General features: G+C 48.2%; 1 protein-coding gene across 1 annotated transcript; it reads left to right on the top strand.

The window, feature by feature from the left end:
* The first annotated feature begins 15602 nt into the window (after positions 1-15602).
* On the top strand, positions 15603-113457 carry LOC134416994 (collagen alpha-1(VII) chain-like). The gene is made up of 81 exons (XM_063153644.1): positions 15603-15737; positions 17743-17917; positions 18836-18995; positions 19672-19765; positions 20757-20930; positions 22232-22392; positions 24355-24484; positions 26421-26537; positions 27051-27206; positions 28540-28656; positions 30199-30345; positions 30508-30627; positions 33429-33587; positions 35910-36038; positions 36662-36811; positions 38274-38411; positions 39287-39433; positions 40249-40368; positions 42436-42582; positions 42718-42906; positions 43515-43654; positions 44907-45030; positions 46220-46363; positions 48309-48499; positions 48944-49012; positions 49597-49677; positions 49773-49799; positions 50005-50049; positions 50753-50821; positions 50916-50993; positions 52388-52414; positions 52560-52613; positions 53787-53858; positions 54099-54158; positions 54395-54430; positions 54930-54965; positions 55830-55862; positions 57343-57405; positions 57701-57760; positions 58821-58856; positions 60450-60512; positions 61033-61077; positions 61374-61445; positions 63084-63137; positions 64554-64592; positions 64764-64799; positions 65359-65484; positions 67189-67305; positions 68367-68480; positions 73413-73601; positions 74413-74448; positions 75931-75975; positions 76354-76398; positions 76868-76903; positions 77699-77734; positions 79445-79504; positions 80677-80802; positions 81417-81488; positions 81642-81677; positions 81971-82030; positions 82758-82802; positions 83861-83896; positions 85471-85506; positions 87765-87821; positions 87953-88024; positions 89909-89980; positions 90422-90457; positions 94969-95049; positions 95821-95874; positions 96116-96169; positions 97471-97533; positions 98296-98358; positions 99495-99611; positions 102452-102529; positions 103769-103822; positions 105310-105358; positions 106177-106215; positions 106671-106835; positions 109949-110005; positions 111730-111900; positions 113150-113457. The coding sequence occupies exons 1-81, from the start codon at positions 15662-15664 to the stop codon at positions 113161-113163; spliced, it is 7071 nt and encodes a 2356-aa protein (XP_063009714.1). The 5' UTR covers positions 15603-15661; the 3' UTR covers positions 113164-113457.
* Positions 113458-124246: the final 10789 nt, after the last annotated feature.

Below are 124246 nucleotides of genomic sequence, written 5' to 3'. Positions count from 1 at the left end.
TAGTTTGGAAAATTTGGGAATTCAAGCTCTTCCCAAACTAATGGAATCAAAGTTTAGTTCAGTTCACTGCAGGACGTGGAGGGGTTTGGAAAATTTGGGAATTCAAACTTTTCCTGACCTGAGTGCCACATCCAGGCATTCCTTGGACCCTTTCCTTTTCCCTTGGAGCCAGCAGACCCTCACACCTTCATTCTAAAACACCTCTAATTAATCCAATTTTTCCATAAATTACTCAGTTTTTCCATAAATTACTCAAGATTTCCATAAATTACTGAAGTTTTAATAAATTACTCGATTTTTCCATAAATTACTCAATTTTTCCATAAATTACCTTCTCCCCTTTGGCCCCCACGGTTTCCCTGCAGCTCAGCCTCCAGGGAATCCCATTTTCCTGTGGATTTTCCAGGTTTTTCCAGCCCCACAGGCACTGACAGCATTCCCAAGCAGTTCTCCCAGATTTTACAAACCCAAATCACGGAACCATGGGATGATTTCGGTTGGAAAAGACCTCCAGGATCACCAAGTCCAACCCTGAATACCCTAAACCACGTTGCCAAGTGTCACATCCAATTTTTTATTTTGGGCACTTCCGGGGATGGAGACTCCACAATTTCACTGGAAAACCTGTCCCAATTCCATCAGTGAAGCACTCCATGAGTGAAGGAATTTTTCATGAAATCCAGCCTGAAGGAATTTTTCATGAAATCCAACCTGAACCTCCTCTGGCACAACTTGAGGCCTTTTCCAACCTCATCCCATCCCAAGATTCCTGGGAGAACAGACCCAACCCAAAACCTCCTTCCAGGAAATTTTGGGATTTTCCCCCGTGCAAGAATCGAGCGGCAACAATATAAACCAAGGATTGAGGTTGGAAACCCCAAGGAGAGGAGATAAAAAGTGGGATAAAAACCTGTGGGAATCATCACCAAATGACTTGGAGAAGACTAAAAAATAAAATTTAATTGTTAAAAAATGCAAATATTCCCAGAAGTTCCTACAGGGTGCTGAATGGAAACACATCCCAAGGTGCATCCAGGAAATCCCTGGATTATGGTAGGATGGAGCTTCTCCAGGTGCTTTTCCTGCTTTTCCACTCCTGTTATCCCTGGAGAAACAAATCCCAACCTCCTCCCATGACTTTTCCCAACATCTGCTGCTTTTACAGGAATATTTCCCTGGAGTGGCAACAATTTAAACCACAGATTGAGGCTGGAAACCTCAAGGAGAGGAGATAGAAAAGTGGGATAAAAACCTGTGGGTATGATCAGCACAGAACCTGGAGAAGGTTAAAAACTAAAATTTAATGGTTAAAACATTTAAATATTCCCAGAAGTTCCTGCAGGGTGGTGAATGGAAACACATTCCAAGAAATCCCTGGATTGTAGAAGGATGGAGCTTCTCCAGGTGCTTCTCCTGCTCCTCCACTCCCGTTATTTTCCCCTCATCCCTCGCTCCCAACATCTTCTGCTTTTGCAGGAAAATTTCCCTGGCACAGCTGCAGCTCCCTGGCAGCACCAGAGGCAGCAGGGTTCACTCCCAGCTCCTTAGTTTTCCCTGGAATCTGCAGGATTTTCGGTGCATCCCGGAGGGCTCAGCTCCTTTGCTATCTGAGGGTGAAACATCTTGAAAATGCTGAATTTTGGATGCTCCCCTTGTGTCTCCCCTGGAGCAGGTGAGTGAAAAATGGGGAAAATCTCTGGAAAAACAGGGGGGGAAACACTGGTGTAGTCCCTGCCCTCCAAAGTGAAGACAGGAGATGAGGTTGGGATTCTGGAATTGTGCAAAATTGGATTGTCCAAAAAAATACTGCAAAGGGGGAAAAATGAGATTTATTCTTTTCTTGTTACTGGGTTTTTACTTCTCGTGAATTTCCAGGCTGGTAAATCCGACTTGGAGCAAAAAATATCTGGAAAGGGACAAAAAATTAAAAAGATATCTGGGAGGTTCCTTAAATATTTCTTGGGACACTTGGACTCAGGAGGATTATGCAAATTTAGGGATAATTTAGGGATAATTTGCTTCCTTCCTTGCATTAAATCAAATCCTGCTTTTTAATATTTGCAGGGAGGATAAAATCTGAAGTGGAAGTTTAAATTCTCACCCACAGGAGTGGCTCTAGTTATTTTTAGGGATGACTGGCTGGTTTTGCCATTGGATAAATCAGAATTCCAGGCTGGCAGCAGCTGGGGTCCTGTGCCACGGCTGGGGTGGGTGGCTGTCACTGTGAGGGGACAGTTTTGTGTCCCCCACTTTTATCCTTCTCCACTTATTTTTATTCCAAAAAACAAGCTCAGCCTGATGTTGTTCCATGGCAAAAATTGGGATTTTATCCTTCTGTTTTCCACCTCATTCCTTGTGGAACAGCCACAAATTTCATCCCATGGAAAAGCAAAATCCAAACCCCAGGAAGGGCAGGTGACAGCAGCCACCCTTGCTTTGTTCAGGAAATGCAGACAAGAATGCCTAAAAAAATATTTATTTTATTTTATTCCCATTATGCTTTTCCCTTTCCAAGTCTTTTAGTCCTGGCATATTAATATTATTTAAAAATTATGAATATCCTAACATGAATTCCTGGCAATTCCAGAGCAGCTGGGGCTGCCCCTGATCCCTGCAATGGCCAAGGTTGGACACTGGGGCTGGAGCAGCCTGGGATGGTGGAAGGGTTGGAACTGGGTGGGCTTTGAGCTCCCTTCCAACTCATTCTGGGATTCTGGAATTCTACACCACCTTTGTTGGGTTTTCCATGGAGCAAAGTGCCAAGTCCAGCAAGGAGAACAACTGGGAACACAATTTAGGACTGGAGCAAAAGTCACTCCAGCGATTTGGGGGCCAAATTTATCAAACAAGAGCCCTTATCTCAAAGTGGGGCTGATAAGAACCATCCCATGAGCTGGAAATCCTCAAAGCTCCACAGGGCTGAGAGACCTCATGGAGCATCTTCACTCCAGCTGCTCTTGGTCCCATCTCCCATCCCAAAATGTCATTTTTGGGTCCTCCCTCAGGCCTCAGGAAGAACAGTGGGACAGAAACAGGGCTGGGGGCACTCCTGGTGTTTTTCCAGAGGTGCTTTGGGATCAGAAAACGCTGCTGGATCTTTCCAGGCTTTTATCTTATGGCTGAGGAGTGGCTGCAGGACTTTTTGCTCAACATGAAGCCAGAATTCCAGCAGATGGGAACCCTTCCCTCTCCAATCCCCTTGGCATTCTGGGAAGTGCTGAGTGCTCCTCTTTGTTTGCCTTGCCTTGCTCCCATTGATTGCTCCCAAATATTCCTGATGTCTCCAGGAGCTGAGGAGCCTGGCTTGGAAACCTCCCAGCACGGTTTATTTTTGTGCTTTCCATTTGGCCTGAGTTTGGTGTTCCCCCTTCTTGGGTTTTATTTTTTTGACAGTTAAAGAATTCATTTTGTTCTTCACCCCTGCCCTGGGCCTTTGGTGGAGCCTGTTTGGCCGCAGGTTTTGGGAATAAAATAATGGAATTGTTCAGCTCCAGGTGTCCCATCACACCTGTCCAGAGCCCAGCATGAAAATTCCACGTGGCCTGAGCCCACATCCATGGGGAAAAGTCACCAATCCCAACATTTATGGACAGGGACACCTCCCACCATCCCAGGCTGCTCCAGCCCCAGTGCCCAACCTTGGCCATTGCAGGGATCAGGGGCAGCCCCAGCTGCTCTGGGAATCCCTTCCCAAAATCCCACCCCAGGCTCCCTCTCCAGGGAATTCCCTCCATTCCCAGCTCTCCCAGCTGCCATTGGATCCATCCCCACCCCGACTCCTCTCTAGGAAGGGATTTTGGGATCTGGGGGCTTCACTGGGAACCTCAGCACTCCAGGAAGGGTCTCCCTTCCCTTCTCCATCCCCAACTTCCATAAAAATCCCTGGGGATGGATTCTGAGTGTCCCAAATCCCAGAATGGTTTGGGTGGGAAGGGCCCTTCAAGCCCATCCCATTCCAATGCCACCATCCCAAGCTGCTCCAGCCTGGCCTTGGGCACTGCAGGGATCAGGGGCAGCCCCAGCTGCTCTGGCAATGCCAGCCCAGGCAGGAATTCCTCATTGCCAAGATGCCACCCATGGCTGCCCTCTGGCAGTGGGAGCCATTCCCTGGGTGCTGTCCCTGCAGGCCTTGTCCCCAGTCCCTCTGCAGCTCTGCTGGAGCCCCTGCAGGCCCTGCCATGTGCTGGGAGCTCTCCCTGGAGCCTTCCCTGCTCCAGGGGAACATTCCCAGCTCTCCCAGCCTGGCTCCAGCCCTGGAGCAGCTCCATGGATTCCTCTGCATTTGCTCCAGGGTGTCCCCAAGTGCCACATCTCCACCTCTTCCCAACCCCTGCAGGGTTAAACCCCTCTGGGCCTGGGTTAAACCCACAACTCCTCATCCTGCAGCGTTTTTGGGAGCCCCAATCCTGTCAGGAATTGTGCTGGAGCTGCACAAAGAGCTCCTGATTGCCCCGCTCCGGGGTTTGGGAGTGGATCCAGCTGCTGAATGCGGCTCCGATTGCAATTAGGCCCATTCAGCTCCCTAATGAGGCATTCAGGGCTCCGGGAGCTCTGCGGGCTTTAATTAGGCTCAGTTGTTAGGCCTGAGTTTATGGAGTGCTCCTCTGAAGCCTGGGATCAGCACCAGTCCCTAAAACTGGGGTCATCCTGGAGGGCTTGGAGGCAAAAAATTATCTGAAAGGGAGGAAAAATTGTGGATATTTCTGGGCAGGAATCGGTTAATTCCTGGGATTTTCTGCTGGAGTGGGGGAACATCGGCTCAAGTGATTTCCCTGCAGGGAAGAGCAAAATTCCACCTCTCCCAACCTCCAAAGCCGCGGATGTTTGAACACCTGGCAGCTGATGGATGATTTAAATCCCTTTTAGCAGCTCTTTGAGGCTCTCGTTTATTAACGGGGCCCTGCAGATCCTGTGGCCTCACCTGGAGCCAGGTGGGGCTGGGATTCCCTGGAATTTTTTCTCCATTTTCTCAAGCCGATGTGTTCCTGCTCACCCTGGAGGCTCCAGGTTCTCCCTTTTCCTCTGTCCTTGACCTTTTTGGCCCGTTTAGCTCCTGGCCAGGGGATTTTGGGGATGGATGGGACCCACCAGGGTGAGATGTGCTCCTCATCAGCCCTGCAATCCCCAGCACCCCGGGCACGGAAATCCTCACTGCAGGTCCCTGCTCCAGACAGGAAAACTGATGGGGTTTTGGGATGTGGGGGCTCTAATTCTTCTGATTCTCTGTTTTATTTTCCCTGAGCTGAAATCTCCTCTGTTTGTGTGGTGGGAGCTCCAGGGGTGGCTGGGTTGGGGTTTTCCCAATGGCTGGAAGCTGCCTTGGGATGCAGCTCTGGATTTGGCTGCAGGAGGTGAGGAGAGAATTCAGATTTATTCTGGGATCGTGTTTGGAGCTGGGCTTCAGAATTCAGATTTATTCCTGGGATCGTGTTTGGAGCTGGGCTTCAGAATTCAGATTTATTCCTGGGATCGTGTTTGGAGCTGGGATTCAGAATTCAGATTTATTCCCTTGATCGTGTTTGGAGCTGGATGTGAAAACTCAGATTTATTTCTAGGATCCTGTTTGGTCCACAAAAGTGAGATTTCCAATTTATTCCTGGGATCCAGTCTGGAGCTGAGAGGAGAATTCAGATTTATTCCTGGGATCCTGTTTGGTCCCAGGAAAGTGAGAATTCCAATGAATTCCTGTGATCCTGTTTGGAGCTGAGGGGAGAATTTCAATTTATTCCCTTGATCCTGTTTGGAGTTGAGAACTCAGATTTGTTCCTGGGGTCCTGTTTGGTCCCAGGACTGTGAGAATTCAGATTTATTCCCTTGATCCTGTTTGGAGCTGGGGCTGAGAATTCAGATTTATTCCCTTGATCCTGTTTGGAGCTGTGGTTCAGAATTCAGATTTATTCATGGGATCCGGTTTGAAATTGGGGTTGAGAATTCAGATTTATTCCTGGGATCTTGTTTGGAGCTGAGGGAAAATTTCAGATTTATTCCCTTGATCCTGCTTGGAGCTGTGGTTCAGAATTCAGATTTCTTCCTGGGATCCTGTTTGGTCCCAGGAGAGTGAGAATTCCAATTTACACCTGGATCCTGTTTGGAGCTAAGTGAAAAATTCAGATTTATTTCCTTAATCCTGTTTGGAGCTGAGGGGAGAATTCCAATTAATTCCTGTGATCCTGTTTGGAGTTGTGGTTCAGAATTCAGATTAATTCCTGTGATCCTGTTTGGAGTTGTGGTTCAGAATTCCGATTAATTCCTGTGATCCTGTTTGGAGCTGCTCTCCCTCCCCAGGAATTCCCACGGATGTGTCCCACTCCTTCCCTGCCCACCTGACCCGGAGCTTTGGGGTCGCTGCCCTGTCCCCACCCGCAGAGCCACGTGTGCTGCTCGGGCCCTTTTTGGGGTCATTTCCCAACATTTGATCCTTCACTCCCCTCCCTGCCTCCAGTTCTCCACGCAGGACACAATTCTACGGAAATGTGGGGAGAGGAGATAAATCAGGATTTCATTTCTGCCGCCCCCTCTCCAGCCCCCAGCAGTGTCAGACTCCCACATTTTACCATAAATCACATTTTCCCCCCCAATCCTGCTGTGTTCCCCCCTCTCCAGGTGCTGATACCTGGAGTTTTCATCTCCCCTGGGAACAAATTCCCCCCTTTCCCTGCGCCGGCCCCTTCCCTCGCAAACATCCCAGTTATTTTATCATCGTTTTATGCCCACGAGGTAAAAATATTTTAATTTTTTTTTTTCCTTCCCCTTTCCCCTCCTTTTCTCCCCGCTTTTCCATTCCCGCATTCCTGCCGGGAGCGTGCGGGGTGGCATCCCCTGCCTGCCCCGTTCTCCCCGTCCGTCCATCCGTCTGTCTGTCCGTCCAGGGGAGGAAGGGCAGCTGGAAGGGGGGGCCCGCCTGGAGCAGCCCCTCCTCCCGCCTCAGAATTCCTGATTTTCTGCTTTTCCCCAGCCCCGGGAAGTTTTCTCCGCCTCGGATTTCCCGGTGCGGGGACCCCCGGGACGCTCCTGGGAACGGGGGCGAAGCCGGGTGAGCAGCGCGGTCCGTCTGTCTGTCTGTGTCTGTTTGTCCGTCCAGGGTTTTGGGTTCATTTTTTGGGGTTTTTTTTTTTTTTTTGTTTGTTTGTTTGGGGTTTTTTTGCCACTCTTTGGTCTCAGGTTGCAGTTAAAGAACCGCGGAAGGGAAAGGGGCTGGGGGAGGAGGAAGAGGAGGAAGAGGAAGCAGCAGCTCCCAAGGGGGAGGATGAGGAGGGAGAGGAGAATGAGGAGCAGCAGCTCCGGATGAGGAAACTGAGGAGGGAGAGGAGGATGAGGAGGGAGCAGCTCCCGATGGGAAGGAAGAGGAGGATGAGGAGGGAGAGGAGGATGAGGAGGGAGCAGCTCCCGATGGGAAGGAAGAGGAGGATGAGGAGGGAGCAGCTCCTGAGGAAGAAGAGGATGAGGAGGCAACGGCTTCTGATGGGGGAAGATGAAGAGGATGAGGAAGGGAGCAGCTTCCGATGAGGAGGAAGAGGAGGATGAGGAGGAAGCAGCTTCTGATGAGGAGGAAGAGGAGGATAGGGAGTCAACATCTTCTATGGGAAGAGGAGGATGAGGAAGCAAGCTTCTGATGGGAAGGATGAGGAGGCAGCAGCTCCTGAGGAAGAGGAGGATGAGGAGGAAAGCTTCTGATGGGGAATACGAAGAGGATGAGGAGGCTGCAGCTCCCAGGTGGGAGGATGAAGAAGATGAGGAGGATGAGGAGCAGCAGCTTCCAAAGGGATGAGAAAGATAAGAAGGCAGCAATTCCAGATGAGGAGAATGAGGAAGAGGATGATGAGGAGGCAGCAGCTCTGGATGAGGAAACTGAGGAGGGAGAGGAGGATGAGGAGGCAGCATCTCCCGATGGGGGAGGAAGAGGAGGATGAGGAGGGAGCAGCTTCCAATGGGGAGGAAGAGGAGGATGAGGAGTCAACATCTTCTATGGGAAGAGGAGGATCAGGAGGCAGCAGCTCCAGATGAGAAGGATAGGGAGGATGAGGAGGCAGCAGCTTCCAAAGGGATGAGGATGAAGAGGATGAGTAGGCAGCACCTCCTGATGGGGAGGAAGAGGAGGATGAGGAGTCAACAGCTTCTAATGGGAAGAGGAGGATGAGGAGGAAAGCTTCTGATGGGGAATATGAAGAGGATGAGGAGGCAGCAGCTCCCAGTAGGGAGGATGAAGAGGATGAGGAGAATGAGGAGGCAGCAGCTTCCAAAGGGATGAGGAAGATAAGGAGGCAGCAATTCCGGATGAGGAGGCAGCAGCTCCTGATGGGGAAGATGAAGATGAGGAGGCAGCAGCTCCAGATGAAGAAAATGAGGAAGAAGAGGAGGATGAGGAGCAGCATCTCCCAAAGGGGAGGATGAGGAAGATTAAGAAGCAGCAATTCTGGATGAGGAGGCAGCAGCTCCAGATGAGGAGGAAGAGGAGGATGAGAAGGAAGCAGCTGTGGGTGAGGAAGCACCACATGGGGAGATGGGGGAGGAAGAAGAGGCTGAGGAGCAGCAGCTCCCAATGGGGAGGATGAAGATGATGAGGAGGCAGCAGCCACTGGTGAGGAGGATGAGGAAGCAGAAGCAGCCCCAGCTTCCACTGTCAGCATTGCCAGAGTTCCCAGTTTTGGGGTTTATTTTGGGGTTTTTTGAGGTGTTTTTGGGAAGAATCCAATTCCTGCTGCTCCTTTGATGCATCCAGGGGGTCTGAGCGTGGAGTGGGCAGAATCTGATCCCAGAAAAGTTCCCGCCAGTGGGATGAGGAGATGGATTTTCCTTCTGCTCTCCCTTGTTCTGTGTGAAGCAAGTCCTGCATCAAAGCTGGGACAACAATGGAGCAAATCCCCTGGGAATGGGGCTATAAGGGTTATAATTCCAAAAAATTTGGTATTTGGGAGAAGCAGCAGGAAGGGCTGGCCTGGGGCCATTCCTGGCTGGGGAACTCCCGAATTCCAGGCTGGAATTCTCCTTTCCTGCTGCAGGTTTGATGGTGGCAGTGGATTCAGAATCCACACCCAGCCGTGGATTTGCTCCTTTCCCAATCCAGCTTTTCCTGCCCCAGGAGCACCAGTGGTGGTGGGGACTGAGATCCACTCACCATTCCCTGTGCATTCTGGAATGATGTTCCACAATTTTCATTTTGATTCACAAATTTTTAATTTTTTTAATTATTTTTTGGCTGCTCTCCATCGTGGCCCCAAAATAACGGGAATTCTGCTGCAATCAGGAATTGCAAGGAAATTGTTTTCATTCCAGGGAGAGGAGGGGATCAACCACCAGGAGAAGATTCCTGGAATGTCTCAGAAGGCTTTGAGGCTCTTTGTGGTTTGGGGTGGGAATTGCAGGAATTGTCTCCTGTGGTCACTGCACCAGGAATGGGACAGGGAGTGTTGGGGGTTCCCAATTTCCCTGCAGCTCCAAGGATCCTCGGGAAGGGCTGGAGGTTCTGTTTGGAGGGTTGGCACAGGGATATGGGGACACGTCCTGGCTCTTTTGGGTGGCATTTAGTCCTTTTTGGGTGTCACTGGAATTTTGGGATCACTGGGGTTTTGGTCCTTGTTAAGTGTCACTGGAATTTTGGGATCACTGGATCCCTGGATTTTTGATCATCGTTTGGTCCTTTTTAGGTGTCGTGTCACTGGATGTTTGGGATCCCTGGATTTTTGGGTGTCGCTTGGTCCTTTTTGGGTGTTACTGGAATTTTGGGATCACTGGAATTTTGGGTTTACTGGTATTTTGGGTGTCGCTTGGTCCTTTTTGGGTGTTACTGGAATTTTGGGATCACTGGAATTTTGGGTGTCATTCGGTCCTTTTTGGGATTACTGGAATTTTGGGTGTCATTTGGTCCTTTTTGGGTGTCACTGAATTTTTGGGATCACTGGAATTTTGGGTGTCATTCGGTCCTTTTTGGGTGTCACTGGATTTTTGGAATCACTGGAATTTTGGGTGTCATTTGGTCCTTTCTGGGTGCCATTTGGTCATTATTGGGATCGCTGGATTTTTGGGTGTCATTCAGTCCTTTTTGGGTGTCACTGGACTTTTGGGATCACTGGAATTTTAGGATCATTTGGGGTTTGGGTGTCATTTAGTCCCTTTTGATGTCACTTGGTCATTTTTGGGATCACTGGATTTTTGGGTGTCATTTGGTCATTTTTTGGTGTTACTGAGTTTTTGGGATCCCTGGGGTTTTGGGTGTCATTTGCTCCTTTTTGGGTGTCACTTGGTCATTTTGGGGATCACTGGACTTTGGGGTGTCATATTGTACTTTTTGGATGTCATTTGGTCGTTTTTGAGATCACTGAATTTTTGTGTGTCATTTGGTCATTCTGGGGATCACTGGAATTTTTGGGATCACTGGGTTTTTGGGCATATTTGGTCCTTTTTGGGATCACTGGAATTTTGGGTGTCATTCGGTCCTTTTTGGATGTCACTGGATTTTTGGGATCACTGGATTTTTAGGATCACTGGGGGTTTGGGCGTCATTTGGTCATTTTTTTGGGCGTCATTTTGTCCTTTTTAGGTGTCACCGTAATTTTGGGATCACGGGATTTTTGGGTGTCACTTGGTCCTTTTTGGGTGTCGTTTGGTCCTTTCTGGATGTCATTTGGTCATTCTGGGGGTCACTGGGGGTTTGAGTGTCATTCGGTCCTTTTTGGGTGTCACTGGATTTTTGGAATCACTGGAATTTTGGGTGTCATTTGGTCCTTTTTGGGTGTCACTGAATTTTTGGGATCACTGGAATTTTGGGTGTCATTTGGTCCTTTCTGGGTGCCATTTGGTCAGTATTGGGATCGCTGGATTTTTGGGTGTCATTCAGTCCTTTTTGGATGTTACTGGACTTTTGGGATCACTGGAATTTTAGGATCATTTGGGGTTTGGGTGTCATTTAGTCCCTTTTGATGTCACTTGGTCATTTTTGGGATCACTGGATTTTTGGGTGTCATTTGGTCATTTTTTGGTGTTACTGAGTTTTTGGGATCCCTGGGGTTTTGGGTGTCATTTGCTCCTTTTTGGGTGTCACTTGGTCATTTTGGGGATCACTGGACTTTGGGGTGTCATTTTGTACTTTTTGGATGTCATTTGGTCGTTTTTGAGATCACTGAATTTTTGTGTGTCATTTGGTCATTCTGGGGATCACTGGAATTTTTGGGATCACTGGGTTTTTGGGCATATTTGGTCCTTTTTGGGATCACTGGATTTTTGGGTGTCATTTGCTTCTTTTTGGGTGTTACTGGATTTTTGGGATCACTGGGGGTTTGGGCATCATTTGGTCATTTTTTTGGGCGTCATTTTGTCCTTTTTAGGTGTCACCGTAATTTTGGGATCACGGGATTTTTGGGTGTCACTTGGTCCTTTTTGGGTGTCGTTTGGTCCTTTCTGGATGTCATTTGTTCATTCTGGGGGTCACTGGGGGTTTGAGTGTCATTCGGTCCTTTTTGGGTGTCACTGGATTTTTGGGATCACTGGAATTTTGGGTGTCATTTGGTCCTTTCTGGGTGCCATTTGGTCATTATTGGGATCGCTGGATTTTTGGGTGTCATTCAGTCCTTCTTGGGTGTCACTGGATTTTTGGGATCACTGGACCTTTAGGATCACTGGGCGTTTGGGTGTCATTTGGTCCTTTTTGGGGATCACTGGAATTTTAGGGTCGCTAGGTTTTTGGGCATTATTTGGTCTTTTTTGGATGTCACTTGATTTTTTAGCATTGCTTGAAAATTTTTGGGATCACTGGATTTTTGGGTGTCATCTGGTCCTTTTGGGGATCACTGGAATTTTGGGATCACTGGGGGTTTGGGTGTCATTTGCTCCTTTCTGGGTGTCAATGGAATTTTGGAGTCACTGTATTTTTAGGTGTCATTTGGTCAATTTTGAGGTCACTGGATTTTTGGGTGTCATTTAATCCTTTTTGGGTGTTACTGGATTTTTGGGATCACTGGAATTTTAGGATCACTGCGGATTTGGTTGTCACTTGGTCCTTTTTGGGTGTCATTTGGTCCTGTTTGGGTGTCACCATAATTTTGGGATGACTGGATTTTTGGGTGTCACTTGGTCCTTTTTAGGTGTCACCGTAATTTTGGGATCACTGGATTTTTGGGTGTCACTTGGTCCTTTTTGGGATTTTTTGGTATCATTTTAGTCTTTCTGGGTGTCACTGGAATTACGGGGTTTTGGGCATCATTTACTCCTTTTTGGGTGTCATTTGGTCCTTTTTGGGATCACTGGATTTTTGGGTGTCATTTGCCTCTTTTTGGATGTTACTGGATTTTTGAAATCACTGGATTTTTAGGATCATTGAGGGTTTGGAGGTAATTTGATCCTTTTTGGGTGTCGTTTGGTCCTTTCTGGATGTCATTGGTCATTTTGGGGGTCACTGGGGGTTTGGGTGTTATTTGGTCATGTTGAGGATCACTGGAATTTTGGATGTAATTTAGTCTTTTTTGGATGTCATTTGGTCATTTTTTGGGATCACTGGATTTTTGGGTGCCATTCAGTCCTTTTTGCGTGTTACTGGATTTTTGGGATCGCTGGATTTTTGTCCTTTTTGGGATCACTGTAATTTTGGGTTTACTGGTATTTTGGGTGTCATTCGGTCCTTTTTGGGTGTCGTTTGGTCATTTTGGGGATCACTAGATTTTTGGGTGTCATTTGGTTCTTTTTGGGTGTCACTGGATTTTTGGGTGTCATTTGGTCCTTTTTGAGATCACTGGATTTTTAGGATCATTGAGGTTTTGGGTGTCATTTTATTCTTTTTGGGTGTCGCTGGATTTTTCGGTGTCACTTGATACTTTTTGGGTTCACTGGATTGTTGGGTGTCATTTGGTCCTTTTGGGGAACACTCAGTTTTCCCAAGCATGGCTTTTCTGGGAGTGGGAAAACCCAGGGGAGTAGGGGATGGATGGATGGATGGATGGATGGATGGATGGATGGATGGATGGATGGATGGATGGATGGATGGATGGATGGATGGATGGAGTGTGACTCTTTGGGATTTGGGACCTGCAGGTGGTGCCGAAGCTCTGGGATGTTCTCACCTCAGGCCTCGCCTTCCCGTGTAATGAAGAATGAAATTATTGGGAAAAGTCAGAGATTTGGGTTCAGATCCTTGGCTCCAGCTCAGGGCCTGGGGAATCTGTTCCTAACTGGGCAGGGGGTGCCTCTGGATCAGCCTCTCCCATTCCCTGCCCAGAAATCAGGGAATCACGCAGGGATTTGTGTTGGAAGGGACTCTAAAGCCCATCCAATGCCTACCTGGCCATGGGGCGTTGGGTCAGAAGATGGGAATTGGGAATTCCATCCCCAAACTCTCCTTGCTGCCTCCTTCCATGTCTTTATTCCAGCAAAATTGAATCTGGAGCCAGGGAAACAGCAGCACACTCCTGCTGGCAGGATTTCCCCTGCCCCAAACCCAGAAGGCTCCCAGGGTGTGGGAACCCAGGGAATTCCTCTGGCTGCCCTGGAGGGCTCAGAGACCTTGGCACAGAGCCCAAGACCCCTGTGACTTTGATTGAGCCCTTGGGAAAAAAAATTATCAACCTCATATGAAGAATTACAAGCCATGAAAGTTTAAGTAGAATGATAGTGAATTTATAACAGGACGAAAAATGGATTTTTTGGGGTTTTTAGAATGGGGGTTCAGGAGGCAAGATGGAGGGATCTGGGCATGTCCAGCCTTTCTCCTTCTTGTTTTTGGCCTCCATCTTCCGGGTGATGTTGGCACTTTTGGATTGGTTTAGAGTAGAAGCTCACTGTCTGACATAGGTGGTAGCCATTGGAAAATCGTTGTAAATATTGTACACGTAGTTTTTAGTATAAAAAGATAACACCACCCTGGGGCAGGCAGAGTGCCTGGAACTGTCCTGCTGAGCAAACCTTGGCAGGGCAGGAGAAAAAATTTTATAGATAAGGAACAATAAACAACCTTGAGAATGAGAACTGAAGAGCTCTGACTCCTTCTTTGAGTGCCAGACTGGGAAAGAGGCTTTGTGACACATCTGGGGTCACTGTGACCAGCAGAGACCCCGAGACCAGGGGATTTAGAACCTTTGGGATCTTTGTTTCCTTTGTCCCATCTCCTGTTCCCCCCAGGAGCACTTGGAAGTGTGAATTAACTGGAAAAGTTCCAGCTGGAGGAACCGGAGCGGCACAGCCCTGGCTGCCAGCCAGGCACTCAATCTCCTCATCCATCACTTTCCAACCCTTTTTCAACCCCCACCTCCTTCAAACCCAACGATTTTCCCACAAATCCCCACCTCTCCTTGGCCATGGATCCTGCTTTCCTGGAGATATTCCCTTTTTGAGAATGTGTAATCCCATTCCACCTTTTTTAAGGGAAAACAGATGAACAAATGTCACCCCCTGTATGTCCCACACGGCAGCAGGATGACAAAACTGCAGATATCCCATTCTTTATTCCATGAATCCACCTGATGAGTGGTGATTACCAACAAAATTCCCATGTGGAGTCACCCACCCCAAACCTTCCCTCCTCTCCTGGGATTTCTTGCAGGAATTGGAGCTCAGGGCACCAAACCCCTCCCTTGCTGTTTGCAGCAGCTGCACAGGCAAATCCAACATTTTTTTCCCTCAAATTCTTCTTGGAGAGGGAGGAAGGTTCTGCCTGGAGATGGTCTTCCCAAGAAACCCCAGCTGGAATTTTCTGCTTGGAAAAGCCTCTAAAATTGGCTTATAAAGGTGTTTTTAATGTGAAAATCTGATTTGTGGGGAGTCACTATGGAGCAGGATGGAGGAGAGGAGGGTGTGGATGCCATTCCCAGGCTCACTAGGTGTTTTCCTGCTTTTCCCCTGGATGCTTCCAAGCTGAAATTCTCCATCCCAAACTCCTGGGACATTCATTGTCACAGGAATCTTAGAGGGACTCCTTATTCTCATTAATCCCTGGTGTTAATTGAAAATTATTGAAATCCCTGGAAAAGAGTGAAGCTGGATGAAGCCATTGAGTTGGTTTTTTTTCTCCCTGAATCCATAATTTCCACCTTGGAAGTTGTCCACACTTCCCTGGGAACAGGTGAGGTTCACAGCAGGAGAAGAACTTTTGATTGCCCATTAAAAAAGAATAAAATTCCTTCAGGCAGCACCATTTCTGCTCCACAGGAGAATTCTCTGTTTTCCAGAGGGAGAATTCTGCAGCAGCTCTGGGGAGTCATTAAACCACCAGCAATCACCAAAATTCCAAACTCCTGTGGCATGGTGGGCTGCATCCTCAAGGAAGTCCATCCTGGATTTCGGAGCCCGGAGATCAGGGTTGGATGCAGCTGATTCCTGATTTTCCTGGCTTTTTCTCATGGATTAATTGAAATGTGAAGTTTTCCCTGCTTTTATCCCACCACCAATATTCCATTTGGGCTTTATTGCCTCCGGTGGATGTTGGGGAAGGAGGAGCAAAGCTGAACTCTCAGCATTAGCAAAGAAATGAAGGAATTCAAGGATTTATGGATTTCAATCCCAGTTTTCCAAGCCAGGAGGAGCCTTTTCAGCAGGAGAAAAGCTTTTCCTGGCGCTGAGGGTGGGTGGGAGTGTCACCCTCAGGTGGGCCCAGCTCCAACCTCTTTCCCTCTGCAGGTGAGGGGCTCTCCAGGCTCTGTGCTGGCTTCCAAGGATTCCCAGGAGCTGCTTCCCAAGGGAAATGTTGTGTGCCCAGATCCAGATCCTTGTCCTGGCCCTGGCCACGGGGCCATTCCGAGCTGGGGCTGCTCATGAAGGTGAGTGACAAGTGACACCTGGGTCACCACAGGGACATTTTGGGGAGGAAAATCCCTTTTCCAACAGCAGATTTTCCTGAAACCACGCATGGATCTGTCAGGGTGGAGCTGTCGGGCCTTTAATTCCTGCTCAGGACCCTCTTAGGTTGGGATGGTGTGGATAACAGAGCACCTCCAAAGGAATTCAGGACTTGCAGGGACGAATCCTCTCCTTGTGCTGGCAGGAATTTCCTCCTGGAGCTCCTGGCCCAAGCAGAGATGAGACACAAGGACAGGAGGGCCCTGCAGAGAAGATCCTCAGGGGAATTCAGGGCCTGAATTCCTGCTCTGGGATTGAATTCAGGCCTGAATTCCTGCTCTGGGATTGAATTCAGGCCTGGATCTGGGATTGAATTCAGGGTCTGAATTCCTGCTCTGGGATTGAATTCAGGCCTGGAACTGGGATTGAATTCCTACTCTGGGATTGAATTCAGGGTCTGAATTCCTGCTCTGGGATTGAATTCAGGCCTGGATCTGGGATTGAATTCAGGGCCTGAATTCCTGCTCTGGGATTGAATTCAGGCCTGGATCTGGGATTGAATTCCTGCTCTGGGATTGAATTCAGGCCTGGAACTGGGATTGAATTCCTGCTCTGGGATTGAATTCAGGGTCTGAATTCCTGCTCTGGGATTGAATTCAGGGTCTGAATTCCTGCTCTGGGATTGAATTCAGGGTCTGAATTCCTGCTCTGGGATTGAATTCAGGGTCTGAATTCCTGCTCTGGGGATTCATGGAGAAATCAGGGCTCTGCTCATTATCCTGCCTCTGCTCCAGAGGAAAGTGGGGAGAAAGGGAAAACAAATCCCCTCTGAATTCCAAGACCTGGTTCCAGCCACCACACAGGAAATGGGAGAGGAAAATCCTCAAGGAAGCCTTGAATCCTTCTCCTGCTTTTTAGGGAGTGGGGATGGCACAAGGATTCACCTCCCCAGCTCCATGCAGGCTCACAAAGAGCTTTGGGGGATGAGGGGCTGGATCCAAAAAGCAGGAGGAAAAGGAATTCCAGGGAAGAGCCTCATGGATGTATTTTTTGGTCTCAGGTGGGGAAGATCCTTGGGAGCATCCCCCAGAGCTCCCAGAATTGTCCCAGGCTGGGTGGGATCCTCCTTTTTCCAACAGCCCCCAGGTTTGGAGGTGCAGATCCATCTAAACCCGTTAAATTCAACAAGGAGTTAATGGAATCTTCAGCATCAGCTCGGAAATTAGCTTAATTAAGCTGCTGTCCATCAATTAACCAAGAAACTCAACTCTGGTGCTGTTTAATTCTGGGCTGGGAGTGGGGCAATAAATCAAAGTTTGGAAATGTCTCTGGCATCATCCATGATGGATGGAGCAGGATGTTCATGGAAAATTCCAACTCCCATCCTATCCCCCTGTGATTGATAGAGCTGTCCAGGGTGGGATTTCCTCCAGAAGGTACCAATCCAAATATCTTTAACATCCCACGTCTCCCATGATAGCTCCGGGTGTCTGATCCAAGCAGGAATTCCGAGGTTTTGGGAAATTTTTGCCCAAAAAAAAAAAAAAAAGAAAAGAAAAGCCCCCAGAATGAGCTGGGATTGTCACGTTTATAGGGGAAAGGGCAAAACCCCCATTTTTGGAAAATCTCACCCTTTGGAATCCCATATTTGTTGTTTTCCTCCTCATTATCCCCAGATGCAAATGAGGGTCGGGTGAGGAAGACTCTCAAAAATCAGGATGGATGGAGGAAGCTCTGCCTTGGACAGGGACCTTCCACTATCCCAGGTTCTTCCTGGCCTTGGAGACTTCCCAGGATGGGGCATCTCTGGATGAGAAGCTTCTCCTGGGTCAGAACATTCAAATGAAGAATTAAGAGGAAATTGAGGGGAACACAACGCTCTGGGAAACACCCAAACATGGTCTCTCCATCTCCTCCCCTTTGGTGTCCTGGGAATTCGGGTGGCTCTGGGATTGTCCCTCACTCCCTGTCCCTCTTGTCCCCCAGCCTGCAGGACAGCAGAGGTGGCTGAGATCCTGTTCCTGGTGGGGCACTCGGAGGGAAGCACAGGGAAGGAGAGCTCCCGGCTGCTCCAGGATTTCATCGGGAGCGTGGCCAGATCCTTCGAGACGGGAGCAGGAGGGGTCCAGCTGGGCCTGGCTCTGTATGGGGAGACACCAAGGTGGGTCTGAGCCTCCTCCTCCAGCCTCTCCTGGGGTCCAGCTCATGGATGGAGCTTCTGCAGCTCTGGGGAACCTCTGAGCAAGAGATGAACCCTCAGCAGAGTCACCCAGAGGTGCTTGGACACAGGGAATTCTTTCAGGGCAGGAAGGATGGGTTTCACACTCAAATTCCCAGTTCAGGGCAGGAAGGATGGGTTTAACACCCAAATTCCCAGTTCAGGGCAGGAAGGATGAGTTTAACACCCAAATTCCCAGTTCAGGTCAGGAAGGATGGGTTTAACACTGAAATTCCAAGTTCAGGGCAGCAAGGATAGGTTTAACACTCAAATTCCCAGTTCAGGGCAGGAAGGATGAGTTTAACACTGAAATTCTCAGTTCAGGGCAGGAAGGATGAGTTTAACACTGAAATTCTCAGTTCAGGATAGGAAGGGTGGGTTTAACACTCAAATTCCAAGTTCAGGGCAGGAAGGATGGCTTTAACACCCAAATTCCAAGTTCAGGGAAGGAAGGATGATTTTTAACACTCAAATTCCAAGTTCAGGGCAGGAGGGATGGGTTTAACACTCAAATTGCAAGTTTTAGATCCTGGATTGTGGTACCAGGGTCTGGGGCTTGTTCCCTGCACTCCCCTGACCACTGTGAGGAGAATTTTCTGAGATGAGTTGAATCCATGGAATGGTTTGGGTGGGAAGGGACCTTAAAGACCATTTCATCCCAGTTCTCATGGGCAGGGACACCTTCCCGTATCCCAGGGTGCTCCAAGCCCTGTCCAGCCTGGCCTTGGACACTTCCAGGGATCCAGGGGCAGCCTCAGCTTCTCTGGGCAACTGGAAAAAAACTAAATGTCAACTTTATTGCTGGTCATGGCCACTTTCAGTGCACCCGTTGCTCTTTATTCCCCCCTCTCCCATTCCCAGGATGAGTGTGGAGCTCACGGATTACGTGACCTTCAGGGAATGGCTAGATGCAGCTCAGGATCTCTCCTCCAAAGGCAGCAGCCTCCACACAGGCTCAGCCCTGGCTTTTGCAGCTCAGGCCTTGGCCCACCAGGACACCCTGAGACAGGTGGCAGCAAAGGTGGGTGAGCTCCTGGGGTGTTGTCCAAGGAGCAGATGGGTCATCCCAGAATCCTGGAATGGTTTGGGTCAGAAGGGAACTCAAAGTCCATCCAGTGTCACTCCTCTACCATGGGCAGGGACACGTTCCACCATCCCAGGCTGCTCCAAACCCCATCCAACCTGACCTTGGGCATTGCAGCGATGCAGAGGCAGCCACAGCTGCTTGGGCAATTCCAGCCCAGCCAGGAGTTCCTCATTCCCAAGATCCCACCCATTCCTGCCCTCTGGCAGTGGGAAGCCGTTTCCACTTTGTCCCATCACTCCATGACCTTGCAAGTTGTCCCTCTCCACAGGGAAGAATTCTTTCCTAGCATCCAATCCAAACCTAATCCTCCTTTGAGAGCTGATCATGAGGATTTGTAGGGGTGAATCCTCTCCCAGTGCTGGCAGGAATTTCCTCCTGGAGCTCCTGCCTCAAGCAGAGATGAGACACAAGGGCAGGAGGGCCCTGCAGAGAAGATCCTCAGGGGAGCAGCTCATGGCAATGATTCCATGGGAGCTTCCTCAAGGGGTGGGGTTTTTGAAGGATTTCATTCCAAGAGAGGGATTTCAGGGATGCAAAACCCTACAGCTCCCTTTGTGACCTCCTGATGTCGAGCCCATTTCTTCCCTGGCTGTTATCCCAACCCTTGCAGGTGGTGGTTCTGATCACAGATGGGAAATCCAGCGATTCCGTGGAAGAGGGAGCCCGGATCCTGCAGGATGGAGGGGTGACAGTGTTTGCTGTGGGTATGTGTGGCCACCAAATCCTCTGTGTGACCAACCCTCGTTCTTCTCCCGTGTGACCAACCCTGGTTCTTCTCCTTGGGGAATACTCCTGATTCTCAACACTCTTTTCCTAAAAACTGCTCCCATCCCTAAGCTCAGCCTTTCCTGCAAGTCCAGGAAAATTGTTGTGTTCTTGGATATTTTTGTTGTTGTCAAAAACTGGTTTATTCAGTGAGAATCTGAGGTTTTATATCTATCAAAGCCGCTTGGAAATTCAGAAGGGGTTTGGTAAATGGTTCCACAAAAGTCAAAATGTTTTGATGTGACATTTAGGGGAAAAAAAGCAATTGAAAATGTTTTTGCTTCTGAAGTTGTCTCTTAATGGGACTCAGAGATTGACTCAAAAATGTTCCTCAGAATAATTCCTTGAGCAACAAAAGGTTCCACTGCTCCCCCATACCCAAGAGTGAAATTCCACCAGCCAAATCCTTCTCTTCCCCAAATATTTCAGGGAATGACAGCAATGGGGGTGAGATTTGAATACAAAGAGCAACCAGGTCGATTTGAACCAACGTGAGGTGAAATTGGGGAAGGATTGGTTTGTTGGGTGGGTTGTTCCCCCTTTTTTTGGTTCTACCACAGGAACGCCCTGGAATTTTCAAACAGCCTCCCAAAATCCCGTTGTCTGCTCAGCACAGGAATGTCTCTGTACCCAATGGGAAGGACAAGGCCAGATCCTGCCCTGTTCCTTTTTTTCCCCACCTCTCAGCCCATTACCAGCACTGACACCATCTCTATGACACCTCTGGAGACATGCTGACCTCTTTGCCCTGGTGGAAGAGGCTTCCCCCGCTTCCCCCATCCAGCTTGAGGCTCCATTCCTCGTTCCCTCCTTTTCCTTGGCAGCACAACCCAAAATTGGCATCAAACTCAAAGCCCAGCACGTTGCGCCCCCTTCCCAAAGCCTGCCCTGCCCCACGGATGGTGTTTGATGTCCTCTTTCCCTCCCTAGGGATCAAGGACGCTGACAAGAACGAGTTGGGCAGGATTGCTTCAGATCCCACTGCGGAGCACCTGCTTTACGTGGAGGATTTCCAGCTGCTCCCAGATGTGGCTCCCAAACTCTCTCGGAGGCTCTGCTTCACCGCCTCGGAGCCACCACGGCCTGTCAGGCACAGGGTGCAAGGTGTGGCCGGGTTCTCCCCGATCCTGCTTCCCATCTGCTCAAACCAGCCCCTGGCTGTGCTTCCGTGGGGATGAACTTCCCACGTCCCTCTGAGGGAGCTGGAGGGGTTGGGTGATCCCGGAGGAGCAACCAGCTCCTGCTTGGGGACTGTGGTCCTGGGTGGTTTTCTTTTTGGCTGCATCTCCATGGTTTGTTTGGGGATACCAGATCCTGGTATCCCTATTTTTTGATTTTTTTTTTTTTTAGAGATACCAGATCCTGGTATACCTATATTTTGATTTCTTTTTTAGGGATACCATATCCTGGTATATTTTGATTTCTTTTGTAGGGATATCAGGTCCTGGTATCCCTATATTTTTTTTGGCATATCAGATCCTGGTATCCCTATTTTTTCATTTTTTTAGGGATACCATATCCTGGTATCCCTATATTTTGATTTCTTTTTTAGGGATATCAGGTCCTGGTATCCCTATTTTTTTTTTTTTTTAGGCATATCAGATCCTGGTATCCATATTTTTTGATTTTTTTTTTTGTTTGTTTGTTTGGGTTTTTTTGATGTTCATTCAAACAAAAGGAGCAGCAATGGGATGGAGCAGCATTTCTGCTCCGTGGGGTATTTTGCTGTGGGATCATCACAGGGAATTCTGGCATCACAGCTCAGGTCTGAGGAAGAGCTCCATTCCCTGCTGAAGATCCAGAAGGAGATTTCCAGAAGGAGATTTCCAGAAGATCTCCAAATATATTTCCAAAGAGATCCTGACCCTGCAGTGAATCCAGATGTGATGGCACTGAATTCCTGCCCCTTCTTGTCTCGCAAGCTCAGGAGAAGCTGAGTTCAAAGCTTGGGGTAGAAATGGGGAGAACTTCACCTGAGACTTTAATGGGTCTCTGGTTTTTTGGGCTTCTTTTGTGGTTCTGCAGCACTTCAGGGTTCCCTGTGACATTCCATGGAAAATCCAGGCTTCCTGAGGCATTCCACGGAGAGTCCAAGCTTCCTGGCAGATTTCTCCAATGTTGGGAAGGTGCAGGGCAGGGAGGAGCTGCTGCCCCGTGCACTAACCAGGTGTTCACTGGGGAAGTGTAACCAAAAAACTTTTGGTTTCCTGCTTTGTGCTGTCAAAAAACTGGCCATAAAAACTCCTGCTGGATCGTCTCCTGTCTGGAAACAGATCCCAGGTGTCCCTGTGCTCCCAACCTGAGTGGCACCCATGGCTTTCTCTGTGTGGGATGTGTTGACTCCATCCATGAACTTCCACATGTGGTGGAATCCAATCCAAGCTCTTTCCTTTGTGTTCTTGCAGCTGAGCAGATCCTGGGCCCTCGGGAGCTGCGTGTCAGCGAGCACAGCCACAGCTCCCTGAGGCTCTCGTGGGTGGCAGCCACGGGCAGGGTGACAGGGTACCATGTCCATGTCCACCCCTCGCTGCCACCGGGGCAGCTGGAGCCAGAGCACCAGAGACAGGTAGGGTCATGTTCCCACGTCACAGGGCACCAGCTGGGGTTCAGCTCCCAATGTTGGGGTTCAGTTCCCAGTGTTGTGAGTTCATCCCGTGTTGAGGGCACAACCTAGTTAGGAGGTGGCACCATGTCCTTCGGCCATCCTGGACACAGCAGAATTGGTGGGAATTCCTGAGGGTTGAAGTGAAGGTGTAGATACACCATGGGACCTGCCAGTTTCAGTTCTCAGTGTTGAGTTCAGTTCCCAATGTTGGATTTCCTTTCCCAATGTTGTGGGGTCGTCCCATGTTGATCTCACAGCCCAGTTAGGAGGTGGCACCATGTCCCTAACTATTCTGGTCACAACGGAATTGGTGGGAATTCCTGAGGGTTGAAGTGAAGCTGTAGATCCACCATGGGATCCACCAGTTTCAGTTCCCAAAGTTGGGGGTTCGTTCTGTGTGGAGGGCACAGCCCAGTTAGGAGGTCACATCACGTCCCTCAGCCATCCTGGGCACAGCGGGATTGGCAGGAATTCCTGAGGGCTGAAGTGGAGGTGTGGATCCACCAGTTTCAGTTCTCAGTGTTGGGTTTCCTTTCCCAATGTTGTGGGGTCATCCCCTGTTGAGGGCACAGCCCAGTTAGGAGGTGGCACCATGTCCCTCAGCCATCCTGAGCACAGTGGGATTGGCAGGAATTCCTGAGGATTGACATGAAGCTATAGATCCATTCTGGGTGTAGATCCACCAGTTTCAGTTCCCAAAGTTGGGTGTTCATCCCATGTTGAGGGCACAGCACAGTTAGGAGGTCACTCCATGTCCCACAGCCGTCCTGGTGACAGCGGGATTGGTAGGAATTCTTGAAGGTTGAAGTGGAGGTGTGGATCCACTATTGGATCAACCAGTTTCAGTTCCCAGTGTTGTGGGGTCATGCCATGTTGAGGGCACAGCCTGGTTAGGAGGTGACACCACATCCCTCAGCCATCCTGGGACAGCAGGATTGGCAGGAATTCCTGAGGGTTGGAGATGTGCATCCACCATGGGATCCACCAGTTTCAATCCCCAATGTTGGGTTTTAGTTCCCAATGTTGGGTTTCCTTTCCCAATGTTGTGGGGTCATCCCATGCTGGGGGCACAGCCCAGTTAGGAGGTCACACCTCAGCCATCCTGGGCACAGTGGGATTGGTAGGAATTCCTGAGGATTGACGTGAAGCTGTAGATCCACCATGGGTATGGATCCACCATTCCCAGTGCTGGTTCCAGCTCCCAATGTTGGGGGGGTCATGCTGGGTTTAGAGGTGGCACCCAACCTTCCCAATATCCAATCCTTCCTCTCCTTATCTTTATGATGCCACCACTCCATCCCATCCAGCCTCTCTGACAGCATCTCCTGCTGCCAAGGCTGTTCATTTTGGTGAGATCTCCGTGGATTTTGGGATTTTCCATGTCCTTGTGTGAGGGATGCTGCCGTGTGCTCCAGCTCATCCCACACAGCACAAAGTTTGGGAGTAAAACTGAAGGGCACAAGATACTTGCCCCAAAAGCTTTGATTCCTAATAATAGAACAAAGCTATGAAAGCTTAAATTATTAAAGTGGAGATTATTAATTGTATTAATTATTAAAATTGTATTTAACTGGAATGATCATCCTTGGCAGCTTCTGTGTTTTCCCTGTTATTATGAGATCCCGAACTTCTGTTTCCATCTCCTGCCCTCAGGTTACATCAAAAATTCCTTCTCTGAACTTAAAAAGGAACTTTCTTGGTTGTTTTCCCTTCATTTTCTTCAAAGGAATTTGAGATCACCTTTGCCCTTATGCACTCCCCATGTTTTCTTTCCTGGGCTATTCCACAATTTGAGGATCACAACCTCTGGGTGAGGGTTTAAGAGGCTCCTGCTCATGGAAGTCACCTGGAGGAGGTGTGGCAGGTGGCCTGGTGTTCTGCTATGGGTGTGACACCCATGTCCCTTGTCCCCCTGTGTGGCAGATGGAGGTGGATGGGGACACCACCACGGTGCTGGTGACAGGTCTGAAGCCCAGCACCAAGTACGTGCTGACGGTGAGGGCCAGCTATGGAGGAACCCTCGGGGAGCCTGCGGCCACCAAAGGGAAAACAGGTGAGGGTCCCCTGGGATGGGGGCGAGGGATGGATGGAGGGACGATGGATGGATGAGGGATGGAGGCTTGGAAGAAAGGAAGGAAGGATGGAGAGATGGTGGGAGGGTGGGTGGGTGGATGGATGGATTGTGGGATGGAGGGATGAGGGAAGGAAGAATGGATGGTGGGATGGATAGCAGAATGGATGGATGGATGGATGGATGCGGAATAGAGGGATGGATGGATGGATGGATGGATGGATGGATGGATGGATGGATGGATGGATGGATGGATGGATGGATGGATTGATGGGTTTGGAGCTTCAAATTTTACTAGAGAAACTTCCATTGAGTCCTGAGGTGCAGGAAGCTCCTTGGCTTTCCAAACTCCTCCAAGAGGAGGCTGGATCCAATCCCAACCCCAGGCTGTCAATGCATTAAATCTAAGGAGTTATAGAGGTGTGGTTGAACCTTTGTCCAAGGATAAAGATGGCAAACATGGTTTATTTATATTATATAAAATTTATATTAAAATTCATGATTCCTTATGATAAATAAGTAGATTACAAGATCTTAATAAGAATTATTTACTGCACGGTAGAGAAGCTAAAACTACCAGGACAGGACAGAATCATGTACTTTATCAAAGTAATTATACCATAGTAATTACATTGAAGTAATTATATTACAGTAATTGTAATATAATTAGCAAAAAAAACCCAATGCAATTCTTGAAGTAGAGGTTGATGTCATTCACCCAGACCAATGTCCAGGGGCAGATCTCTTCTTCTGACCCTCAAGGGGTGACTTTGAGGGGTGTCCCCACCCCAAGCAGGAATCTCCATTCCCAAGAAAGGACACGGGGACATGTCAGGAGAACGTTTGAAAGTGGGACTGGACTTTCACCACCTCTGCTTTCAGGGATTTTCACAGTTTAGGGGGTTCACTAATCCCACTCTGCTCCCTGGATGAAGCCCCAATCCTGCTTAGCCCGAGGGGTTTTGTGAAGAATTATTCCTTCCTTCCTTCTCTGCCTTTTGCTCACCCTCTGTGATGTCCGGAATTGTTTGTCTTCTTGAGGGAAGGTCTCTGACAGGATGAATAAATAAAGGGGTGACTTTGAGGGGTGTCCCCACCAAAAGCAGGAATCTCCATTCCCAGGAAGGGACATGGGGATATGTCAGGAGAACGTTTGAAAGTGGGACAGGACTTCCATCACCTCTGCTTTTAGGGATTTTCAGAGTTCCCTAATCCCACTCTGCTCCTGGGATGAAGCTCCAATCCTGCTTAGCCTGAGGGGTTTTGTGAAGAATTATTCCTTCCCTCCCTTCCCTTTCTTCCCTGACTTTTGTTCCCTCCCCTCACCCCCTGCAACGTCGGGAATTGTTTGTCTTCTTGAGGGAAAGTCTCTGACAGGATGAATAAATAAAGCTCCTCAATGAGGTTTGGCTCATCTGTACTTGCCAACAAGATGGAATGTCTTTATGGGTGGAAATAAAGCCATTTGATCTCTCCTCTTATTATCCCCAACACGAGGCCAGAGGCAGGAGCCATAAATCCGCCTGCTGTGGCTGGCTGGATCCAAACGGGCTCCTCTCCCTTGGAATTGTGGCTGTGGGAGCAAAGCAGGCTTTGATTCATGGCTCTGATTCCTGCTCAGTCTGCAAGAAATGCAGAGTTTCCCCTGCCATGGGGAGATTTCCTCTGCTTTTGAGAGGATATTTCAGATCCCAGCACCATTCCCAGAGAAAACTCCCAAAACTTTCAGCCCTGGGTTGTTTCATCCCTATTGGAACAAAGGGTTGGTAGGAGGGGGATTGTTGATTTTAAGGAACCAGAGTTGGTGCTTCTCCTCTTTGCGTCTCTCTGCCCCTGAGAACAAAAGATTTTCCAAGGATTTTTCCCATTATTCCAGCACTTTCAGCTCCATTTCTGCCCTATTTTTGTGTCCCCAAAGCTCCCGTGCCTCCAGTCACCAATTTCCGTGTGATAGAAGAAGGACTTTTCAGCCTGAGGGTGGCTTGGACACCTCCCCTGGGCAAGCTGGAGGGCTACAAGATCTACATCCCCAGGGGTGAGTTTTATTAAGGTTTAATTAATTTTATTGATTTCAATCAATTTTAGTTGGTTTTTCCTATTTTTTCTTGGTGTTTGCTTTATAAGGAGGAGTGATCCAAAGGCAGGGAAGGTGCTGTGAACTCCTGGCATGATTCTGGAAAGAGTTCCAGGATAGACTTTTCCAAATATTGTGGTTCTTCCAGGATGGAGGAGACTCCTTGGAAGGACTTTTCCTTGGAAGAACAAGCTGAGCATGATGCTGTGAATTCCTTGTTTTCCCTGGCACATCCAGATGTTTTTCCCTCTCGAGCACCTGCTCTGGTTGGATTTGGGATGAGTTTAGGATGCCTCCCACTCCTCTCTGTGGGATCTGAGGGCTGGCACAGCACAGCCAGAGTTCCAAGCAACACCACATGGATTGGGAGACTCCAACCACGCCCCTGAGCCACCTCCATGGTGTGAAGACCTCCCTGGCGGGATTTATCCTCATGGGAATCCTTCACCATCCCTTTTCCCCTCGATTTTGCAGCCAACAAGCCTGGGGTGACCCTCGAGCAGATCCTGCGGGGCGATGTCTCTTCCCACCTGCTGGAAAACCTGCAGGAGGACAGGGAATACAGCATCAGCATCTACGCCGTGTATCCCGAGGGCCCGAGCCAGCCCGTGGCTGCTCTGGGCAGGACACGTAAGAGATGGGTGGGCCCTTTTGTCCCCCTCCCCATGGTTGGTACCTTTTGTCCCCAGCTGTCCTGTCCCCACCTCAGAGTTGATGCCCTCGCCCACCAGGATCTTCCCAATTCCATCCTAACTCTTCCCTTCTCTCATGGACGTCCTCAGTGCCATCCTAAAGTTTTGGGGGAATCGTTTTCCCTCCTGTTTCGCACCCACACTTCACAAAGGTGGTGCTCGGGGATGTTTGGTCCTGAATAGTCACAGGTTGGAATGTTCTCCCTCTGGTTCATGAGATGATTTCAGTCCCCTGGGCAGGAGCTCCTGGAAATCCCTCTCTTGGCATCGTTAAGGCTGGAAAAAACCCTCTGAGATCCCTGAATCCAACCGTCCCCACCTCGGAGCTGGTGCCCTCACGCACCAGGATCTTCCCAATTCCATCCTAACTCTTCCCTCATGGACATTCCCTCAATGCCAACATAAAGTTTGGGGGAATGTGGGAGATCGTTTCCCTCCTGTTTTGCACCCACACTTCACAAGGTTGATTGGTCCCAAACAGGGGACAAGGACAGATTGGGTTGTTCTCCCTCTGGTTTATGAGATGCCCTCAGCTCCTGAGCAGGAGCTCCTGGAAATCCCCTTTTTGGCATCATTAAGGCTGGAAAATCCCTCTAAGATCCCCAAATCCAACCATCCCCACCTCAGAGTTGGTGCCCTCACGCACCAGGATCTTCCCAATTCCATCCCAACTCTTCCCTCGTGGACATGGGCATCCTCAGTGCCATCCTAAAATTTGGGGAATGTGGGAGATTGTGAAGTGTGGGTGCAAAACAGGAGGGAAAATGAGGTTGGTTGGTCCCAAACAGGGGACAGGGACAGGTTGGGCTATTCTCCCTCTGGTTATGAGATGGTTTCAGCCCCTGGGCAGGAGCTCCTGGAAATCTCTCTCAGGGAATCATTAAGGCTGGAAAAACCCTGTAAGATCTCTGAATCCAACCGTCACCAGTCACGTCCCCAAGTGCCACATCCATGTGGCTTTGAAATCTCTCCAGGGATGTGATTCCACCACTGCCCTGGGCAGCTCCTCCAATGCCTGATCACCCTTTCCATCCAGAGGTTTTTCCCAAAATCCAACCTGAACCTCCCCTGTCACAGCTTGAGGCCATTCCCTCTTGTCCTGCCCCTCATTCCATGGGAGCAGAGCCCAGTCCCACCCGGCCACCTCCCTTCAGGTGTTCCCTTCACCCAGGTGAGCTGGAGGAACATTCATGGAGAAATAATAAGTTTCCCCAAAAGTCCTCCATTCCCAACTGAGGGCTCCTAGATTTTATTTCTTTTCCTCCTTGCAGTGAAGCTCCTGCCTGTGGAGAACCTCGTGCTGCAGAACGAGACCACGGACACTCTCCAGGCCCGGTGGAGCCCTGTCCGGGGAGCAACGGGATACAGGCTCACCTGGACATCAGCAGGTATGGGCAGGGTGGGATTCAGGCTCACCTGGACATCAGCAGGTATGGATGGGGTGGGATTCAGGCTCACCTGGACATCAGCAGGTATGGATGGGGTGGGATTCAGGCTCACCTGGACATCAGCAGGTATGGGCAGGGTGGGATTCAGGCTCACCTGGACATCAGCAGGTATGGATGGGGTGGGATTCAGGCTCACCTGGACATCAGCAGGTATGGGCAGGGTGGGATTCAGGCTCACCTGGACATCAGCAGGTATGGATGGGTGGGATTCAGGCTCACCTGGACATCAGCAGGTACAGGGTGGGATTCAGGCTCACCTGGACATCAGCAGGTATGGGCAGGGTGGGATTCAGGCTCACCTGGACATCAGCAGGTACAGACAGGACTGGGGATGTGTAGGGCACGCAGGGCATGGAAAGGTGGGAGCTGTGAGATTCCCAAAGTGTTGGATACACTTTGGATTGGATTGGATTCCATCTTTGTCCAGAGGGAATTGAGATTGTCTGGGGTTTGTAACTGGTGGAGCTTTCTCTGCCATGGAGATGAGATCCGGTCCCAAGCAAGGGAGGGTTTTGGTTTTCCTCGCTTGGCTTTTAAAAGTGGGATTAGATGAGCACAAACTCTGGGTCCACTTCCCAAACCCCACCTCATCCCGGGATTAGGGATGTGCTGACGGGATCCCAACCCTGCTGCACGGGAGGGGTTTGGTTTTGCTCGTCTGGCTTTTAAAACCGGGATTAGGTGAGCACAAACCGGAGATGGGGGATGTGGAGAGCAGGTGGGAAAAGGGGGATGGGGCTCCTGGTGCTGCTGGAACGGAAAATGGGGACGTGGCACCATCCAGTGACCAAAGTGGAAAAGGCATTTTCCCTCTTTTTGAGGTTTTCCTCCACGTCCTGCTGCCTGCCGCTGGAATCGGGGTGGATCCGCAGGAATCCGGGTTTAACTCTTCTCCTGCTGGGCACGTTTAGCTGAGCTGGGTTTAGCCCACAACAAGGACATTAAAACTGGGCTTTGGGGAATCGCTGGCTTCAGTTCCTGCAGGGAAGGCAGGGTGATTCCAACATGGGCTGGGCAGACTGTGAACCCCTTATGGGATCACTCCCAGACCCCAAAACGCCCGGCTTGGGGTTTCCCTGCTTTATTCCCTTTGCTTTGCAAATCCCTGAGCTGCCTCGGTGATCCCTGAGCTCTTCCCAAGTGGATGTGGATTATTTGCACCTGCACCTACCCAGGGTGGTCCAGGTGTGCCACAGGGTGGGGTGGGCTGGCCCAGGGGACATTGTCTGGGACAGAGGACAGGGGCTGAGCCAGGGGACACAGGCTGGGACAGGGGACACGGGCGGGGACATGGACTGGACAGAGAACACGGGCTGGGACAGGGGCTGAGCCAGGGGACATGGGTGGGGACAGGAGACATGGGATGGGACAGGGGACAGTGTCTGAGTCAGGGGCCAGGGGCTGAGTTGGGGGACAAGGGCTGGGCCAGGGGACAGAGTCAGGGGACAGTGTCTGAGCCAGGGGACACCATTCCCTTCACAGAGGGCAGCATCCAGGACGTGACCCTCGGCAGCTCCTACAGCTACTACATGATCCAGGGGCTGGAGGCGGGCATGGAGCACACGGTGACCATCAACCCCATCTTTGGGGACATCGAGGGACCGGTGGTGACCGGCAAAGCCACCACGGGTGAGTGTCCTGCAGCAGGGGTGGCGCTCAGCCCATGCAGACACGGGAGGTTCTGGCACAGAGCTGGTGTCACTTCTGTCACTTCTCTGTGCCGTTGGGTTTGGGGAGCTCTTTGGAGCTGTTGGGACCTCGATGGAACTGGGGGACTCTTCTCTTCTGCAGTGGCTTCCAGCACTGTCCAGATGCTGAAAGTGAGTGAGATTTCCATCAACAGCCTCCTGGTGTCCTGGGATTCAGTCATGGGAGCCACCGGGTACCGGCTGGCCTGGGGTCCGACACCAGGTGAGATCCCTCTCTGCTCTCCTGGAATGGGGAGAGCCTCAGGAGTGCTGGGAGTGGGGCAGGTGCAGCTCATGAACTGCTCCAAGCAGCCTCTCCCACAATTCCAGAGCGTGAACTGAAGCCAGGGATTATTCCTGGCCCTGAGGTGATGTCATTACAGAACATGACACAGCACAAAGCACCACGATCCCATCGCAGGAGTGTGATGGTGTTCACAGGGGATTTCAGACTGGGGAAGAGATGAGGATCTGACTCCATGTTTCACAAGGCTGATTTATTATTTTATGATATATATTACATTAAAACTATACTAAAAGAATAGAAGAAAGGATTTCATCAGAAGGCTAGCTAAGAATAGAACAGGAAAGAATGATAACAAAAGCCTGTGGCTCGGCTCTCTGTCCGAGCCAGCTGGGCTTTGATTGGCCATTAATTACAAACATCCAGCATGGGCCAATCAAAGATCTACCTGTTGCATTCCACAGCAGCAGATAATCATTGTTTACATTTTGTTCCTGAGGCCTCTCAGCTTCTCAGGAGGAAAAATCCTAAGGAAAGGATTTTTCATAAAATATGTCTGCGACACAAGAGAGCTTTATTATAGCAACACATTGCTTTTATACTTTTTCAAGATATTTGCATTCACTGAACAGACACATTGACTGCCTGTTGGTTATAGGAAAGAAACAAAGTTCTCAGTGGGTGATCAAGGAGCCACATCACTCTGTGAGCCAGCTGGAGTCTGTATCTCTTAACTTTCTCTCCTCCATCACATCTCCATGGTGACAACCTTGGTGTCTTCCTCAGGAGAGATAAGGGGCTTTCCTTATCATCAGGAGGCCTTTGCTGGCTCACAAGAACAGCACAGAATGTCTTTCCTACAAGGTACCAACCTGGCCCCAGCCCCACACAGTGAGTCCCCAGGAAGGAGACAGGGAACATTCCCAAGTTCCTGTGGTCCCTGGATGTGAGATGGTTTGGACTCAGTTCCTCTCAACTGGTTTGGATCACTTAGATGTTAAAATTCCAAAATAAATAACCACAGGAAAACTCTCCCTTGCCCTGGTGGACACATGGAATCCAAGCATCCCTGAGGCTGGAAAACACCTCCAGGTCCAACCTGTGCCCAATCCCCAAACCTTGTGATGAAAGTGCCACCTTCAGGTGTTCCTTGGACACCTCCAGGGATGGGCACTCCAAACCACCCTGGGCAGCCCCTTTCAATGCCTGAGCATGCTTTCCATGAGGAAATTCCTGCTGAATTGTCCTGGAGCAGGTGTCCCCCATGAGGAAATAATTGTCCTAGAGCAGGTGTCCTCCATGAGGAAATTCCTCCTGAATTGTTCTGGAGCAGGTGTCTTCCATGAGGAAATTCCTGCTGAATTGTCCTGGAGCAGGTGTCCTCCATGAGGAAATTCCTGCTGAATTGTCCTGGAGCAGGTGTCCTCCATGAGGAAATAATTGTCCTGGAGCAGGTGTCTTCCATGACAAAATTCCTCCTGAATTGTCCTGGAGCAGATAACTTCCATGAGGAAATTCCTGCTGAATTATCCTGGAGCAGGTGTCCTCATGATAGTGGAACCATGGAAAAAGTTAAAGATAGAATCTAAAAATGTTAGGCTTTGTGCTTTCCCAGATCAACTGCACCTGCGTAAGCAGTATGATAAATTATATAATTGTTAGATGTGATGATTGTTTAGTAATTAAATGCAATTATTATATAACCATAAGAAGAATAGTGAGAAACTATGTTGGAAATTCAGAGAGGGGCTAAATTTATGTATACAATAGAACAATATAAGTTTAATAATTAACATGAAAGTTATGTAACGATAGAGTATAAAGCATGATCATTTGGGATGTATGGTCGGAGTCAGATTTGTGTTGAATATGCCCCGATAACCAGAGCTCTTAATAAAAAGCACTGCATATAATCATTCCATGATTATGTGTTTTTGAACGCTAACACTCCATGAGGAAATTCCTCCTGAATTGTCCTGGAGCAGGTGTCCTCCATGAGGAAATAATTGTTCTGGTGCCGGTGTCCTCCATGAGGAAATTCCTGAATTGTTCTGGAGCAGGTGTCCTCCATGAGGAAATAATTGTCCTGGAGCAAGTGTCCTCCATGAGGAAATTCCTGCTGAATTGTCCTGGAGCCTGAGTCCTCCATGAGGAAATAATTGTTCTGGTGCCGGTGTCCTCCATGAGGAAATTCCTCCTGAATTGTTCTGGAGCAGGTGTCCTCCATGAGGAAATAATTGTTCTGGTGCCGGTGTCCTCCATGAGGAAATAATTGTTCTGGTGCCGGTGTCCTCCATGAGGAAATTCCTGAATTGTTCTGGAGCAGGTGTCCTCTATGAGGAAATAATTGTCCTGGAGCAGGTGTCCTCCATGAGGAAATTCCTGCTGAATTGTCCTGGAGCCTGAGTCCTCCATGAGGAAATAATTGTCCTGGAACTTGTATCCTCCATGAGGAAATTCCTCCTGAATTGTTCTGGAGCCTGAGTCCTCCATGAGGAAATAATTGTCCTGGAACTTGTATCCTCCATGAGGAAATTCCTCCTGAATTGTTCTGGAGCAGGTGTCCTCCATGAGGAAATTCCTCCTGAATTGTCCTGGAGCAGATGTCCTCCATGAGGAAATTCCTGCTGAATTATCCTGGAGCGTGTGTCCTCCATGAGGAAATTCCTGCTGAATTGTCCTTCAGCAAGTGTCCCCCCAGCAGTGGGAACGCGGTGGATTTCCCAGGATGCCACAGAGCTGCTCTCCAGCCTCGTTCTCCTCTCTTTTCTCTTCCCAAGAGTTCTTTGGCAAGGACCGTCCCCGGCACCTGTCCCTGGGCCGGTCAGTGACGTCCCAGCAGCTCCGTGGCCTGGCCCCCGACACCGAGTACGTCATCTCCCTGTCCGTGCTCTTCGGCCCCGGGGAGGGCCCCGGCGTCACCACCTCGGCCAGGACAGGTGAGTGCAGGGGCAGGATGGAGGAGCTACCACAGGACGTAACCTCTGAGTATCTGGTTCGAGCTCATGTGTCCCTGACTGGGGCTATTCCTGTGCTCCAGGCCTGGGAAGAGATTCAGGTTTGTAAGGTCCCAGATTGGTTGGGGTTGGAAGGGTTGAAAGGTTTGGAATTACTGGATGGGTTGGAAGGGTTGGAAAGTTTGGAACAGCTGGAAAAGTTGGAAGGGTTGCAAATGTTGGACGAGTTGGAAGAGTTGGAAAGTTTAGAAGGGTTGGAGGAGTGGGAAGGGTTGGAAAAGTTGGAAGAGTTGGAAGGTTTGGAAAAGTTGGAAAGGTTGGAAGATTTGGAAAGTTTGTAAAGGTTGGAAGGTTTGGAAAAGTTGGAAAGGTTGGAAGATTTGGAAAGTTTGTAAAGGTTGGAAAATTTGGAAGAGTTGGAAGTGTTTGGAAGGGTTGGAAGGTTTGGAAGGATAAAAAGATTTGGAATGTTTGGAAGGGTTGGAAAGTTTAAAAGGATTGGAAGAGTGGGAAGGTTTGGAAGGGTTGGAAAGTTTGGAATGGCTGAAAGGGCTGGAAAAGTTGGAAGGTTTGCAAGGGTTGGAAGGGTTGGAAAGGTTTGGAAGGGTTGGAAGAGTTGGAAGGGCTGGAAGCTTTGGAAAAGTTGGAAAGTTTGGAAGGGTTGGAAGCCCATCTTGTTCCAACACTTTCCACTATCCCAGCTCACTCCAAGCCCCATCCAACCTGGCCTTGGACACTTCCAGGGATGGAGAAGCCATAGCTTCTCTGGGACACCTGTGCCAGGGCCTCCCCACCCTCACAGGCAGGAATTCCTTCCCAAAATCCCACCTCCCCCGGCTCTTGTTCAGTTCAAAGCCACTTTCCAGTGGTGAAGTGCCCAATCTGCACTCACTGAGCTTCCAAAGATCCCAAAATTCACACCAATATTGAGTCCTCAAAATTATTAAAATCCATCTGCAAAAAATCTGTAAAACAGGAAATCTGGGTAAAATCTGCTGCAGGAAACCACAGGAAGATGAAGAGGGTGGAACATCCTAGAGCAGTCATTTTTGCTTGGTGATAAGGGCTGTCTCCCTCCTTAAAGAATTCTGTAATTCCAAAAGAATCCTTCTGGGAGATCAGATTCCCTGGACAAGAGGCAGCAGGTGCAAATCCTTTGTTGGTGGACAAACGTTGTCCCTGTCTCTCAAAGTTCTGCTGCCCTGGGAGCCCAGGAGAGGCAGCACCGCTGATCCAAAAGCAGAGGGGGAATTCTTGGAAAAGGTTCCAAAGTGGCAGCGGGTGACTGGAGACCCTGGAACACCACATGGAGAAAATGGTCTGACCCTTGTGGGGAAGAGAAAGGGAATATTCCAGAGCAAGGAGAGCTCGGGGTGGGTGTTTCACCTGGGGAACTGGGATATGGATCTCCTGATTCCATGAATCCCTGAACTGCCTGGCCTGGCCTTGCTCCCACTGGATCTGGACAGAATGTGTTCCTTGATGACCTCAAGGAGTGGTGTCTCTGCAGGTGAGGATGAGGAAACACCAAGGATAATCAAAGATGCCATTATTAACCCTTCAATATAATTTTGACTCATTAATGATGAGCCTTTGGGCAGCAATCAGGACACTCCTGATGTTGTCCTCATCACCCTGGCCTGTCCTGGTTTTGCTTCCACTGGATCTGGGCAGAACGTGCTCCTTCAGGACCTCAAGGAGTGGTGTCTCTGCAGGTGAGGATGAGGAGACACCAAGGATAAACAAAGAGGCCATTTTTAACTCTTTGATATAATTTTTACTCATTAATGATGAGCCTTTGGGCAGGAATCAGGACACTCCTGATGTCATCTCCATCACCCTGGCCTGTCCTGGCCTTGCTCCCACTGGATCTAGGGCAGAACATGCTCCTAGATGACCTCAAGGAGTAAAAAGTGCTGTTTCTCCAGGTGAGGATGAGGAGACACCAAGGACAAACAAAGACACAGTTTTTAACCTTTCAGTACAATTTTGACTCATTAATGTGTCAATGATGAGCCTTTGGGCAGCAATCAGGACACTCCTGATGTTGTCCTCATCACCCTGGCCTGTCCTGGCCTTGCCCCCACTGGATCTAAGGTAGAACATGCTCCTTGATGACCTCAAGGAGTACAAAGTGGTGCCTCTGCAGGTGAGGATGAGGAGACACCAAGGACAAACAAAGACACCATTTTTAACTCTTCGATATCATTTTGACTCTTTAACCCTTCGATATAATTTTGACTCATTAATGATGAGCCTTTGGGCAGCAATCAGGACACTCCTGATGTTGTCCCCATCCTGCAGCTCCCCTGGGATCAGTCTCCAACTTCAAGGTGACATCCCACACCAGCACCAGCCTGTCCTTGGCCTGGAGTGCCACGGCCGCTGCCACCAAATTCAAACTCAGCTGGAGCCCCGTGGGAGCAGGAAAAGGTGAGCAGGGAAAGCACATTCCAGGAACTGGGATGGTGTTCACAGGGGTCCAAGGGTGAGGGAAGAGATGAAGATCTGACTCCATGTTTCAGAAGGCTCATTTATTATTTTATGATATATATTACATTATAACTATACTAAAATATTAAAAGAAAGGATTTCATCAGAAGGCTGGCTAAGAATAGAAAAAGAAAGAATGATAACAAAGACTTCTGTCTTGGACAGAGAGTCCAAGCCAGCTGGGCTGTGATTGGCCATTAATTAAAAACAACCACATGAGACCAATCCTAGATGCACCTGTTGCATTCCACAGCAGCAGATAATCATTGTTCACATTTTGTTCCTGAGGCCTCTCAGCTTCTCAGGAGGAAAAATCCTAAGGAAAGGATTTTTCAGAAAATGTGTCTGTGACACAGCTGCACCTTCCCGAATTCCTGACCCAGTCCTGGGGGGTGGGAAAGAGATCCCACAGCTGGGAAGCCTGGTCTTGTGGCGGGTCCTTCCTCCTCTTTGTTTTCATGGTTTTATTTATGGAGATAATCCCCAGAGCTCGGGGCAATGCAGCAATTTCCTCTGGAGGAGGGAAGTGAGCTCCAGGCTCTGAAATATCCCTGTTTTTCCAGGAAAACAGGTTGCCAGGACTCGGTACCTGGGCAGCAGAGTGCTGGCCCATCAGATTGAGCAGCTGGTGCCCAACACCCTGTACAGGGTCGGTGTCCGGGCTGTGTTCAGCAGGACCGAGGGGCCTGAGGTGACCCTGACTCACCTCACAGGTGAGTCCTGCTGGGAAAATGTGGAATTCTTCTTCACTCGGGGTCACCAAATGTGGTGGTGTTCACAGGGGTCCCAGGACGAGAGAAGAGATGAGAATCTTGACTCCATGTTTCAGAAGGCTGATTTATTATTTTATTATATATATTATATTAAAAGAAAATTATACATTAAAACTACACTAAAGAATTAGAGAAAGGATTTCATCAGAAGGCTTGCAAGGAATAGAAAGGAATGATAATAAAATATTGTGACTGACCAGAGAGTCCGAGACTGTGATTGGCCATTAATTACAAACAACCACATGAGACCAATCCCAGATGCACCTGTTGCATTCCACAGCAGCAGATAATCATTGTTCACATTTTGTTCCTGAGGCCTCTCAGCTTCTCAGGACAAAAAGGTCCTAGTTAAAGGACTTTTTCATAAAATATCATGGCGACAGAAAATCTCTCCTTCAGTTTGGGAGGCAAAGCTTGGATTGGTCTTGGGCACGGGATTGGCCCAGTTGCTCAAAGCCTGGTGATAAAAACACCACAGATTTGGGTTCAATACTTGTGTTCATCCCTTTAAGAGCTGGACTCCATGGTCCTGGTGGATCCAGCTCAGGATATCCTGTGGGTGGTGGAGGCACGAGCAGCCCTCACTGCTGGTGGCAATAATCCGTGGCTGTTCCCATGGGAGGGAGTGGACATTGGGCAATCCTGGATTTATCAATGCAATTCCTAGAGTTTTTTATCCAAAACCACCTCAGGAATGCAGGAGTCTCTGCAGGGTCTCTCACCAGCCTGCACTCTTGGGGTTTTGGGAATTCCTTGGGTTGTTGTCACTACAGTCCACAAAACAACACAAGAATGCACTGCTGCTCTCAAGGTGAAAAAAGGGGAGTTTATTTTCTGACTCCAACATTTATAGATTTCCAAAAGTGACAGTGGGCTGGAGGGTGACAGTGCCACCTCTCCAATGACACTGGAAAAACCAACAGTCCATCAAATTTCTCCTCCTCCAAAAAGAATGCAAAACAATGACTTATTTACAGAAAGTTCGTTACAAGAATGTAAGCATCAGAAGGCTTAGAAAATCTTTAAAAATCAGGGCTACAGGTTGTGGCTCTTCCTCTTCCAACATGGAATTCTGGCTCCTTTCCATGTCTTATTTGCCTGATTCCTTCTCAGTGAGTTTTTTGTGGAATTTGGAGATGTGTCTGGAGGATCCATCCTCTCTTGGAGTTCTTTTCATGTCCCTCTGTGCGTTACCAGTTTGGTGTGGGTGGTGAGAGACGTCAGGCTGAAATTCCTCACCTTGGATTCCATGGATCCATTAGGAATCTCAGCCTGGAATCCTGGATAATGTGTGGAAAGTAGATATCAAATCCATGCCCAAATTCTCCTCCTCCACCACAGCTTGGAGCCACGGTGCTGCTCTGGGACCGAGCTGAAATCTTATCCTGGTTCATTTTTCCAGCTCCTTCTGGAGATTCCAGCCCCATCCCGGCCATCCAGGACCTGAGGGTTACCGACGCTGGTGTCAACACTTTGAAGCTGGCTTGGAAAAGGCTTCCTGGCATCAGTCACTACAAGATATCCTGGGAGCCACCCAATGGTGAGAATCCCAATCCTTGGTCAGGGAGCACGAGGAACCCACAAAAATGGGGAGTTTGGCTCAGGAAATTCCTTTTCCATGGGTGGTTGGGGTAGGTGGGGCTTCTATGTCTACAGGGTTGGACTCCTCTAAACAAGCCCTGAGCTAAGATTTAGGCTCTAACCAAGGGTATAAGTATAGCTGGGATTTGGGAATTCCAAGAATTAGCTCTTTTCCACATTTATGACCTCATCTCACCTCTGCCTGTGCCTCAGTTTCTGATGAAATCCTTGCTTCTATTCTTTTAGTGTCGTTTTAATATAGCATTTTCTTTTAATATAATATATATCATAAAATAATAAATTTTTGCAGGGGTCCCAGCACGAGGGAAGAGATGAGAATCTTGACTCCATGTTTCAGAAGGCTGATTTATTATTTTATGATATATATTATATTAAAAGAAAATGATATATTAAAGCTACACTAAAAGAATAGAAGCAAGGATTTCATCAGAAGGCTGGCAAGGAAAAAGAATGGAATGATAATAAAATCTTGTGACTGACCAGAGAGTCTGAGACAGCTGGACTGTGATCGGCCATTAATTAGAAACAACCAACATGGACCAATCAAAGATGCGCCTGTTGCATTCCACAGCTGCTGATAATTACTTTTTACATTTCGTTTCTGAGGCTTCTCAGCTTCTCAGGAGAAAAAATTCCTAATGAAACGATTCTTCATAAAATATGTCTGTGCCTCAGTTTCCCCGTGGGCAGAATGAGTCCCTAAGTCTCCTCCCTGGCCAGGTCCTGTCAGGTGTGCGTGAAGCTGCTGTAACCATGACTGTTACGCTTCCCTTTCCGTGGACACCACGGCTTTTTTGGGATGTCTCCTCTCAGGTGACTCGGAATCCTCCCAGCTGCTCCCGGCAGAGGCCGTTCCCTTCACGATCCCCAGACTGAGGGACAACACCACCTACACCATCTCCGTGTCCGCAGTGGGAAAGGGGCAGCAGGGAAACCCCACGGTCCTCACGGCCAAAACCTGTGAGTGTGGGATTCAGGGATTGGGATAACAGCATCTCCGTGGGGGAATGAAAGAAAATGAGCAGTTTGGGGAGATGGATACCTTATTGCTGGAATTCCAGGGTGTTTTGGGTTTCATGGATTGGGATAACGGCATCTCCGTAGGGGACTGAAGGAAAAAGAGCAGTTTTGGTTGATGCATGCCTTACTGCTGGAATTCCAGGATTTTTTGGGTTGGAAGGGGCCTTGAAGATCATCCGCTTCCAACACTTTCTGTAGGTTGCTCCAAGCCCTATCCAACCCAGCCTTGTTTCTTCTCAGATCCCACCAAAAACCAGACATTGATCCTTTCTTCTTATTACCAAGAAATATTGGGATTTCCCCGTCTTCCCCTGCCAATAATTCCCATTTTTGTGGCACATTGTCTTGGAATTCCCTCTTTATGCAATACCTTGACCTTTTCCAGCAGGTAAAGGCCAACATCCCTCGTGAGTTGTGCCAAAATGGGCAGGTTTGAGATCAAACTGAGGAGAAAATCGGGGATGTGGAGCCAACACTGGGATTTCAGGGAGCATCTGGGAAAAAAAAACACAGGCAAACTTCATTACCTATCCCAAAAACTCAAGTTTCAGTCAGTTTAGAGTCCAGACTGAATATCTGTCAAAATTTCCCCCAATTCCCACCAAATGAGAACCTGGTCTGATTCAGCTTCTTGGAAAACACCCGAAGTGCTGGAGGAACTCCCCCCTTTCACCAGAATCATGGAATTTGGGAGGCAGAAATGTCCCAAAAGCCATTTCCAGCCCCTAAGCTTTGTCCCTTTGCTTTTCCAGCAGTGGATTTGCCCAAAGTGACGGAATTCACCGTGCAGGAGGCCGCGGATTCCAGCGTTTTGTTGTCCTGGAATTCTGTTCGTGGAGCATCCCTGTATTCACTGACATGGGGATTGTCCTCAGGTAACGTTTGGTGAGGGAAGGAAACCCTGATCCTTCTCCTGAGCTCCTCTGGATCCTGCTCAGCAGGAGAACCCTGGAGGTTTCCATGGATTCCTTCATCTCAGCTCCTCCATTTGGCTGAAAAAGAGGGAAAATGGGAGCTGGAGGAGGCTCCCAAAATGTCCCATTTGGCCTTTGCAAAATCCTCTGGAGAAGCAAAAAAGGAGGGGTGGGAATAGCTCGGGAAAAAGGAATTTTGGCATTATCTGCGTCCCTTCCTGCCCATCAAATCCACCAAAAAAGGTGCATTTTTGTCATCCATGAAACCTCATTTTTATCTGTTTCAAATCTCTGCTCTGGTGTGAGGGGCTTTTAAAAATTCCTTAATCATTCCTCACCATTCCTTTTCCCAACTGATTTGGCTTTTCAGGATTTGCCCTTTTAAAGCACTGATTCCATGATTTTTTCCCCTGGATTGGACTAAAATCCTCTTTGAATTTGGAGTTGTCCCTGTGGCTTCAACCAAAAACTTTTTTCTAGGATCAGTTCACATCCAAAGTCAATAAAGAAACCAAATCCAACAGAATTCCCTGTGCTCCCTGCAGTGCTTTTGGAGCTACCAGGAGCATTAATTTCTTATTTTTATTTTTAATTCCAAGGATATTTCAGGATTGGCAGCTCCATACTTGCAGGTTGTGTCACTCAGGATGAACCGCCCTGTGACAGCAGCATTTTTTTGGGATAAATATTATGGAAAAGTGATTTGGGAACGGAACCTTTGGGGTGATTTTAGTGATCTAAAGCAACTGTTCACCCTCCTGTGCTGTGCTGTTCAAATATTGATCAGGAAGGATGCAGAAATCCCTGATTTCAGAGCAGTCAGGGAATCAGGAATGGATAATCCCATGTCTGACAGTCCCCCTGTGCCCTCCCGCCATCGATCCAGCTGGAATGGGTTCATAAATATTGATTTCCCATCACCAGCCGATGAATCCTCACCCCACTTCTCCACAGGATAAAATTTATACTCCTGAGTGAGTAATTCTATTTTTTTCTGGTTAATTATCCCGACTGCCAACACTGGTGAATAAAAGGAATTGAAAATTTGGCCCTTATTTTTGTCTTGAATAATTTTCCTTCACACAACTTGATTTTTTCCCTAAATAAACATTATTTTATTATGCATTTTCCTTACTCCTTTTGAAGCTCATTTAATGCCCTTTTCCCTGCTGATTCCATCCAGCCTATCCCATAAAAAATTGGATCCCTTTCTATTCCACTTGGGATCATTCCACCTGTGGATCAGACAAAATAAACCAATTATGGCTATTTTGATTCAGGGAGGGAAGCACAAGAGTTTAAATCAATTTTCAAGAGGGATTTTACAATTTTATTTAAAGGAGGAACACCTCCCTTCCAAAAATTTTTGTAGAGAATTGAGAACAGCAAACTGGATTTGATCCTTGGAGATCTTGTCCAACCTTAATTCTATGAGTTGATGACAGTGGAGCAGATTATTTGCCCCGATTTTATTTCTTGCCATACAAATTGAGTTTTTGGGGTGATTTTTTCCTAAGTAAAATGTTATTTCAGGATAAAAAAGGTACAAATTCTGCTTTGAACAGTGTCAAATTCATCATTTATTATTTCTAAAGTAAGGCACTTAGGAAATGTCAATCATTATTATGACATTCTTTTCCTATCATTATTTTAAATCAAAACTATGAATTGTGTGCAACCAAATTTCTCAGTCAAATCTGATTTTATTTTTCATCAAACTTTCCATTCCTTCCCAGAAAATAATCTTATTTCTATCCATAAGAACTGCTGGATAGAAATTGCTCTCTCAGCCTTGAGCACCAAATTCCCTAAATTTTGCATAAATTCCAAATTTTCAATGCACAAAATCAACCTGCTTTCATCTGGTTTAGGTCCTGACCATTGCACTTTATAAATTATTTACTTTTGCCTCCTCTCCAAATCCTGGGAATCATCCCCAAATTCCTGTTTGCCAACAGTGATGCCACCAAAATGGGAATTAATCTCTGCTTTCCTGGCTCCCAGTGATGTTCCTCCTGTTTTCCACAGCTCCTGCTCTTTCCCGGGAATTGTTACCAGCAGCTTCCCGTTCCCATCGAGTGACAGGGCTGAGCTCCAAGGAAATTTATTTGTTTTCCATAAAACCAATGTTTGGAGACTTGGAGGGACCAGAGACAACGCTCCTCGCACAAACAGGTCTGAAGGATGGAGACCTGGATTTTCCAGTGAAAACTGCTCCTGAGGCTGGTTTTGGAGTTTCAGATTATTTCTCTTTTTGCTGGAGAGGCTAAAAAAGGTTTAAAATTCACCTTTTCTGTTTGGGTCCTACAGCAGGAGCTCCCAGGGAGGCACCAACTGCTCCAGCAGTGCCTGCACCATTGGATACGAGGAAATCTCCATCGGGATCTCCCAGCAGTGTGGGGACCTCTCCTCTCCCAGTGCCCACCAGTACAAAATTCCCAGAGCCCCCAGTTTGGACCAGCATGGTGTCAGCACCGCTGACAGCCCTGCCTGGGCCAAGTGAGTGTGGGGATGATGGTGATGATGATGATGATGTAGAAAGAGTCAAAGCTTAGACACCAAGATCTTCTCTGATCCAAAGCTCAGAGACTAAGATCTTCTCTGATCCAAAGCTCAGAGACTAAGATCTTCTCTGATCCAAAGCTCAGAGACTAAGATGTTCTCTGATCCAGAGCCCAGAGACTGAGATCTTCTCTGATCCAAAGCTTGGAGACCAAGATCTTCTCTGATCCAAAGCTCAGAGATCTTCTCTGATCCAAAGCTCAGAGATCTTCTCTGATCCAAAGCTCAGAGATCTTCTCTGATCCAAAGCTCGGAGACCAAGATCTTCTCTGATCCCTGGAGCTAAAACTTAACTTTAAGCTAAAATTAACTAAGGTCTTAATTCCCAGAATAATAAGAGAGGAAAATGTCAGGGAAGGCCCAAACCCCATAAATGCGGTGAAGGCCTCAGCGCAACCCTGAGGGGTGAAGGTGCTGCTGCTCCCCCAAAAATTGGCATCACAAGAGGTTTGGGGTTTGTTTTGGTGCTCTGAACACAGAAAACCCCGGGATTTAGGGTGATTTAGGATCCCTCAGCTCACAGAATTCCTCTCTTCCCTCTGCAGTTTGCGGGAAGCTCAAGGCAGACGTTGGGTTCCTGGTGGATGAATCCTCGAGTATTGGCCAGAGCAACTTCAACAAAGTGAAGGATTTCCTCTTCCGGATCGTCTCCTTTTTCCCCAAAATTGGGCCTGAAGGGACACAGGCAAGATTTCCTTAAGTTTTATTTTTCCTGGAGCAGAGTCTGCTCACCCAGGAGTTGTGGAGCAGACAGGCCAGGGAAAGACCTGTGTGGAACAAAAAAACCCAGGAATTAAAGTCTCCTCAGTGTCAGCTTTCCCATTTGGACAGATTTCCATTTCTTGGTTATTTTTCCAAGACTGAATCATGGGTAAGAAAGCAAATTCCACACCTGAAATGCTGTCTTGGTTAGGCCAGAGATCTGTTGGGTGCATATTCCCCTCTTGGAACCCATTTCTGGCCCAATCCAGGGTGGGGAATTGTTGGAAATCCAGAGTGAGGACAGATGGGAATCCAGAATAGGAATGGTGGCAAATCTAGAGGGAGAATTGTTGTAAATCCACAGTGGTGATGGTTGGGAATCCAGAGGGAGAATGGTTGAGAATCCAGAGCGGAAAATGGTGGGAAATCCAGAGGGAAAATGGTTGGGAAATCCAGAGTGGGGAATGATTGGGAATCCAGAGTGGGGACAGATGGGAATCCTGAGTGAGAATGGTTGGGGATCCAGAGTTTGGAATCATGGGAAATCCAGAGGGAAAATGGTGGGGAATCCAGAGTGGGGAATGATTGGGAAACAAGTGTGGGGATGGTTGAGAATCCAGTGGGGATAGTTGGGAATCCAGAAGGTGGAATTGATGCAAATCCAGAGGGGGAATTGTTGGAAATCCAGAGCAGAGATGGTTGGGAAACCATAGTGGGAATGGTGGGAAATCCAGAGTGAGGACAGATGGGAATCCAGAGTGGGGGTGGTTGGAAATCCAGGTGTAGATCCAAGTGGGAATTGTAGGATGTCCCAGCAACTCCCTCCTCCAACAAACAGAAAACAAAAGCCCCAGGTCGTGATGGGAATCACCTCCAGGACAAATGAAGCCTGAAGGATTTAATGACAGCAAAGCCAATGGGAAGACTCAGTTCCTCATTTATTTGGGGTCATTTATTTCATTTAAGTTAGGAAGGGAGAGTTACAGAGCTCAGTTTAAGCTGAGCAGAAAATGGGAAATTCTTGGACTCTGCTTGGAGGTTTTAGGTGAATGATGAAGTCACCCTGGGTCAACAAATAACTCTGGGAACATAAAAAAATTTGATTTAGGTGAGGATCTGACTCCCTTTTCCCAGAGAATTCAACCTCTTCCCATTCCCGGTGCACCACGCTCTGACTCGAGGCAGTCTGTCCCATTTCCTGTAGATTTGGGGGTTTTAATCCCTGTTTTTGGCAGGTTGCTGTTGCTCAGTACAGCGAGGAGCCCAGGGCAGCTTTTCACTTCAGCCAACACCGCGACCGCAACGGAGCCCTCGGAGCCATCAGGGGGCTGAGCTACTCCGGAGGCAACACCAAAACAGGTCTGGGAAAGGGACCTGGACACCTGGGATGGTCCTTCTGGCCCAGGACAGAACCTGGAAGCCAAGGAAAACATTTCTCTGAGTGGTTTGGAGCCATTTCCTTGGTGGGAACGTTGTGCTTAAAGTTGTTTTAAATTTAAGAACAGATTAAATTTGATTTTCGGAAGTGGTTTTTCCAACCACTTAGTGCTTTATCCATGTCCTGTTTTTTCCCCTGGGTTTTCCTCATTTTATGGTTTTGCCTGCACCTGAGGGAGGTTTTTACACCATAAACATGAGGATGGCTGTAGTGAAGCATTCCTGCATCCCTGAAATCCAGATATTTTGGCTCATTTAAAAAACTCAGAGGGATGACACTTTCCATGTGCTCATTCCCAGCTGGACACTGGGAATACCTGGTTCCCTGGAGGAACACAACCAGGAATGGTAAATTAAAGATGGTTAATTTTTATTTAATCATTTAGCCCAGTTGGTTGGAAGCTGGTGCCAGTAACTCCAAGATTTGATTCCCCCTATGGACCATTCAGGAATTGGACTTGATGATCCTTGTGGATCCTTTCCGGCTTGGAATATTCTGTAGTTTTGTGATTTTTCAATGAAATCTTCACATTTGAGGCACCCAAATCCCTCACCTACCTCACTGGTATTCGACAAGAGCACAAAAAAACCAAGAAAAGCCAAAATATAGGAATTTTCATGGGATTACTTAGGGAGAGAAGGCATGGAATTGGTCAGGCTGGAAATTCCTGACTAACCTTGCCTTTTTTAATTCTTTTTATGGAGTTTGTGTCAATAAGGACACAAATTTTACTCCACGTAGGAATTTTCCATAGTGTTTTGGAGCTTCTTGACCATTTCAATCTGTGGGAGATTTCTTTGTGGAACTTTCTTGGTCTTTCCAAAGACATTTGGAAATGGGAATTCTGTGGATTTTATTCCAGAAGTGTAAGAAAAGTTAATTCAAATTTCTGAAAATTTTGTTCCCCTTTTCCAAAATCATCTGCTGATTTCACCAGAACCATTCCAGCCAAGCTGATTTCCTGCTGTTATCCTGCAAAAGACGTTGTCCCACACCCAGGGCTTCCACTTTTGAGGAATTCCCTTCACCCTCCACCCATGGAAGGAGATCCAGAGTCCAAACTTGTGGAATTAACCCAGACTCCCACCCTGTCTCTCCCTGTCTGCTCAGGCCATGCCATATCCTACGTGCTGAAGGAATTATTCCAGCCCTCCAGAGGGATGAGACCGGGTTTTCCTCACATCCTGGTGCTCGTGACAGATGGACAATCCCAGGACGATGTGGTGTCCCCAGCCAGAGCAGCCCATGCCCTGGGTAGGAGTTCCCAGTTGGGTTTCCCTCAGTTCTCCATGAATTTCCAGAGGGCTGAGGTTGCCCAGCTGGGTTTCCTTTGGTTGTCCATGAATTTCCAGAGGGTTGATGCTACCCCATTTTTTTCCATAGTTCTCCATGAATTTCTAGAGGATTGAGGTTGCCCCATTTTTTCTCTTGGCTCTCCATGAATTTCCAGAGGGTTGAGGTTGCCCTATTTTGTTTCCCTCAGTTCTCCATGAATTTCCAGGGGTTTGAGGTTGCCCTGTTGGGTTTCCCTCAGTTCTCCATGAATTTCCAGAGAACTGAGGTTGCCCCATTGGGTTTCCCTCAGTTCTCCATGAATTTCCAGGGGATTGAGGTTACCCTGTTGTGTTTCTCTTGGTTCTCCATGAACTTCCAGGAGACTGATGTTGCCCTATTTTGTTTCTATGGTTCCCCATGAATTTCCAGAGTGTTGATGTTGCCCTATTCTATTTCCATGGTTCTCCATGATTTTCCAGGGGTTTGAGGTTGCCCAGTTTTCCTTGGTTTTCCATGGATTTCCAGGGGTTTGATGTTACCCTGTTGTATTTCCCTCAGTTCTCCATGAATTTCCAGAGGGTTGATGTTGCCCTATTTTGTTTCCCTCAGCTCTCCGTGATCTTCCAGGGGTTTGAGGTTGCCCCATTGTGTTTCCCTTGGTTCCCCATGAACTTCCAGAGTGTTGATGTTGCCCTATTCTATTTCCATGGTTCTCCATGATTTTCCAGGGGTTTGAGGTTGCCCAGTTGGGTTTTCCTTGGTTTTCCATGGATTTCCAGGGGTTTGAGGTTACCCTGTTGTATTTCCCTCAGTTCTCCATGAATTTCCAGGGGGTTGATGTTACCCCATTTTGTTTCCATGGTTCTCCATGAATTTCCCGGGGCTTGAGGTTGCACAGTTGGGTTTCCCTCAGTTCTCCATGAATTTCCAGAAGATTGAGGTTGCCCATTGTGTTTCCCTTGGTTGTCCATTAATTTCCAGGAGACTGATGTTGCCCTCTTCTATTTCCATGGTTTTCCATTAATTTCCAGGGGGTTGAGGTTACCCTGTTGTGTTTCCCTGAGTTCTCCATGAATTTCCAGGGGGTTGAGGTTGCCCAGTTAGGTTTCCCTTGTTTCTCCATGAATTTCCAGAGGGTTGATGTTGCCCTATTTTGTTTCCCTCAGCTCTCCGTGATCTTCCAGGGGTTTGAGGTTGCCCCATTGTGTTTCCCTTGGTTCCCCATGAACTTCCAGAGTGTCGATGTTACCCTATTCTATTTCCATGGTTCTCGATGATTTTCCAGGGGTTTGATGTTATCCTGTTGTATTTCCCTCCGTTCTCCATGAATTTCCAGGGGGTTGATGTTGCCCCATTTTGTTTCCATGGTTCTCCATGAATTTCCAGAGGCTTGAGGTTGCACAGTTGGGTTTCCCTCAGTTCTCCATGAATTTCCGGAAGATTGAGGTTGCCCCATTTTGTTCCATGGTTCTCCATGAATTTCCAGAAGATTGATGTTGTCCTGTTTTGTTTCCATGGTTCTTCATGAATTTCCAGGGGTTTGAGGTTACCCTGTTGTGTTTGCCTCAGTTCTCCGTGAACTTCCAGGGGTTTGAGGTTGCCCCATTGTGTTTCCATGATTCTCCATGAATTTCCAGGGCTTTGAGGTCGCCCAGTTTTGTTTCCCCAGGTTCTCCATGGATTTCCAGGGGGGTTGAGGGAGGTGCACTTTGCAAGAAGTCACTTTGAGGGCACTGTTGGTTCCTTCCCTCCTTCATCCTTTCTCTTTTCTCTCCCCACCTTGTCTTGGTTTGCTGTAACTCACACCCAGCTCCAGGTGACTTCTCTGTGGGTTCTACCTGATCCCTCCAGAGGTTTTTACCAGGAAGGAATTTGGAAACTCTGATCCCAAGGATTGGTAGTGGTGGGATCCATGTCATTCCAGGGCTCCGTGTCATTGCTGTGGGGGTGTCGGGAGCTGACCCCATGGAGCTCCACAAGATCTTGCTGCAGCAGAACCCCCAGAACATTTTCTATGTCAGCACCTTCGATGACTTCCCCCAAATCCTCCAAGAACTCATAGAAGCCATTTGTTCTGATCCTCAGCTTCCAGGAACCCAAATCCCACTGGGAAAGGTGAGTTCCTACTCCAGGGAGCAAATCCAGCTTGGAGTGGGTCAGGCACAAGGAAAATCTTCTTCCCTGAGTGAAGTTTTAGAGCAGAATCAGAGTGGATTTAGGACACTGTGTCCCATCCTGACCTCACTGCCCAGCCCTAAAGAAACCTTTGAAATCCAGGGAGTGGAATTGGAGAAGTCAGGGTAGACCTGGGAATGTTTGGTGGATAAAGCCACTGCAGAATACTTTGAAATATTAAAAATTCACATTATAAATCCATAGTAACAGACTTTAAATATCTGAGGGATTCTCCAGGATGGTCACAACTTTGCTTTTCCCTTTTTTTTTTGCCTAAGCCAAGAAACGTTTCAGTCTGTGTTTCATGGTCACTCCGGTTTATTTGCCATCTTTTGCTGGATATTAATTCCCTGATAATTTTTTGTTTTCTCTTTTCCATTGAAGATCTCCAGGGGCTCAGCAGCTCACAGGGGTTATGACCCCCACACTGCGAAGGGAGAGAAAGGGGAGCGGGTGAGTCACGGAATTTTCTCAGTTGGAAGGGACCCACTTGGGTCATGGAGTCCAGCTCTTAAGGGAATGGCCCAACAGCATGATCCACTTGGATAAATAATATTAATTATTAATAATATAAATTGAATTTAATTAATTAATATAAATTATTATAATGGAGTCATGGGTTGGAAGGGACTTGAAAGATCATCCAGTTCCAACCTCAACACCTTCCACCATCCCAGATAGCTCTGTCCAGCCTGGCCTTGGACACTTCCAGGGGTGGGACAGCCACAGCTTCTCTGTGAATTCCATTCCAGGGCCTCCCCACCCTCCCAGCCAGGAATTCCTCCCCAGTATTCCATCCATCTCTGCCTCTGGCAGTAAATCCAACCAAATTATGACCAAGGAAGAGCTGTAGCAAAGAATCACCCTCAGATCTTTCCTGTTGGTGTTTTGCTCCTCCTGCTCCACGTTGGCTTTGAAAATCCAGGAAAAGGGACCTGCTCTGGGATTTGGGAATGCTCTCAAGTGTCAGCATGAAGCTGTTGGGGTTTGCAGGTCTGAGGCCATGCCCCCCACGCTGCTCTTTTCCATGATTTTAGGGTCTCCCTGGGAAGGACGGCATTCCTGGGCTGCCGGGTAGGCCGGGCCGCCCGGGTCCTCCAGGCCCCCCTGGAATCATGGTATGGATTGGTTCCAACAAACTTTTCCATAACAAACTTTTCCAAAGGGCCATTCCAGAGAAAAGTGACCAGTATCCCCCTGTCCTGTTTTGCAGGGGCTCCCTGGCAGCCAAGGTGACGTTGTGAGTATTTGGGATCCTGGGTTGGGTTGGTTTGGGTTGGAAGGGGCCTTAAAACTCATCCCATTCCATGGGCAGGGACACATCCCACTATCCCAGGGTGCTCCAAGCCCTCTCCAGCCTGGCCTTGGACACTGCCAGGGATCAGCACCCATGGTCTTGGGGCTGGTTTTCTGTTTAACACTGCAGAATTTATTTTTAATTCCAGGGATCCCCGGGCTATCCAGGACCCGCGGGGCCGAAAGGAGACAGAGTGAGTTCCATTCCTGGCTTTCACTGGGAAAAATTCATTTCTTTGTTGTGACACGAAATGAAATGTGTGAAATGAAAATTCATTTCATTTGTTGTGACTTCTCTTTTCCAAGCATTTTCACTGGGATCTTTGGTAAATGTAAATTTTTAACCTGTGTCTACCTAATCCTACACTGCCAGACTTCATCTTTGGGCAGTTTCCCTCAGGAATTTTATGTCTTTATGAAGAAAAGTGCTCAATCCTAATCTCAGGTTCTGGGCACAATTAATTAGTTAATTGCAGAAGAAGGTGGGGTCATTGTGCCTTTCTGAGTTTCCATTATTAACCATTTCCATTATTAACAAACCATTATTAACAAACTAACAAACCCAAGTTTCCATTATTAACAATCCATTTAGGACACTAAAATATTTCAATATTTACTGGGGGCAGAGCCCAGGAGGAGCTTCCTGCCCTTCTCCCAGTCCCCATTCCTCCTCTTTCCTTGCATCTCCCTGAGCTGTCTGTGCAGATGGAGATCAGGAACGGATACTGCTGAAAGCCAACTTCCATTTTCTCCTTGGGATTAATTTTTTTCCCGTGCCAGCAAACAAAACTCAAGTCATGGCCATGTGGTTTTGGGAACCAGGTGCTTTGGGTTGATGGAATTTGCCCTAAATCACCCAATCTGCTCCTGGATGTCCCAAAGTGCCTTTATCCACAGGGAGAGCCAGGCTATGTCCTGGGAGGCGTGGAGGTGATTCCTGGCCGGAATGGGCAGCCTGGCCCCCCTGTGAGTATCAAACCCCGGGTGTGGGGAACCTCCAGCTTCCCAAGGGCTGGGAGAGATCCCAAATCCCTCTCTCTCCCATTTTTCCTTGTTGCAGGGACAGAAGGGGCAGCCAGGGGTTCCTGGGGTTCCAGGACCACCAGGTTCTCCAGGGCCACCAGGAATCTCCATCAAGGTGAGTCTGCAGCAAAATTCTGGGATGTACCACTGATGGGTTGGGAATCTGACCTAGGAGAGAGGCTGGGCAGAGTTCCAGAATAAAGCAGGGATTCATTCACAGGGTCTCCTCCATGGCTGCACCTTGGGCAGCAGCAGAGCCCAGCCAGGGCTGCACCCAAGATGAACCAAAACGGCCCCAAAATGCACGAGCGCTGCCGGGGTCTGTCCCTGGGATCAGCTCTGCTCCATTTGCACCTTGCAGTTCATTGTCCCATTGCAGCTTTAGCCCAGGCAGTCCCACCCTGCTTGTTTTTCTCTCTCCAGCCCACGGGGTTTGTGCTCCTGGGCTGAGATTTGGGGCATTTGTCCTTGGTGCCCAGCTGGAGCAGGAATTGTTTTGTCTCCCTGCTCTGTGAAGAGAATTCCATGTTGGGAAGGATGAAAGTTTGACAAGAAGGTCTCACAGATATGTTTGCTTAGCTGAAAGATTTTTAAACGTGGAGTCTGATGAAGGAATAGAGATGGAAGCAAGTTCTGATATAGAAGAAAAGAATTGCTGAGCCAGTCTCACTGGATAACCAAGGAGGCAAAGGGTGTGTGAGTTAGAAGGGGTTTTATGGCTTAGAGCAAAGGATAAACCCACCCCAAACAAGAAGATGTTTTTACCAAGCACAAAGAGAGCGCAGGCAAACAAGGCAGCAAATGGTGCAAGTAGAAAAAAGGGCTCAGAATTTTCCACTGCAAGAAAACTGAGAAACAACTTCTAGCTTAAACTGTAATGCACTAACTTTGAGTGACTGGAGAACAGTAACATGAATATGGTAATTACAGCAGTTATGATGGGCTATAGATAATAGTTCAGGTATAGATTGGTTCTGCTGCATGAAGGTGCTCAGCAAAGAAAAGTCTATAATGCATTGTGACCAAAACCAAAGGGGCTCCAGGCCTGCCTGCAGCTGGAGCTGACAGCTGTGGGCACAGCTCTGTCACCCACCCTGGGCTGCTGTGACACCTTGGATGCAATAAATTGCATTTTGGATACAATAAACTGCATTTTGGATACAATAAACTGCATTTTGGAGAGCCCCTGGAGTCCCACCTCCCTCATTTAGGCCCTTACAGCTCGCCATCCCATAACATGAAGCCCAGACCCACACACTAAAGCAGCACAGAATGTGGAAAATATAAAAGCTAAGCCTGAGTTATCAGCACGGGAAAAGGAGACCCAACTCCCAATATTGAGGGCGAGGTGTCTGGAGGCCTCTCCTAAAGCTCTGCCTTCTGCTGGGAGTGGGAATTTTGTTCTCCTGGATTGTCAGACTGCCGGATTCTTTTTTTCTGGGATGAAGTTTAGTGAGGAGCCCCTAAATGCCCATCCCATGGGAATTCTCCTTGTCCTTTCTGTTTCAGGGTGAACCAGGGGATTCAGGAATCAGGGTGAGTACCTGAGGTCGGCTTTCACTTGGGGATGAAAAGCCTTTTTTCCATCATTATTTCCAAAGTTCTGGCTTCCAAACTTCCCAAAATTCCATGGAGATCCATGAAGGGATCATGGAGTGGGGCTTTCCTGTGCTTCATGCAGGGTCCTCGTGGCAGGAGTGGCCTCAAAGGTGACAGAGGAGACACGGGAGAGCCGGTGAGTGGTCAAGAAATCAGGGAAAAACTGGGCCAGGTCCAGAGGAGGGAAAAATGTGGATCAAGAACAAATGGCCCAAAGTGACAGCAGATCCAAAACAAGGGAATGTGTGAATCCACAAAATTAGAGAGTTTTGGGAAAGCTGCAAAAGGCAGAACTGTGATTAGAGCTAAGCAGCAGCCATGAGATTGGTCAGCAGAAAATTTAAAAAGTAGAAAAGCAAGGACAAATAGAACAATGGTCTGTGTATTGATGCTTATCTAGAATAACTCCCTAAGCTGCAGAAAAGTTTATCTGGTGATATATGAGGGAGTTCTAAGTTAATAATGGAGCTCTGTGTTTAAGGCTCACAAGCAGGGATTGGGTTTGAAATAAGCCAGCATTGTTTAACCAAAGGCACCTGTGCTTACAGTGGTTGGATGGAACTGCTGTCAATGTGCTTTTGCTGTGTGGGATTGGTCACAAAACTGTAAAAGTGAGCTGTGACATTGAGTTCTGTGTCTGCTGCCTGGGGTGTGAGCTGAGGGCATCTTCCCATTGCCACAGCCATGGAATGAGGCTGGTGCTGGAAAATCAAACAGCTCAAGGCACGTTCCCAGCAGCCCTGTCCTGTTGGTGATTTGTGCAGAGACCTTGGCTGCTGACAGGGAACGGGATGGTTCTTCCCAGAAATCACCCCACAAGGAGGTTTGGGGTATGGGGAGTTTGAGTTGAAGGGGAGATACGAGAAGTCCGTGGAGGATTGCTGGGAATCCAAGACACCAGGATTGGTTTGGGAATTCCCTGTGTTACAAATGGCTCCATCTGAAGGATAACACCCCTGTGCTGTTCTTCCATCCTTCCTGCATCACTTTTTGTTGTTTTTGCCATATTGGAGAGCCATATCCCATAAACCAGCCCTCTCCATGGCTCTGCTTTCACCATTCCAGACCCACGTGGGCTCCCAGCCTCTGTCTCCCATTGTTTCCCTTTCCTGAGTAAATCCAGGGATTCACAACTTATTTGTGAGGGAAAAGGAAATTTGGGAATGCACAGAGAGCTCTGTAATTCCTCACTTTCAAAGCAACTCCTCAGGTGGACAGATCAGGATAAATATTTCTCTGCAGAATTAAAAATAACCCTTGCCAGTTTGAAGGGAAATAAAAAGATTTGATGATGTTCCTTCCTTTCCAGGGAAAACCTGGTTTGCCAGGCCCTGTGGGGCTCCATGGGGCTCCTGGACCGCCTGGACCACAGGGAGAAAAGGTTGGATATTTCCTGAATCCCTCAGCCCAGGGGGAAAATGACAGGAATAGCAGGGTAGACCTGTGGGAATGCATTTTGGGATGTCCCAACATTCCTGGAATTTGCTCTGCTCAGAGCCAAACACTTCCCAGAGGGAATTTCTCCCCTCCTGTTTTGCTGAGAAAGACTGTGGAGCAGAAATCTGGGAAGGATGGGTGCTCTGGGGTCAGCATTCCTGAGGATTCTGTACTTTCCTTGCAGGGAATGGCAGGAATTGGCATCCCTGGCACTGCTGGCACGAAGGGGGAAGAAGGAGAGCAGGTGGGTTGGGAACCCTGCAGTGAGGTTTGCATTAAAATCCTCTCAGAGACTTCAGTGGCTCCAAAGTCTCCTCCAGTTTTTAGGTTTTCCTTGGAATCCCGTGGTTCCACATGGAAAGGGTGAGAAAATTGAGGAATTTGGGGTTTAAAATCAGAGTTCCATGTGGAAAGGGTGAGAAAATTGAGGAATTTGGGGTTTAAAATCTGAGTTTTCACTGTTTCCTCGGTTGCTTTCAGGGAATGATGGGACCTCCAGGAGCCCCAGGACCAAAGGTGGGTGCTGAAATCCTGAACCTGGAATTCAGGTTCCAAGGAAATTTTCTGCCCCTAACCGCATCATAATTAATCATCATCATAATTCCTGTGGGAGTCATTGGATCATGGAATGGTTTGGGTTGGAGGTGACCTTCCAAAGCCTGGTCCAAACCCTCTGGACTGAGCAGGGACAGACCTTCAAACCAGCCTGACCTGGAGCCTTCCAGGCTCAAAAGCAAAAAAAAGGGGGAATAATTTTCCACTCCCTGCACTCTGGAATTCCTTGCTGCCAAGGAGAGGCCTGGAATGGCAGCAAGGTGGGATATTTTCAATAATAAACCACACTTTTGTGGCCAGGGAGACTCCAGAGTCCCAGGCTGGAAGAGCTGGTCTGTAATTAATGGAAAATTGGGTTGAGGAGCTCCATCCTTCCCTCCCTCCCTCTGGATGGCAGCAGGAGCCAAAAATGCTGGATCTGATTCCATTCCGGTGGAAATTCCCTTCTGATTTCTTCCAGGGAATTCCGGGACCTCCAGGGCAGAAGGGAGACCAAGTGAGTGGAACAGTGAGGGAACATTTGACCAGCTCAGGTGCAATTTTCCTGATTTTTCATCCTGTTTTTCCCAGCTTGTTCCCTGTGGGATCCAGCAGGGATATCCTTCAGCTCAGTTCTCCTCTCTCCTTGGCCCTTGTGCTTCTGGGATGACTTTTGGGCACTTTCAAGGAATAAATGGTGGGAAAGGGATGAGCAAAAAGTTTTCCCTGCCTCACATTTCTCATTCCATTGGCCGCCATTCCTTCCTCTTGCCTTGCAGGGAAATCCAGGATTTCCAGGTGCTCCAGCCTTGGAGGTAACTTGGAGTGGTCGAGAGCCCTTCTTGTCCTTCAGCTGTGCAGCTTCAACCCCAAAATTCCAGCATTCCAAGAGCTGTGTCCCACAGGACCGTGGGAAGAACACCCAGACCTTTTCCCTGATCCTCCTGCCAAATTTGCCCTCTTCTCCCTTTGCTCCACTTCCCATATTCCCAATATTCCCATTGTCCCCTCAATGGAGCTCCACTGCTCTCCAGGAAAGATGAGGATGAAAATTCCCAGCATTGAATCCGTGTGCTCCAGGCTCCCCATCCACAGGGATGAGCCCTGCTGGACACCCACAGCTCTCCGTGTCCCCCCAAATTCCAGCTTCCAGGAGAAACCTCCGTGGTGGCTGCCTCTGTGTCCCACAAAATGTCTTATCCCATAATAATTCTTATCCCATGACAATTTTTATCCCATAACATTCCTTGCGTGCTTTGGAAAAGGTACCATGAAAAGGCAATTTTTAAAATTTTAATTTTTTTTTTTTTTTTATTTAAATTAAGTAAATTAAATTTTTTAAACAGAGTTTAACATTTCTGTGATTTCTTCTTCTCCTCAGATTTCGGGACCTCCAGGCACAAAAGGTGTCAAGGTAAGACTGACATTTAATTAATTACTTACTTAATTAGCATTGCTTGAAAAGGCAAGATCTATTCCTGGAAAAGCAGAGGTTGTTCCAAGTTTCCTGAATTCCATCTCCCTTGTGATTGACAGGAGACGAGAGCTTGGAAAATCTTGTCCTGGGGATATTTCCCTTGCTTTTATTCACATTTTGTACCTGGTATTCCCATTCTAGCCTAGGTCCAGGGGAAAATTTGGGATTTCAGAGGGGAGACATCGCTCATGTGCAGATCCAGCCTAATCCCAGAAGACACTTCCAGCTGTTCCCTGGCTGAATTTTCAATATTTTCCAGCTGCTTTAGAGAATTCCAATCCCTTTCTCAGTGGCTTTGAGTGAAACATGACCTGGAATATTTTAAATAGAATTTTTTAACTTTTTGTTTTTCAGTCTTGCTCTGTCATTGCCATCCTGCCAAGAACCTTTTCTCTGTGAGAAGGATTTTCTGCAGGACTGATTCCCTGTGGTTTTTCCATGGAAATTCCCTACAGTGCTTCAGACTTCCCTCATTCCATAGGCACAAGAAATTTTGACTTTTTTGCTGGGATTTGATGTTGGAATCCCCTCCTTTCATTGGTCCTGTTGCCCAGACTGCTTAACCTCAGCTGGCAAAAATCCCTCTTTTCTTTTAGGCTGAGCTTAAGTGGTGTCCTGGGAATCTTGCTGTGGCCTTGTGATGGAATGTGGCCTGGAATATCTGAAAATTTTTATTATTATTCGTGATATTTCACTGACAACCTGCAGAGAAATGACAGATGCTCATTTTATTCACTTTAAACCAGTAAAAATGCGTTTATGGTGCTGCGTAATGTGGCAACAACTGTGATGAATTTTGGATGGCAGAAGGCAGGTTGGAAAAAATTCCTTAAAAATCCAGGATGGATGGATGGATGGATGGGTGCATTTGGCAAAGGAATTTTTTCCAGGGTGCAGACAAATTAGTGGGGTTTATTTAATTCACTTTAAACCTGTAAAAATGTGTTTATGGTGCTATGTAGTGTAGCAACAACTGTGATGAATTTTGGATGGCAGAAGGAAGGTGCCATGGAAAAAAATTCCTTAAAAATCCAGGATGGATGGATGGATGGATGGGTGGATTTGGCAAAGGAATTTTTTCCAGGGTGCAGAGAAATTACAGGTGTTCATTTAATTCACTTTAAACCAGAAAAATGCATTTATGGTGCTGCGTAATGTGGCAACAACTGTGATGAATTTTGGATGGCAGATGGCAGGTTGGAAAAAATTGAAAAAATTCCTTAAAAATCCAGGATGGATGGATGGATGGATGGATGGATGGATGGATGGATGGATGGATGGATGGGTGGGTGGATTTGGCAAAGGAATTTTTTCCAGGATTCATTAAAAGTGCAGAATGCAGCCCTAAGGAGTCACGGGAGCAGGGCTTGGCTTCCTGCAGGATATTCCTGGTTTCAGGTGTGTCTTTTGTTCCCAGGGAGATCCTGGACCAGCCGGACCACGAGGAGACAAAGGAGTCCCAGGAGAAAAAGGGGAGAAGGTGATGACCTCGCACTTCCTTCAGGGATAAAAGGATTCATTTTGTTTGTGGCCACCAAGGAAGCTCTGAGAGAGATGGAATTCCATCCATCCAGGAATCCAGTGGAAGATTTCCATGTGTAGAAATCCAAAGCTCCTGGAAAGGAAATCAGGGAGGGAGTAAATGTTCTGCTCCGTGGTTATCCGTGGGGATGGAAATATCTTGGATCTGCTCTGGTTTTTCCTGCTCTGGGGAGGTTTCTCCTGAGCTTGGAAAAGCTGCCTTGGCAAGACCCTGAATCCATTTGTTTTTTCAGGGAAGTCCAGGGTTTGGAATTCCTGGCCAGCCTGGGCTGAAGGGAGACATCGGTGACCGGGTGAGTGGGACAGTGGGGTGGGTGTGCAATGGGAAGAAGGGCCCAGGGGACAAGCCAGAAGGTTTAGGGACAAAACCTCTCCATCACCTCCATGGATTTGTTGGCCCTGAGGAGATGAACACTGGGGAGGTGACAAGGAACCACGCTGGTGACCCTGGGGAGGCCTGGGGTGACGGGGTCAGGCGCAAAGGTGGGATCCCCCAAAATGTGGAGAATTCCTCATGGCTGGAGGAAAACACGGATGGTCAGTGCTCAACTGGTGGCTCTGTAGGCAGAATCCAAGGAAATCCCATTTCCAGTTATTTTCCCGTCCTGAAAGTCACCTTGATCTTCATCTTCCTGACTTTTGTGTCTAGGAAGGTCTTGGTGGCTCCCCTGATGACTCCAGCGATGTCCAGGAAGGGTTGGGTTAATTCTTGCTGTTCCCTTCTCCAATTCCGTTCATTTTAATCCAGCAAAAATTGGCAAATCCCAATGTGCTGGTGTTCACAGGGGTGCCAGGATGAGGGAAGAGATGAGAATGTTGACTCCATGTTTCAGAAGGCTGATTTATTATTTTATTATATATATTATATTAAAACTATACTAAAAGAACAGAAGAAAGGATTTCATCAGAAGGCTGGCAAGGAATAGAAAGGAATATGGAATGATAATAAAATCTTGTGACTGACCAGAGAGTCCAATACTGCTGGACTGTGATTGGCCATTAATTAGAAACAACCACATGAGACCAATCCCAGATGCACTGTTCCATTCCACAGCAGCAGATAATCATTGTTCACATTTTGTTCCTGAGGCCTCTCAGCTTCTCAGGAGAAAAATCCTGGCAAAGGGATTTATCAGAAAATATCATGGCTACATCCCAATATTATGGATGAGTATCTTTGTAAGAGAGGTGGGAAGCTCAAAACATTGATGGTTTCAAAGTGGGGGAGACAGGAGACACCTGTGGACAGGCTGCACTTGGCACAGTGTCCCACAATCTCTCGTGGGACATTCCCTGTTCTCCCCTTCTCTGACTTTACCTGGAATTATCTTACCTGTGTCATTCCTTCTGCAGGGAAATGTGGGATTGTCTGGGAAGCCAGGTCAGAAGGTGAGTCCATGGAAAGATTTGTTCCCTGGGAGGGTGGGGAGGCCCTGGCACAGAATTCCCAGAGCAGCTGGGGCTGCCCCTGGATCCCTGGAATGTCCAAGGCCAGGTTGGACAGGGCTTGGACCACCCTGGGGTAATGGAAGATGTCACTGCCCATGGATGGGGGTGGAACCAAGTGTTCTCAGAGGTTTCCTTCCAACATCTCTGATCGGGGCTTAAAAAACTCCTGCTAATCCTCACCTGCAGGATTTTCCCCAGAAAAAGTTCAAAACCAGTCAAGAAATTTCTGGAAAAATCCCACCCTGGAATTTGTTCAGTGAGTGTCTCACCGTGGGCATTCTTCAAGCAGGGATCTCCCAGAGCTGGCTGGAGGAGGGTTTGGGTTTGGGAATTGTTCCATAGATCTGTGAATGGAATGTTTAGACCAGATCAGCTTCCAGGGCATGTAAAAATGGGATGTAACAAAATGGGATGCAGCCAAGCCAGGAGGCGCTAACGAGATGTGTTAATGAGGTTGCAAAATGGAGGCAAGGAAAGGTGTTTGGGTTGGGAGAAGGCCTGGAGAGGTGGTGTCACAAATTTCCCAGATTTCATGGAATATTCTGAGTTGGGAGAAACCCATGAGGATCATCCAATCCAGCTCTTAAGGAAATGGGATCAATCCACGGCCTTGTGGGACAAACATCAAACAGGGCAGATGAGGACCCACGAGAGCTCTCCCATCCATGAAAGCTCAGCTGATTTAGATGGGAATAAAAATTAAAACGTGGCATGGGAACTGATCCCATGTCCTAGAGTGGATCCATCTCGAGTCTCTGCTAATCTGAGATGCTCCAGGAGGTGGAGAACCTCAACAGATTCTGTCCTCAGTGAATTCCAGGGATGATTGTGGAGTCTGGATAGATGAGGTTAGAGCTGGATGCTTTCCAGCCTGATAATCCTACAAAAATAATAATGCTATAATTAAATAAACTGAAATGCTATAAGCATATATATTATTAAATAAATCAAAATAAAATAAATATTAATAGTAAAAATCCTACAAAAATAATAATGCTATAATTAAATAAACTGAAATGCTATAAGCATATATATTATTAAATAAATCAAAATAAAACAAATATTAATAGTAAAAATCCTACAAAAATAATAATGCTATAATTAAATAAACTGAAATGCTATAAGCATATATTATTAAATAAATCAAAATAAAACAAATATTAATAGTAAAAATCCTATAAAATAATAATGCTATGATTAAATAAACTGAAATTCTATAAACATATATTATTAAATAAATCAAAATAAAACAAATATTAATAGTAAAAATCCTATAAAATAATAATGCTATGATTAAATAAACTGAAATTCTATAAACATATATTAGTAAATAAATCAAAATAAAATAAATATTAATAATACAAATCCTACAATCCCAGTTCTTCCTAGCACAGGGTAAATGCTCTGAACCCAAATTCCATCCAGGATTGTGGGAGCAGCTCCATGACCATGGATGTGCTGCTGGGATCTGCCCTCCGTGTCTGAGGGCTGTGGAATGCAGGACAGGAATGTGACAAGTCTTGTTTCCTTCAGGGGGAGAGAGGCGAACCAGGATTCCCTGGAAAACCAGGAGAGGCCGGGCTGAGAGGAAAAGATGTGAGTAAAGGCAGGATCCAGGGGGATGGAGCTGCTGATCCCTTGGGGCCAACCAACAAAATAAATCCCAGCTCTGAAATGACAAACAAGGGACGACTTTTATTCCTTATAATTCAACATCAGTGCCCAGAGCAGCTGGGGCTGTCCCTTGATCCCTGGAAGTGTCCAAGGAAAGGTTGGACAGGGCTTGGAGCAGCCTGGGACAGGTGGCAATCACCTCATCCTACCCCTAAATTTAAATATTCCGGTCACCCCACGCCTTGTGCCCCTTTTTCCTCATTTATGGGAATGCTGTAAAACACCATCCCTAATTAAGGACATCCCAGACATCCCAAAACCTGCCTCTATCCCAGTTTTCCAAGCATTAAGCAGGGCTAAAGAGATTTAACCTCCATTGGAGCCCCTGGAATGTTTGATGGACTCGGTTCTCTCCCTTTAAACCATTTCCCCCAGGTCTAAGTGCAATAAAATCCCTGTCACTTGATGGGAAAACATTTGGAAAGCTGCTCCTCTCTTTTAGGGAGAAGCTGGAGTCCCTGGAGAGCCAGGAGTGAGAGGAATCAGGGTAATAATTCCTGTATTTATATTGTATTATATTATATTATATTATATCATATCATATCATATCATATCATATCATATCATATCATATCATATCATATTATTTTTTCCTCCCCTTGTGAGTGGTGGGGCTGCTCTGTTTCCCTTCTCCATCCCAATGGGAGCCTTCACTTGGAAATATGCCCTTCCAAATATTCCTTTCCTGTGGGGGAAAAAATAATATTTTCCTTGATATTTTCCTTTTCTGAGCTGCTGCTCGGGCTCTGTGTGGGACTTTTTTCTCTCAATTTCTTCTTGCAGGGTCCTCCTGGACTCCCAGGACGAGCTGGAGAGCAAGGAATGAAGGGAGATCCGGGAGAACCTGGAAAGGATGTAAGGAATCCCTGAAAGAGCAGCTGGGAGAGGGTGGATTTTGGGGGAGCTTTTATTTATTCCCAGCATCCTAAATAAATAATATTTATTTATTCGGATTGGTGTTGGATGGATCCAACGTGGATTGATCCAGCAGAGATGGATTCACTCCACCCTTTTTTCATCCCTGTGGGAAAAAAAAAATCAGGGAAAATATTACCAAGTTTCTCACGACTTTACCTAAATCCTATTTTGGAGATTCCCAAAAATATTGCAGCTTCTCCCTTTCTCCCACCATTTTCCCTGTGGCCATTTCAAGAATTGAGAGTTTAAATTTGCAATTAAATTATTTAATTTAATTATTTAATTTATTTTATCAAATTATTTTGCTTATTGTATTTAATTATTATTTAATTTTTTTATTTATTTATTTTTAATTTTATCTATTCCTGCTGTTTATTTTGTGGGGACAGGGAAGAACACGAGGCAGAACAGCCACAACATCATTCTCAAGTAATTAAGAAGTTTTTCTGCGCTGGGAGGAAAAACTCATTCCCAGAGGTCCAAAGGTTGTTTTTGGATGGATCCTTTGCAGCCATTCCTTTCCAAATTCCTGATTTGCCTGCAGGAATCGTGTCCTGAGTCACAGGAAAAATGGGATTGGGAGAAAAGCTGCAGGAAATATCCCCATGGATCCCAAACAGATCAAACCCCAGGCTTTCCCAAAGAAATGGTGTTGCTTTTTAGCCAGGATGTGGCGGCAGGGAAATAAAAGCAAAATTTGAATTGCACGAGAGGTTATTCCATTATTCCAGGTGGGATAGCAAAGGAAAAACCAGGAAAAGCAGGAAAACTGCAGGAACATGAGCCCTTCTGGAGGTCAAGCTTTGAGTGAGGAGCAGAATTGCTCCAAATTTAGCGTAAAATTGGGAATTAGGGAGACACAAGAAGGGCTTGGTTGGTCCCCCTGGAGAAGGAGGTGTTAGTTTGGGACCAGCACCCAGGAAATGGGAATTTTAGAGGGAAACTAACGCATTCCTGCTGGTTTTCAGGGAATTGCTCCAAATTTAACCCAAAATTGGGAATTAGGGAGGTACGAGAAGGGCTTGGTTGGTCCCCCTGGAGAAGGAGGTGTTAGTTTGGGACCAGCACCCAGGAAATGGGAATTTTAGAGGGAAACTAACATGTTCCTGCTGGTTTTCAGGGATTTGCTCCAAATCTAACCCAAAAACGGGAATTAGGGAGACACAAGAAGGGGTTGGTTGGTCCCCCTGGAGAAGGAGGTGTTAGTTTGGGACCAGCACCCAGGAAATGGGAATTATAAAGGAGTATTAATTCATTCCTGCTGGTTTTCAGGGAATTGTTCCAAATTTAACCCAACAAATGGGAATTAGGGAGACACAAGAAGGGGTTGGTTGGTCCCTCTGGAAAAGGTGGTGTTAGTTTGGGATCAGCACTCAGGAAATGGGAATTTTAGAGAGGGACTAACACATTCCTACTGGTTTTCCGGGAATTACCCTAAATTTAACCTAAAAATAGGAGCAGCAAGACACAAGAAGGGGTTGGTTGGTCCCTCTGGAAAAGGTGGCGTTAGTTTGGGACCAGCACCCCGGAAATGGGAATTTTAGAGGGGAACTAACGCATTCCTGCTGTTTTCAGGGAGATCCAGGGAAGGACGGCCTGAGAGGTGAAAGAGGCCCCCCAGGCCCAAAGGTAGGTGCTGAGTCCACGTTTCTGTGGTGGTGCCACCACCTCGGGCAGGTCAGAGGGGAGAAAAACCCAGCTCAGGTCTCCTCTGAACCCCCAAAAGTTTGGGATTTCAAAGCAGAGCTCCTGGGACGGGCTAAGGAACTCATGGTCGTGCCAGGGCCGTGGTGGTCCCACATCTCCACAGAGCTTCTTTGGGAAGAAGAATGTTCTTCGGGAGCCAAACAGGATAAATTTCTGGAATGTTCACAGATTGTTCCTTCCTTCCCTCCTCGTGCAAGTTGAAGAGCACATGGAAAGGGTTGGAAGGAGGAATGGCTTTGGATCCCACACATCCAAGATCTTTAGAAGTGGGAACAACTCCTTCCTTAACGGAGAGGAAAATGCTGCAGGAAGCAGCACCAGTGGGAACAGGGAGATTTCCTGGTTGCCACAAGATCCAAACCTTTGGAAAAGCAGAAGTTTGTCCAGGGAAGAGGCATTCCAAGTTGTCCCTTGGCTGGAGATGCCCTCAGGGCCTTCCTGGTGCCCTTCATTCCACCGGAATCTGTCGATGCAGAACCCGGATTTCAGTGAAATGAAGCCCCTCAGAGAGGCAGGTCAGCCCCACCTCAGCTGATGTTCCTCACCCCAGGAGCCTCCAGGCTGGACCTTCCCCAACCCTGCAGCTCCTCCACGATTTCATCCCTGCACGATCCAAGATCTCTGGCCTGGAGATGGAATTCCATCGCCGTGACCTTCTGTGGGAGCCCGTCCTGCTGGAGATGTTGGGCCCAGCCACGTGTGGGGCCACCGCCAGAAGGGACCACCAGCCACGAGGACACCTTGGCCATCGTCCTCCTCAGTGTCCTCTGCACTGGTGGCACCAAGGGACCTCCACAATCTTTCCTTTCCCACACGTTTGTGGCCAAGAGGTGGAGAAGGGGATGGAGCAAAGCTCTGGCCCAAACCTCACTTGGAAAGGAGGACGGTTGGATGCTGCTCATGGGCCAGGCTTTTCCAAAAAAATTCCATCTATCTGTGCCTGTGTCCAGTGGAGAAGGGAAGGAGTGGGGTGGGATTCAAACCCCTAAATGGGATTTATCCGAGATTATGGAGTGAGCTGGTGGCACCAAGGGACCTCAACAATCTTTTCTTTCCCTATGGCCAAGAGGTGGAGAAGGGGATGGAGCAAAGCTCTGGCCCAAACCTCACTTGGATGCTGCTCAAGGGCCAGGCTGTCCCTACAAAATCCATCTGTGCCTGTGTCCAGTGGAGGAGGAATGGGATGATGGGGTGGGATTCAAACACCTAAATGGGATTTATCTGGGATTATGGAGTGGACTGGTGTCAGATAAAGGACCAGATATGGGATTACCCCCCTTGCACTTTTGTTCCTTATGGAAATGATGGAATTAATGAGCTGATCTCATTTATTCCAAGGGAGAACCTGGCCCACCAGGAAGAGGAGTGGAAATGAAGGTAAATAAATCAAAATTAATGACCGTATCAATGTTGGAATCACCTCCCGCTCTGTCTGGGTTGGGATGGCAGAGGGGACCTAATGTGTGTCCACTTGGCCATCAGCCACTTCCAGGAGAAACCTCCTGGAGAGCAGAGGGGGAGAAATTGGGCTTTTCTTTCCCCTTGCAGGACCTGGAGAGGCTTTTTGAAGCATACGGGATCAAGGTAGGAGATCCTTTGTCCTCCTTCCTGACCAGGGGTTGTAATTTGGCTTTTCCGTCTCTTCCCTCTGGGAATCCTGGAGGTGGCGTTTGCTCCCCCAGCCATCCCAGGAAGGTTCATTCCATTTCCTTTTCCAGGTTGTATTTAGATATTTCTGGGACAGATTTTTGCTGCCATTTCATGGAGTGGGTGGTGGCTTTGAGGCCCCTGTGACAGTGACACATGGACCTTAAAGCTCCTCTAATTCCAACCTCAACACCTTCCACTATCCCAGGGTGCTCCAAACCCCATCCAACCTGACCTTGGACGCTTCCAGGGATGGGGCAGCCACAGCTTCTCTGGGAATTCCATTCCAGCAAAGGACACCTGGATGGCCCAATGCCCCCCAGGGGTAGAGGGCATCCTTTGGATCTGCCAATCACTGGACACCCTTCTGGAATTCCAGGACTGACAGACAGTGCTGGGAGGGGAAAGGAGAGGTGCCTGACACACCTGGGAGGGCATTGTCAGGGGAGGGATCCAAAGTTCTGAGGTAAACCCTGAAATCACTCCCCAACCCCAGCTGGCGCTGCTGAGGGAGCTCTCGGAGGCGATCCTGCGGCTCGGGCTGGACGGGCTCCTGTGGCACCGGGATGGCTCCAGGACGAGCAGAACTTCCATGGAAAACCAGGCAGCCGTGCCTGTCACCGTGAGTCACCTCAGCTGCCAGGGGTGGCAGCCCTCCAGGGAATGAGGGAGGTGGGAACGAGCCACCAAAGCCATCGGGGTCACCTCTGTCATCATGGTGGCCTGGGAGAGGCTGTGGCTGGCACCGGGATCTGAGATCTTTGGGATAAAGGGATACAAAACACTCATTTTTTAATGGGCATGAGGGAATCAGTCACTGTTGTCCATCAGAGCCATTCCCAAAGCTACCAAAGCCATCAGGGTCACCTCTGTCCTCGAGCAGGTCATGGTGGCTTGGCAGAGGCTGTGGCTGACTCTGGGATCTGGATCTTTGGGATAAAGGGATACAAAACACTCATTTTTTAATGAGAGAATCAGTCTTTGTTGTCCATAGGAGCCATTCCCAAAGCCACCAAAGCCGTCAGGGTCACCTCTGTCCTCAAGCAGGTCACGGTGGCTTGGCAGAGGCTGTGGCTGACCCTGGGATCTGGGAACTTTGGGATAAAGGGATACAAAACACTAATTTTCCTAATGGGAATGAAGGAATCATTCCCAATGTCTTGTAGGGAATTCAATCATTCCCATTCAATCATTTGTTGTCCATAGGAGCCATTCCCAGAGCCACCAAAGTGTCCTTGTGCCCTCTGGGAGCTTTTGGAGTGGTGGGTGTGGGGTTGGAAGCACCAAAAGGGGCCATGAGTGGGGTCTTGACAGTAAAAAGGATCCCAGGGAGGGAAGAAGATTCCTTGGAAGGGAAGTTTGGATGTGGCCAGCAAGGAATTGCAGCCCACTCGCCCCATCCTGGCCCAGAAATGTCACCAAGTGGGACGGAGCATGCTGGAAGGCTGGGAAAGGTTGGGATGAAGCCACCAGGACCCAGTTCCTCGTAGGTCTGGGAGCTCGGGACTGTCACTGTCACACCAATCTCTGGTTTTGGGGTGGCAGGATCCAGAGCTGTCACTGTCACACCAATCCCTTGTTGTGGGGTGGCTCCTGGGAGCTCAGGGCTGTCACTGTCACACCAATCCCTGGTTTTGGGGTGGCAGGATTCAGGGCTGTCACTGTCACACCAATCCCTTGTTTGTTCTGGGGTGGCAGGATCCAGGGCTGTCACTGTCACACCAATCCCTGGTTTTGGGTGGCAGGATCCAGGGCTGTCACTGTCACACCAATCCCTTGTTTGTTCTGGGGTGGCAGGATCCAGGGCTGTCACTGTCACACCAATCCCTGGTTTTGGGTGGCAGGATCCAGGGCTGTCACTGTCACACCAATCCCTGGTTTTGGGTGGCAGGATCCGGGTCTGTCACTGTCACACCAATCCCTTGTTTTGGTGTGGCAGGATCCGGGTCTGTCACTGTCACACCAATCCCTTGTTTGTTCTGGTGTGGCAGGATCTGGGGCTGTCACTGTCACACCAATCCCTTGTTTTGGTGTGGCAGGATCCGGGTCTGTCACTGTCACACCAATCCCTTGTTTGTTGTGGTGTGGCAGGATCTGGGGCTGTCACTGTCACACCAATCCCTTGTTTTGGGTGGCAGGATCCAGAACTGTCACTGTCACACCAATCCCTGGTTTTGGGTGGCAGGATCCGGGGCTGTCACTGTCACACCAATCCCTGGTTTTGGGTGGCAGGATCCAGGGCTGTCACTGTCACACCAACCCCTTGTTTTGGGTGGCAGGATCCAGGGCTGTCACTGTCACACCAATCCCTGGTTTTGGGTGGCAGGATCCGCTGGTGTCCCACACTTCCCACCGTGTCCCGGCCTGGACCGAGGTGGCAGGAGAAGGACAGAGCCTGGAGCTGGAGGCCCCGGAGGTGCCACAGTCTGGAGGAATCCCTGAGGTGAAAACAAACAGCAGGAAAGACGAAATTGGGGTTTTTATGTGTCCGGGTCTGGGCTCTTCCAATCAGGAAGGACATGGAGAGTGTTCAGGGAAGGGAACGGAGCTGGGAAGGGCCTGGAGAACCAGGAGGGGCTGAGGGAGCTGGGAAGGGCCTGGAGAACCAGGAGGGGCCGAGGGAGCTGGGAAGGGCCTGGAGAACCAGGAGGGGCTGAGGGAGCTGGGAAGGGTCTGGAGAACCAGGAGGGGCTGAGGGAGCTGGGCAGGGGCTGAGCCTGGAGCAAAGGAGGCTCAGGGGCCCTTGTGGCTCTGCACAAGTCCCTGCCAGGAGGGCACAGCCAGGGAACAGGGACAGGAGGAGAGGGAACGGCCTCATTTGCATCCTGATTAACAGCTCCTATTTATGGGAATCAGGAATTTATCCACAATTCTAAGGTTTCTCTCCATGCTGGGCTTCCTGTGGGAGGCATCTCCTGGGGTTTTATCTCCCTCTGTGGCTGGATCAGGATGATCCAGTTCCTCAGAGACCTGGACAAGGTGGGACAGGACATTCCCTCTCAGCCCCAGGCTCCTTCCGTGTCGTCAGGCTCTTCCCAGATTTTTCCAAGCTGGATTAGGACACTTTAGGGGCTTGAGAGGGGAGGTTTGCACCAACAGACACAACCCTGGAGCCAGCAAAAGTTGGGATTTGGGATGCAGAGACCCCAAAACTGCCTCTGTTGAGCTTTGGGAGCCCAACCCAAACCAGAAAAAAGGGATTTGGGACCATCAGAGCTTCCCTAAATCCCTCAGGGAATCCTTCCTTTCCCATTGGTGCTGATTGGATTCATGCAAAGGAGTTAAAAGCTCAGAATTCCAGAGCTCTGGGAATAGAGCTTGACTGGACAGATCACTGGAATTCTCAGCTTTGCCCCTGTTTTATTGCAATGGAAAATTAAATTAAAGAAAGGATTTCTGCATGGATCAGTGTCAGGGCTTGGGAAAGGGTCCTGCTGTCAATTTTTTCCAGTTTTTCCAGTAATTAATGGAATTTTGTTGGCGTTTATCCATCCCTCTCTGCAGAGCTTGGCTGTGACCCCACCACCTCCAGGAGATCTGCAGGAAAACCATTCCCAGGAAATCCTGCAGCCCCTGGAGGAGAGGCTGGAAGGACAAGCCCAGCAGGACACCAGCCAGGTACGATATCCCAAGGATTTCAGAAGGACTGGGATGCAAATCTTAATCCTGGGGAGGGTTCTCCATATCCCTGGAGAGCACCAGAGCTCCTGGAATGGGCAGGAAAAAAATCCCTTTGGCAGTGACAAAAATCCCTTGGGAAATGTTTTGTTGATTAATTCCACAATTTGGGGGGATAAACCAGGATAATCCCATTTTATCTGATCCCACCCTTGTGTTATTCCAGCTTGGTTGGCCGAAGAGTTGATGATTCCCAAGACTTTTAAAACAGGGATAATGCAGACTCCAAACAGGGAATTGAAAATTTGACTCCTACAGGACATTTCCTTTTCCTTCCCACTTTCCATGGGTATGGAAATTCATGGATATTCAGAATATCCCACAGATATTCCAGGATATTCCTGCTGTCCTCTGGAGCATCTGAGTCATTTAAAGAGGAGGATTTTAGGGTCCAGGCAGGAATTTGGGGATTTTCTCTGATCCCTAAAATCCCATATCCCTCTGCTTTCCTGCCCTCCTGGGCAGAGATTCCCTTCCCAAATTCTTCTCCAAACCCAGCACTCTCCAGTTTGGACATTGTTGTATCCCCATGGAATTCTTGGAAATGCCCAGAGGCAGGACAGCACCAGCTTTAAAAGACAAAGGGAAAAATCCCTGGGATGTTTCCTTGGAGCTGCAGGAACAGCATCAGCAAGGATGTTTTTATTTTTATTTTTACTTTATTTTTATTTTTATTTTTATTTTTATTTTATTTTTATTTTATTTTTATAATTTTTTTATTTTTAATTTTTTCAAATTTGTTTTCTACTTTTATTTTTACTTTTATTTTACTTTTATTTTTATTTTTATTTTTATTATTACTTTTATTTTTATTTTTATTATTACTTTTATTTTTATTTTTATTATTATTTTTATTTTTATTTTTATTTTATTTTATTTTTATAATTTTTTTTATTTTTAATTTCTTCAAATTTGCTTTCTACTTTTATTTTTACTTTTATTTTACTTTTATTTTTATTTTTATTATTACTTTTATTTTTATTTTTTATTTTTATTTTATTTTTATAATTTTTTTTATTTTTAATTTTTTCAAATTTGTTTTCTACTTTTATTTTTACTTTTATTTCACTTTTATTTTTACTTTTATTTTCATTATTACTTTTATTTTTATTTTTTATTTTTTTTTTATTTTTATAATTTTTTTTTATTTTTAATTTTTTCAAATTTGTTTTCTACTTTGATTTTTACTTTTATTTTATTTTTATTTTTATTTTCATTATTACTTTTATTTTTATTTTTATTTTTAATTTTATTTTTTTAATTTTTTTATTTTTAATTTTTTAAAATTTGTTTTCTACTTTTATTTTTACTTTTATTTTACTTTTATTTTTACTTTTATTTTTATTTTTATTTTTATAAATTTTTTTATTTTTAATTTTTTAAAATTTGTTTTTTACTTTTATTTTTACATTTTTATTTTTATTTTTATTTTTATTTTTATTTTTATTTTTATTTTTATTTTTATTTTTATTTGGCAAGACGGGAGTGACTGGAAGTGGGGAGACCGAGCCCCAGGAAATCCCGCTCTTGTTTATCCAGCCCTTCCTTCTGCTCCCGTCCCTTTATCCCAGCCCTGGCTCGGGAAATGAATTCCAGGGATAACCACGGAGCTGGGATCCCGACGGCTCAGCAGCCACGAGAGGGCTCCCGGCTCCCACAGAAAATCCTGGAGTGGGAACGGCGGCTCTGGAGGCGCCGGGATGTGCCAGGAGCACCCCGGGCTCTGCTTTCCCTCCTGGGTGCAGCAATTCCCTCTGCTGGGAATGGTCAGGCTGCAGGAGTACAGGGGATGGAGCCCAAATCCATCGGTCTGGGATGGTTTGGGTGGGATGGGATTTAGGGATCATCCCATTCCATCCCTCTGCCATGGCAGGGACACCTCCCCCTGTCCCAGGCTGCTCCAGCCCCAGTGTCCAACCTTGGCCATTGCAGGGATCAGGGGCAGCCCCAGCTGCTCTGGGAATCCCTTCCCAAAATCCCACCCCAGGCTCCCTCTCCAGGGAATTCCCTCCATTCCCAGCTCTCCCAGCCTGCCATTGGATCCATCCCCACCCCGACTCCTCTCTAGGAAGGGATTTTGGGATCTGGGGGCTTCACTGGGAACCTCAGCACTCCAGGAAGGGTCTCCCTTCCCTTCTCCATCCCCAACTTCCATAAAAATCCCTGGGGATGGATTCTGAGTGTCCCAAATCCCAGAATGGTTTGGGTGGGAAGGGCCCTTCAAGCCCATCCCATTCCAATGCCACCATCCCAGGCTGCTCCAGCCTGGCCTTGGGCACTGCAGGGATCAGGGGCAGCCCCAGCTGCTCTGGCAATGCCAGCCCAGGCAGGAATTCCTCATGGCCAAGATGCCACCCATGGCTGCCCTCTGGCAGTGGGAGCCATTCCCTGGGTGCTGTCCCTGCAGGCCTTGTCCCCAGTCCCTCTGCAGCTCTGCTGGAGCCCCTGCAGGCCCTGCCATGTGCTGGGAGCTCTCCCTGGAGCCTTCCCTGCTCCAGGGGAACATTCCCAGCTCTCCCAGCCTGGCTCCAGCCCTGCAGCAGCTCCATGGATTCCTCTGGATTTGCTCCAGCAGCTCCTGATGATCCCCATTCTCTCAGGAGCTTTATAAACACAGAACAACTCCCACAAATTTCTTAGGACACTCCAAACTCCCTCAGCAGGACGGGATCTGCATCCCAAGGATGTTTTCCTCACTTTCATTTGGAGTAAAATCCCATTTATCCTCATGAGAAGGGAACAGCAGATTCCAAAGGCAGGGAAGGAGCAGCTCCCACACCCCAGAGATGCCAAGGAGGGATGAAGCTGATTTTCCTGACAGTTTTCCTGACAGTTTTCCCAGCAGCAGGAATCACAAATTTCCACCTGGAACAGCCCAGGAGCTCCATCCCTGAGGAGCAATTCCTGGCAGGAGTTAATTGGAAGCAAAGGAACCACTGGGAAGAGCAGGGTGAGCCCAAATCCACGTGTCCAGAGCAGGGCTGGATACTCACCCCTAGATGAGCCACTGCTTCGGGGTTATGGACCATCCCAAAAAATTCCTGCTCCTCCATCCCTGAATTTCCGCTTATTCCTTTCCAGAGTTCATTTGGATAAATCCCCCTCATCTCCATATGGATAAACCCACAATTGCTTCATTTTCCTCCCTGAAATCCTCTCTTTTTGTTCTATTTTTCCCTTTTCTTTTTTGCAGGAATTTTTTTTTGTCTTCCTTTTCTCTTCCCTCCTTTTTTCCCCCTTCCCTCTTTTCCTTTTTTTTTTTTTTTTTTTTTTTTTTTTTTAGTTTTTCTTTTTTCCTGCCATAAACAAATCATTCCTCGAGGAAGCAGCAGCCTCCCAATTTTTCTTGGAAGTGCCTCATTCCTGGAACAGGAAACTGCCAAAATCGCAGAGGAATTATGGAATTCATGAAATCTCATTACCCCGGGCAATTTCCCAGCAGATGGGATCCATCCCAAACCTCAGCCAGGTCTTGGCAGCCTCTGGAATCTCTGGAATTGCCTCCAGGAGGATCTGTGGAGATTTTTAGAGCCATTCCCAGGGAAATGAGCAGTGGTGCCATCCCAGGGTGGCACCTCTGGGAGATTTTCCCTCCTTTATCCCAAAAAATCCCACCCTGGATGGGTTCTCTCCATGCCACCCTATCCTTCATCCCTTTTTCCCTCATCCTCATCCAGTAAAGAATTCCAGTTTTAATTGACTCAAAATTGGGGTCTTTTTTTCCCCTCGTGAGCCAGAAATTTGCTGGGTTCTTTATCCATGAGGTGGAATTATCCCATGGTTTGTTAAAATCCAGGAAAACAGGATGAACATCCCTGAAAACCTCACTGGGCTGCACTCACCAACATTCCCTGGGAGTTTAGGATTTATTTTGCCTGCTTAAACCATCTAAAAATCCATTAAATTACTGGGGGAAAGATAAAATAAAATTTAAAATATAATAAAAATTTAAAATGCATAAATATAAAATATATATAATTATATAAATATATAAATATATAAATATATAAATATTTAAATATATAAATATAATTTTTTTAAAGGAAATATCCCTAAATAACTGCACCACATCCTGATTTTTTCTTCTCCTTCTTGTGCTCCTGGAAGATCTCAGGACATTTATAGCCAATAAATTCAAATTTCACTTTCAGATCCAAATATTCCCCAAATATTTGCCTCAGGAAATAATTGCTGGGAATATTCTCGATAGGAATATTTTCCTTTTTCCAATGGATCATTTCCTACTGTTGCTAGAGAAAAGCAGGAACAATTTAGGAGCCAGGTCAGGAATTATTTGCTTTACCTTGCGTGCCTTAAATATTCCAAATTATCACCGGGGGCTGATTAACATATGGCCCTTAATTGGCATTAATTGGTGGTTTATTCCAATTGGATGCAATAAACACGGAGTTGCCTGGGAATGGCTGGAGCAGGGAGGGATTTTTAGCTCAATTTTGGAATATTTTAGGTTTTATTCCTTTGAAAAGGCCACGGATTTGTGGCCTGGCCATAAACTGGAAAATGGAACCATGGAATTCTTCAGGTTGGGAAAGATAATTTTGGTTTATTGGTGTTAATATCATTATTTTGTAATTAGAAATTCATGGAATGGGGTGGGAGAGATCCTAAAGCCCACCCAGCTCCATGGGCAGGGGCACCTTCCACTGTCCCAGGTTCTCCCAAGCCCCATCCAGCCTGGCCTTGGACACTTCCAGGGATGGGGAATCCACAATTCCTCCGGGAAACCTTTCCCAGGGCCTCCCCATTCCCTGGGTAAGGAATCTTTTCCTCCCACCCCATCCAGTTCTCCCCTCTGATGCTTTTAAACCATTCCCTGCCCGTATATCAGGTGCTGTGTTTCCCTTCCCGCAGGAAAACGGGAATTCCGACAACGGCTCCGCCACGCCCAGGCACAGATCCAGGAGATCCCACCCCGTGAGGATCCCATTCCAGAGCCATCCCTGTGATCCAGGAGGAAGCTGGGCCCCGTCCCTGGAGGCTCCACCACCAGCTCATCCCCCCGGCGCTCCGGGAGCTCGGAAATTCCCGTTGGGATCCACGGTGAGCCATGGAAGTGGGTCCTTATTTTCCCACCTGAGTAAAGACATGATGAACGTGGAAATTTAGGGATAAATATCCATGAATAAAGCAGGAAACGGGTGCTGCAGGAACCATTTTTCATGGACAAACAGATGCTTCTCCATGAATTTATCCAGGGAAGTGGGGGAACAGAATAATCTGGTTTTTGGGGAAAACAGAGCAATTGGAATCCCCTTGGAATGTCGAAGGTATTGCCCTGTGGGGGTGGTTGGTGATAAACCTGCCCATTCCTGACACACCTGGACATTCCAGGGGTCTTTAACACAAGATCCCAGAAATGGGGCAAAAAAAAAGTTTATTTTTATAAAATTTAGGAGCAAAAATTCCTATTCCCAGGAGTTAAGGATGGAAATTCAGGATGATTTTCCTGTGAATGGATTTCTTGGAAAGCAGGGAGCGACCCTCACCCTGCATTCCCAGGAGGAATGAGCTGAGCTCATTCACACCTTCTCCAGGAATTCCGGGGTTAAAGTGGGACACCTGTGCCATTGCCAAAAGCCTGGAATTGCTCGGGAATTGCTCAGGAGTTGCTTGGTCCTGGCAGCTCCCAGGTGTCCCATCCAGGCTGGAGCAGATGGGGAGCCTGGAGCCACCCCAAATCCAACCAGGAGCCCTCCAAAGGATCCCGGTGATCCCTGGAAACCCCCAGCTTCCCTCTGGGATTTCCCACCTCCTTCCTCACATCCCATTCCTCAGAGGTCTCTTTTCCATGGCTCAAGGAAAAGTTTTTCCAGCTGCTCTCACACTTCCCTCTCCTCTTTTTGAATCCAAGGCATATCCAGGCCCTCATCATCCAAGGAGAATTAAGGTACGGAATTCTGTCTGTCCTGCTCTTATCTCAGGGAGGAGGCAGCTGCTCCTTTCTTCCATTTTATCCCACTCTATCCCATGGACCCCATGGATTCCTCCCATCCTATCTCATTAATCCCACAGATCCAATCCCATGAATCCTATCCCATCCCATCCCACCCCATCCCATCTTATGGATCCCGTGATCCCATCCCATGAATCCTATCCCATCCCATCCCATCCCATCCTATGGATCCCCTGGATCCCATCCCATGGATCCTATCCCATGGATCCCATCCCAAGGATCCCATCCCATGGATCCTATCCCACCCCATCCCATGGATCTCATCCCATCCCACGGATCCCATCCCATCCCATGGATCCTATCCCATGGATCCCATCCCATGTCATCCCATCCTATGGATCCCATCCCATTGATCCCATCCCATCCCATGGATCCCATCCCATCCCATCCCATGGATCCTATCCCATCCCACGGATCCCATCCCATGGATCCCATCCCACGGATCCCACCCCATGGATACCATTCCATCCCATCCCATTGATCCAATCCCATGTCATGGATCCTATGGATCCCATCCCAATTCATCCCATCCTATGGATCCCATCCCATTGATCCCATCCCATCCCATGGATCCTATCCCATCCCATCCCATCCCACGGATCCAATCCCATGAATCCTATCCCATCCCATTCCATCCCACCCCATCCCATCTTATGGATCCCGTGATCCCATCCCATGGATCCCATGGATCCCATGGATCCCATGGATCCTATCCCAAGGATCCCATCCCACCCCACAGATCCCATCCCATCCCATCCCATGGATCCCATGGATCCTATCCCAAGGATCCCATCCCACCCCCCAGATCCCATCCCACCCCACAGATCCCATCCCATCCCAGTGCATTTTTCCTTGCAGAAGGAGGGAAGTGGCCCAGCAGATCCCTCCTCCCCTGGCCCCAAGGTCAGTGCTTTTATCCCACATTTTAATGCACATTCCCAGGATAATGATCCATTTTCCCAGCACTGTCTCACTTTGGAAACTGAGGAATCACAAGGAAAAAAATCAGGAAAATCAAGATAAAATCACCAGTTCTGCCATTGGTGATGAGCAGAAATTCCAGGGTGGAATCTGTCATCTTTCACAGCTGATCCAAACATGGGATTTGTGTTTTGGGAATCCTCAAGCAGTTTGGGATTCCTCCTGTGTCTCCTTCAAAATCATGGAATTCTTCAACACCCGCAGTATCCTGGGACAGGGAAACCCTGGATTTTCCCTTTGCTCCAGGATTTTTGCTTTTCCCTCTGCATTCCCGCTGCACAGGAAAATTCCCAACCAGGGATTCCTCCATGGATATTTGCCAAAAACTGCAGCAGGAATGGGAACAGCACCCACCTGCTGCAAAGAGGGAAGGGAAAATTCCTTGGAATAATGAATTTCTGGTATTGATTTTTTGGGGGATTTGTTGTTTTCCAGGGAGAAATGGGAGCTCCTGGATCCCATGGAGACAAAGGAGAAAAGGTAGGGATGGGGTTTTCCTGATCTTTGAAACCAGAATTCCCTGTGCTGAGAGGGTCTGGAAAGGAAAAGGCAGTTGGGAATCCGACTATGGAGAGGACAATCAATGGAAATGGGATTGGCACATTCCCACCTTTATCCCCAAACCTTCCTAGGGTTTTTTTCCCAAATTCCATCAGTTTCCCACATACCTGCCATGCTCGGAGGAAATCTAAAATTTAAAGGTTGGATTTAGTGATTTTTGAGGAGTTTTCCTACCTAAATGATGGAATTATTCTGTCCTACAATTCCAAAAATTCAAACAGTGCAAAGAGGGAAGGGAAAGCTCCTTGAATAATGAAATTTTGGGATTGATTTTTTTTGGGATTTGTTCTTTTCCAGGGAGAAATGGGAGCTCCTGGAGCCCGTGGAGACAAAGGAGAAAAGGTAGGAATGGGGTTTTCCAGCCTGATCCTTTGAAATTCCAGCAGTTCCCCACACATCTGCCACGCTCAGGAGGAAATCCAAAATTTAAAGTTTGGATTTAATGACTTTTGAGGAATTTTCCAGCCTAAATGATGGAATTGTTGTGTTCTTGGGCCCTGAAAATTCAAAGGGGGTCCCCAATGTTCATTTTCTGCTGGATGAGAGAACTAAAAGATGGGATGGACAAGGAAATTCCAGCCCTGCAGGAGGGAAGGGATGGGAAAAAAAATGCCACAAAAACCTCATTTCAGAGTCACTTTGGGCAGTGAAAATTTATAGGGAGCAGGTGGCAGATCCAGGAGGATGGGGCACGGAATTCCAGGAGAAAGGGAGGGTTGGGAAAAGGCAGAATCCCATGGGGAATTTTGGATGGAATCCTGGGAGAAAAGGAGGGAAGAGGAGTGGCTGGAAAGGGAATTTTGTCTTGCAGGGACAGCCTGGGGATGTGGGAGAACCTGGAGAGAAGGTGAGTGCTGGAATTGGCTCCAAAGTTTATTTGGGAATCTCCTCCAAGAGCAGCCTGGGTGGGGCTGGATCCAATCCCAGCCCTGGAATATCAATGGATTAAATCCAAGGAATTACAGAGATGCTGTCCAGCTGGACTAATGATGGCAAACCAAAAGTATTGACATTAAAAAATTATTATTTATTAATTTTATTTATTTGTTTGTTTATTTAAATAATTATTTGTTTTATATTTAATTATTTATTATTTATTATTTAATTATTTAATTATATAGTTACTAATTATTTATTATTTCTTATGAAGCTCTTTTTGTCTAATTATTTATTATCAATGCATAATTAGACAAAAATATATTGATCGGAAATATCTATTATGGAGAAGCTGAAACTTCCCAAGACAGGACAGAACAGTGCATGATACTGAAGTAATTAGATTAATTTAAATTAATTGTTTTGGTGTTCGAAAAGAATTAATTTATTTTTGAAGCAATTCGTTATTATTTTATAATAATTTTTATAATTATTATTTTATATAATATTTCTTATTTATAATTATTTTTTAAGCAATTATCTTAAAATTAGCCAGAAATGCCAAAAATTGAAGTAGAGATTGATGTCACTCACTCAGACACGACCTGAGAGGGGCGTTTGATCTCCCCTCTCACCCCATCACTGAATTCCCTGGAATTAGGGAGCTTTCCCAGCTTTTTCCCCACGTTCCAGGCAGAGAATCCCTGGAAATCTCCTGCTCAGGGGTGACAATTCCATGACCTTGGAATCCTCTCTTTATTCCCAGGGCACCAAAGGAGACCGAGGGGAAGAAGGTCAGAAGGTAAAGGACAAAGCTGGGGCCAGCCAGGGGGGACTTTCCCTCCTTTTCCCAAATCCCACATTCCCAGCTCGGGATCAGCGTCCAGGGCACCTCCTCAGGTGTGGCTGGGCACCAGGAGGAGATTCCAGGAGGATCCCAGGGACAGAACACCTTGGGAATGAGTCATGCCAGGGAATGTGTCTGACCCAGAGTCCTGGGATAACGTTCCTGGGAATATTCCAGGAGGATCCGATGGACAGGACACCTTGGGAATGAGTAATGACAGGGAATGTGTCTGACCCAGAGTCCTGGGATAACGTTCCTGGGAATATTCCAGGAGGATCCCATGGACAGGACACCTTGGGAATGAGTAATGCCAGGGAATGTGTCTGACCCAGAGTCCTGGGGTAACATTCCCGGGAATATTCCAGGAGGATTAGGTGGACAGGACACCTTGGGAATGAGTCATGCCAGGGAATGTGTTTGACCCATTATACTGGGATAACGTTCCTGGGAATATTTAGGAGGATCACGTGGACAGAACACCTTGGGAGTCATGCCAGGGAAGGTGTTTGACCCATTATACTGGGATAACATTCCCAGGAATATTCCAGAAGGATCACATGGACAGGACACGGTGGGAATGAGTAATGCCAGGGAATGAGTCTGACCCAGAATCCTGGGATAACGTTCCTGGGAATATTCCAGGAGGATCAGATGGACAGGACACCTTGGGAATGAGTCATGACAGGGAATGTGTCTGACCCAGAGTGCTGGGATAACGTTCCTGGGAATATTCCAGGAGGATCACATGGATAGAACACCTTGGGAGTCATGCCAGGGAATGTGTTTGACCCATTATACTGGGATAACATTCCCAGGAATATTCCAGAAGGATCACATGGACAGGACATGGTGGGTATGAGTAATGCCAGGGAATGAGTCTGACCCAGAATCCTGGGATAATGTTCCTGGGAATATTCCATGAGGATCACATGGACAAGACACCTTGGGAGTAATTCCAGGGAACGTATCTGATCCAGAATCCTGGGATACAATTCCCAGGAATATTTCAGGAGTTTCACATGGACAGGATGCCTTGGGAGTAATGCCAGGGAATGAGTCTGACCCAAAATCCTGGGATAACGTTCCTGGGAATATTCCAGGTGGATCACATGGACAGGACACCTTGGAAATGAGTCATGAATGATGGGGAATGTGTTTGACCCAGAGTCCTGGGATCCTCTTCCCAGGAATATTCTGGGAGGATAACATGGATGGAACACCTTGGGAGTGAGTCATGACAGGGAATGTGACCCAGAATCCTGGGATCCTGTTCCTGGGAATATTCTGGGAGGATCACATGGATGGAACACCTTGGGAATGAGTAATGCCAGGAAATATGTCTGACCCATAATCCTGGAATGCCATTCCCAGGATATTCCAGGAGGATCACATGGACAGGACTCCTTGGGAATGAATAATGCTGGGCAACGAGTCTGACCCAGAATTCTGGGATACCGTTCCCAGGAACATTCCAGCTCCCTCTTTTCCAGAGCTGCTTCCCAGCAGCTTTGTCTCTCCAGCTCAGATCCTCCAGAGCTTCAGGAATGGGATCAGCTCCGTGGGATTCCAGCTGGATCTCCACAAAGCAGCACAAACCAAACTCTCCCTGTGCTGGGTTTACGATGGAAGGAGAATTCCTGATTTTTCCTGACTTTCCTTTCACAGGGAGAGCCTGGAGTTGGGTTCAGAGGTCCCATTGGCCAGGCTGGAGCACCTGGATTTAAGGTAAGGTGGAATTTCACTTGGAATTTTTATTCCCTGGGTTCTTCCTCTTTGCCATTCTGATTTTCCACTGCTGGATGTGGAGCACAGAAGTAGCTGCAAAGAGCAAGCACCAAAATCATCCTGGAAAGACAGAAGAGGGATTTGGGATAGAGGGAATTCTCTGTGTCCTCCAAAGGGCTGTTCCAGAGGGAGATCCTGAGGATAAATACGGAATCATGGAAGGGTTTGGGCTGACCCCTCTGCAATCAGCAGGGACATCTCAGGCTGGGGAAAAAGAAATCCAGGGAATTGTGTGTTCAGCAGGAATGAGCTCCAGGGATCCCTGGGGTGTTTGAATTCACCACAGGTCAGGAACCAAAGGCTCTGTCCTTATTTAGCCATGGAAAAGCCCTTTTGTCACTAAAATTTGGGAAGAAAAGACATCCCGAAGTTCGGTGACAATTCCTCCAGCCCTTGGATCTCCTCATGGATCAGGACTGGAATGTCCCAGATTCCATGCACTGGTCATGGGAATTCAAGGAGACATCCCAGACTTTCTCCAGAGCTCCAGCAAATTCCACCCAATATCCCAATTCCAGAGGGAGATCTAGAGGATAAATACGGAGAGAAAAGACATCCCAAAATTTGGTGATCGTTTCTCCAGCCCTTGGATGTCCTCATGGGTCAGGACTGAAATGTCCCAAATTCCATGCACTGGTTGTGGGAATTCAAGGAGACATCCCAGACTTTCTCCAGGACCTCCAGCAAATTCCACCCAATATCCCAATTCCACAGGGAGATCCAGAGGGAGATCCTGAGGATAAATACGGAATCATGGAAGGGTTTGGGCTGACCTCTCTGCAATCAGCAGGGACATCTCAGACTGGGAAAAAAAATCCAGGGATGAGAACCAGGGATCCCTGGGATGTTTGAATTCACCACAGGTCAGGAACCAAAGGCTCTGTCCTTATTTAGCCATGGAAAAGCCCTTTTGTCACCAAAATTTGGGAAGAGAAGGCATCCCAAAATTCAGTGGCAATTTCTCCAAACCTTGGATCTCCTCATGGATCAGGACTGGAATGTCCCAGATTCCATGCACTGGTCATGGGAATTCAAGGAGACATCCCATATTATCTCCAGGATCCCCAGCAAATCGCCCCCAATATCCCAATTTCCTGTGATTCCCTCTCCAGGGTGAGCCAGGGGCCCCGGGACCTCCAGGAGCTCAGGGCATCCAAGGAATCCGCGGCCACGCCGGCACTCCCGGATCCCAGGGGGACAGAGGGGCTCCAGGCGTGCCCGGAATTCCGGGACACAAGGTGAGGGGACACCATGGGCTGTGTTTGTCACCTCGAGGTGACAACAATGAGCAAGCTTCCCGTGCCAGGTGGCCCCTGTGGGCCAAACCCCCACAATTCCAAGTTTTCCTGAGCCTGGAGGTTGTCAGGGAAGTGGGAACAAATCCCAGTTGGCAAAGGAAAGGTACCGAGAGTGATTAGAACGATGGGATGATCCTCAGGTTCCAAAAGAAATCAGTGGAGCTCCCAGGAAGTTGTTCTTCCTGGGAATTCAGTGGTGGGAGTGGGAAGGAGTGGCCATGGGGATGGCAGCTGGAATTTTGGGGTCATTAATCCCTGGGAACAGAGGGAGGGGTCCCAGAATCCCAGGCTGGGAAAGCCCTCCAAATCCATGGGGTCCAAGCTGTGCCAAATCCCCAGTGAGTGCCACATCCAGGAATTCCTTGGACACCTCCAGGGATGGGGACTCCAAACCTCCCTGAGCTGCCCCTGCCAAGGCCTGACCCCCTTTCCATGAGGAAATTCCTGCCAGTGCAGGGAACCCTCAGATCACCAGCTCCTGCTTTTGCCTAGATCAGGGAAATTGGGATCTTTCCCATCCGTGTCTTCTCCTCTCAAAGGATTTTATTTTCCAGGGGGAACGTGGGAGGAGAGGCCGGAGTGGATCTCCTGGGCCCATGGGACCATCAGGATCCCCAGGAAAAGAGGTGGATTTATATTCCCTGTGCCTTTTGGGAGGGATGGATGGATGAGGGATCTGGGCTGGATGGGCTTCAATCCCCTGGGAATGTTGGGCTAGGAGAGCACCGAGCACTTCCAAAGCAAATCCTCCCTTTTATTTTATTTTCCTTCTCCCGCAGGGAATTCCTGGGACACCTGGACCCAAAGGCAACAAGGTCAGTGCCCCCTTCCCAGGAAAGTCATGAGCAGAAATCCTGGGATGGGAATGGGACAAATCCCTGCCTTCTCCTGGCTCCTCATCCCTGACCCCATCCTACTTCATCCCATTCCACCCTCATTCCCTTCCTCCCATGGTTCCTGGAGCACCCTCCAGAGGGAACAGCAGAAAATCCATGGATTTGGGTCTCCTGAGTCTTCCTTGGACTTCAGTCCTGGCCAAACTGAACAGGAATTGTGTGGTGGGGTTTCCCTGCTCCTGGTGACACCTCTGGAATTCTCTGTTTTCCAGGGAGAAGCCGGCATTGGAGCCGCTGGCCCCAGAGGTCCCCATGGATTCCCTGGCCCTCGGGTAAATAAATAAATAAATAAATATTCCATAAATATTCCAGGCTTGGATTCCTGCAGCCTCCAGCCCCTTTGGAGGCAGCTTCATCCATCACCTCCCCACCACCCATCCCAGAAATTCCTGAAGGGTTTCAGGCAGCAAAATTCCTGAGAAGTTTTGGTCTCCTTCCGGCAAAGATGCAGTTGCAATTGGAGGCCGTGTTTAAATTTGCTGCTCCTGTGGCTCTCCCACAGATAAATCAGGATTTTATGGCCCAATCCTTTGGGACAAACTCCCCACCTGCTTTGGGATGAGGGCCCCTGAGGAAAAACACTCAACAGCTGTGGGTAAACCTCGCTGGAGCTTCATTATCCGAAGGAAATGATGGAATAATGTTTCTGCTCTTCCGACTTCCGGCATAAATCTAAATCCCAGCATCCCAGGTTGTGTTGGCTTCATATTGGGAGACCTAAATTTGGCCTCAGTTATTTGCAATTTGGGCAATTCCTGAGATTTAAAGGCAGATCCTGTAGGGCCAGCTCAAGGAGGTCCATGGGCCCTCCAGTGCAGCTCTTCCATCCCAATCCATAAAAAGCCGGCACCTCTTCCTGATGGAGGGATGAGGAGGCTGGACAGGGCCTCTGGAGACAGGGAATTCTGCCTGCCCCATTCCCAGTGGATGGTTTGTGGGTTTGGGATCCCCTGTGTGCCTCCCTCCCCGTTTCCATCCCTGCCCCTCTGCATCCCCCAGGGTGATGAGGGCATCGTGGGAATGCGGGGTCCCCCCGGAATGATGGTGAGTGCTCCGATATTCCCGGAAAACCACGGATCCACGGCCACGAGAGAAAAAATATGGGATTCTTCCTGTGGGAAATTAGAGATTTGGGAACCTGAATTCCAGTGGGATGGGGGAGTGGGAATCCTGTGAGTTCCTTGCTGTCCTTGTCCGTTTGGGTGGCTCATCCCAAGGTTTGGAAGCTCTCCTGGAATATCAATCTCTCCCTGCTATTGTCAGTCTGCTGGAATTTCAGGAATTTCAAGGCAGGAATTTCAGGCTCTTGTTCTGCTGGAGGGGGCTGAGTAGGGGGAGACACAAATTGGGGCTGGAATTTGGATAAACTCACTATTGATTATTATTTATTAGGCTGTTGTTTTTCATGGAATGAAAGGAAGAGGATTTTTTAATAAGGACACGGAGCAATAGGAAATGAGGGAAGGGCTTTAAACTGGAATAGGGCAGGGATAAATGGGATATTGGGAAGCAATTCTTCCCTGTGAGGCTGGGGAGGTCCTGGCACAGAATTTCCAGAAAAGTTTTGGCTGTCCCATTGCTGGGAGGTGTCCAAGGCCAGGTTGGACGAGGCTTGGAGCACCCTGGGATAGTGGAAGTTGTTCCTGCAGATGGAAGTTCCCATTGTCCTGCATATTCCCGGGAATTTATCAAACAGGGGTGACCACGATGGCTTTTCACCTCCCCAAATTTGCCTCCCATCCTGGCTTGGCCTCCACGGGATCTGGAGATCCCATGGGATCAAGGATCCACCTCCACCTTGGAGGAACCTCTTGGAGCAACCCAGCTTTTCCTTGATGCTCCAAAAATCCCAGTGGGATTCTCAAAATGAGGGAATTTGGCTGAATTTATCCCCCTGCCAGGAAAATCCTGGTGGTGCACAGAGGATTAAAGCAGGAGCTCCTGTGCTGGTTCTTCCAGCAGATTTTCCATGCTGGAGCCCATCCCTGGAAGCAGCTCCACCTTTCAATGGAGGCGGCTCTTTCCCAGCTTTCCCACCTTCCCACTTTCCTCCTCTTTTTGTGGATCCCCATGTATTTTCTATGTGTTTTTTGTTTTTTCAGGGTCCAAAAGGCTTCCCAGGCATGAAAGGCCAAAGAGTAAGAACTGATCTTATCTACAACTCTTATCTTATTCTACAATTCTTATCTGATCTACAACTCAAATCTACATCTTTTATCTTCTCCACACGGTGTCCTGATGTTGTGGGGAGCAGCTGCCCTTTTAAACCAGTGGGAATAATCCCAGAATCTCCTGGGGATAGACTGGGAGAGGCCCTGCATCAGCCTTTGGGAATCATCCCAGGATATCCTGGGAAGGGACTGGGAGACCCCACAGATCAGGCTTTGGGAATCATCCCAGGATCTCCTGGGAGTGGGCTGGGAGAGCCCCTGGATCAGCCTTTGGGAATCATCCCAAGATATCCTTGGAAAGGACTGGGAGAGCCCCTGGATCAGCCTTTGGGAATAATTCCAGATCTCCTGGGAATGGACTGGGAGAGCCCCTGGGTCTCCTGGGAATGGGCTGGGACAGCCCCTGTATCAGCCTTTGGGAATTATCCCAGGATATCCTGGGAATTGGCTGGGATAGCACCTGGATCAGCCTTTGGGAATCATCCCTGGATCTCCTGGGAATGGACTGGGAGAGCCCCTCTATCAGCCTTTGGGAATTATCCCAGGATATTCTGGGAATAGCCTGGGAGAGCCCCAGGATCTCCTGGGAATGGACTGGGAGAGTCCCTGGATCAGGCTTTGGGAATAATTCCAGGATATTCTGGGAATAGCCTGGGAGAGCCCCAGGATCTCCTGGGAATGGACTGGGAGAGTCCCTAGATCAGGCTTTGGGAATTATCCCAAATCTCCTGGGAATAGTCTGGGATAGCACCTGGATTAGGCTTTGGGAATCATCCCTGGATCCCCTGGGAATGGGCTGAGAGAGCTCCTGGATCAGCCTTTGGGAATCATCCCAAGATATCCCTGGAAAGGACTGGGAGAGCCCCTGGATCAGGCTTTGGGAATAATTCCAGATCTCCTGGGAATGGACTGGGACAGCCCCTGTATCAGCCTTTGGGAATCATCCCAGGATATTCTGGGAATAGCCTGGGAGAGCCCCAGGATATCCTTGGAAAGGACTGGGAGAGTCCCTAGATCAGGCTTTGGGAATCATTCCTGGATCTCCTGGAAATTGGCTGGGAGCGCCCCTGGATCAGCCTTTGGGAATTATCCCAGGATATTCTGGGAATGGACTGGGACAGCCCCTGGATCGGCCTCTGTGCTCTGCACTCCAGCTCCTATTCCATGCAAATTCCATGAAAAGGTTTGAGGGAGGAATTTGGGAAATCCTTCATTTTCAGGGTGCCATCCCACCCCTGCAGGACGGAAGTGCTGAATCCCATTGGAATGGGAGATCCAGCAGCAATCCCACACTGTGCTGAGCATGGAGTCAGGAAAACCCCACCTCAGTCCCCTGGGGATTTATTCATTGTCTAATCCATAAATTTGGGGTTTCCACATCATTTCATGGCAAGCTGAGGGTTTTCCAGAGTGTCCAGAGGATCTGACTTCCAGCTCCAGGAGGTTTTAGTGGCTTGGAGTGGGAATCAATGGCCTGAGCAACACAAGGGGCAATAAAAAGAGAATAATTCACCTTTTTTGTTTTGTTTTCCTGTTTTCAGGGTGATCGGGGACTTCTGGGACCAAAGGGAGAACGAGTAAGGACATTCCAGATTTTTTGGGGTTTTCCTTTCTCTGTGTGGCTCCCAGAAAAGTCTGGATCCATCCTCTCCTTGCTGTGCCTATGAAATTAAGAGGAGACAACACCTGGATTCTCCCCTTCCTTTGTGGGGGTCTCCACCACTTTAAATCAAATTTTTTTTATTCCATCCTCACACTGCAAACATCTCTGGGAGCTGAGTTTGTGGGATGGATTTGAAGGGATCCTACAAAGCACAACCAAAAAAAAACAAAAAAACAAACAAACAAAAAAAAAAAACGAAAAACAAAAAAAGAGAAAGTAATTTTGGGAACGATTTGCTGGGGCACAAAAATCCTGAATTAAGAGAGGAAGAAAATTCCCCATGATTTTAGGAATGAGCAGCTGACCCCAGAGCCAACCTTAATTTCCAGCAGCCCGAGCTGGCTCCTGACAGGTAATGGGAAAATAACTCCTCAAGTGCTCCTGGAAAAATGCTCAGAAACCGCTGAACCCGTGCCCGGCGTTTTGTTAAGTCCCTTCCTGGCCGGAATGGCTGGTCGGAAAATGAGGTTTTGGAAAAGCTCCGTGATGATGCTGCCCTCGAGTCACGCAGTATTCCGTGATTAAGGCCCATTTGTCTCTGAGGAAGCTCCTCTGGAAAGGAACTCGCCCCGGAGACCAATCAATTCTTAATTTGCTTCGTGAGGAGGCCTCGGAATTCTTCCCAGGCCGGAGGAATGTGGGATGAGTTTTCCAAAGGATGCCTCTGTAAAAGATGAGGTGGAATCAGGGATAAAACGGGAGCCGGAGGGGAAAATCGGTTTGGGTTTGTTCCACCTGATTCCAGCTTTATTTTCCAACTCATTCTCCCTGGGTTAGTGTAAGGATAACTCCATGGATGCCAGGGTTGGATTAAGCTGCAGGATTTTTTTGTCTCCCTTCTGTTCCCAAAATTTGTTGAGCCCCATCCTGGCTCTGTTTGAGAGCTGGGAAGCAGGAACGGGTACGAAACCAGAATTTGGGAATGGTCCTGTGGTGAGGGTGGGACAGAGTCCAAAATGTCGGATTTTTGGGAATATTGATGGATGTGGAGTTGGTAAAACCCCAGCAAGGCAGAATCACCCAGATCAGGAATATTTGCACTGAAGGGAGTTGAGTGAAGGGAATTTTTTCCGAAGGGAACACAGCTGCCCACCTTTGGAGACACAACCATCCCTCCTCCAGAGCAGAGACATTCCTTGAAAAAACAGAATTCCCCTCTCTGAGGAACTCGGCAGGGGTGTGTCCATGGGGTTCCTACGTCCCTGTGGCTCCCAGGGGTGACACTTTGGGGATGTCACCCCCCAAACCTCCCTCTGAGGGGTGATCCTGGTGCCATTCCTGAGCTGCATCCACAATCCAGGGCACCATGGACAGCTCCATTCCCTGCTGGTTGGTGGCTGCTTCCCACAGCTGGGAAGTGCTGGGAATCCTGATCCCAACACCCTGAGTGACAAAGCCACGGGTCACTCATGGAATCTGTCCCAGCACTGGGATCAGGGAATGATCCCGATGTCCCTTTCCACTGGAATAACACCAGCAGGCTCCAACGATTTTAGGGACAAGAGGGCACTGAGAAACCTCAGGATTTGGGGTTTTCTCAGCATGTTCATGATCAGGCTTTTAATGAAGGGTGATTAACCCTAATAATTAACATTTTTGTTAATCACTGCATTGCCAGTGGGATCCTCTGAGTGACAAAGCCACGTGTCCCTCGTAGAATCTGTCCCAGCACTGGGATCAGGGAATGATCCCATTGTCCCTTTCCATCTGGGAGAAATGCACTGGGATAACACCAATGGGCTCCAATGTTTTAGGGACAGGAGGGCACTGGGAAATCTCGGGATTTGGGATTTTCTGGGCGTGTTCATGATTTTAATGATGGGTGATTAACCTTAATTTTTGTTAATCACAGCATTCCCAGTGGGATCCTCTGAGTGACAAAGCCACGTGTCACTCACGGAATCTGTCCCAGCACTGGGATCAGGGAATGATCCTGTTGTCCCTTTCCATCCAGGAGAACTGTGCTGCGATAACACCAGTGGGATCAAACATTTTTAGGGACAGGAGGTCTCTGGGAAACCTCAGGATCTGGGGCTTTTTGGGCACGTTCATGACCCAGCTTTTAATGAAGGGTGATTAACCCTAACAATTAACACTGGTTTTAATCACTGCATTCCCAGTGGGATCCATGAGCTCCCAGTGGATCCCTTTCCCTGTCTCTCCTTTCTCCAGGGTGAATCCATGACAATTTTTGGACCCCAGGGCTACAAAGGCACCAAAGGAGATCCCGTGAGTTTGGCTTTCCAAGCTGTCCCTTCCCTGCTCGGGATCAGCGCTGGGAAGCAGCGCTTGGATCCAGCTGGATCCTTCCAGGAGAGGTGGAATAATTCAAATCCACCAATTCCTGGTTTTCCTTTCAGGGTGAGCAGGGACTGCCAGGTTTTGATGGAGACAAAGGCGAGAAGGGAGAGGACGGACCCGTAGGAGAAAAGGTGGGAACTTCCCAACATTCCTGTGAGGAAGGGACTGGGGGTGGTGGAAGGAATTCCCAGAAAAATTATGGATACCCCTGGATCTCTGGAACAGAATTTCCAGAAGAATTGTGGCTACCCCATCCTTGGAAGTGTCCTAGGCCGGGTTGGATGAGACTTGGAGCAATCTGGGATCATGGAGGGTGTCCCAGGGCTGGGATTGGAACTGGGTGATCTTTAAAGTCACTTCCATCCCAAACCATCCTGGAATTCTCTGGTCTCTGCTGGAAAACACGGCCACACCCAGCTCTGGCACCGACAGGGAGAGGAGGGAGCTGGGAAGGGGCTTGGGGACCCCAAACAGGTCCCATTTCTCAGGTGTCCCACTGGGAAAAGCAACCATTCCATTCCCACACCCCCTGTCACTGTAGGATATGAAAGAACACAAGCATGCACACCGCTGCTCTCAAGGTGAAAAAAGGGAATTTATTTCCTGACTCCAACATTTATAGATTTCCAAAAGTGACAGTGGGCTGGAGGGTGACAGTGCCACCTCTCCAATGACACTGGACAAACCAACAGCCCATCAAATTTCTCCTCCTCCATAAAAGAATGCAAAACAACGAGTTATTTACAGAAAGTGTGAGAGAGAGTTTGCTACAAGAATGTCAACATCAGAAGGCTTAGAAAAACTTAAAAAATCAGGGCGACAATCCCCCTCTCCCTCCAGGAGCTGTCCCTGCTCCTGGAGCCTCTGGAATGCTCCTGGTAAGGCTTGGATGGCTCCCGTGTCCCTGATGTGTCCCCTGGGTGGTGGCAGAGCTCCTCCCTCTCCCTCAGCTCCCCAGGAGCTCATCCCAGGTCCCAGCCCGGCCCCGTTTTCCTGGGAGGAATCACGGAACTCTCCCACTCCCAGCTGAGTCACAGCCGCCGTCTCCGTGTCCTACTCATCCCAATTTCCATCTCACGGAAATGGCTTTGGCTCCTCCAGCCTGACCCAGGGCTGAATAAATTGAAGTCCCCGCAGCAGCAGTGACACATCCAGCTCCTGTTATTTCCCACGGGAAGCTGCATCCAGGTGGGAATTGCCTGATCCAAGGGGAGCACATCCCTTGGGAAGAGGCAGAGCCTGCCCTTTTCTGATCCCGCTGCTCAGGTCCCCAAAGTGAAGGAAACTATTGGAGACTCTCCCATGTTTTTTTAAAGTCGGATAAAATTCCACGTATTTCATTTGTCCGGTTGGACTCTGATGAAAAACCCTCCATAAAAACTAATCCATGAAAAATAACCCATTAAAATACTCCAGAAAAAATAATCTATGAAAAATAACCCATAAAAATATTCCATTCAAAATAATCCATTATAAATAACCCATATAAATACTCCAGAAAAAATAATCTATGAAAAATAACCCATAAGAATATTCCATTCAAAATAATCCATTATAAATAACCCATATAAATACTCCAGAAAAAATAATCTATGAAAATTAACTCAAAAATATACTCCAGAAAAATAATCCATGAAAAATAATCCATAAAATAGCCCACGACCATCTCCTCTTGGATAAATATCTGGATGGCTTTGGAGAGTGGAATCTCCAGCCCCAGCGAGCCCAGCAGGGTCTTCTCCTGGATTTTTGGCAGAGATAAAGCTCATCCCGAGGATCCAAACCCCTTCCTGCCTGTTTTCCTTCAATCCTCATCATTGGAATCTTTTCCAGAACAATTCCCAGGGTTTCCTGCAAACTCCTGGCACTGGTGGCTTTTTCCCAATCCCTGGGATGGAATTTTGATATGGAAATGGTGCTTTTGGTCATCTTGGTTATCTCCATGGGTTTTTCCATGGATAAATTGCAGAGAGCAGGTGCTCACAATGTATTTAACAGGGATTTTAACATTTTAGGGAATCAAAGGAGAAGCTGGGTCCAAGGGAATGATGGGACTTTTTGGGAGCAGAGGACCCGTGGGACAGAAGGTGAGCTCCAAATCTGCCAGGACAGAGGTGGAAAATCCCATCCCGGTTTTCCCATGGGATATAATCCCTCATTCCCGACCCAAAATTACTGGTTGCAATGATTGAGGGTCTGGAAAAGCAGGAGAAGCTGCATTTTCCAGGGAAATCCTGAAGCTTTTAAAGGAGCAGAGCGCTCTGGGAGCTTTCCCAGGCTGGAATGATCAGTAAGGAGTTGCTGGAATGTCAGTATTCCAGGAGGGAGGTCAGAGATGGTCTCCAAGCTCCATTCAGAGCCAGTGGAATCAATTATTTTCCAAGTGGGATATTTGGGATATCCCACTGCCCCTTCCAGCTGCTGCTGGAAGCTCTCCTTGTCCCTTTTCCAGAATTCCTACAGCATTCCCTGTTTCCAGAGGGGTCTCAGCTCTTCCCCAGGGTAACTCATCCCCGCTTTCCTTGCAGGGGGAGCCAGGAGAACCGAGCTCGCCGGGATCCTCCGTGAGTCGGAAAACGTTTCCCTGCCTTTCCAAACCCTGGGTGTGGAGAAGGGCCCCGGTCCTCTCCCAGGGCCAGGAATTTGGGAAAGGGTGGGAAGAGGCCGTGGGAACTCAGAGCTGCTCCCCAAAGTCCGTGTTCCAGGAGGTTTTGCTGGAAAACCAGCCTGGAGATCAGGGATCCCAGCCAGAGGTTTGGGGTTATGGCTTGTGGAAGAAATTCTGAACCTCACAGAATTCGCAGAAAAATTATGAATGCCTCGTCCCTGCAAGTGTCAAGGCCAGGCTGGACAGGGTTTGGAGCAACCTGGGATAGTGGGAGGTGTCCCTGCTCTTGGGATGGGCTTTGAGGTCCCTTCCCACCCAAAATGTTCCACAATTCCATGATTTGGCATTAAGGAACGCAAGAAAAATACATTTATTTAATGTGTTTAATGCCTTTGGTGTATTCACCCCAAATGGAAAAGTCTCCAAGCTCCAAGACTCTCAGGATCATGGAATCATGGAATATTTGGGGTTGGAAAGGACCCACCAGGATCATCGAGTCCAGCTCTTACATTAAGGGCCCAAACCCCAAATTTCCAAGGTTGTCCAAAGAAATAAATCCCCATTGATTCCTGGCCACAGCCAGGGAATTATTGACAGGCCTGGGACCCCGAGTGGGAATTGCTCCCTGAGGAAAAGGCCCTCATCCAATCAGTAATTTTATTAATTATTATTGTTTTTAATAATTATAAACAACCCTCTTGGCCAAAGCCATGAGGCTGGAACATGCTGCAAGACCTGGGATCAGCGCAGCCAGGTGTGGGATTGAGGATATTTATGGAATTGTTTTGTAGGGAACACGTGGCTCCATGGGGTGAATCCATCCAGGAATGGAGCAAAGTTTGCTGAGTGCAAAGGGAACCCAGCGTCCTGGTTTTCCCTGGATTTTGGGGATAATCATTCCCACTGAGTGGTGTCCTGCCATCCACCATGAGCAAAGCAAAGGAATTTTCCTTTTGGAAATACCCTGGGATTCCAAGCTGGGATTTGATCCCTCACCACATGCCCAAAATTGCAAAAGCCAGATCTGAGCTGGGATGCTGCTGGAGGATCCATGATAAATTCTGGAATTCATCCCACCTGGGGCCACCTCTGCCAGATTCACTTCCCACTGGTTTCATTGGAAGATTTAGGGAATTCCCACCCATCATTCCCGTCCATTCAGGCACCTGAGGGAGGATCCTGATGGGAATTCAGCTCCCACTTCACTTCCCAAGTGCTCCCCTTTGATTATTCCTTCTCTGAGTTATTCCCAAGCTGTCCATCATTCCCAAATCCTCTTTTCCCGAGGACAGAACTCCCATCCTGCCTGGATCCAACACCAAATCTTCCAGGCAGAGCCTCGTGCTCCTCATTTTCCTTCATTTCCCTCTAATCCCATCTTTTATTCCCACAAATTGCCCACAATTGCTGCTCCTGCTGAACTCCCTGGCAGCGATTTCGGCACCCTCATCCATTTACTCTCCCGATTTTTCTGATCCATGGAAGTTCCCAACAGAGCTGACAGCATCTGTGTCTTCTCCCTGCAATTATTCCTCGGAAAATTTCAATGGATCCTCTTGACTTCCCACACGGGTTCAGTTTTGATATTCCGGGCGCCTCCTCCTCCTCCTTCCCCCTCTTTTCTAAAAGCTCTGCTCCCTTTTTATTTTGCTGTTCCTGCCTCGCTTCCCTCTTTTATGTTCCAATTGCTGCCTTTTATTCCCATTAACTCGTCATTTGGATCATGGACTAGGGCTTCCAGCTCCTCTTCTTTATTCCCTGTGATTGTGCATTAAAATAACCACGGGTTAACCCATTATTCTCCACCAAACTCTGGTTTTTAAGGCGCTTTTCCCTCGTTTCTTGGTTTTCCAAGGATTCTGAATCCCTGGAAAAGTTCAGCAGGAGTGGGAATGGTTTATAAGCAGGAATTTGAGTTTATGATGGATATTAAGTGTCCCAGGAAAACTGGGATCACACAGAATCCTAAAATACTGAAGGTTGGATCATTCCAGATCCTCTCATTTCCAAGCCCCCTGCCAAGGGGAATTTTCCACCAAACCGGGCAATTTCCACAAAACCAGGCAATTCCCACTCCAAACCCAAATTTTTTTGGGGAGGAAAGTTTCTCCAAACTGCAGCAGCAAACGATCCTGCCCAAAACCCAGCAGGGAAGGGCTAAAACCAGGGCTGGAGCTCCAGGGTGGAGATTCCATTTCCATCATCCCATCAGATCCTGAGGAGCGGGAGCCCAGGAGGTGCAAAACCTTTCGGGAGCAGTTTGGGAATTCATCCTCCTTTTGATGTGTGCCTTCAAAGGGCTCCGTCCTTTGGGGGAGCATCCCGATGGATTCCAGCGTGTCCCTGCTCATTCCCAGCTCCTCCCTGCCTCCAGCAGGAATTTTTGCCCAGGAGCCAGGGAGGATCCGAGGTTTCTCTGCCTGCGTCACAGGGCTGGTGACTCAGCCTCCCTGCGTGGACCAGCAGCGTTGGCAGAGCAGTTTCAGCAACGTTTTCATCCCAAATCCAAAGAGCCGGAGTCTGTTTCCAGTATTCCTGCAGTAATTGCCTTTAAATTGCCATTTAAATTTTAATTTACTCCCATTTATTGTCCAGCCTTGACTTCCCTGGCACGACACCAGGATGGAAATCCGAGGGAACAAATTTCCATTTGGCTTCTTTGCATTTTCTTCTTTCTTTTTTCTCCCTCTTTAAATTCCTCCAATCCCACCTTTTCCCTGTCCTAGGAAAGCATCACCTCCATGACCTTCTTCCCTTTCAGGCCATGCTCAATCCCGATTTTAAACCTTCCAATCCACATTCCAAAATCTCTCCAGCAGGAAACCACTTATGGAGAGGTAAAACCTGGGTCTAAATCTTATTTGCTGCCTGGACTAAGCAGGCCAGGCTTAGACTCAGCTTTCCAGCACATCCTTAAGATTTTAAACCTTCCAATCCACATTCCAAAATCTCTCCAGCCTAGGATAAGCAGGAAACCACTTAGGGAGAGATAAAATCCAGGTCTAAATCTTATTTGTCTTGCCAGGACTAAGTAGGCCAGGCTTAGACTCAGCTTTCCAGCACATCCTTAAGATTTTAAACCTTAAGGTTTAAAATCCATATTCCAACATCTCTCCAGCCCAGGACGAGCAGCAAACCAATTATAGAGAGATAAAACCTGGGTCTAAATCTTATTTATGTTGCCTGGGCTAAGTAGGCCAGGCTCAGACCCAGCTTTCCTTCAGCATATCCTGAAGTGAGTTTAAGTTTTCCTAAAACCATCTGGGATTCTCTCAGGAGGAGAAGGATCTCATAGAAAGCAGGAAGGTGAGTTGAACAGGAAAACATGGAAAACCTGGCACTGGAGATAATTGGGATAATTAAGAGAAGTATTAAAGCTTAAATTAAATTTAAATTAAATTAAATTAGAAGAACTCTAATTAATGTCAGGGGTTTTAGTGCAAAAAAAAGAAGATTTTTGAGCCATTCCTGGTCTGATCCCAGCTCTCAGCTCCTTCAAAACTCCAGGCACTTGAAGGTATCCTGGATTTGTGGGGTTTAACCACCACACAAATGGTTTATTGCCCTCCAATCTGTCCCAGCAAACAGAAATATTCCCATTTTCCCCGGGTTTTATGGCTTGTTTATTTATGTCCCCAGATGGAATTTTCTATTGATTGTGTCAATAAATAGTTACCAATAAAGAGATATCAGTGCCTGGGATATGGAAGAACATGGATTTCCCCTGATCCAGGGAGTCCCTGGCACACAAATCTGATTTTATTTTTATCTTAATGAATTTGTTTCCTTCCAACAACCACAGCAAACAAATTCCAAGCAGAGAATTCCACTTGTTCAGCTCCTGATTTCCTCAACTAGCCAATTCATTCTCCCCTGAGAGGGGCTCAAGTGGGGATAAATCCAATTTTTTCCTCACATCCAGGTGCTGGAAAATACCATCAAAATTGGCCAGGATGAATGAGGAGGCTGCAGCAAACTTGGGAAAAAATTAAAATTTAAAAATAAAAAATTAAAAAGAGGATTTTTAGCAGCTTTATTTGCTGCCACAACAAAGGGAGACTCCATGAAATGAGGTCCCAGTGTTGGATGTGGCTCCAGAAGCCAAAAAATTCCAGAATGGGATAAAAAACCTGCAGCCTCCTTAAATCATTCCTGAAATCCCTGTTCCCATTCCCAAGTCCATCCAAATCTCTTTACCTGGAATGACCCTTTTGCTGCCACAACTTCCCCAGCTGGAATTACAAATTCATCCCCTCCCAGGTTTCATTTGCCAGGGATTTACAATCCATGGAATTGGGGTGAGGAGTGGGAGAGAAATCCCAGCCTCAGGCCTTGGGGCTGTTCCTGGGGGAGCTTCTGCCCTTGGATTGAGGGATCCTTCAGCTGGGATTTCATCCTGGACTGTCCTCATCCCTCTTCCCTGAAAATAACAGGCTCTGGAATGAATTTGTCCCAACTTTCTGGCAGGGTGCAGCAGGACTGGATGGGAAGAACGGGATCAAGGGAGCCAAAGGGGACAGAGGCCTTCAGGGACAGAAGGGGAAGCCGGTGAGTGGAAGGATTGTTTGGAATGTGGATCTCACACTCCTATCTGTGCCTTCCCAGATCCCACCTTCCTATTGGGCCTTCCTGGATCCCACATTCCTGTCTGTGCTTTCCCAGATCCCACATTCCTCCCTTCTCCTTCCCAGATCCCACATTTCTGTCTGTGCTTTCTGGGATCCCACATTCCTGTCTGCTCCTTCTCAGATCCCACATTCCTTTTAGTACTTCCCTGGATCCCACATTCCTCTCTGCTCCTTCGCAAATCCCACATTCCTGTCAGTGCTTTCTGGGATCCCACATTCCTCTCTGCTCCTTCCCGGACCCCACATTCCTTTTGGTGCTTTCTGGGATCCCACATTCCTGTCTGTGCCTTAATGGAACCCACATTCCTGTCTCCTCCTTCACAGATCCCACATTCCTGTCTGCTCCTTCACAGACCCACATTCCTTTTTGGTGCTTTCCTGGATCTCACATTCCTGTCTGCTCCTTCCCTGTCTCCTTCACAGACCCCACATTCCTGTCTGTGCTTTCTTGGATCCCACACTCCACTTTGTGCCTTCCAAGATCTCACATTCCTGTCTGTGCTTTCCTAAATCTCACATTCCTGTCTGTGCTTTCCTAAATCTAACATTCCTGTCTGTGCTTTTCTGGATCCCACATTCCTGTCTGTGCCTTCCCAAATCCCACATTCCTTTTGGGCCTTCCTGGGTCCCACATTCCTTTGGCCCCTTATTCCTGAAAATTCATCTCCTTTGTCCTTTTTTTTCCATGTAGGGAGGGAAAGGTGACCCTGGGACCACCGGTGACACCGGGCAGAAAGGGATAAAGGTAGGACATGGATGAGATCCTGGGAAATCCCATTCCTTGGGATGGGAACGTGGTGGAACAGCTTTGGATGGCCCTGCATGGATTGGGAGCTGGAGAAACGTTCTCCAGAGCTCCTTCCAGCCTCAACCACTCCATGATCCTGGAAAATAAAGGTTGGGATGAGCAGGGATGGGGAGGGAGCTTCCAGCAGGCCTAGAATTCCTCCTCTGCCCTCATTCCCTGTGATCTCCTCAATTCCCAGGGCCTGCGGGGCCTTCCAGGCCGGACCGGCGCTCCCGGAGCCAAAGGTGCCAAGGTGAGCCAAGCCCAGCCAAGCCCAGCTTTCCACCCTGCTCCAGCTGCCCCATTCCCAAAACTTCCCACCCATTCCCAGGAAAGCTTCATCCATGGAATCCTGAGGAATCCACCCCATTTCTGTGGGGAAATCCCTCTTGGAAGGCCTGTGAAGAGCAAGAAATCACAGATCAGAGGGTTTTAAGGCATTCAGGGAACTTTGGGATAATTCAGGGTTAAAACTTAACTAAACCCACCCCAATTCCCTCCTGATCCATGGCACAGAATCCTGAGGAATCCACCCCATTTCTCAGGGAAAATCCCTCCTGGAAGGCCTGTGAAGAGCAGGAAATCACGGATCAGGAGGTTTTAAGGCATGCAGGGAACTTTGGGATAATCCAGGGTTAAAACCTAAACTAAACCCAGCCCAATTCCCTCCTGATCCATGGTACAGAATCCTGAGGAATCCACCCCATTTCTGTGGGGAAATCCCTCTTGGAAGGCCTGTGAAGAGCAGGAAATCACGGATAAGGAAGCTTTAAGTCTTGCAGGGAACTTTGGGATAATCTAGGGTTAAAACCTAAACTAAACCCAGCCCAAATCCATCCTGATCCAGGAATCCTGAGAAATCCACCCCATTTCTGGGGGAAAATTCCTCCTGGAAGGCCTGTGAAGAGCAGGGAATCACAGATAGGGAACTTTGGGATAATCTAGGGTTAAAAACTAAACTAAACCCAGCCCAAATCCCTCCTGATCCGTGGCTTAGCAACGGCCTGGGCTCAGGTCTAAATTGGTGCCGGGATCTTATCATCACCATTAGTTCCTTATCAGTAAACAACATCTAATGAGCCGTAATGGGCTTTTTATGGAGGGATTGGGAAGCTTGATAAGAGAAATGGGAGCTGTTGGTGACAGAGGCAATATTGTGGTTATTATTGTGGTTATAATAATTTTTAAAATTAATATTATTTTTATTATTGTTGTTATGAACATTTGGATTCATCAGCCCCGCTCCATTTGGTAACTGAATTTTTATCTGGGGAATTCCCCACCTACTTCCCTCCAGGAGAGTTTGGAGTTGGGATAATCTCCAGTTTTAAGGATTCCCCATTATCTTGGTTATGAGTTAAATTAGTGTTAGTTTGTTAATTTGTCTCATTTGTTATTAGTTAGCTTTTAGTGATCTGAAATTTCTGGGCTGAGGTGAGATTTCATCTCAGAGTGTCATCCCTGGGTTATCCCTTTCCTTGCATTTCTAGAGTTTTCCCATTTTTGGGGGGATTCTTTGTCCTCACAGCCCCTCCACTGCTTTTCCATCCACAGGGAGAAGTTGGCAGTCCTGGAAAACCAGGAATTCCAGGATTGAATGGACAGCATGGACCAAAGGTGAGGATCTGAACCATCCCAGAATCACGGAATGCTTTGGGAAGGGACATTAAAGGTCATCCCACAAGAGTTTTCCCAGAAGTTTTCCCAAATCCACCTCTGGAAAATGCCCATTTCCTCCTAAGGGCATAAATTGGATTTTCCTGGATCTGTTCCCATAAATCAGCACCAATTGGGTGAGGATTCTTGGATACTGGGATTGGGATCTTTACTCACCTCCTCAGCTGAGTTCATCCATCCCAATCCCAGGGTCTTTTCCAATTTAATGGAATGCTCCACAGGCTGTTTTCCATTTTAATGGGAATTTTCCCTCTCCTGGAATACCACCAGTGCCCAGACTGAGGTGACACTCAGTAAATAACTCCAATCCAAGGAAAAACCAGTTAATTCCCAAAATCCCAGCCTTTCCAAGGCCACGTTAGCCATGGTTTTACCTTGGCTCCTTCCACCTGTGGAAAATGCCCTTTTCTTCCAAAGGGCATCAATTGGATTTTCCTGGATCTGTTCCCATAAATCAGCATGGATTGGGTGAGGATTCTTGGGTACTGGGATTGGGATCTTTACTCACTTTCTCAGCTGAGTTCATCCATCCCAATCCCGATGCTCCACAGGCTCTTTTCCATTTTTATGGGAATTTTCCCTCTCCTTGAATACCACCAGCGTCCAGACTGAGGTGACACTCAGTAAATAACTCTAATCCGAGGAAAAACCAGTAAATTCCCAAAATCCCAGCTTTTCCAAGCCCATGATTTTACCTTCCAGGGCGAGCCAGGAGCCTCAGGGAGTGACGGCGCCTCGGGAATTCCTGGGGAGAAAGGAGAAAAGGTTGGTGCTGAGCACGCTGCCATTTCCAAGGAATAAATCCCACATCCATCAGGTTCAGTTAACAAAATTTAACATTTTCCACATCATTGGTGCCCTTTCCAGAGGGGAAATGTCAACTGGCTGGAATGTTAGGGTTGGGAATGCAGTTGGAAAAGGGCAGGAGAGAGAGGTCTCCTTAAATTCCCCTCTGTGCATGGATAAAATCCCAGGTGGAGCCAGTTGGGAGTGAGGAGAAGCCATCCAGAGGGGCTGGGACTCACTGGCAGAGTTATTCCACCACCATTCCCAGGGTACATCCTTGGAATAAAAGTGGATCAGGCTGTGGCCACCTTGGCATGGGAAATGGGAAAGGTCTCCGACCTGATCCTGAGTTCTGTTCCCATCTCTTTGAGGAATTCCCACCTGGATCACTCCCCACCAATCTTCCTTCTTGGCATTCCTTAATTTCCTGCTTTATTCTTTAAAAAAACACACCTAAATTTGTATTTTTCCATAGGGGAAGAAAATAGTGATTTCTGCTAAAATAGTAAATTTTTAAGGAAAAAAAAAAAAATCTCAGCAGCCTCCATCAAATCTCTTGGCATTTTCCAGCCCCTCAGGCCCTTCCCACATTCCAGTCTCCAATGGATTTGGGATCTTAAATGATTTCATTGATAACAAATCTGTTCCCCATTCCCTGATGGTCGAGCACATCCTGAAGTCTCAGGTTGGTGTCTTGGAGATCATTCCCAAGGAATTCTCATTCCCTTCCTCTCCAGGCCCTCTCCTCTCCCACACATTTGTTTTCCACCACTGCTGGGTGTTGGGTTTTTCCTTCTGGAGGGTTTCATGGGAATATTTTTTGTTCCAGCAGCTCCAGGAGAAAGCTCAGTGGTGAAGATGAAATTTGTAGGTTTGGGATCTTCCTCTTTCCTTGTTTTTCTCAGGGTTACAAATGAAAGAGTTCTGTTTAGGCGAGCTGGGAATTTAGGGATTCCAGGGAATAGTTGGATGGAAAATCCAAGTCACCAAGCACCTTCTGGACAAGGAAAGGTGGAGAGCAAAGGAATGTGGGAGGTGTTCCCATATTCCCAATGCCATGGAAGTGTTTGGATGAGGTTTGGCTGCCCCATCCCTAAAACCCCTGTGATTCCCAGGGAGCCAAGGGAGTTCCAGGACTGGGAGGATTCAAGGGACAAGTGGGATGGCCTGGGAAGCCTGGAGGGGCTGGAGCAGCTGGACCTCGAGGGCCACAGGGACAGCCAGGCCCACAGGTGAGCACGGGTCCTGAATCCCATGGGAATCCCACAGGTCCTGAATCCCACGGGAATCTCACAGATCCTGGATCCCACAGGAATCCCAGCAGATCCTGAATCCCGCAGGTCCTGAATCCCACAGGAATTCCACAGATCTTCACAGATCCTGAATTCCACAGGTCCCAAATCCCACACGTTCTGAATCCCACAGGAATCCCACAGATCCCAAATCCCACAGGAATCCCAGTGGGCCCTGAATCCCAAAAGTCCTGAATCCAACAGGAATCCCAGCAGGCCCTGAATCCTACAGGATTCACAGGTCCTCAGTCCCACAGATCCAGAATTCCACAGGCCCCAAATCCCACAGGAATCCCAGCAGGTTCTGAATCCCAGCAGGTCCTGAATCCCACAGGAATCCCAGCAGGCCCTGAATCCCACAGGAATCCCACAGATCCTGGATCCCAAAGGAATCCCAGCAGATCCTCAATCGCACAGGTCCTGAATCCCACAGATTGTGAATCCCACAGGTCCTGAATTCCACAGATCCTGAATACCACAGGAATCCCACAGGTCCTGAATCCCACAGGAAACCCACAGGTCCTGAATCCCACAGATCCTGAATCCCACAGGAACTGAACCCCACAGGTTCTGAATCACACAGGAATCCCAGTGGGTCCTGAATCCCACAGAAATCCCAGCAGGTCCCAAATCCCACAGGTTCTGAATCCCACGGGAATCCCACAGATCCTGGATCCCACAGGAATCCCATTCAGGCCCTGAATCCCACAGGTTCCAAACCCCACAGATCCTGAATCCCACGGAATCCCGCAGATCCCAAATCCCACAGGAATCCTATCATGTCCTGAATCCCACAGATCCTGAATCCCAAAAATCCCAAATCCCACAGGTCCTGAATCCCACAGGAATCCCAGCAGGCCCTGAGTCCCACAGATCCCAAATCCCACAGAGATCCACTCCTGGACACCCTCGTGTGCCTGAACACCCCTGAAGTGTCCTCACGTCCCCCCTCTCCCAAGCTCTCCCACATTCCCTCTTCCCACAGGATCTCAATCCACAGATTCCCTCTCCCAGTTCCTTTCCCTCCTGACATTTTCCCTCCCCTCTCTCCAGGGGAAGGTCTGACCTCTCCATGGAGAGATAATTCCAAGTGATCAGGACACCAAGTGGTTCATTATCCCAGGATCAGGGTGCCAGGCCTTGGGAAGGAGCTGCTGGCTCTCAGCTCCCGTTTTTAATGAATATTTTTGCATTCCAGCCACGCTGGGCACCTTTAGAAATGCAGGGAAAAAAATCCTGGGAAATGAGATGTTAATTCCGTCGATGAGCAGGATCACCCTGCCCTGGAAGTTTTCTTGAGACAGCTCTGAGAAATAAATAACTTTCCAAAGTGAAAAAAAAAAAGGCTGGAAATGAAAATTTCCTCCGTGGTTTTGCTGGGACAGTTTCAGGCTTGGATTAAAGAACACAAAAATTACCTGGATGATCCAGGAATCAAGGAAAAGCTGGAATAAAATAACCTGGAAAACAAAATTTTATCTGTAAGCCCAGCTTGATTCCTGGCAATAATTTGGATTTTGGAGGATGGAAGTTGGGACAATTCCCAATTTTCTGGGAAAATCTAAGTCTGGATCTCATCAGATCCACTCTCCAGGATTTCTCTGTCCTAGAAATTTTTGCAGGAATTCTGACATGGATGGGTCACTAAAAAATCTCAATTCCACCTCATTCCAGCAGAGTTTTCCTACTTTTTTCCCAAGGTGATATCCACTGACAACTTTTACACATCAGCTCCAGCGGGATCAAATATTAGCAGGATTTTGGCAAATTCTACATGAAAAACAATTTTTAAAATTAATTAAGTAATTGGAAACTACAATATCAATATCTTGAACAGGACATGTTGATCAGAACATGAGGCTGTTCTTCAGAAAGACAAAAAATGTGTGATCCCATAGAATTCCCAAAAAAAAGGGATTTAAGGCAAGAAGAAGGATGCAGGGCAGAAAGGATGAACAAGGAACTCAACCCACACCCAGAAATTCTCAATTTTTTTTTTTTTTTTTTTTTTTTTTTTTTTTTTTTTTTTTGTGGCACAAGATCTCCTTAATCAACTCCTTTATCACAAAATCAACTTTAAAACAAACTCCTAAATATTTCATTTTTTTATTCCTCCAAAGACACTTTGATTTTCTCCCTGCTAATTTCCCTTATGGAAGCTGAATTTTACCTGGAAAATACCTCTGGAAATCAGCACCTTCCTTAAAAATAAGAGCTTGAAGTCACTGAATAAAGGTGCTGAAAGTGTGACAGGGATCTTTAAAAGGAATTTTGAAGGGTGATTATAGGAAGAAGGTGGAAAAAGGTCCTTCCAGAACAATAAAATATGGATTAAATCCCACTCCAGCCCATGGAAACAAAATTATTCTTCCTCCTCTTGCTCCCCAGGCTGTGCCTTGCCATGAAAAATAAATCAAAGGAATGACAGGAGGGAGGAGGGAGCCGAAAGTACAAGATTCCCTCATGGATATTTTAAAAGGCTGGAATTTTTGATGTTATTAGCGAGCCCAGAAAAGCCTGTCTGGGATAATAAATGGCTTTTTTTTTTTGGACACTGATTAAAGAGAGGCTGTGAGGTGCCACTCTTTCCACCCACACCGCTCCTCGGCTTCTCCTGGAATTAAAGGAGAAGCTCCAGGAATGGCTTGTGGGCTTGGGAGAGAGGGGGAACAATTCCAGAGCACATTCCCATCCCAGACTGGCTTTTAGGGGGAAAATCTCCCAAAAAAAGAGTGGGATATCTCTGGAAGTGCTGACAGAACTCCCCTTTTCTTCTCCAGGGTCCACCAGGGAAAAGAGGGAGATCCCAGCTGTGCCTCCAGGGACCCCCAGGCATGGACGGGCCAAAAGGAGAAGTGGTCAGTATGGGAACGATCCAGTGGGGTTCCCGAAATTCCAAACTGGGGCTGGATGAACCTTGGAGCTTCCAGGTCTCATTTCTCAGCTCTCCGGGTTTTCCAACAAGAGCAGAGCTGTTGGAATCCCAAATTCCAGGTGTTGGGCACGGGTAGTGCTGCCCAAATTCCTGCCTGGAGGTGTCTCCAGCTGCGGGGAAGGTGAAGGAATTTTCCTTTGGGAAAACATCAAACTTTGGATCAGCACATCCCCGAGGCAGAGCAGGAATTAACCAATAATCAGTGCAGGGTAATTAACGCATAATTAACACTCAGCAGAGAATTCCAACAAGAGCTTTGGATCCCAACCAGTTTGGGGTCAGTCCCCACACCCTGCAAACCCCAATGTCCCAAGGGATTTTAGGGTCAGCAGGGGCACTGCTGTAACTCCATGTGCTGCTGGTGGATAATGTGATTTTTCCTGGCACTGGAAGTGAACATGGATTGAGAAAAATGATCCTGCCGGCTTTAATTGGGATCATCCTTCTTGTGCTCCTTGTCCTTTAATATTTTGAAGCACCCTTAATCCACAAATCCAGTTTCCAGCAGTTCTGAGTGGAAAATTTGTCAGGGTGTTTTTATCCCTTGTTGACAAAGCTCAACATCTCCTGGTTTTTCCATCTTTCCAGTGCTGGAATTGCAGCTCCACTTTCAAATCTTCTGCTTGAGCTGTTCCCAAAGATTCTGTGCAGGCCAGACCCTCTCCATGTATCCACCTCTTCCAGATGGAAAACAAACCTGACTTGATCCATGGATTTAATCTCCCAGCTCATTTCCCTCTTGAGATTTTCCATCCCCTTTCCTCCCCTCCTTTCTCATCTCTTCAGGGGAAGTTTTGACCTCTCCAAGGAGAGATAATTGCAAGTGATCAGGACATCAAGTTGTTAATTATCCCGGGATCAAAATGCCGAGGCTTGGGAAACAACTGATGGCTCTCAGCTCCTGTTTTTAATGAATATTGTTGTGATGGAGCAGAGCTCCCAAAAAATCTGGGATGATCTGATGGACACATGGATGAGGCTGTGCCTGTTCACCCCACTGAGCCACTCGCAGATATCCCTGAAATTTATAGGAAAACACCTACAAATTTTTAGGCTTTTTACCCATCTCCCTTCCCAGCTATCATCCCTGAGGAGCACTTATCCCCAGAGCATTTCACGACAATCTCCAGTGATGTGATAATGATCCAAGTGTTTTTAACAGGGGGAAAAGGGTCCTGCCGGGCAGAAAGGAGCCAAGGGAGAGCCGGGCCTTTCCGTGAGTGCTTCCTCCCAAGATCGTTTCCCATTTCAGGGGGAAAAAGGAGAAAATCGGCCAAACAGCCCTAAGAGGCTGAGGGGAGGAGGGAAATGTTAAGAAGCGGATTTGCTCTGGGAATATCTGGGAAATGAGGCTGTGGTGTTACCCAGGGACAGCAGAGCTGGACTCTACAAAGCCAAGCCTAAAGCAGATTTTTCCTAAACCATCTTTCCCAACTCCTGATTGTCCCACGGGATCGGTGCTCCAGGGCTGATCCAAGCCAAAGGGAAAGCAGGAGAGGGAAATGTGCCCCATTTTCAAAGCCTTTAGGGAAAAGCTGCTGCCCTGGGCTTCCAAATCCTGAGGGAGAAGGAGGGGTTGAGCCACATGGATCAGGACAAAATTCCTGTGGCAGCTCCCTCCACATCCCTTCATCCCGGATTTTGTGCCACTTGACTGACACAAGACAGTATTTCCATTTTCTCAGGGTGTGGATTAATTTTCCAAGCAGGACTAATTTTAGCATGGAAAGGATCTCCTAAATTTGGGCTGCTGAAAATTCCAGCTCCCTACATGGGAAAATGCCCCAAAATTTGGAATCCCAAGAAGGATAAGAGTGATGACCCCAAAAAAGTTCAGCAGGACATTGACCATCCCATAGGGAAGATTCCCAATGGGATCAGTGTCCATTGGCTGTCCCAGGGATGAAGGATGGGCTCCAAATCCAGGAGATTGGAGGTTTCATTCCATGGGGAACAGCGTTGGCTGGGAAGGAGCAGAGAAAGCAGGAGGAGGTGCAGCTCCAAATGATCAAATGTGGTTCCACATTCCCAAGGGGCAATCCTGGAGGATAATTTGGGTGCAGGTGGCTCCATGGCTTTCCAGAGCTCAGGGAAGTTTGGGAGATCGTGGCTTTGGGCACAAGGCCAGGAGGGTGGGGACACTCAGCCCAGGTTTGAGGGGTGACATGGGGTGATGGGTGACAAGGGTGTTTACAGATCCTTCCAGTTTGGGATGGAAGGGACCTTAAAAATCATCCACTCCTTGGAAAGCCAGCCCAGGTTTGAGGGGTGACTTGGGTTGGGATCCCATTCCTCATGGCCAGAGGAGGTGGCTGCAGGAAAACCAGGAATTTCTGAAGGGAATGAGCCACAAATCTTGAACCATGACACCAAATCTCCAATCTCATCGCACCCCAAACGAGGTGGCTCCACATCAGTGGGACAATGCCAGGAGGGTGGGGACACTCCTTGGAAAAGCAGCCCAGGTTTGAGGTGTGATTTGGGTTGGGATCCCATCCCTCGTGGCCAGAGGAGCTGGCTTCAGGAAAACCAGGAATTCCCAGAGGGGATGAGGTGCAAATCTTGAACCAAGCTCCCTGTCTCACCAAACCTGTGCTCTCATAACACCCCAAATGAGGTGGCTCCACCTCAGAGGGACCAGCAAGGAGATGGTGCCAGGGTTGGAATTCATCCCTAAATTCCGTTTTTCCCACTCTGGCACAGGAGGAAGAGGTGAAGGAAGTGCTGAGGAGCGAGATGCGAGGGATTTGTGGTGAGTTGGCCCCGTGGTGACCCTGCCTGCAGCTGAATTGGAGCCATTTCTGCGCCAGCACGCTCCCAAATGTCACCGTCAGCAGCAGGTGGAGCTGGGGCCCCTCTCCAGGAGTCTGGAATTCCAGGCTCTGCAGATTCCTAACCTCCTGAAATTCCCCATTTTTATCCCTTAACAACCTCCCCCCCTTCCCATTTGGTTTTGTCAGCGAATCTTTCCCCCATTTCCTTGTGGATTGGGAAGGGTCACTTGGAGGTCACTGAACATTTTAATTCCCAGGTTTTTGTGGCATTCCTTGGCACACAGAATTCTCTGCTCCCACAGGGAATAACTGCCACCAGCACCACCAAAAAAAAAAGAACCACAAAAAAACAAAAACAAACCAAAACCCAAAACAAAATCCCCAAAACAAATGAAAACACACCAAAAACAAACAATCAAAAACCCCACAAACAAAGAAACAAACAATAATTCAAAATAAAACAATACAAAAAAAAAACAACAACCAAATTTGGGGATGGTTTTATCCCAGAATCCCAACATTGAAACTTTTTGGGGTCTTGCTTTCCTTGTCCTGAAGAAATCCATTTATTTGAGATCCAGCAGAACCTTTCTGCCCCATTCCCAGGGCTTTCCCTATGGATATGGAAGATTTTTAGGTTCACCACCACTGGAGTTATTAGGAAGCATTTGTGTCCTTGAAAAGGGGGAGAAAGGGATGAAAAATAATCCAGAAAAATAATTATTTCCTTGGAAAATCTTATTTATGTTGGGGAGGTAAAAAGCAGCAAACTCTTCCCTGTCTCTTCTGTCTGCAGGTTGTGGAGGTGACTTGGGAAGGATGTCCATGGAAAAGGGTAAGGCTGGGAATTCATGCAGGAAAGGATCTTCTCCTTGCCCCAAATCAGCCCAAAACGGTGAAAAGTTGTTTTTAGGAATAAATGGGTTTTTTTTCCTGGGATTCAGTGCAGAAAATGTTGGATCACCAACGGCTTTTGGATCCTGGTTTGAGGGGGATGGGTCTTCCTGAGAGGAATCTGAGGGATCAGAGGGACACCTGGGAGTCTCCTGTTTTCACCCTCTCCTCCAGGACGTGCTCAAATCCCTTCCTGACTCCCAGTTTTTAAAGCTGAGCCCACAGGAACCCCAATCCCTGCCCACAAAATTCTGGGATTGCTCCACATCCCAAACCATCCCCAGGATCAGCTCCAGGACTCGTGGAACCCTCAAATCCAATGGTCCACGGAGCCTGGAGAGCTGATCTGCCCACCCCAAAGCTTTGGATTTATCCTCAGTGACCCTCAATCCGCAGGTCTGGAGGTGGCTGAAGTCCACAGGAGGCTCCAAGGGTATTCCCAGCCTCGGGAATACGCCAGGAATGGTGGAAATTGGGAAGAAAAGCTTGGCACAACTCACGGCAAGACCACATTGGAGACTCCAGTGAAACCCTTCATGGAGCCACCTCCACTCCTTGCAGGTGAGTTCAGCCTCCTCCTTCCCATCTTCCCAACCATGGAATGAATCCTCTGGAGCATTCCATGGTAAATCCTCTTCCCTGGAATTGGGCAGGGATGGGATTCCCAGTGAGGGCTCCCACACTCTTGGAGAAGATACGAGCCCATGCCTCTGAAAGTGAGGAAAACCTAAATATTCGTGGGATCAGTGGTGAACCCAACCTTCCAAAGGGCTCCTTTTAAAAAGCTGGGAGGAGGCAGCCATTTCCAGGCTGGTTTTGTCCCATTTTTCCCACCACATCCTTGGCAAATTCCAGTAAAATTTCCAGCCAGGCAGAAATGGCATCTCTGAGACCAAACCCTCATCCCAGACTATTCCTGTCCAGGGCATCGTGAACATTGTAATAAAAGATAAAACCACAGCTTAAAAACATGGGAAAAGATGTTTTCCATGAGTTTTCCTTGTGGAAAAACCACTGGAGCTGTTCCTGTTGGTGTTTTCCAAGAGGGAAAGGCCCTGGGAGGGTCAGATCTGCTCCAGAGCAGGGCAAGAGCCACCCATGGACCTCCTGATCTCCTCACCAGGGCTTGGAATTCCATCTGGATTGGTGGGACAGAGGGAAAACAGGACAGGGGGAAATTGAGGGATTTTGGGGTGATTTGTGGCAGGATTCCTCCTATTGGGGCTCAAAATCCAAACTTCAGGACAGGATTAAACAGGAGGGAGATTTTGGGATCATTTCTTGTAATTCAGCCAATGAAGATGCTCAGATTTTGTCACCAGGAGGAAGAGGAGGAGGGTTGGGTACAATGGATGGCACAGCTGGAGAAATAATTGAAAATAAATTAAAAACCCCATTTAAATATAAAAATAATTTTACAAACTGAGCAAGACACCCCAGTGTTGTCGCCTTTGCACCCCAAAATCAGCTGCAGTGTTGCCCTGCAGTTTGCAGGTGTGGGGGTTTATTATGGGATGCAAGTGTGAAGTTCTTGGGGAATTTCTTCCAAATCAGGGAGATGGAGCAGTGGAATGCTTTTCCAGCCTGAGAGTCTGGGGTTTAATTAAACTTGATCAAGCACTGTCATTAAATCCTCTTGGTCACCCCAAAAATCTCCTCTAGGGGAGTCTCAATGCTCCAAATTCCAGTCTAAGAGGGAGTTGGATTCCATGATCTTTCCAACACCTTCCAGTTTGGGATGTGGAATGGTTTGTGGAATGGAAGGAACCTTAAAAACCATCCCGTTCCAAGGCAGGGAGTCCAACACTGATTTGGGTTCCAGGGTTTTTACAGCCCCTTCAAATTTGGGACATGGAATGGTTTGGGATAGCCTAAAAAATCATCCAATTCCAGGCCAGGGAGTTCAACAGAGATTTGGGTTCCAGGGTTTTTACAGGTCTCTTTCCAGTCTGGGATATGGAACGGTTTGGGATGGAAGGGACCTAAAACATCATCCAATTCCAAGCCAGGGATTCCAACAGAAAGTTGAGCTCAGTGGCCTTTATTGATCCCTTCCAGGACACAGAATGGTTTGGGATGGAAGAAACCTTAAAAATCACCCAAGGGGTCCAACGGAGATATGGATTCCAGGGTTTTTACAGGCCTCTTTCCAATTTGGGACATGGAATGGTTTGGGTTGGAAGAGGCCTTAAAAATCATCCAATTCCAAGGCAGGGATTCCAACAGAAAGTTGGATTCAATGGTCTTCGTTGATCCCTTCCAATCTGAGACGTGGAATGGCTTGGGATGGAAGAGATCTTAAAAATAATCCAATTCCAGGCCAGGGAGTCCAACAGTGATTTGGGTTCCAGGGTTTTTGCAGCCCCCTTCAAATTTAGGACATGGAACAGTTTGGGATACCCTTAAAAATCATCCAATTCCAGGCCAAGGGGTCCAACAGAAAGTTGGATTCAATGGTCTTTATTGATCCCTTCCAATCTGAGATGTGGAATGGTTTGGCATGGAAGAGGCCTTAAAAATTATTCAAGAGGTGCAACAGAGATTTGGATTCCAGGATTTTTATAGGTCTCTTTCCAGTTTGGGACATGGAATTGTTTGGGATGGAGGGGGCCTTAAAAATCATCCAGTTCCAAGGCAGGGAGCCCAACACTCATTTGGATTCCAGGGTTTTTACGGACCCTTCAAATTTAGGACATGGAATGGTTTGGGATAGCCTAAAAAATCATCCAATTCCAGGCCAGGGATTCCAACAGAAAGTTGGACTCAATGGTCTTTATTGATCCCTTCCAATTTGAGACGTGGAATTGTTTGGGAGAGAAGAGGCCTTTAAAAAACCCAATTCCAGGCCAGGGAATCCAACAGAGATTTGGATTCCAGGGTTTTTACAGCCCCCTTTCCAACTTGAGGCATGGAACAATTTGTGTTGGAAGGGGCCTTAAGGATCATCCAATTCCAAGCTCATACTCTACAATTCCACGATTGCCCAGGATGGGGAGCTTTGGGAAGAGCTCTGGGAAGGGTTTTAAGTCAAACCCATGGATGATGGCCCCATGTAAGGGATGGACACATCCCAAAACATCCAGCCAAGGCCAGAACCAAACCAAACCCCAGCCATCCCCGCTCCGGGTGCTCTCCCGACGTCTGTGCCGGACGTCAGAGTCTCCCATCTGGATCCAAACTCGATTTGCACCGCGGCAGCGCTCGGGATCAGATGGATGGGACGTTCCAGGTGTTATTGAATCACGGCAGCAGCCAACAATCCCATTACAAGCCGGGGCTGAGTCGGGAGGGCTCATAAATCCCTCTGCTAAGTGACGAGGCTCCAGACGTTAACCGGATTGTGCGGCCGGAGCGTTATTGCCGCCAGATTCCGATCGCTCCCGGCTTTTCCGAGCCTCCCCAGCTCCAGCCTGACATTTATCTCCTGCAAACAACCACCAGCACTGCCATCCTCTCTGACGAACGCCCAACCTTTCCCACGGAGTTGTTTAACACCATTAAGGGTTTTATTGCCGCCGCCAGCTCCTCGCTGCCCGCGGCCCGGTTGCTCCGTGACATTTATTAGGAGAACTCGTTAGCCACGGAAGGCTCCGAGGAGCTTTATTTAAATGAGGGATAATTTGTTTGCACGCCCTCATTCCGTGTGATTTCCTCGGTGTTTTTATCCCCCCCAGCCCTGGCGCGGCGGACGGCGGGAGCCTCTCGGGGAGAAGCCGACAGCCAATTACCAGGTGAAAAGCTGGGAATTAAGTGGCATTTTGGGAAGTCACTTCCCAGGTGGGAAGGGCTGCTCGGCCTTGGGATCAAGGGATGTGGCACTGAAGGAGTTGCACAAGGTTAAAACTCAGTTTGGTCTTGGCTTAAAGCAGCTGGGCTTGCCCCAGGGATGCTGAGCTGGTGGTGAAGGAACTGGAGGGGGTCCAGAAAAACACTCCTGGAATTCCCTGAATGCAAACATTCCTGTGAAAACATCCCACCCAGAATCCAGGGTTTAACCACCCCTTGGGAATGGTCAGGGGCCTCCATGGTGGGAATCACAGAGATGGATGATGGAACAACACAGAGCTCATCCCACTCTGGCAATCTACTGCTGGATGGGCCCTTTGTCCCTCTGGGAATCCACTCCTGGATATTCCCATTTTTCCACTCTGGGAATCCACTCTAATTCCCTCCTTTGTCCACTCTGAGAATCCACTCCTGGATATTCCCATTTTTCCACTCTGGGAATACACTGCTGGATTCTCTCCTTTGTCCCCTCTGGGAATCCAGTGCTGGCTTCTTTCCTTTGTCCCCTCTGGAAATCCACTCTAATTCCCTCCTTTGTCCACTCACAGAATCCACTCTTGGATATTCCCATTTTTTCACTCTGGGAATCCACTCCTGGATATCCCGATTTTTCCATTTTGGGAATCCACTGCTGGATTCCCTCCTTTGTCCCCTCTGGGATCCAGCCCAGGGGTGGGCGTGGGGTGTTTTCCACAGCAAATCCAACCCATGGATGGTTATGGGGGTGTTTTCCAAAGTGTGGCCTTCTCCTACCTGGATCCAACCCCTGGATGGTTTTGGAGTGTTTCCCAGAGAGAATCCAACCCCTGAGAGGGTGTGGGGAGTGTTTTTCTACCTGAATCCAACCTGTGGGGCAGGCGTGAGGTACTTTCCCGCTTGGATCCAACCCATGGGGAATGTGGGGTGTTTTCCCACCCAGATCCAAGCCAAGGGAATGTTAAGGTGCTTTTCCACCCAAATCCAACCTGTGGGTTGGGTGTGGGGTGTTTTTCCACTTGGATGCAACCTGTGGGGAATTATGGGGTGTTTTCCTACCCAGATCCCACCCCTGGATAGTTGTGGGGGTGTTTTCCAGAATGGATCCAACCCCTGGGTGGTTGTGGGGTGTTTCCCCACCTGGATTCAACCCATGGGGAATGTGGGGTGTTTTCCCACCCAGATCCAAGCCAAGGGAATTGTGGGGTGTTTCCCAGAGAGAATCCAACCCATGGGGAATTCTAGGGTGTTTTCCAACATGGATCCAACCCCTGGGAATTGTGAGGTGTTTTCCCACTAGGATCCAACCCCTGGAAATTGGGGAATGTTTTCCCAGAGAGAATCCAACCCATGGGGAATTGTGGGGTGTTTTCCCACCAGGATCCAACCCCTGGGAATTGTGGGGTGTTTTCCCACCGGGATCCATCCCATGGGAATTGTGGGGTGTTTTCCCACCGGGATCCATCCCATGGGAATTGTGGGGTGTTTTCCCACCGGGATCCATCCCATGGGAATTGTGGGGTGTTTTCCCACCGGGATCCATCCCATGGGAAGTGGGGGGTGTTTTCCCACCAGGATCCAACCCATGGGAATTGTGGGGTGTTTTCCCACCAGGATCCATCCCATGGGAATTGTGGGGTGTTTTCCCACCGGGATCCAACCCCTGGGAATTTTGTGGGGTGTTTCCCTGCAGCCCGGTGCCTGCAGCCCATGGATGAGGGCTCCTGCCAGCGCCATTCCCTGCTCTGGTACTTCCACGTCCCCTCCAGCTCCTGCCGGCCCTTCCTGTTCGGGGGCTGCGGCGGGAACAGCAACCGCTTCCCATCCCGGCGGGAATGCCAGCGCCGCTGCCAGAGCCCCCCAGGTGAGCCTGGGCCCCCCAAACTCCCTCCTCCTCCAGCCAGGAGCAAGGCCAGGGCAGGAAAACCCACCCAGGGTTGGCCCATTCCCACTTCCCTAAGGTGGAAGCGCCAGGAAGTCGCGGGGTTTTCTCCCCTTCCCGTTCCCAGGTCATTCCCAGGAGCTCCTGGACATCTTCCCTGGGTTAATTCCATGGGTGGGATGGGCATGGATCCACCTAGACACCAGGTCTTGATGTTTTGGATGTCTTTTGTGCTTTCCAAGGAGTGAAGTTTTGCAGGAATTTGGGGATTTGTGCCCTCAAAACCCTTTGGAATGTTCCATCCAGGCACACTCTGGCATCTCCAGGCAGAGCCTTAAATCTAATCCAGTTTAGGTCTGGATTAACATCCCGTGGTTGGGGTCTCACCTCATCCAGGGGTTCAATGGGAAAACCTCCTGGAAGCACAGCTTGGCTCCCATTGCCAGATCCAGGGGGTTTGGGATCTGTTTGTGTGGATTTTCCCTCATCTCCAGGTGATCCCAGGGAAAATGGGGCCTGGCAGGAATGCAAACCCTGCTCCAAGCAGGGCAGGAGCTGGGACTGATCCCAGCCTTCCAAGGAAAATATTCCTCTCTTGGAATTCTCTCTGCCTGCAGACCTTTGGGAAAAAAAAAATCCATAAATTCTCCACAATCCATTAAAAAATCTCTGGTGAGGTTCATCTGCTCTGGGTTTGAGGGAAACTTTAAAAAGAGAGAGGAATTAAAGGCTCAGATCCATAATTTTGGGGAAAATTCCAAGGGCTTGAAATCCAGGCCCAGCAACACCAGGAAATGAGTGAAGCTCCTCCTGCCCACCTGGATCCAACTCCTGGATATTTTTTTTTCCAGGGAATTCCCTGGATTTTTTCCCCCCCATTCCCAGGATTTTTTTTTCAGGGAATTTGCTTTAGGAGCCACTGGGAACTTCACAAAGCAGCTGAAGGTACCTCCAGCACAGTCTGTGGGAAGAAGCAACCACTGGGAATGGGATTTATCCCAATCCAAGACAGATCCCTGGGTCCTCCCTGTGCCCATCTTTTCCCAGCTGATCCTAAACAGAGCCAGGATCCAGTCAGGATTGGGATATTTGCTTTTTGTGGCTGTGGGATGGGACAATCCCGTGGTATCAGGGACCCCCAGAGCTGCTGTGAGTTGGAGAATTCCAAGAGGGAGCCCAAACTGCAACCAACATTCCCATTGTTTCCTCTTCCCTCTTTTTCCCAAACCAGGCAGAGGGAGATGAGCAGCTCCAAGTGCTTCATTTAAATCCAGCGGGATTGGGAGGAGTGACTCCAACACCTCCGGGATGGACAAGGAAAACAAACACCAAAATCTTGGGAAAAAAGATGTCAGAAAACTGGAATTATGGACGTTGTGGGATGAGGAGAGGGAAACCTCTGGGTGCTCAGGAAAAGGAGGATGGGAAGGGCAGAATTCCTGAGCCAAACCAGGTGGCACAAATTCCCGAGTTTTATTTTTGTAAAATAAAAGTGTCTCGATGCTGTGGAACTCTGGATCTCTCACCTGGAAGAGGGAAACCTTGGGAATGGCAGAGAAAGGTGGGAATATCTATTTTTCCAGCTGGATCAGGTGGAGCCCCTGTCCTTTTTGGCCTGGCCCTAAATTCCCTGGGAATTCTCACCTCCTCTTCCACTTGGGAATTCCCTGTGTTCTTCAGGAATGCCCACCTTCTCCTCCACTTGGAAATCCCTGAGGCCTTTAGAAATTTTCCATGGCCTTCAGGAATTCCAGCCTTCTCCTCCACTTGGGAATTCCCTGGGCAGGTTTAAAGGAGGCATCCCAAAATCTCCAAGAAAAAAACCAGGGATCCAAGCCAGGTTTCTCCCTAAAAAATGCCACTTCCAATTTTTTGAGGAGCTTGGAGCTGCAGCTTGTGGAAATCCAAGAAGAGGTGTGGAAATCCAGTAAGAGGGATCCCAAATCCCTGGATTTTGGTCTCATGGAGACCCAGACACAGCTGAGAGGGGTCCTGCTCCATGGGACAATCCCTGGGAAAGGTTATAGGATTTCCAGTGGGAAAATAGGGATTTATTGAAAGTTTTGCCTGTAATTTGGTAAAACTGGGCTCAGGTTTCCAAGTTTTCAGAGTTCCCAGATTTGAGATTTCCCAGGATTTGAGGTTCACCCTTTGCTCCTGGTAGCACAGGTAGGAAAAGGATTGTCCTCATTCCCAAAATCCCAGGATTTCCAATGGGAAAACAGGGATTTATTAAAAGTTTTCCGTGTAATTTGATAAAACTGAGCTCAGATTTCCCAGGATTTGGGGTCGGCCCTTTGCTCCTGGTAGCACGGGTAGGAAAAGGATTCTCCTCACTCCCAAAATCCCAGGATTTTCCTGCCCCAAAATGTCCCAGGCACTGAGGAGGGAGGGGCAGAGATTTGGGGATTTTTCTTCCTTTTTCTCCCCCAAAAATTAAAAACATGGAATTTTGTAAACCTTGGCAAGGAGCCTTTTCCAGAGTGACAACCCCAGCCTCTCCTCCTGAAATCCTGGTCTGTCCTGAGATCTTGGGCAGGAAAAACATTCCAGAAAAATATTTCCTGGGAGAAGAAATAAAACATTCCCGGTGGGAAAAGCGGCGTCACCTGGAAGGGAGGGGTTGGGACCAAGTGGAATTCTGGGAAACATTCCCACATTTTCCCATTTTCCTGGTTTCCCTGTGTGAATTTACCCAGGAATGCTGAAGGATGCTGATCTTGGGATGCTGCAGCCTCTGGAATCCAACAGCCCAGGGAATATGGAATGAGTGGAATTCCAGCCCCAAGGGAGCTGAGACCATGCAGGGAAATAAAGGAATTGAAATAATCAGGAAATAATCTCACTCCCAAATTAAATGGGCAAAAACGATCGGGGAAACGGAGGCTTGGAGATTCTCTGGTTGGAAAATAAAACCATGGAATGGTTTGGATTGGAGGGACTTTGAGGAATATCCAATTCCACCCCAGCCATGGCAGGGACACCTCCCCCTGTCCCAATGTCCAGCCCCAGTGTCCAACCTTGGCCATTGCAGGGATCAGGGGCAGCCCCAGCTGCTCTGGGAATCCCTTCCCAAAATCCCACCCCAGGCTCCCTCTCCAGGGAATTCCCTCCATTCCCAGCTCTCCCAGCCTGCCATTGGATCCATCCCCACCCCGACTCCTCTCTAGGAAGGGATTTTGGGGTCTGGGGGCTTCACTGGGAACCTCAGCACTCCAGGAAGGGTCTCCCTTCCCTTCTCCATCCCCAACTTCCATAAAAATCCCTGGGGATGGATTCTGAGTGTCCCAAATCCCAGAATGGTTTGGGTGGGAAGGGCCCTTCAAGCCCATCCCATTCCAATGCCACCATCCCAGGCTGCTCCAGCCTGGCCTTGGGCACTGCAGGGATCAGGGGCAGCCCCAGCTGCTCTGGCAATGCCAGCCCAGGCAGGAATTCCCAATTCCCAGGATCCCATCCATCCCTGCCCTCTTCCAGTTTAAAGCCACTCCCTCTGTCCTATTCCTCCATATTAAAAATCCTCTTCCTTCCATTCCATTAAGGATAACGACCTATTTGATAATTAAGTGCTCATTAAGAACTCAAAGTGGAATTTTCTCCCAAATCCAAGAGTAAAAATCCCTCATGCCCCCTGTGGATCCCTTGGGAGTCTCTCCCTAACTCCTCTGCATGCTCCAGGACCAGGAGGCCAAATCCTTCTCCAGCCTTTAGGATTTGGGATCTGGATCCAAAGTTGTGGGGAAGTTCTCACCGAGGCTGAGGAGACCCCAAGCAGCAGAAATTCCATGAAAATCCCTTTCAGGGCTGGGAATCCACAGGGCTGGAGGCAGCAGGAGGGAAGGAACTGACCTGTGGGATGTGGGAGCCCGAGGAAATTCCCTTCCTGTGTTGTTATTCCCAGAAATTTTTGGGACAATCCCTTCATTTTCCCTTTCCAGCCCGCTGCCATCCCTAAAGATCAGACCTCACCTCCCTGGCTTTGGAATTTCTCAGCAGCTTTTGGCTCCAAATCCCAAATCCAAGAAAGATTTGGGCATCCAAAGGAGTTGGGAAGAGCCTCCCAATGGAATGATTTGGCTCAAAACCCTCCACCAAAATCCACATTCCTGAGGGATCCAAGTGACTCAATCCAGGTTTGGAAGAGCCGGGAAGCAAAAATCCATATTTAGGCAGGTCTAAAGTCGAGCTCAGTGTATTAAACCCAGCTCAAATTCCCATCAGAGCTCGGGGAAGCTGAGAACTGGAATTATTTTTAATCCTCCATGGATTAATCCAATGTTCCCTGTGGATTTGCCATCCAGGCTTTGGCATTCCGGGAACGCAGCCCTGGAGCTTCCCTGGAAATGTCAGGGCAGCCTAATTGAGTTCCTTGAAATTATCTCAGGGCAGCAGAGGGGGGAGAGGCTTCAGGTTTCCTGGTGGCTTTCCAGGCTCCGACGCAGAAAATTCCTGAACATCCTTTGGAGAAAGGATTTGGAAAAAGCCACGCTGAGCAGTGGAAATCGGGGATGTAGAGCACACCACGCCAGCTCACAAACCCTCGTGGCAAAATAATTATTCAAAATTCTGTATTCCCAGCTCTCCTCTTCCCCATTGGATGGAGTTTTCCAATATTTGGGAAAACTTTACGGATTTGAGTGAAAATCCCCCCCAAAATGGGGTTGGAAGGAAGATAAAAATCCCATAAAATCCCCTAAATCAGCCTCGAGGCAGAGGAAGGGATTGCTGCAGGATTTTAGGGAAATTCTCCTCCTCCCACAGCCTGGAAAACACAAATTGAGCCCTAAAAATTGGGGGGAAAAAGGAAAAAAGCCAAGCAGAAAAGTCCTTTTTTCCCCTCAATGCATCCATGTCTGATTCCCCCGTGGAATTCTGGTGCTGGAAATAAAGAGGGATTTTGGATTGGGATTTGTGGCTCAGGGGTGAGAATCCAATGGGTTTAGGAGCACCCCGGGAGGGGATTCCTGGGATCTGGGATGTTGGATATTGGGACATGGATCCTGCACCCAGCCAGGGAATGTTGAACCGCCCCGGCCGCAGCTCCGGTGCCGCAGCAGTTCCTAAGCAACCCCAGGGAAGGAAAAGGGATGGAGGGGAGGAGAGGCTGCCTCGGGATAATTTGGTAATTGGATAACGAGCCAGGCCTGAGACGCCCCGGCCGAGCCTCACCCGGCGCCCTCCGGATGTGCCCGGAGATTTCGGATCCAGGGAAGGAGCCGACAAAACCCCGCCAGGTGGAAAAGCAGCCCAGGAAATCCCTGCTGGGGTTCCCAGCTGGAATTGGGCTCGTTAATTGTGGGTTCTTACAGTGGGAGCAATTAAAGGTGCTGTTAATGGAGGGCTGGATTTAATCATGGAATCCTGGAATGGTTGGGCTGGAAAGGATCCTAAAGCTCATCCCATGGCCAGGGACACCTCCCACGATCCCAGGGTGTTCCAAGCCTCATCCAGCCTGGGCTAAATGTTGGAAAAGCCTCCGTGGCTCCCTCCATCCTCTCCGGGAACTTTTCCTGCCATCCACAATCCTTTTGGGGTGAAATCCCTGACCCTGCTCCCAAATTCCCATCCCTATTCCCAAATCCCAAATCTCCATCCCTGTTCCCAAATCCCCACCACTATTCCCAAATCCCCATCCCAATCCCTGTTTCCAAATCCCAATCCCTGTTCTCAAATCTCCATCCCTGCTCCCACATCCCCATCCCCTGTTACCAAATTCCCACCAATGTTCCCAATTCCCCATCCCTGTTCCCAAATCCCCATCCCTGTTCCCAAATTCCCACCACAACCCCTGTTCCCACATCCCCATCCCTCTTCCCAAACCCTCATTCCCATCCCTGTTCCCAATTCCCCATCCCTGTTCCCAAATCTCCATCCATAATCCATTTTTTCACCCTGGGAAGGCAAAAGTCCTTGGAAAACCCTGGCAAACCTTCAGGGCCAGGCAGGAAAGGGGGAAAATCGGGATGGGTTTGTCCCTGGAGATCCAAGGAAAAACCCAACCCTGGGCTGTTGGTCCTGCCCCGTTTGGCACCTGAAACCACCCGGAAAATCCCAAAAATAATCCTGGAAATGCACCAAAACCCACCTGGGGGAAGGAAACATTCCCTGAGCTCTTCCAGCCTCATCTGTGGGATCAGATCCCAGTTCTGGGCGCAGGAAAAAGCAGGAGCAGCTCCAAGACTCAGATCCTTGGGAGAAAAATGGATTTTCCATAGGGACGCAGAAAATTCCCAGAATCTGAGTGAGGATCCAGGCTCCCTTCACAAACTCCTGGATTTTTTGTCTGTGCTGCCCACGTGGCCAGAGAGGCACAAAAATCCCTTTGGACAAAGGGACAGGAATTGCAAAAAAAGGGAAGAAATAAAAACATTCCAGGAAAATTTGGAGGATTTGGGATGATTTTTCCTCTTCCACTTTTTTCTTCCTCTTCCCTTGGAGGGAAAGCAGCAAATTCCAAGTTTAATTACAAGTACAATTCCAAGTTTAATCCCAAATTTAATTCCAAGTTTATTTCCAAGTTTAAATCCAAGTTTAAATCCATGCCCAGGAGCTGCTGCTGGATTTGGATTTCTGGGTTTGGCCCAAATGATTTTTGGTAATTTCCAAAATAGCCCCAAATCCAGTTCATCCCAAGGAACTTTCCTGACATTCCATTGGCATCGAAAGCTCCAGGCTTTAAATAATTGAATTCATGAATTAAATTTAATTAATTGAGCTAATTTAATTAATTCCTAGTAAGATGAAACACGGAGAGCTTTGTGGAAATCCAGGGATGCAAATCCCCTCGGAAAAGGTGAAAAAAAAGTGCAAAAAAGGCAAAATAATTATTCAAAATTTTGTATTCCCAGCTCTCCTGTCCCCATGGGATGGAGTTTTCCAATATTTGGGAAAACTTTACAGATTTGAGCTGTTGGGAGGAGTGAAAATCCCCCCCAAAATGGGGTTGGAAGGAAGATAAAATCCCATAAAATCTCCTAAATCAGCCTCGAGGCAGAGGAAGGAATTGCTGCAGGATTTTAGTGAAATTCTCCTCCTCCCACAGCCTGGAAAACACAAATTGAGCCCTAAAAATTGGGGAAAAAAGGAAAAAAGCCAAGCAGAAAAGTCCTTTTTTCCCCTCAATGCATCCATGTCTGATTCCCCCATGGAATTCTGGTGCTGGAAGCACCAAATGGGATCCCCTGGGCCAGGAAAAACCTCTGGGATTTGGGATTTTTTTTGTGTTTTCGAAGTTCCTGGGGTGGAATGGCCCCAAATCCCCGATTTTCCCCGGCTCGTGGAGATGAAACTTTAATGAGCAAATGATTCACTCCAGGAAATTCAGCTCCAGGGAAAGGTGAGGAGAGCTGGGGTCCCAGGGACGTGTGTGGGATTGCTCCTCGCTTCCCGCATTTTTCATAAACCCGAGACTTTCTCAGGGAAACTTTTGGGGCCTCCGGGTCCTGGGGGTGCCCTCAGATGTCCCTGGCTCAGCTCTGTCCTTCCCGAGGGATATTTTGATGGAATGTTGCAATTCGATGGAATTTTCCCTTGGAAACATAATTTTCCTGCATCAAATTCTCCTCTCAGAGTGAGGAATTCCAAATCTTGGCAGCCAAAAAAGTCGGATTTGCTTTTCAAGGGATAAACTGAGAAATTCCTTCTTTTTGCTGCCGTCTTTTCCCTATTTTTCCTTAATAAAACCACCATGAAAGTTCCGTGTCTGAAACATGGAATATTCCATGTCTGGAGTGTGGATTTGCCTCTTCCAAGGTTTCCAACAAAGATTTTGTGGGGAAAATCAATTTATGGGGGAATAAAACTCAGGAAAACAGCCCAGGATGGGATCCAGAGGTGGGGAAATCTCTCAGTCCCTTGCCCTGAACCTTTTCCTTGGAAAAATCCCTCAGGTGGATTTTCCCGCCCAGCCCCTCGTGTTGGAGTCACCTGGGTTGGAGTTTTCATTCCCAGAAACAGCTCCAAAATTCCAAACATTTGGAGAAAAAATTCCCACCCAGGCCTCAGGGAAAGAGGGAAACCAAAACCTCATTCCAGGAGCTGGGAGCTCCGTGTTGAGGTGGGAAAGGAAGGAATTGCTGGGGAGGAGGATCCTGGCTGGGCAGAATTCCCAAGGTTTGGGGCAAAGGGAAGCTCCCACCATTCCCGGCTCAGATCCTGGATCCTCATCCAGGAATTCCCACAGTTCTGGGAATTTTTCCTTCTCTCCAGGCTGGGATTGGGAACATCTCCCCACCCTAAATCAGAGCCCATCCCGGGTCCCTGCTGGCTCCAGGGGTTTCTGCAGGGATTTTCCCCATTTTTAGCAGGATTTGCCCCATTCCCAGGGATAACTGCTCCCCTCCAGCTCAGCAAGGGCTTTTCCAAGGAAGTTCCAGCAAGGAATTTTGGATCATTTGGTCCTGGAGCCTCCAGGAGAATCCGGCCCAGCCACAAATCCATGGTGGGACCCTTCGGAGGGACCTGAGATCTTCCTTGGATCATATGGAAAAATCCCTGCTCCCAAATCCCCATTCCTGTTCCCAAATCTCCATCCTTGTTCCCAAATCTCCATCTCCATTCCCAAATCCCCATCCTCATTCCCAAATCCCCATCCTCATTCCCAAATCCCCATTCCTGTTCCCAAATCCCCATCCTTGTTCTCAAATCTCTATCCCTGTTCCCAAATCTCCATCCCCATTCCCAAATCCCCATCCCCATTCCCAAATCCCCATCCCCATTCCCAAATCCCCATCCCCGTTCCCAAATCCCCATCCCCGTTCCCAAATCCCCATCCCCGTTCCCAAATCCCCATCCCCGTTCCCGAATCTCCACGCCATTCCCAGATCTCCATCCTTGTTCCCAAATCTCCATCATTGTTCCCATTCCCAAATCTCCATCCCCTGTTCCCAAATCCCCATCCTTGTTCCCACATCCCCGTCCTTGTTCCCAAATCCCCATCCCCATTATCAAATCTTCATCCTTGTTCCCAAACCTCCATCCCTCTTCCCATTCCCATATCCCCATCCCTGTTCCCAAATCTCCAACCCCGTTCCCAAATCCCCATCCCCATCCCTGTTCCCACATCCCAAATCTCCATCCCTGTTCCCACATCTCCCATCCATGTTCCCAAATCCCCACCCCTTTTCCCAAATCCGAAATCCCTACCCGAAATCCCTACCCCTGTTCCCAAATCCCCATCCCCATTCCTGCTCCCAAATCCCCATCCTTGTTCCCAAATCTCCACCCCCATTCCCAAATCCCCATCCCCAAATCCTCATCCCTGTTCCCACATCCCCATCCCTGTTCCCAAATCTCCATCTCCACCCCCATTCCCAAATCTCCGTTCCCAAATCCCCATCCTCATTCCCAAACCCCCATCCCCATTCCCAAATCCCCATTCCCATTCCCAAATCCCCATCCCCATTCCCAAATCCCCATCCCCATTCCCAAATCCCCATCCTCATTCCCAAATCCCCATCCCCATTCCCAAATCCCCATCCCCATTCCCAAATCCCCATCCCAATCCTCTTCTGCTCCCAAACCTTGGGGAATTCCAGGAGTTTCCCCTCCGGGCTCACTGGGACCAGTCTGGTGCTGGGAGCCCAAACTGGGAATTCTCCCCACCTGCTGCTGTTTTGGGATGATCCCAAATCCCAGTTAATCCTGCCGGAGTTTTAGGGAATTGCAGCTTTTCCCCCTCATCCCACACCTCGTCCTTCCCATCCTCTCCCACCAAACAAATCCTGGAAGAACTTTCCCAAAATTCCCATTTCCCAAAGGCTTTCCCTGCATGAGTGGGAAGATAAAATCCCCTGGAAATGGAAAAAAAACAGGGAAAACCCTTCCAGACCCCCACTGGGGGAACAAACCACATTTTTTGGGATAACCTCAATCCACGGCATCCTCGGAGCTGGAAAAACCTTGGGAATTCAAACATCCCTGCCCCAAAGCCCGGGGGGGACAAAGGTGATCCTACAAACCCCAGCGCTGACGCCAGCCCCGCTTTGGGGTGATTCTTCCCAGATTTGGGGATTTGACGTCGTTCCCACCCCCCACACACAATTCCCGGTTTTTCCTGCGGATGGGGAGCGGCTCCGTGACGTCACCGCCTCGCTCTGACCTCATTGGAATGAAATCATTCCCAAGCAAGGCTGGAATCACGACTCCGACCCCGTGATCCCTGGGATTTTTATAAATACACCAGGGAGGGGGGAAAAGGTTTCCAGAGAGAGGGGGAAAAAATATCCCAATCCCTGGGAAAAAAAAAAAAAAAAAATAAAAATCAGGGAGGAGAAGTTTGGGAAAGGCTCCTGATGCCTCTGTCCTGGGAGTGATTCCACAGCAAATCCTTCCCATCCCAAGCATCCAGGAGAAGCAGGTGAGTGCCTGGCATTCATTTATTCCCCCATTTGCAGGAACTTCAAATATTTCAGTGTTTTCCCTGGAAAATCAGATTCCAGGGTTTGGGGGGTTTTTTTAGGGATTGAGAGACTTTTCCACATCCAGATCCCATCCCGGGCTGTTTTCCTGAGTTTTATTCCCTTACAAATTGATTTTCCCACAAAATCTTTGTTGGGAAGGGGAAAATGTTCTTGGAGGAGGCAAATCCATGCTCCAGACATGGAATTTTCCAGGGTTTTTTGGGGAAAAAAGAAATAGGCAAGGTAGGGAAAAGCAATCCCAGATATTTTGAAATCCAGGGATTCGTAATTCCCCTCGCCCTCCCTCCTAGGAAAAGTATTTTTTTTTTTATTATTCCAGCGATTTTGGGAGGCAGATTGGAATGGGCAGCATGGAAAGGATTGGGAAATTTGGGGAAAAAGCAAAATTAGGGAGATAAATCCCTGTTGTCCCTGCAGGGCTGGGGAGGAGAGCGAGGCACAGCCACCCCCCCATCCCAGCGATCCCGGCCGGAATTTGGGAATCGGCCCCGGGAAAAGCCCCGGGAGAGCGGGGGCAGCGCCAGGCAGAGTTCAGGGACTCTCCAGGTGCCATTCCCAGGTTTATCCCGGACCTACCTGGGGAAATCCCGCTCCATCCCGGTCCCCCTGCAGGGAGAGGCGGCGATCCCGCTGTTCCCGGCTGGAACGAGGGCAATGAGGGCAATGAGGGAATTTTCTCCCTCATTCCGAGCTGCCAGAGGTTTCTCAGGCTCGGCAGCATCCCAGTAAAATTCCTGGAAAACGCTCCCGGCTCTCCCAGCAATTCCCAGCGGGAGGAGCGGCTCCAGCAGCGCCGATTTAATTCCCATTTCCTCACATCCACCGCGGGCGCTTTTCCTCCTTTTCCTGCTCTTTGTTTTTTTGGTTTTTTGGTTTTTTTTGGCAAGGAGAAAACCCCAATTCCAGCTTTTTTCCTGCTCCATAAAAACTTCCTGGAGCAGAGGGGCACAACCCCTCCCCACCCCTATCAAAAATAAACCCAAATCCCAACAAAAATCAGCTTTTCCTTGTTTTTTTTTTTTTTTTTTTTTTTCCTCATCCCTGCTCCTTTTCCAGGATATCCATCCCGGCGAGGAGCAGGAATGGGTGTGGATGGCTCAGCCGCGTTTTCCCCTTGTTCCGCCTTTCCCTCAGCTCAGCTGAGATTCCCGGAGTTTTGTTGAGCGGGAAAAGCTGGGAAAAATCCCAGGAAAAGGGGCTGGGTTCAGTCCGTGGTGAGGGGGATGAGATTCCGGGCGGGGCAGGAGCGTCCCGGGGCTTTGGGGACATTCCCGTTCCCCATCCGGGATTCGGGGTGGGAAAATCCCCAATCCCTGAATTCCCTGAATTCCCACCCCGAGCATCCCATCCTGCAGGAGCTCAGGGCGGAGGGAGGTGAAACACAGCTGGGGGAAAAAAAGGGAATTTTGGGATGGGAGGAATCTTCATCCCATTCAGGATCGCAGGCTTGGATCACATGGAAAAACCCCTGTTCCCAAATCTCAAAAAAAACCCTGATTTAATTTTCCAAGAAAAATTAAATCCGGGGATATGCTCGTGTTTAAATGGCCAAATGATGGATTTGGGGCTGGAGGAAAGGAGAGTTTGGGGTTCTCAATGATCCCGTGTGGGTTTTGAGAGCCTGGAAAGGGTTTTCCTCCCTTGATCCTGCAGGAAAAGCTTTCCCTGGATCATTCCATGGCTGCTCCTCTTCCTCTCCCATCCGGATCCAGGAAAGGTGGAGGGGATTATGGAGGATCTGGGAGTTTTGGATTTGGGAGTTTTGGATTTGGGGGTTTTGGGGTTTAGGGAAGGGGTGAAATGGGAGGCAAAGGAGTGGAAATGGAGCAGAAATTCCTGAAATCCTGAGGGAGGATTGGCACAGCCAAATCTCCCCTTGGGAAGGAGGGAAAGGGGAGAGTTCAGGG

This window comes from Melospiza melodia, chromosome 4 (assembly GCF_035770615.1).
Source record: "Melospiza melodia melodia isolate bMelMel2 chromosome 4, bMelMel2.pri, whole genome shotgun sequence".
In the NCBI taxonomy this organism is placed as follows: Eukaryota; Metazoa; Chordata; class Aves; order Passeriformes; family Passerellidae; genus Melospiza; species Melospiza melodia.
The sequence above is the reverse complement of the archived record's forward strand: the minus strand, read 5'-3'. Positions and strand labels throughout refer to the sequence as shown.

Bases quoted from the DNA above. Each gene is read 5' to 3' on its own strand.
- LOC134416994 (XM_063153644.1), top strand. From the start codon at position 15,662: ATGTTGTGTGCCCAGATCCAGATCCTTGTCCTGGCCCTGGCCACGGGG. The intron at 58,857-60,449 runs GTGAGTCCATGG...TGTTTCCTTCAG, and splicing joins CTGGGAAGCCAGGTCAGAAG to GGGGAGAGAGGCGAACCAGG. The intron at 81,678-81,970 runs GTCAGTGCCCCC...TCTGTTTTCCAG, and splicing joins CTGGACCCAAAGGCAACAAG to GGAGAAGCCGGCATTGGAGC.